Genomic DNA, 136668 nt, shown 5'->3' on the forward strand with positions numbered 1-136668 from the left:
TCGAGTACGATGCTGTCGCCACCGACGAGGACGATGCCGCTTCTGGAGTCAAGGGCCCACGACGCCGTGTGGGAATAGCATCTCTGCCAACCGATTGCGCAGCAGTGCTACTTTCAACGGCAATGATCCTATTTGTCTCCTTGGTTTGGGATCTAGATGGCTCCAGGGTCATCAACAACTCATATGACTCCTGGAAAAATGCCATCACCGTTGTAAGTACCTAGTATTGATGAACATCCCGAAGCTGCAGCTAAAGTTAATTCGGTTCAGCTTGCAACTTTCTTCCCCATCCTTTTCGCCTCAATTGTCGGCCGACTGATGACAGAAGCCACCCGGTGGAATCTAGAGAAGGGTTCCACAATCGGCTGCCTCGAACAGCTCATGGGCAGCCAAACAGTTGGTGGATCTGTTCTCACAATACTACGGCTACGTTCTTTGAGCGTCCTGTCCCCGCTATTGCTCATGATATGGTCCTTTTCCCCGCTTGGGGCACAATCATTGTTACGAATGACGGAGCTGCGATACAGCTATCGCGAGATAGAGACAACTGCAACCTTCTTCGACACTACCGCCAAGAGCCAAACCACTGACTGGTTCAGAAACACTAGTCTTGGTAGTTACAAAACTCAGACCGCCGATCGTAAGCTATTTGGCCTGAAATCACTCCATAGAACGCTTATTACTGCGCCTGAGAAAATAAAAAACGACACAATGGACATTTGGGGTAATGCCAAAATACCGATTCTGAAAGACATGAAAGGTCAGGAATGGCAGAACACATCATTACAAACTGCCACTGTACAATACACCTCTCTGGTGGGAGTGCCCATCAATCATGTTGGCGAGGGCAACACATCATTTCACATCGAATCAACTTACGTACAACTCGAATGTATGAACGCTACGTACACCTTATCTGGGGCAGAGTCAGATCCAGCATCGCTTGTGATCATAGAGATCGAAGATTTACCTCGCACCTCAAATATCATCCTGGTTAACGAGCCAAAATCGTACAGTCTTCCAAATGGCACATGGCATGGATCCAAGCTTATCCCGGACAGGTCTTGGAGCATAGCACTTGATCGTTTCATTGATCCTCTTTGGTCGGGAGATAATGGGACACAAAACTCAGCCAGCTACCAAGGCTTCCTGTCAGGCCGCGAAGATGAAATGGATCGTCCCATTCTTCTTCTCGACGAGGTGGGCGTGGATGCAGGCCCCACGTCACTACTTTTTACCGCAAAATGCCAATCCAACTATACCCTGCGTGATGGTTCTTTCCAGTCATACTGCAGAGTCAAACAAAGATACGTCGAGTCTATCATTCGTTGCTAGGGTGTTACATCTAAGAAGAAATGTGCCGTTGTCCAACAAAGGCCTTCACAAAAGTCGCATCCGTCCGAAAAGATATCCCAACTATCATTTCCGGGAGTCTTTTGGGCTATCCTCCGGGGAATGCCAGATGACATTGACGCCATCAACTATCAATCCGACTCATCTCTCTACTACATCAAAGACCCATCACTCAAAAGCCAACCGGACAAAGAGGTACATTTTCTCCAAAATGTTACTAGAGAAGATGTAAGCATTCGTTTAACGCAGTTGATGAACACGTTTCTCCAACTCAGTCAATTATACCTTAATGTCACGACTGCGGGCGAAATGGATGGAAAGTTTGAACCTAATATCACAGTTCCGGCTTCGGACAGACAAGAGTTTCTCGTCGTTCATGTATCACAGGGTTGGGCAGTGTTATGTTTGATATCTAGTCTTGTTCTGCTTGCAGCCAGCATCATTGGAGTTGTCTTCAAACACATGGCACGGGGGCCAGAGGCCTTAGGCTACGTTTCAACAGCATTACGGGATTCACGACATGTAGAGTTCGATTCAGATTCAGAACGGATGGATAGCATTGATTTATCGCGAAGAATGAGGAATGAGCGAATTTGACTGGGAGTGGTTGCTGTTGGGAATGACAAGCTACCGATTCTGGGTATTGGGCACGAAAAGGACACAGATAAGATGTAGGGTTTTGGCAGATTTCTTCATCAGATTGGTCCAATTATATCTCATCTATGCAATGCGTGTAAATCCAACAGCAAGCGGAGCTGACCTGGAAGCCGGGCCTTTAGATGGGACCGTCATTGTGGGGACAGGAGCGACAGTAGGGCAGGTGAACAGAGGCAGAGAACACAGCAACGTCGTCTATCGTCGCCATCTATCGTCGCCATCTATCGTCGCCATCTATCGTCGCCATCTATCGTCGTCGCCCATGATCGTCGTCTATCGTCGCCATCTATCGTCGTCGCCCATGATTGTCGTCTATCGTCGCCATCTATCGTCGTCGCCCATGATCGTCGCCCATTGTCGTCATCCTCATCGAAGTCACCAAGTACACAGAAATTGCAGCCGCCCAGACACAAGAAAATGAGAGGGTCTCTTGAGTACTGCTGGCAGTCATGTGCGACGCCATCAACGACGTGTGACTTTTGATCACCAACGCGATTCACCGTCGCGTGACGAGGCCTGGACAGAAGGGCAGGCGAAAGATAGCCTCCTCAAAAACGCCAAGGCGTACACACATCATACTTAAGCTACCTCGCACTGAAACTCATCAACCACCCAAGGCCTGCAACCTCTTTCCTAGGCACATCTTGGACAATCTCCAAACCAATCGCCGAGACCAATCTCTTCGGGCCAACGCTTGGGCAGGCATGAAAGTCATCTTACACCGTCGAAGCGGAGCCTCGACAGCAAAGACACCCAGCAAGATCTACAAGCCTTCTAGCCCGAAACCCAAGCGCGCCGAGGAGCTCACCGCATCCGCCAAGGACTTCGTGAAATGCCTCAAGATGAATTCCGCCCAAAGGGTTCAAGAATTCGTCTGCCCCTTTCCATCGCCAAGACATGTCCAGTTCACCAAGGACGAGGCAGTGCCGGCGACAGAGGGAAAGTCGCCCAGATGCCAAGGCTGCTTACCGAGATGAGCAGCGGCGTCACGGCCGCCAAGACATCACACATTGAACGCCACGAGACGGGAGGTCACTTGAGAAATTGGGACACAAAATGAACAAAGAGAAAAAGGGTTCTATTCATCGCACAAAAGACACCTAGAAAACAATACAAGCCTCTTTTCGCGAGGCCAGAGTCATGAAGCAGAGTATAGCTGCTGCCAGCGAGGTCCCAACGCCATGTGATGATGACAATACACAAAAGAGCCTCTCATGCCATAATAAAAATGAGTAATCCTGTCGAGCCGTGACTGTATTATACCAGGGCTGGCAACTGATGCCGCCCTGCTTGGATATCTTACACGCTCGCATAAAAGTACGTCGCCCACATCTTCTCGGGCGCCCGGGTTTGGTCCTCCTCAAATCATCAAGTAATTGGCATCGCTTACAGAGCGACCATGGCGGCACCGACACCGACGGCGGCGACGAGGTAGGTGCCGACGGCAACGGAGCCGAAGGTGAAGAGGGGCTGGTAGACGTTGCCGGGGGCAGCGTTGCCAGAGGCGCTAGAGCTGGGGTTGGCGGTGGAGTCAACGGGGGCGGTGGCGGTGGCAGCGGCAGAGTTGGCGGCCTCGGCGGAGGCGAGGGCAGTCTTGCAGGTATCGTTGGTGGAAGAGGGGGTGATGACCTGGGCCTGGCCGTCGAAGTCGCAGGCGGTGCTGGCCTTCTTCTGGTTCTTGTAGTAGGTGTCGAGGACGAAGGCAAGCTTCTGCTCGGCGTTGCACATGCTGTAGGCACCGTAGACACCGGTGGAGGTGTTGGCGGAGATACCAGAGCAGGCGGAGGCGTCGGCACCGCAGATGAAGCCGAACATCTCACCGATGGCGGAAGCCTTCAGGCCGGACTTGGGAGTGCAAGAAAGGCTGGAAACCATGCAAGAGCAGAGGTCCTTGTTGGGGGTGGGGGGAAGGGCCTTGCCGTTGACCTCCCAGGTAGAGCTGACAGGGGGGCACTCGGCAGGCTCGTTGGTGGGGGAGTAGGAGTCCATCTGGACGGCGGAGGGGGTAGCAGCCAGGACGCGGGAAGCAAGAGCGTCGTAGTTCTTCATGGTGGTGGCCTTGCCGTTGGAAACCTTGACGAGACCGTAGTCGTTGGCCTCCTGGTGGAACATGTAGACGATACCGCCGGAGAAGACCTCGGTCATCTCAGTGTCGTACAGGGCAGTGGTCTCCTGGAAGATACGGCCCTCGGCACCGTCGGGGATGTTGCAGCCGTACTCAGCGAAGAAGACGGGGACGGAGTAGTTCTTGAAGAACTGGACCTGGGTCTCGTAGCCAGAGCCAGCCATGGTGTTCTTACCGCACCAGGAGTAGATGTTGTAGCCCCAGAAGTCGATGGCGGAGTCCTGGTCGCCGCAGTTGAAGTAGTGGGCAGAGTTGTCGCGAATATCAGCGTCATCGTTGGCAGCGTAGCCAACACCCATCCAGCGGTAGCCCTTGTCCTTGATGTACTTCTTGGAGTCGCGGACGGCGGCCTTGACGAAGGCGGAAGCCTCGGTGTTGGTCTTGTTGTTGGAGACCTCGTTACCGGCGAAGAAGCCGATGGTGTTGTCATACTTGGCGAGCTCGTCGATGACGGCGGTGTAGCGGGTGTACAGATCAGTGTTCCACTGAGCGTCGTCACGGTTGATGGAGGTCTTGGGCTCTCCCAAGTCGGAGACAACGTAGATGCCAGCATCGGAGAGGAGCTTCATGCAAGCGGAGTGGTCCGCGGTAGGGTCAATGGCGTAGGTACGGATGGTGTTGGTGCCAGCCTTCGCCAGGATGGGGACGTCGCGCTTGCAGGCGGTCTCGTCGGCGAGGGGGTCCTTGAACTCGCCAGTCTTGGACTCGCCACCGGCGGCGGCGGTGTCCTGCTGGTAGGCGATACCCTTGATGTAGAACTGGGTTCCGTTCTCGTAGAAGAACTTGGTGCCCTGGGAGGTGGGTTAGCTGGCTGCGACTGGAGAGGGATTGGATTCGTGGGTATTGGCATACCTTCATGACGATAGGGTCGAGAGCAGCGGCGTTGCTGGCGAGCAACAGGGCCGCGGAAACGGCAGCAGCGACTTTGCCCATTGTGACGGATTTGTGTTTTTGGTGGATTGGTGAAGCGGTGGAAGTTCGGTCGTCGGGATCGATGTGGAAAGATGTCGTCGGTCGGGTGGATGACGTCGGAGACCTAAATCAAATCGGAGACTGGAGAATTCCTTGGGCGCGACAGAAAGGGTGGTAAAATAACGAGTTCTGGTAATGAGTGTGTGAAGTCGAGTGTTTGGTTGGATTGGTGATGAAATTAAAAGAATAGGGTTCAGAGACACAACATTCGGCAAGATGAATCAAGCGCAATGAATATTTCTCTTCTCTCCTAAAAAGAATAGTTCCCCTAAAAAATGAAAAAGCGACTGTTGAGGGAGTGACGGTTTAGAGGAAACACACGGGGGAGGGAAAAGGAGAAGTAGCAGGAGGAAGGAGGCGATGTGAAGGGAGGGAGCGACGGTAGAAAAGCAGTTGGAAACGGGCCCTGGAATGGAATATCTTGGCGGAGCGGGTCCTGCGCCCATCCGTATCCTCGTACCGTTTCCCTCCCCCGTCGCCCGCCTCCACCGGCAGCCCCAGTGCTCCAGTGCTCCATTGCTCTAGGACTCTCCAGTTAAGAGAGATTGGGGAGGATGCAAGTGCCAAATGGGATCGCCTGGTGTGCCTGGGCAAGCAGCAGGAAAAGCAGGCTAGACCACCAAGGACGTGGAATTAACAGCGGGCAACAAGGTGCAGCAACTGGCCCTCTGCCCTCTGCCAGAGACTGCAAGTGCAGGCTGCAGGGTTGCGGCAGGGAAGGCGCCAGGAACACGGACAGGGGTGTGGGGGCCAGGGGCGCCTTCCTTCCTGGTTAGTGCCACTTTGGGACTAGCTCCTTCCTTGCAGGTAAGCTTGAAGGTTCTTTCCTCGTCTTCTGTGTCTGTTCCTTCTTTCTGTAGCGGTGCACCAGCGGCAGCAGCAGCAGCAGCAGGTGCGATGCGATGGAAGCGCGGAAGGAAGGACAGTGTGTGTGTGATGAGTCTACTTCCTTCCCCTTCTTCATCCCATTCCTCACCTCATCCCATTCCAATTACTTAACCTACCTTAAGGTGCTAAAGGCAGGAAGGAACCCGTATTCAAACGGTCGTCGCACGTTTCGAGGAGGCGCAGCTGTTTAGTCTGTCTTGTTCACTGCTTCAGCCCTTCTCTAGAAACCACCGCATCGCATCAGACACCAGCGACCAATGGCCACAAACCACAAAAACCTGAGGCGGTCGACATGGTACCTGAAGCCGCTGCGAGACATGGCTGGATCACGAGGTACCTGCGTACCCAGTCACGCATCACGCATCACTCTCCCGACCAGACCTACTGCATAGTGGCCCCCCGGGAACCGCCCAGGCCAGGTTCATCTCGTTTCAAGCCTGTGAGAGCCTCCTGCCTGCCACAGTCCATCACAGTACGCCACAGTGTGCAAACGGTCAGCAATGACGGATGACATAACGGCCGACATACCGCTCTATCTGGCTGCCACACCATTTGCGACGGACAATGCTAACGAGCCATCATTTCCTTGCCCTTCCACCACCATCAACACCATGCCATGACCGCTCTCTGCTCCTCTCCCCCAAGGCCGTTAGTCAAAATGGCGAGAAATAGGGGCAATCTCCACACAGGTGAGCTTCGGCCTGGAGTAGCGGCTGATTTTCCCAGACCGGGACCTACGGACGCCGGCCCCCCTACCACCCACCACCACCCCATCCACCCATCCACCCATCATCGCACATCCCTCCGGTCAATGATGCAGGCATCGAGTACCGCCCGTCACGGTCCAACGGTAAATCATCGCCAATAGTACTCTGTATCACTTCCGCCGCCTGCCTTCGCCATACCTGAGTAGCACTCGACAAGCTACCGCAGTATTGCCGCCAAGCACCGACTCGCCATCGACAGATCTAAACATCTACGGTCTACCTACTCAATTGGCGTCAAGACCGCCAAGAGATCAATCCGCTCAAGCATTGGCATTTCTTGTCGTCCATTCTGCGCCTCTTTTTATCCCCCAAGACCCCAACTCACGCTGTCAACCCGCCCCTCCATCTGCCAGACTTCACATCGGGGATCGCTTGGTCGAGGTCAAACTCATTTCAGCTGCCTCTGCCCAGCCCGCCGCCCAGCGCGACACCGTCTCCCCTTCAGGCCGTCCAAGATCTTGGAGAACGCTGCCAATGCGAACTCATCAGCCAAAGGCCGCTCGGCCAAACACACGTCGAATCGGGAAGTCAGTCGCCGACGGCACTCCTTGCAATCGTTATTACAATCAACATACGGCCATCGGATATTGCTCCACATCAGTCCGCCTTCCCTGTGTCCGCTAACTCCCCCCCGGGGGCACTTCATCAGAATGAGCCACATGCAATGGCAATGCAAACATTGGCCGAACCAAGAAAACCAAACATTGCGAAAGACCAACAACACAACACACATTGCCGACGGACGGTCCAGATCTCCCGTAGGCCTGCATCACAGCCACTCCTCGCCATCCACTGAGGAGACCTCGCCTGGGTGCTTGTGAGATTCACAGAGGGGCCGTTGGCGCCAAATTCCAATCTCGGTCCAGTCCACAGGCACTGTCACGGACGTCCCCCTCCAATCATACCACACGTCCAACTGCCACCCATCGTCCATCGCGCATCCATCCATCAACCTCGAACCAACCGGTCCGATGTCTTGCGCTACCTATATCCGTACTTGGTGTCAGTGGTAAGTGGTGACTTGCTATCTCGTTCTTCTATGACGACGCTACTGTGCCAAGCCGCATAGCCCTACTGCACACTCGTCCTTCGTATTTTAGACTTTGGCTTGAGCTTGCGAAAAGTTCAGCGCAATCACGACGAGACCAGACGACCCCAAGTCCAAGTCCAAGTCAGGCAGAATGACGATTATCGATGCAGCAACACATTGAAATTCCATCAACCCCCAAAAGAATACGAGGCACACTGCAGTCTGCAGGACGGCCTCCAAGGTCTCCGACGAAACCACCATCCATCCATCCATCCATCCATGGACCATCCCATCCCACCCAGGCCACCCGAGTCAGAAACATACAGTGCGCAGCAGCAGCCTGTAGAAATAAAATACCGACAAAAATAGTGACGGCGGCGGGAGTCAATTAACTCTCTTTTCTTGGGGCCACCTTAAGTTAATTTACGCGCTTTAGCCCAAACAAGACGTCCAGTGGAGCCGAAATTGGCCCAGCACACCCGATTCGACAAGTCACCCGCCTTCATTGGCACCACCTGGAATTTGATGTTCATGCTCCCAGTCCACTCACTGCCTACAGTCCAGTTCTCAGTGCAAGGCAGAGACGACGACCGTGACTGTGAATCGATAATAATTGTGGTCTTTCAGTGGACCGACCGACACTTGTTCATCTGCCTTGCAGCACCATCATCCAACAATCCTGCTCCAGGCGACATGTTCATCATTGCTTGTTTTTCTTGTTTCTAAATCTATCCTCCGTCTCTGTGCCTTCGCAGGGTAACTATGTAATCATGTCTCCAAAATAAATCCATCGCACATCCCCATCTCTGGCATTGCTTATCAAACTTCCGGCAGTGCCTGTGCTGTGCCCCGTTGATGTTCATCCCAGCCCGCCAAAACTCTGAAGCGAAAAAGTCTCGCGTTTGTCCCTACTGTCTCCCCCTGATTGCCCGGGTTGACGCTGTTATTATTGGCAAACCCGCGTTTCGCCCCTCCATCACCGCGTTTCAATCAATCCAAATCGTCGACAACAACCACAGCTGAGCATTGCCATCGCACTTCAGTCTTTCAGCTCCTCATCCCACCCGTCCCGCTGAACCTCCCTCGGCCAAACGCTCCTCCCGCGGCCTCCTCGCAGCGGAATCCCCGGTCGCCGCCTCGCCTCACCCGACGTCTCGTTCCATGCGCCGACCAGCACCAGCCCCTGGGTCTCCCCCGGTAGCCAGCACGACGGCCGCCCCTCAAGTCCGTGTCAAGTTGATGGGGTCGCGCTCAGTCGCTCGCTCGCTGATCGAGATTTTTTGTCGCTGTCCACTGTGTGCTGTGCTTGCTGTCTGGTGCCCGACGTCATCGGTGGACGCTCCGTCTTGTCAATCTTCATCTGCCCAGCGTAGCGTTCGTCCCGCCGCCGTCATTCGCGTCGTCGCACCGTCCGTCTATCGTATCGTATCGTTCGCGATCGTCAAAGAAGGGGGGGAGGGATGTCCCCTAAAAAAACAAGAAAACCAAAAATGCTTGATCTCGCTCAGCCCTTTTTTCGTGTATCTCGTCTCGGCGAATTAATCTGCGCCTGCGACCTCCCGTAAACCCCCCCGAAAGTATGGCTGTAGAAAAAAGGCGGCGCGCGAATCAATCAATCAATCACCATTTGCCGGTGATCTTGAAGTAGGCCTTGCCCACGCCGTAGCAGACGCCGTCCCAGACCTCGTACGTCTCGCGCCAGACTGTCCTGAGCGGGTTGCGCCCCGAGCGTCCGTGTCGGTATGTCTGGCTAACGGTCGTCATTGTTTTTTTGTGTGTTGTTTCCCGTTTGTTGGTGGTGGTTGTGATGGTTTCTTGATGGTTTGTGGCTTCGACTTTTCTGATGACTGCCTCTCTCGACTCTTTGCGTCCAGATCTTGATAATTTCTTCAACGGCCTTGACCTGTGATTTATATATGTCTAGGCATCATCAAGCGTTGTCAGCCTGCCTACTCTCAACAGTCACACACACATCTGCCCGCCGCATCGCCGCCCCGGCCGCAGCACGGCAGTCAAGTCACGAGCCACGCTCACCTCCCGCTCCCGCGCCGCAGCCACACAGGCACCCGACAAAAGCACACTGCAGGGCAGCCAAAAACTCCGCCGGCCCTCACCCGCCTGACAGCGGGTTCCACTGTAGCGCGAACAGGCAAACCACACGCACCCGCCCGGCGGTGCACCACACCACATGCCCGCACGTCAAGTGGCTGAAGGACCTCGCCGGTCTCTGTCATTCGTTCGTCAGGAGGTAGGTGTAGCTTAGTACGGATACTTCCATTTCTACTTCTACTTCCCCGCGTCTGCGGCCTGTGTGTGTGGTACAGCCCGACTTCAAAGTGCTGAATCAGGCAGGATGGGCGGCAGGCGGATTGGTGAGGCGTCCGCTGCTTGTTTGAATGTCGTTGAAGCCTGGGGATTGGCGGGTAGGATCTCAAGTCTTGTTTGGAGGATTCGCATGCAATGTGCTTTTGAAGATGTGCCTTCCTATCGGTGAGCTTGGTGATCGTCGCTTGACGTCTAAGGCATGTTTGCTGCATGTGAGCTCCCGCAACCCCACAAGCCTCCGAATCTTCTCTTCACTTCGAATCGCAAAATTTAAAGACTGAGGATGGTAATCTGTGTGAGTTTGGCAACGTGGCTGCCGCCTGCGGTGTCAGTGTCGCCTGCCTAGGTTGACCGCATCTGCGCAGAGGGTCTTGAGCGGGCTTGTCTCACCGCACATCACGGGACGGGTGCGAACCCCATTCGCCACATCTACTTTCGACATCACGCAGGTTTGGGGATCTGAGGCTAGGAAGCGAGTGATATTGGAAAGAAGCTATTCGAATGTGTGACTCGACGGATGATTTCCATTTCCTCCCATTTGCCACACATCCTTCAACCACGTGCAATCAAATCCTTCAATATCCTCAACATCTGTCCTGTGGACCGTAGCAAGTGTGTAAGTAGAAAATGTGGTACAGCCTCTTCCTCCGTTTCGAACCACCGGTGTGGGTGTCGTGTGGTTCATTGGAAACAAACCGGGCCACTCCTGAATTTGGTCCTATGGCGTGTGATATCTCAGCAAATATTCTTCCGCAATGTCGTCATATTGCATCGCGTCGCGGGCAAGTGTAAGTGTACTCTTTCTGTTGATCAAAAGTCAGCCTTGCCGTTCTTGCCTTACGAGGTCTTGTGGTGTGACTGACAGTATTTCAGCAAGTGGCGCGGATCTGTCACTGCCCGCCTGATATTCAACGAGGAAATGAGCGAAAGTAGTAGCAGCTTCATCACTTCAGTCGATACGAAGACGCTTGGTGCCTATTTGTACATTTCAGTGATGTGTCGAGTGAGTAATATGTCGGATCAACGTACCTCTGGGGCTGACATCGGTCACCTGGATGGTGAACTTGGTGTCACCAGCGGTAATCGCAATCTCAACGGGTTGCTTGTCGGTGTCTCGGTGGACAGTGTCTTGGGTCTGCTCATTGGTAGGGCAGCTGTCGTAGACTGTGTAGATGGGCGACAGAACCATTCTGCGGCGGTATTGGTATCTTTTGGTGGTGGCCTTGGGCTTGGTCGGGGTCTCGGGGGGCGTGGCAGGCCCGTCCAGGGTGTCAGGGCTGCTCTGCTTGGAGGCCTTCTTGCCCTCCTTCTCCATGAGGAAAAGGTTGTGGCGGTCGTCGAACTGCTGGGTGGTGACGTACTCGCACTTGGGCGAGCCTGTCGAGTGCTCGGTGAAAGGGTCGTCCTTCCTTTTCCACTTCCACGCCTGCATCTGGCACGAGAAGCAGGTAACGCTGTCAGATGTCTTGGTTTCGATACCAGTGTAGTAGAAGCCTGCTCCAGCCATGTCCTCGGGGCGGAGGGTGTTGATGGGCCACTTCATGCCCTCGCCGTCGCCAGACTCTGAGCCCGTGGTGTGGAAGGTGAAGAGGCGCTCGAAATAGGTATCCATTGTGCAGGTTGTAAGGAACGTGAGAATGTCAAAAAAAAATAATGAATGAAGAGCGACGTTGGAAGCTTGAAGATCAAGGAGAGACTGCTTGTGCGAGAAGAGAGGTTGCTTGAAGCTATCGTAGTTGTGGGAGCGACAGACTGGAGAGTGAGAGGTTTGGAAAAGAAAAGAAACGCTTGTGGGGGCAAGGGTTGGATGGGAAAGGGCAAGAGCAAACTTTTGCTTTTAGTCGAACCGCTTGGAGTATCGAAGAGAAGGAGCGACCTAAGTAGGTTGTGAAATAATGTCGAGATGTGCGCTTTCCTGTTTTGCTGATAAGACCTCTGGGGCCTTGCGGAGAAAGATGGGACGAAATGCAGGCAAAGGCAAGCTTCAATACCGGCAACAGGTACCATGGGTTACGGCAGATGCCTTGAGATTCAAAGAACATGTTGATAGACTTTTCAACTGTTATGAGAATTGTTCTTACTCTACTGGTGCTCATGATTTGGGCTTAAACCTGACGTGAATTCCACAGTTCTGCAATCCAGTACAGATGCTGAAGATCGGAAACCTTGCTGATTGATTTCAATAGTTGCGAGTCGCCATGAACATCTGAGAGAACACGACTGGAAAACAAAACTAGAACTCCATGTGTCATCACAACGACGCCCCGAGAAGATCCCCCACTACTGCAATGGTATCTTTCTTCTCCTTAACCCAATACTGAATCGAAGCCAACCCCGTCACAATCACCATGTCCATATCGATACTCTGTGGCGGCACGTACACCTCAAAAGTCGGGCTCGTTCCGTTCCCGTCAGGCTTCCTCTTCCACCTCGCCAACAGCCTCCCATTCGCATCCTCCATGAAAATTGTCCCTGTGGAGCCCGTCCAACTCGACAGCCTCCAGCTGTACCGCACGCCCATGTAATCAAAATCGTGCCCCATGCCCAAATCGTTTCCTTTCATCTTGAACGGCATGCCGCGAAAGACAACATCGATCTTTGAGGAGAGCGAGTGCCGTTGTGCTGTTGCAAGGGCCTGATCTGACATTTGCTGTGCGCGGGGATCGGCGTGGATCACGGCAATGGATTTCTCGTCATTGTTGTGCAGGACGTAGAATGGTGTCGCGAAGCCAGTGACCAGGTCGATGCGGTCGATCGTCGTTTGGGCGCCGCCGAAGCGCTTGTTGATGCGAAGGACTTCGCATGGCGGCCCGGTCGGCTGAGGCTCGTCGCTCTTTTGCAAAAATGGCATGATGCTGGTCGCGTTTGCTACTTATTTGATGTAGAGCCTGTTGGTAATTTAATGAATTGGTGGTGAGTCGTGTCTTGCAAATCGAGAATCTTTTATGGAGGGGTTCGGCAATATTTATCTTCAACCTGGAAGCCACCGATGTCAGCATACCTGCCAGATAAAAGATCTACCGGTATTATTCAGGGTGAGACATCCTGTTTGGCGCCCGCAGTTGCCGCTGAAAGGCACAGCCAGCGATGCTTAGCGATGCTTGAATGCTGACATTCACTAGGCTTGGTGATCTGTAGGGCTGATGACGTGAACTGAAGCGGACTTCAGCCGTCAACAAAATGGAGTTGTTCTGTCGACGAGTTGGAACATGCCTGGCAGCTGAAGACTTGGCATGCGTAATTTGACCTCTGTTCGAAGGCTACCTAGACGGTTCAGTGGCTGAAGAGCCTCGGACTTGTGCTGATTGGACAATGCCACTGTTCAGACGGTAGGAATTATGTGGCTATGGGAAAGGCTTGTTGCCTTTTTGAGATAATGGAGTGCAAGCTGACACCTTAGCGCGACGATCTGGTGGATTGACAGCAACGACTTGCTACTTCCTAAAACGGAAAAAAGTCTGTTCTGCGCTGATTTCAAACCTGATGCTACTGAAGACTCGACGCACAATAGATCATCTTCTCGGGAGCAGCAAAAATCTAGGCTTCGGTGATGGATAAGATAAAGGTCTTCTCGGGCGATCATTCATGAAACCGAAACCGCAGCCGACATTTCGTCTGTCGAAAAGGTTGTGGTCCTTACCTACACTTATGGCTCTATTTCGAACACACAACCCTAAAACTTGGTGAATTCGGTCCAAAGTTATGTTTCTCAGAACGTCTGCAAATTTATACGCCCCATCCATGGATGGCTGAAGATGGTGTTAATGTTGGACATACATCGGGCGAATTTGCGCCGCCCACTTCACGAAGCTGCGAAGCCACACTTGAAATTGCCGCAGAACATCCAGGCCAGCTTTTGTCAAACAGGTGACCGTATGGGTGAATCCGAGCATCTCGGACTGCGTCCCGACATCGATGGATATTTCCGGGTTGAAGTAGCGGTGCGCGGAAATTCGCGAAACTCGGGAATCGGCGCTGACCAATCAGAGGCTGCGGATTCTGGTGTTTAGCACGATTTGGGCATTTTCGCACCCAATTCCGGCTCGACCTTCCCTCCCTCGTCTCCACCTTCAGCTTCGACATCGTCTCGACATTCCCTCCCAGTCACTAACATCAGTTGGGCTTCGCGAGAGACTCGCTCAAGATGCCGTATAAAATGGGTGATTTGGCAGAAATCTTTCGCTCAAGGCCAACAATTGTTGCATTTTCATTTTCGGACCCTTTGAATCATCGGCAATCGCTTGTTTCGTTTGCTCAGGTTGAAACCACCGGCACCAACCAAGATGACCGTCTTGCATACTCTCGACATAACGGAGGCAACCATCGGCCAGTTGCAACATGCACTGTCCACAACAAGATTGACAAGTGTTGACCTCGTGGCGCGCTTCCTACATCGCATTGGAAAATACGACTGCCGGGGCCCTCTCCTCAACTCGATCTGCGTCCTCAACCCCAAGGTCTTTGAAGAAGCTCAAGCATCAGATGCCTACCGAGCCTCGGGGCAGCCGCCGCGACCCCTCGAAGGCATTCCTTTCACCATCAAAGACAGCTTTCAAGCCAAGGGTCTCACAGTAGCCGCAGGCTCACCGGCTTTCGAACACCTCGTCTCGTCATCTGACGCGGCCGTCGTGAACCTTCTCCGCGAGGCTGGCGCCGTGCTCATTGGAAAGACTAATATGCCACCTATGGCTGATGGTGGCAGTCAAAGAGGCCTCTACGGCAGATCTATCAGCCCATACAACCTGGAATTCCTCTGCACTAGCTTCGCTTCCGGCTCATCTTACGGATCTGGCGTGGCTACCACGGCGTCGTTTGCTCCCATCAGCTTTGGCAGCGAAACCGTCTCATCAGGTCGAGCGCCAGCCTCGCACAATGCTCTCGTTGCTTACTCCCCTTCAAGAGGGGTCATACCTTCTCGAGGGCTCTGGCCGTTGTATCCAACGTGTGACGTTGTCGTACCCTACACCAAGTCAGTGGCAGATATGCTCAAAGTTTTGGATGTCATTTTCGTCGGCGACAAGAACCCGAGAGGTGACTTTTGGCGGGAACAAACAACTGTTCCTGTCCCCCAGGTTCCAGACCTTCGCCCTCGTACCTACAGCAGTCTCATGGACCCTGCCTCGTTGAGGGGCAGACGCATCGCCGTTCCAAGGTGCTACATCGGAAAGCAGACGTCGTCTGGCTACTCGGTAGTTTGCACGGAAGCCACACGTCAACTGTGGGAACAGGCTCGAACCGATTTGGAAACGCTAGGAGCAACCATAATTGAGACGGACTTTCCCATGGTCGAAAACTACTCCAAGCAGGATTTCCCAGGACAGGCCGCCAACGTACCGGGAATGCCAGACGCGTGGATGGATACCGAGCGATGCCAAATGATTGCCACCGCATGGGATGATTTTCTCAAGTACAACAACGACCCGGCCATTTTGCGCCTAGAGACCGTGCATAGCCGAAAGGTTAACCCCGGATTTGCGCCAATGGATGACCCTGCAGAGTTCACCGAGCAACAAAATCACGTGCGATACGAGGAGATGATTGACTTTATTCGCAAGCGGCCCGAAAAGATCCAGGACTTGCCCGGATGTGCCGAAGCGTTGGTAGCCTTGGAGGCCGCCCGCAAGAGAGACTTGGAGGCTTGGATGGACGAGAACAAGTTCGACGTCCTCGTCTTCCCTACTAATGGTGACGTCGGAAGGGCTGACTCCGAGGAGAAGCGCGATTCAATGCTGCATACGCTGCAGGATGGCGTGAAGTATTCCAATGGCAATCGCGCGATGAAGCACCTCGGTGTGCCAGCGGTGACGGTGCCAATGGGGACTCTATCTGACAAAAAGATGCCCGTTGGCCTGACTTTTGCTGGAAAGGGCTGGAGTGATAGTGATCTTCTTCGATATGCGTATGCGTATGAGACTGCGACAAGACGCAGAGAAAGCCCCCCAGCCACGCCTCGGCTGCAAACCGACGTTGTGAAACTTTCCGGGGGATCTTTGCGCGGAAGCGTCAGTCCGGACTTGAGGATCGAAATCCTCCACGTAGAGAATGTTTCTGGAATAGGTCTGGAGATCCGAAAGATTTCGATCAGGGGTTCGGTTCGTGCGAGCGATCCTGCTGTGGTTACCGCAAACATCCAAGTATATGCCAATGGCGAGCTGTCTTCCCCGGTTGAGATCGACGAGGACAGGTGGGATTGGCAAGCTGAGTTGGAGCGGGAACCTGTGATAGAGAAATACCCGACTCCTGGAAAGGTCCCAAGGGATCAAATCATGTTGGTGATTGTGGCTAGAACTTCGAATGGGAGATCGGCTGGACAGTTGGTCATGGTTGATTAATGTAGTTATTCTGACACGCCGAGATACCCAACGACTGGCTCCTCGAAAACAGATAGGTGGGAAACATCCCTGCATATATCATTGAATAAGCTTAATTGTGGCTACCTAGCGCTTGCGCTTCCGGTTACCTGCTCGAGTAACTCTCTGACCCTGCTGACCAGGGGCCTACTACTCTCGTCTCCTTGAGAACCCTTATGATCAAGATCTCTGACATCGGCAAGTGGGTAGCACCTGCTAGATCTGGGAACTCCGAGTCGGTTATGCATAAGAGTGGTTCATCCCCTCGGTATCCCACCGGTCGATGCATCATAGTAATCCCAAAGGAGCATCCGATATATCAGTCTTAATGCAGAATGATCGAAGCAGCCAATGACTGCCACATACCACCGGCAACCCCGCTCTGGAGACAGACTCAACATTGGGTTCGGTTCATCTGATAAGATTAGATGAGATGTGATCCACAGGATATCCCACTGGCGGTGAACTTGGAACTGGGAAGCTTTCCGCGAGAAGAAGTTGCTTCACGCCGGTGGGAGCAACAAATTTGCCTATAAAAGATGGACTGTTGCGCCAAGTGATCGAATTTTATCTTCAGGCTCGATCAAGCTTAAGATACTTCATCAAATCCCAATACCGGTCCTCTCCGCTCATCACCACCAACTCACAAAAATGCAGTTCTCTACCCTCACCACTGTTTTGGCCGTCCTGGCTGCCGCTGTTCCTGCCATTGCCGCTCCCGCGGCTGAGATCTTGGAGCAACGCTGCACCGTTGGTGGAAGTGAGTGATTCTTGAATCATACTCGAAGCTCTCCTGTTGTCCCCCAAAACGGCTGGATTTCTGGTCGTAGATGTTCGCGAGAACAAATGCTGATTATCTCTTGAAACAGAGCCCTGCACCAGCAACGGCGACTGCTGCTCTGGACACTGCCAGATCACCATTGCCGCCACCTTCTGCTCCAACTAAGCCACTTGGCTGAAGTATCGGATAATTGAGGGAGCAAGCTGAAGCGAGAACTCGGAGCGTGAACGAAAGCGCCTTCAAAGTGCGGTTGTACAAATTCTACCTGTCAAAGTCAGACGACGCTAGCGTACAATACCCGAGGACAATAATACACAGATTTATGGCATGCCACGTTTCTACACATGACTTTCAACTTGTCTTCGATGAGACAGGATGTCGTGATGAAACTGACCTGAGATGATTCAGCTAACTGAAATGCGAGAAGATCTGTTTATCTCGGAATGAGACTTCCCGTGGTACCGGGAAACGGTAATTTAGCACTATGTAATATTGAATAGGGCCTTTAATAATACCAGATATTCATAACTTAGCGAGCTGAGAAATCGGAAGATCTAGTTACCACGTGATAAGGAGCTTTAGTCCTCGTCTTGATGTTCGTCGCTCAGAGTATTGAGCGGTGTCATCAAACCGAACACCGACTCTGTTATCATTTGCGTATTTAATGATACGAATAATTGTGGGCATATTAAAGTCAATTTTTAGCCAACTCGGTGTGAACAACAAAGACGATGAATATTTCTTCCCTTCGAACTTTTCTTCTTCGCAGTTTGCTGCCTGGAGGCGCACCTTGTTGACTGCCGTATGACTCTCACGGTGAAGAATATTCTAAAGAAGATAAAAATCCATCTATGTATTGACACCCTTACGGCATGGATGCACGTGTCTCTCCCCCACCCGCAGTCTGCTAATAGACGACACCATCTACTTTCCTCAGATAAGTTCCGAACAAATACTTCAGGATTAATGAGAACCCAAAAGAATGAACCTTTCCTGCAATACGGTAAGAATCTGCTGTCGTAATATGATGTGACGGATCACGTGAAGCGTAGTGCACTGAGAACCTGGGCAGTCCGCAGACACAATCCATGCGCCTAAGATCTTGTGGCGTGTGAGTTTAAATTTGTGTCTTGTCCGATTCTCCGTCAATGGCCATAATTATCGTCGTTTGCAACACGTGTAACCACAACTCTTCCCCCCTACATTTATCAGCCATTCTGCATCCACGAATTACTCCACACTACATCTTCCCTCACATCAGTCCTTTGCTGAGGGGGGTCAACAACAACCTGTCACGACTTTTCACCATGCCCAACCCCACCCCCACAAATCAAGCCATGACAGTCGAAAGGGGCCCTTGGATGGGAACGTTTGCAGCATCATTCCCATTCGATCCCAAATGGGATATCATACTTGGCAATCTCCCTGTTTCTATCAGGGACAAAGTCGACATCGTGCGAACAGCACTTCACAAAGATATTGGTACTGAACTGGAAGAAAAGTTTCAAACCAAGTCCCTCCTCATAGCCACAATGGCTCATGGAGACCTGAAGACCGGTTCTAGTATTAATGCGCTTAACGTCGGCGTCTCTTATGATGGCCTGACCGTGGGAAAGGTCGACGGAATTATGCAGCTTTTAGCTGAGATTCTGAAGCGCCACGGCCTAGAGGATGATCTTCAAGTCATGCTAGTACACTCAGTCATGGGTTGGTCTTTGGGTAGTCTGCCTATCTACTGAGGAACCTCTCACATCAGTGTCACGCTCAGCGAAGGCTTCGACCGACTTATGACCAAGGTGAGAAAGACCGCACTCTTTGTTTGATTCTCAGCACTAATCTCATTCAGAGATGGAGCCCACGCATGGCGCAATGGCGATACAGTCATGACCTTGATCCTTCGCATGGTATGTTGCAGGGAACTTGCTGTGGAGGGTTGACTCACAAGTCCCGAAGGCCTCTTCGTCGTGGGTGGTGTGTTGGATTTTACAATTGCAAGCTGGCATGTTTAGGCGAAAGCCCTGTGTCTTATCTCTCCCTTGTATGCTGTGATGCCGCGCTTCAGTCCAGCTGACTGGGACAGAAGACTTTATCTTTGAGACACTCTGCGGTGAAACCTCTGACTCTGGATTTCCGATTGTTGTCATCCCCGCATCCTAACGTCTAAACTTGCAGTGTGTCACTTACAATGCGGTGTCTACTGGATGCGGGGAAATGACATGTTTGCTGTTGTTGACTTGTCCATCAACGCGGGCGTCGCCGCTCGTAGTTGCTGATGTTAAGAGACAGACATGATGTATGTACCACCAGGCTCACTAATAGGATGACATAAGATTCATGAACAAGAACTTATTAAGCATCATCACATGCATCCAGCGGGTGAACAATCTGCCCGATCCAAGATCTTAACTATTGTGACTAATATGCGCTCAAAATCATATTTGCCGACGTCGACTGAATCATGGTGAACAAAAGACCGCACGGCGGAGACATCTCCGCTGCCGGGACGGATCTTGGGAAGCCGAAGCGGCCCAGAGGCTAGAACTCCTCACGGGTCTCGGCAAGTGCCAGTGTCGGGAAAGGTACGGACATAAAATCGCTCAATTTGTAAGATCTTTCGGACTTATTGCGAGCGACTATGAGAAGAAAAACCTGCAGACTGACAATAGACAATGAAATCGCAAAATTCTCGTGAGGGGAATCCAAAAGATCCTGGCGTTTCTACCGGTTGCATACCGGTTGCCGCCTTTGAGCAACGCCACTGTAAGACATTTCTCGTTACATAAAAGTACCGGCCTATCAATTTTTGCTGCGCCCTCTTACAATGCGGCTCATCCCATTGGCGAAGAGCGGCCATCTCCGCTGGATGGATACAGCTGCAAGCACTTTTGGCCAGAACGTCGTGAGACCCATCGCCAGCTGCCGACATGACGCCAACGCGCCGTCACGCATCCATCAGGACCGCTGGGACGAGTGGTTTTCTGCCCGGCTGACGGCGTGGGAAGCTGGCGGCGGGACGGGAGAACTGGGCAGAGGAAGCGGGGAGTACCACGCGACCAAGTCTCTCAGCTGTGCCGTGTGCCCTGTTCTCGGGTACTTGGAAGAGGAAGAGTGACCTGGTATCTTGGTTCCTTGGAAACTTTTGACGAGGAAAAAGCAAAATAACAGCTGGCACAAAAAGGCGCCCAGGCTTGGAGCCTTGTGGGACTTGCCGTGGACCAGTGGGAGCGGTTTCTGAGGAAAAGTCTACTTCCTTTGGTATCAAAGTACGGTTGCACCGCATCTTTCTGAGAAATCCGCCCTGACGATCGCTGCAAAGCTACGTTGTCGTGGCTGCTCCAAGGCTTCTGGATGCGAATTCTCTCGTTCCGACTGGATGGACCAGCATGTCCGGTTCTGCGGGTGGCCCGCCGACTGTTCCGCGCCGAGTCAAGCGTCAGGGCTGGAACCGCGTGGCGTCAGGTTCCCACGCTCACTCCAGGCCTTCTCTGTCGTCCGCGGCTTTTTTCCTTGCTTCTCTGCGTTGTTTCCCGCTGAGCGGTGCGCCGTGTACCTGCATGATCCATCTGTGCCATCGTTGATCCGCCGTCCCGTCAGCCCAAGTAGAGGGGGAAAGCAACATGCAAACGTGTCTGTTGGCGGACGAGCACATGACACATCGCACGCATGTCCGTCCCATCGCCATCCCATGTCCGTCCCATGAATCCTTTGTATCGTCCGTCCACCGACAATTCAGCAAACCCTTCAACAACCCACTACCGTGCGTGCCTAGGGCAAGCTACACACAAGCACCACGCAAACCAACATGACTCCCGTGTGCCGTGCCGTCCACCACCTTTCCTGACTCCCGTAGCCCCCGCTGTGCCGCCTCTTTGGTCCCCCTTTAGCCCGTACTAACAGTAACTAGGCCTTCCCTCGGCTCCTTTGGGGCTTGGGCACTCCCTTGTCCGGCGCCCAAAGAACGTTTGGTTCCTGGCGGTTCCTGTCACTAAACTCTATTCGGTCGTCCGAAGGGGACCCATGAGCGATTTTCACCCCTGACAGCGCGCATCCTCCTTTCCCTCTTGGGCCTTGGCCATGTTTCCTCATGGCTGATTTCCCCGAAACCGTTCACAATGGGCTTGAAAACTCAACCTTCTCGAGGGGCGTTCCCGGCCTAGCGTTGCGCTCTTCCACCCCCTCAATTAGGGCTCTGACAACTCTGTTTGTGACCTTGTTTCTCCATGTTGCGATGGATCACCGCAGCGTCAGGGACGTTTCCAGTGGTTCCACGACTTGCTTGTCAGATTCCTGGCACTTTTTGATTGACCAGCTCGACCCGACTCGCGCCTGCGGGTCGGGAGGCACCCACAGCCTCGGCCCTCGCTGACTCTCTCAATCTCACTTTTTCCCCAAAGGATCATTTCAGCCGACCGTCATCATCGACTGCGGCGTAGCTGTGGAGTCGCCGACGCCTGCTGCGTGGGTTTCCGTAGATGGACCGAGCATTGGACTCTGGTTCGTCGTCCGTGTGGGTGACATCTCATCTCCCCTGGGTACAACGCTGTTATTCAGCTTTGCCATCCGTTCGTTTTGCAGACATGGGACTCTCATATATAAGCTCCCCCAGTTTCATCTTCTCCGGGATGCTTCTGTTCTGATCACCAACCAACCATCCTTACTCTTTCTTCTCTTCCTCCAGTCACTCCCTCGGCCGGCACCGAAAGCTCTACAGATCAGGAACCACTCCTTGATACCAACTACTAGCTTCACTCCTTTGCAAGCATACCACATCCAGTCTTTCTGAGAAAGAATCTCATACCTCGATCTCGAGCTTTCAACCCCGGCAACCGACCCATTTTAGGAACAGATTCAGATTTCATATCTTCCACTTCAACAACAGCCAATATGTTCGCTACCGCTTTCACCACCATCCTCGCTGCTTCGGCCAGCTTGGTCTCCGCCGCTTCCATCCCGATCCGCGACTCCGGCAAGGCCGGTACTGCGGGCATGACCCCCCACGACGCCTTCTCCTCCTCCATCGGCGTTCTTGGCTGCAAGATCAACACCAACCGCGTCGCCTACTGGCCCAACTCCGTCGGCTGCGACGACATCTGCGTCAAGGTCACCAACGGCGAGCGCTACGTCCACCTGCTCCGCATCGACCAGTCCGGCGGTGCCTACGACATCTCCTACGACGCCTGGAACTACCTCAGCACCGGCAAGGGCGCCGCTGAGGCTCCCAGCCAGGGTGGTCCCATCTCCATGGAGTGGGAGGCCGTCCCCGCCAGCGAGTGCGGTTTCCTCCTCAAGGACAACGGCAAATTCCCTCTCTCTGCCGCCAACAGCATGAACTACCTTGCTTCCTGCCTGGCCCAGCCCAACAGCTTCGTCGCCAAGAACTACGCTCTCTACAACATCCAGAACTCTGCCTGCACCTGGGGCGTTGACGAGCTCTGCAACCTCGACCTCGCCGTCAGCAACCAGGCTTCCTGCCCCAGCGGTCTTGGCGTTACGACCGCTCTCAAGGACCAGCCTGTTACCAACATCGCTTACGGCACCGGCGTCGCCGCCGTCGCTATCCAGTAAGCGTATTTGCACGGGATGCACCCAGGATACCACATTATGATGCATACGATCTTATGATACTTGTATATATATTATAGAAAGGCTCCGAGCTGGGCCATTTTTGTTCGCAATCACAGAAGTCTTTCACTTGATCCTTGTGGCTCCGTATCTTTTCCATGTGTTCCATGTGGAAGTGAATGTGGACTTGGTCGATGGTTTCTTGATGTAACGTTGAAAAATGTCACCCTTGTCCATCGCCAGTTCAGTGTACGTATCCGTACAGCGTCGACGTGCCAATGTTGATCCCAATCCAGCGCCCTTGGCGCCAAAGCAAAGCGAATTCGGTTCGCTCAGCATCGGGAAATAAAGTCAAACGTCGTCCCACCCACCCTGGAGGTGCGAGAGATCATCGCCGATGGCCTGATACTTGCTTCTTGTTGGGATTCTAGCCACCCATGCGTCTTAGCCGGCAAGTCTATGAACTAAGGCAGCTTGAAACGAAACTGCCATCTGACTGGTCAGCGTAATGCGACTCCTCATGCAAGTCAGCCGCGGCTGCAGCCCAGTTGAAAAAAGTAGGATATCAAAGCGGTTGCATTCGCGCCAACCCCCAAGATGACGCCATAAAAAGTGCAAGGCCATGTCATATTTCTAAGACATTGAGACAGACTTGCTGAGAATGCGACACGACTGTGGAGCCACAAGCAGAACCATGTTAAAGAGCCAGATTTAGGGACCGCCTGATTTTCCTGTACTAGAGCGACTACTCTTTGCCGCCGCCGCCGTCGTCGTCGTCACTACTATCATCGTCGCTGCCATTGTCTTCGCTGCTATCGTCGTCGCCGTTATGATTATTATCACTTTACCATCGAGGACGATAGGAGTAATTAGATATACGTGATATATCCCATCGACTGCTTCATGACGCCAGTACATTGATATGCGGGGTACATCTAATCAGATGTTATCCCGAGTGATCGATAATTCTTTTTTTGAGCGAACGAGAAATTCATATAAGCCCGGAATTGGAGAAATTACGGGTCCTCTTTGTGCTGGCGTCATGCAGCAGTCGATGGGATACGCAGACACATGAGAATGAGGCGGTCTCTAGAATTAGACTGCTATTGAACAGAGTGAAACGCACGGCATACGGTCTCAGACTTCAGCGTAATGGAGAACAGCTTCTTCATAGACTTGGACAGACTATTAATGATCCGTCGTATAATTGTCTTCGAAGATGCTGGGACAATATCAAGAATATCTTTCCTTCTTTTGAAGACCATCAAACGTTCAATTTACATCAACGAGAATACCTGACAACCTAGCAAACCTTTACCCATGATCCGCCGTCCATGATCTGACTTGGCCTTAGAGATGCCACTCCCACCCTTTCGTACGTGCCCTGACTACGTTCATCCAAGTTTTCTATAAGCTTCCGTATGATCAGACCGTGTGAAATCCGTACCTCCATGCTGTTCTCATCCTTATCACAGCCAATGACAGAAAATAACAGCTCATGAACCTCGAATTCGTCCCGATCGTCAAATATGGCGTTCTTCAAAAGCTCAGCTTTTGAGAGCTTCAAATCCTTGGCCAGGGCGCGTACAACTGGAACACCGCTGGCAGTTCTCACGCCGGTAAAGCCCATGGAACCTCCGGACGCCTCACAGATGAAGGGGCTTTCAAAGTCATCTGTCCACGTCACACTGTCGAACTTAAGATCCATGTACTTGATAGCGCCCATCTTGGAGAACCATGACCAGCTCGGCACGTAGCGGCCTGATGGCTGTGCAATGCTTTTCATTGGCTCGGCTTGATCCCGCATCCAGAGAAGCCCGCGATGCAGGTATATCGCAAACAGTCCATATGTTGCCCGAGTCTCGAAGGCTCTTGCCAACCGCTTTTGAAGACCTAGTATAGCGACTGATCGGTCTGATGCATACGAAAACTCTAGAGCAGAGTAACGCTCGTATAAGTCTTGGATCAGCATCTGTCGGCCATCCTTGTAATGGTTGAGCGCCGAATGGGGGAAATTTGCGTCGCCGAGGAATGCGGCCTTGGAGCTTAACGCATATAGTTAGTAAATTGTCTATTATCTCCACCGATGGAACTCACTTGTAAAGACACCTCAAAGTCTCGCAACGGACGCCTGCTCCGCACTCCCAATACACCTGTGTAGAGGTGTAGTAAATAGTGCGGCGTGAAAGCGCTCTTTCCTGGAACACCCAGCCGCGCTTGCTGATTTCTCCGAGTTCCACATCCCGGTGGAAGTCATCGATGGCTGGGCACACATAAAGAGGCTGCTTACCACCCACCTGAACCTGAACACAGGCCCGGGAGGGTCTTTCTCCCAGGAACCCGTCTAGGGATGATTTGGCGGACACTGCGCTTATAGTCACATATGCGGAGCTGAAGACTTCTTCCATCTTAGAAGACTCCATTTCCCAGTCTTGCGCATCGTCCTGAATGATGCAAATAGAGTCGATCCAGAGATATCTGACCCCAAGGCCTCGAGTGACGGTTACAGCGTCTTTGAAATTCTGGGGGAGCCGCTCAAACTGAATCGATCTCTGCAGTTGGCTGATATTGTCTTTGTAGAGGCAAAACCTTTGATGTTTCTCGAGTTTCCCCCAGCAGTGACTCAGAGCAACGTAATCAGAAACTGGCACTGAATCGGATGGCACAAGGCGAAGTCCATCGCGTACATCAATGAGACGTGTCGGCGAGCTAGTGACATCGCGATACTTGCTGCGGCGGCATACCTCGTGAGACGCATCGGAATCGCATGACCTGATCCACTCGCTCAAAAGGGTGAACTGTTCAGTACTTGCCTGACTGGGGAGTATCGGTAGGCCTTCCTGCGCTTCCCCTTCGGAGATACTTCCTGATTCCATCGTCAACAACTGCACCATTTGATGGACTATGCGGAACATTCAAATACCTGGTGGTTTGTAAATGGAGAGAAGATCCGAGCCATTCTCTGCGTGTATTGTACCGCGCTGAAATTGTAGTCTTGTCGATAGCGGCATATGTGCCCGTTGAAGAGCTTGGCGGACGAGATTGCATAGTCCACATCCCTGTTGAAATGCCCAAGGTACAGCTAAATTGGCCATCTTCATTGCGGTGCATCGATTGCATAACCTCGTATCGCCACCCTGGCGTGGCTGCAACAGAAGCCAAAGAGAAGTCTTGGAAAGTTTCGCTGCAAGGTCCTCATCTGGAGTCGAATCCCATACATCGTTGAACTTGCTTTCTAGCTGGTGCACATTAGCTGGCCGATATCTTGCCTGAACTCTCGGAAAGGCAATGCCTACAATCTAGAGTTGGTTAGAAAGTGTACTTGAGTTCTAAGAGGCAAGCTGGCGCGTTGCTCGGCCATTGGTACTTACCATGTTCTACATGGGAGGAAAGAAAGGGGATAGTTAGCCGTGGTCATTTGCGCGAGCCATCCACTATGACTTTACCTACATACTTCAAGGTCCTTTGTCAGTCTCAAGAAATTTCTGGGGTGTAAGCCAAGGCTAGCTTGCTCTTACTTCTTGATGATCCGCCTTGTTTCGGGATCGCTGATCTGATGGAAAGAGCCCACCATTGCGTTGGAGCCGAGGATACCTGGACGACCGCAATGGAATGTACCTCAGATCTTCCAATCGCTTGTTGATATCGCCAAGGATTGCCTCTGTTTCGTGGGCGGTCAAACGGTGTGTCTCGGACGGAATTTGATCATTTGATGGATTAAAGACTAAAAGTTGATGGCTGATAAGATCGAAAAGGTCTCCATAAACCGTGTTACGTGGAAAATCCTTTCTCATAATATCAATGCATTGTTTCACAACCGGATTTATGCGGTATGTCTTAGTCAAAGTTGTGGAACTGGAGACCCGTTCCCAAAAGAAGTCGGGCGTGCTTCGTTGAAAAGTTTCAACATCGTCGTTACCATATGCCAGCCATATGAGCAACTCGAACATGACACAGCCCATTGACCACATGTCATATGATCTTGAGCGAGGCGGATTGCTACGATGATATTGCTCTCCATCCGTTTCTGGGGCCTGGTAGCGACGTGTGCCGGTTGGTGTTGTGGTTTGAATGACAAGCTCCTCTCTCTTCCTGGTGTCGGCGTCCAGTTGGTGAAATGTGGCCAGGCCAAGATCAGCAATCTGAAGCTCGCCTTTATTTCGTGCATCCTTGAACCACAGTATATTGTCAGGCTTCAAATCGCCATGTCGACAGTTGGAGTCGTGCAGCTGGCCGAGGGCTAAGAAGATACCCCTAAATTGATTGACAATCCACTCCATCCCGGCTGGGTCGAGGGGACCAGCCTTCCAGCATCTCCAGCAATTGCTCAGGCTACCTCCCTCCGCCCAGGGGAAAAGTAAGCACTTGTCTCCGTTGATCTCGTAAGCAGCTATTGGCTTAATCAGATTTGAGGTCGTATTGTTCTTGAGCGCATTGAGATTCTCGGCTTCCTTTCTGAAGAATTTGGCGAGATCTGCGTTGTCATTCGCCTTCTTCACAGCCAGTTTGATTGGAGGCTTTTCGGCATTCTAATACTACTTAGCCTCAATACCAGAAAGTGCTCAAAAGGCTAACCTACCGCACTTGATCCGGGAAAGCGTATGTGCGCGGAGTGCATCTCGTAGCAGGAGACTTCACCAAAGAACCCCCTACCCTGGGGCTTGAGAGGAGCTTTTAAGTACGGCATAATTGTGCCTGGAGGAAAACTGAAGTAGAATTTCGCAGTCGTGTCGAAGAATGGCACTGCAATTTGCCGCTGATATCGTTCAAAGGCGTCGCGCACGGTACGAGTCCATTCTGGTGAGAGGAGACCTGTTGGGTTTTCCGGCGAATTGATCGATAAAAGTGTCCATTGCCGTGACTTTCGATCAACAGCGAATTCAACAGGTAGCCGTTCATCTGTAAACCCATTCGTCATCAGCTCTCTTAACAAGTGTATCTTCTTGTCCTTAACTGTTGACATCAAGACGAGAATGAGGAAGGTCTTTCGAGCAAGCCTGGTGGCAAAATCAAGTAGAACCGGCGCATCCTGAACGGCAGCGTCTCTCAATGCTCCATTAACCTTTTCGTGCACGACCAGTTCATGTAACCTGTTGTAAGGTAGAAACTTCTGTCTCTCATGGTTGAACTCAAAATGGTTGTCGACTTCCTCTCCTAGCTCATCACAGGTATACTGGATTTCACCCATTCTCCAAGTTGCCACTTAAGAATAGCGGTGAATAGCGAATGCCCAATTGGGGGAGACTTTTCTCGATTTCGCGCGAAGTTGGCAGAAGAGTATCAGTATTGTTTGTAGTCTTGGCGCTGAGGAAGCCTGTGATATTCTGTGCGCCCTGGCTTCATGCTTATGGTTAAGTACTCAACCTGCGGCTTTGTATTGAGGCACAAATCGGTGTGGAGAAGGCTCATGTACGTCAGGCGGGGCATACCACCGGTCCCAGTGAAATCGCCAAGCAATGGCTGCCTGCTAGGACAGATATTCACAAAATGCCTTCGATCGACGATCCATCGTCGGAGATGGCGGGATGGTAAGGTCGCCTCCGTAGTTCGCAAGTTCAGAAGGCAACCAGAACAGGCAGTCAGCAGGCAGTCAGCCTACAGGATGCCTAATCTGTCTTGCAGCTGGTTGCAGGTGAGGCATTGTCCTAATTTCGGCAACCTAAGACACGATCAGGCTGTGGAAGGGTGATGCGCCGCCACACTGACACAGCCATCTTCACTCACCGAAAAGTTGCATGCATCCGACCAGTCATACGTCAGTGCCGCTGGCTGAACTAAGGCCAATAAGCCTTATCAACCGCAGCATTGGTATGTCTGAACGACTGACTTTTGTCGTGTTGATTTCGCAAGGTCTTATAATAACTCCGTCGCCGGTGAGTTTTCGCGCATGAAACAGTGTGAGCGCTACGATAAAAAGTATCATTTTATTTTCCTTTGTTTCCACTTGGCATCTTCGACTATGTTCGCGATATCACAGCCAGACCTTGAGTTCGTCCGGCAGGATCAACATGTCAAGGTTTTGACGGAGCATCACGACCGCATACGCCCGCGAGACTTGTCCAGATTTCTTTCCTATTCTTATGGAGACAACAAGTTCAAGATATTTCTGAAAAGAAACATCTACATCATCTATGTCAAGCAAGAGCCGGGGAGCGAGCAAGTTGACCACCTGGTACGACCCTAGAAATGCGTTCTGCAAGCGTTTAACTAATCAGAACCCGCGATAGTCCACAGGACAAACAAACCAATCTGCAGGACCAGGAGAACAGACTTCGAAAATCCTCGCGTCACAAGATTACCGTCAAAGGCTCAAAGATGTCGGCTTGGCTGAGAATATTCTGAAGATGACTAGGGTGGCAAGACTTGAGGCGTAATCCCAACTGCACGGGTCCAAAGGCAGTACGAGCCATCACCATCGTCATTGTCATCGTCGTCGTTGCCATATTCGTTGTTGTCATCGTCGTCGTTGTCGTCGTCGCCGTCGTCGTTGTCATCGTCGTCGTCGTTGTCAAATATCCGTAAAGCCAAATCCCCCAACACAAAAGCAATAATAATCAAAAACAAACGAAACGATTTAATATCAGCAAAGGTATTCTGAGATAACAAGACTTCCGTTGCCCCGGGCGGGCAGAGTTCTACAGGCGGAGTGCACGCGTACGCAGATCACTTTCGTTAAAAGGGGGGCCAGAACGCGGGCGTGGGTTATTCCCGATTGAGCACATCTCAGGCATGGGCACGATTTCATAGTCTGAAGAAGGCCCAAAAGACAAATGCTCGTCGAATTTCTTTCTTCAATGCAAATTCCGACGCAAAATTGAATCCCCGATCGCATTCCTGAACGATGAAGGACCCCTTCCGAATGCGGGATCGAAGCAACGAGGCATCCAAGACAAGGCAACCCTTGACAGTCAGATTTCAATGATATGTAGCTCCACAGACTCGTTCGCCTCGGCTGGTCTCGGAAGAGCGGCAGTGCATTTTATCTCGGCTGATTTGTTGCGCAATGTCGGGCTTAAACCAATCGATGGTGCAGTCGCACATGACCCAGATGACGCGCGAGGTTGTGTCCAAGATCTGTACCAAGCCGCTAGGTCACCAGTAATAAACAAATATTTATTTTTTGAGGTACATTCGGTATTCTTTGAGACACCGAAGATGAGGCTGAAGACGATCAAGTTCAGGGGCTGACACAAGGCTCTCTCTTCATCAACTCGTAACACGTGCTAGGAGGTATGGGGCGAGGTGTATTACTGACAATCAGTTCGGAGCCCCAAGTAACCTCGAACCAGAACCATCCTTCAATTGCCTTCCGGGAATCTAAGCGAAAGTGTTTGTTCGTTCTTGATGATCTTTTAGGAAATCAACGCAGTTTCTCCCAAACTTAACATTCGAATATCCTGGACAAGTCCCCCGTCATCTAACACCGGGTGTCACAACATACTAATTATTCAATGTCGGCCGCGTCGGAGGTTAGTCACATTTTCCGTCAAGTCTTAATTTTCACAGCCTTCTTGCATAACAAGGGAAGGTTCGTCCAGCCCACGATCAAGGCTGACGATGATTATTAGGACAAAATGACCCCGCAATCCAATGATACGCAGGATTACGAAGTACGATATACTGGCGGGAGTTCAGCGACAGAATCTTTGCAAAGACCTTTGTCTATCCGATTTCGCGAAAGAAACTCGTCCATATCCCTGTCGTCTGGGAACCATTCCAGTCCGGCGATAGTCCTGTCTCCAACCGATTCTGCCTACAACACGCCCACAAGGATAAGTCTTCCGTGGCAAAACAACTACTTCACAGGAGACATAGAGGCATCCTACGAGGGTTCAGATACCGCGCTGGAAAGCAGACGCTCCTCGATCACATCAGGCAGTCGTTCCGTCTCACTTGTACGAGATCTGGGTATCAGCGCCACGCAAAGTTCTCAAAGTTCAGTGACCAGCGACGACGGCGAAGATGACGGCATAAGATTTCCGATCGAAAGTTACATCCGCCAAAAGATTAGAGACAGATTGGAGTGGAATCAGATGCATGCGGAGAAGAGAGAGCAGTACTTGCCGATTGACTCTTTTGAGGAGATCTTCACAGTCTTGAACATCACACGATTAATGCAAGAGAAGTTTCCCGATATAGTCGAAGGAGATCTGGAGGAGAAAATCCTACGAATCACTCAATGCGAGCAGAAATGCCCAGCAGAAACAGATGGTAGTCGGATAATCGGACGGCGACGGATCCTCGCAATACTCATTCATATGGGTCAACTAGACCACATCGATGCCTTCATTGAAGAGAACGTATGTGACGGTCATCTACCTATCCAATACACCGAGAAAGACAACAGGGTGTTCGTCGACCGCGCTTCTCAACATAATGAAACGCTGTTCCGCAATTGGGAAAGATTTCATATTGATCAGTTTCACAATTACCAAAGTGTCTTTTTCGTCCCGTTTTTTGACATTGGCACGGGCTTTGGAATCAACTCGTACGATTTCGAGTCTGATATCAGGCTTCCTTGGAAGGAACATGAGCTTAAAACCAATGGCGGAAACGGAGTCATATATCGGTTGCTCATGCACCCCAGTCACCACAATTTTAGGGAAACCAGGGTACGTTCCCAAATTTTCAGGCTCGCGTGCCCTATCATAGGCTAATAATTGCCAGTCATCAGATGGATCTATCTACTTTGCGGTCAAAGAAGTCGATGCCGTTGACCGGTTGAGCTATAAACAGGAACTAAAAGCTCTGGAAAGGTCCGGTGCATACGTGAAGCAAGAGAAGCATCTTATCAAACTTTTGTTCACCTACCAATATCGAGGAAGACTTTATCTTGTATTTGAATGGGCAGATGGCAACCTGATGGAGTTCTGGCAGAATCCATTAGTTCATCTTGAGCCATTCCTAACAAGAGAAAAGTGGGCGATTGAACAATGTTGGGGCATCGCTAACGCAATCGCATTGATCCACGGACTATCTCGCTTACAAAAGAGCGAGAGATGCTCTATGTCAGACTCTGAAAGAGACGCGTACAGTAGCTGGGGTCGCCACGGAGATATAAAGCCAAACAACATTCTCTGGTTCTCATCATACGGAGATGGCCGCAATCTTCTTGTGGTTTCCGATCTTGGACTCACTAGGTATCACTCGGCGGCCACCAAGTCACTTGTGTCGCGCATTGACGGCTGTACCCCTACATACCGAGCCCCAGAGTTCGACTTGCATGAGCCCATAACTCCAAATTACGATGTTTGGAGCCTGGGCTGTGTTTATATCGAGTTCTTCACGTGGTATATCGAAGGAATGGAAGGATTCATGGAGTTCGAAGACGCAAGGACTAATGATTACGATGAGTTCGAGGACGTTTGCTTGCCTGAGGTGCTAGAGGATAATTACTTCGTTATTTTGCAAACCGAATCCGCCGGACGGAGATGGAGGCATGCGAGGCTGAAGTCAAGTGTCACCGAAGTAAGTCTCTCCAAGGTCCAATCCGGATTGTGTGACTAACAGTGTTCTTCTCAGTGGTTGAATAGGCTGAGACGCAACAGCCGTTGCACAACTGCGATCTCTGAGTTCTTGGACATCATTGAGCAAAAGATGCTTGTTACAGACGCCAAAGACCGCTCCCACATGGACATGATTACAAGCAAGATAGCTGGGATATATGAAAAGCTGCGGTGATATCCAGCCAGCCCCGTGGTTGAATTTGGGGCAGACGATAGCGACAACAGGGACGACAGCGACGACATGGGCGATAGTTCGCATAGGGATAAAAGATTATCAATAGATGAAAACTTACTAGACCTAGTACAACAGTTATTCGCCCGGGTAGCCAGAAGTATCCCGCCCGGATAGCAAGACCCACACGTGTACATTATGGAGGAGCAAGTTATTTTAGAATCCGAGTACCCAAGTTCGCCGCGTCTCGGACACATCGCGGGCTATGACAAACTTATTCGTGATGCCATGTGTGGCCAATGCCTTTCTCCTCCCAATCTTTGAACCTCTTCAGCAAGCTGTCCTGTTGATCTTTGCGCAATCCTGTGATTCCGTTGAAGTCCTTGGTTGTAGACGACCAGTATCCTTGCCCACCGGCTAGAGAAATGTGCCACCTTTCCTTCTCCGAGCGTAGCTTATCGTCGTGTTCCCAAGACGATTGAAGACGAGGGAAGAAGGGCTCGATATCGGAGAGTTCATTCGATCGTTCCTGGACGACAGCGGATCTCTGTGGCTTCTCGAGATCCCAAACAAAGCAGGCGCAGTCCCAATGATTCTTGTGAAGTTCCCAATCGACTGTTACCCAGGACACACTCTCTTTACTGTGAACGGCTCGCCACAGTAAATAGGGTGTTGAGGAGATATCGTCCTGCACGCCATCTAAAGGCTGGCACAGCCGTTGAAAGTTTGCTTCTGTGCACTCGTCTAATACGCGCTGCGAAAAGTTGGGATTAAGGGCTTCCATTAGACTGTTCTCTGGTAACATATGAACTAGCGTCTGAAAAGGCAAATTGGACATGTTGTAAGCGCGTGGAGGATGCATAGGTAAAAGCTGGCGTCTTTCTTCGAAATTTGTGGCACGGATGATTGAAAGAAGAACGGGCAGACCGCGACCTAGCTGTTCGAAGCAATTAAGTTAGAACATTGTATTCATGAACTCAGGTTCTCAATCTAAAGTTCAAAAGAAGGCCAAGGGAAAAGACGAGAACTCACATTCCATTGTATCATAGAGCAGACGTTGGCGTCATAGTCCCACTCGACGGGCACTTTGCCCCAGTCCACATCGTGAGCGGCAACATCATCGTAGGCTGTCAACATGATCAGTACAAGTCTGCACCCTTCAAGATCAAGTTGAAGCGGCTGACCCTCAGCGACCTTGCGTTCGAGATACCTGTATACACAGAGGATCTGCTCGTTGACCCAGGGCGAGAAAGGGTGGAAGAAGTATTGTGTTATATATTCGTCAATAAGGCGACTGCCCACGTCATAGGGGGTGCAGAATAGGTTGCACATGATCTGGTATCTCATGAAAGCTCTATTGAGCCGGAAGATTTCCTGCTGCGATGCCCCTGACGCATGGTCTGCCTCGAAGCTACTCATGAACAATGGAAGCGCCTCCGAGACCAAATCCTCTCTCAGGATTTCGACAGCTGCCAAAGCACGGCTGAGAGCAGCATACGCAGTAACGGTGAATCGTTCCAAAGATTTAGGATCGTTCTTGATGCGAGATTGCAGTCGTCGAAGAAGATCTTTGACGGAATCATGGTTGCTTGGGTCGACTACACTTGATTCGAGGAGTGCGTTCGCGTACGGAAACAAGTTGGGTGGTATTTGGCTTGATAGAATGCTGCGACATATTGTCTGAGCGTTGTATTTGAAAGCGTTGTAGAATATGCGGTGGCTTCGAATAGCGATGCCAAGCTCTGCAATGGTGTCTAGCTGGTCTAAGATGCTAGAAACAATGTGCAGTGGTAGTCTGTGGATGAAAGTCATCGCATCTGTGGCCTCTTCCGTTCTTTCTCTGTGATATTGTAGAGTTCAGGCTTCCACCAGGAGTATCAGCTGATGGGAAGAGGGGCAAGGCGACCTCGGAGCCGTTCAATCGTGGTGTGTTGATTGGGTATTCTTAGCTGTGCCGCGCTGACTCATCTGGAAGTCACTAGTTTGCAATATCTCGGAGATTTGTCTTCGCATTCGAAGGAAAATATCATGATGTTCAAGGACCAGACTCTGGAAAAGCTGCCGCGGGCTTGTTGCTGGTGCAGCGAAACTGAAACAGAGGTGAGGTACGTCATGAAAGCCATCGCTGCGATGATAGCAACGACGATATGCAAGCCAAGGATGCACGGGAGAGGCAACATAGCAGCGAAAGTGGATAGAGACAACAGGCCAAGTCATACATGTAACGGAGCAAGTCGGAGAGCATCAGGTTCAGCATACTGCTTTCCTCTGTAGGCTTGCCCCTTCGAAGGCCGGCTTGCACTTGGTATCAATTTCTGATTCCATAATAGTATTGAAACTTTGATGCGCTTAGGAAGGAGATTCGCATAGAGGGGGGAAGCTCTGAAGGCGCCTCTTAGCAGGTCTCAAGCAGACACGACAGCGAGAAGTCCACGGAAATTCTTCTCCAAGGGCGCACCTCATCTCTTTTGATACGCGTATATGGCTTCGCTTCGTCAGGAAATTGGTCGATATGTGTGGAAGACGTGCCAAAAGAGGAATATCTGGAAATTTTCGGTCGGTGAAGTTAGCAGTTGGTTTTTGTTGGTAAGTACTCAACGCCAGGAATCGAGCGAGAAGCCCATGAGTTATCGTCATTTGGTTGCGATCAACTCTACTGGAGACTCATGTGATCATAGAGTCATCTTGGTTAGAAAACAGACAGCACAATACTATTGCCATGAAAAGAACGATAATCTACGACGAAGGGCTATGAATTTCGATGGAACTCTTGGGGACCCTCAGATTGAAGCCATCCAAAACAACCGAGGATGCTCGGGCATTCCAAGCGCTCTGGTTCGTCAGTTTGGATATTTCAGGTACGTATCAGGGCTGATGATCCTTCCTCGGTTGCCTCCAGTCATTCCCTGTTCCTTCAGCGGCAACCTGCGGCGCAGAAATGCAGCCTTGCCCATTCGGTGTCTATTCTACGGCAGAGGTTACACCTAGACACTCAGTCTGAGGCTGGACAGCTCTCCTGAGGCAGGATCACGATGGAGGCTGGGCTGGGCAGAATTATACGTTTTTGGCGTAGCTTGCGAGTCTACTCTGGTTGGTCTTCCGAAGTGGTGGGAAGCCTCTCGAGATCAGAGCTACCAAGACCCGACCGCGTGGCACTGCGGTGAAGATCTCCCCTGTTATTGGAGTTTGTGTCGTTGAAATTAGCTTCGGGCATCGTTCAATCGGATACAGGAGACGGTGATCGTCGCCCAATGACACGCCGTAGAAGGGCTGAAGTTGCCGAGGTTGGGTGAGGGGAAAGGGTTGGTCGGCCAGGTCTAGAGCTGCTGGCTCCTTCTGGCGCGGGATCTGTGATGAGCGGCGGCTGGCTGATGGAGGGTGGTGTGTCTGCATCCTTCTCTAATTCGGAGTGAGGGCAGAATCGTGCATGATCTGAGTTGAGGCGGTGCGGTGGCCAACGACGCCGGGGGTTTTGTTGATGGCTGCACGAAGCGTGGCATGTAATTAGGGCGCAGGCAGCCAGCGGCATGGAGTCTAGACCCGAGTATTGTCAACGTGCCAAAGCAAGGGAGACTGGACACGATGTCTGAACCGCGGGCACGGTAGTGGGAATGTTGTTCGAGTCTTCTCTGTCTGGTATATCCTGGAGGAATGATTGGCGCTAGGGTGTTGCGCATGAGACATGCCTCTCGAAGACCGCTGCGTCGGGAATGGACCGTGATTTTGGTCCGCTGGCGTGCCGTTCGATGCATTCGACGACTCGTTGACGAAGAGCTGCGCGGAAGAGGGTTGCAATTGGGTCTGCCAAGGGTAATAGGGCCATCTTGGCGCCATTGGCAGGCGAGGGTCGATGGTTGAAGAGACGGACTGGTTTGATGAGGTCTCGGTTGGTCTTCTGAACTCGGATAAAAAGTGTAATTGACGCGAAGTTGGATAGAGGACGGAGAAGTAGCCTCGGGGTCCGACGCGGAATCCATTTCCACACATCGTTGCTGCTGTTCTTCCGGTCATTCCAGCCCGGGCCAGATCTGCCATCTGAAGAGATGGGCAAAAAGATACGGTCAAGATGCACGGTGACAGATGTTCCATCTTGGCCATGTGTCTCCATAAGTTATGTCACTGCTGCAAGAGACCCTCAGATTTTGTCATTTGAATGGAGAACCAGGCAAATCATTGCTGGATGCTATGCGTAATCCGGGTGTCACTCATTCAGTGCCCTGTCTGCCCCGTCGATCTTCTTCCCTCCCACCCCTTCCTCCCGCAACTCCTGCAACCTGTTCTTCCACTCCGCCCGGGGGTCGTATGTAGCGTCGAAGCAGGCAAGAAAGCCAAGCAGAAAGGCAAGACAGATATCCAGGTGTCACGTCGACATTGCTGGGCAGCTTAGTACGTTCTCGGGTCTCATCGCGTGGGCTTGCATGCCTTAGCCTGAGCTTCGCGTCTAACACCGAAACGGGCAATCGACCGGCGGGCCGTCCAATCGCATACCCGCCAAGCCGTCCCGGCGCAAAGTACCGAGTCGACCGGCCGAATCATGACTTTGCTGTTCGGACCATTCGAACTGCTTTGGGCTGTTGGTAGGTCCCGTTACCCCGGCTTTTGCGAATGTGTGGTTCTTTTCTTGGGCTTGGCCGCGTAGTCCATTTCTCTCCGCCATCTAATGATCCTTGATACGGGAAGAGAAAGCAGTGGTTGCGTGGGCTGAAGAGAGAGGGAAAGGGGGGAGAACCCAGGTAAGACGAAGGGGAGTCGACAAGGGAGGCTCCAGGCTGTCCACCTTGACCCCATGGCGAACCCCATCCATCTCCATCATTTCCCCCCTCCCCCATCCCATCGTGCGTTTTACCCCGCAGCCAGCGACCGGGACGAACCCACTCCCTCCTCGTACCCCGGATTTGACACTGGGCTGTTCTGTGTTTGCAGGTGGTCCGGGTTGACGGGGGTTTTCCACATTGGTAATTGTCAACTGACTGATTGATTGATTGTTGTTGAAGAGCAGGGGACAGGAAGACATGGGATTGTGGATTGTGGACGTGGGAGATTGCCAATTGACTTCTGCGAACGTGGGCAGTGTCTCTCTGCCGGGAGAACATCGCCCGCCTGTCTCTGTCTGTGTCTTGCTTTTCTTCGTGCTCTAATCCTGCGTCTTTCTCTGGGCCCTGAATGTCTTTGCCAGTTTGTGTGCTGTACGTACTTCGCCGTATGCCCTACATCCTCTTCTGCCTCCTTGTCCTCCTGCCCATCCTTCCTTATGCCCTAATGCGGCCACACCTCGCCGTGCATCGTGACATGCCTCCATCCTCCGGGGTCGGTCGCCGGTGCCGCCACCCTCGGTATCTTCTTGTCTTGTTTTGAGTTTGATTGGTTCCCCCGCAGCCAGCAACACACCCCAGAGCTAGCATCCAGGGTGGGTTCCCCCTCTCCCACCCCGGACGAAGGCGGGGATCTCGCGACTCAAACTGCGGTCCAAGTGTCTTGTCGTACGCACGCCGGAGGGCTGGCTTCGGAGGGCGGTATCCTCTTCTTTTTCCTGGGGAAGAGACGAGAAACAAGGGGACGCCAGCGTTTTGGGATGGCTTCGTGGGGATTTCGTTAGCCTCAAAAGGGAGGTCGGGAGTTGTGGACGGGGGTCGTGTTCACTCTGCCGTCGTCTTTGATGGAGGAGTATATATCTCCTTATCAACGTCGTGTCGTCTGATGCTACCCTCTCTTGTCTCCTCTCCTCTCTGTGCACCCTCCAAGATTTTGTCTTTTGGGTTGAATAACCTTCTGGCCTTTCCCGCCTTCCGAACCACGATTGTCCCTCCTCCTCGTGCCTCCTCCCTGTCCCACGTACGGCCCCAACACACAAAAACGAGCGGGATTCCAGCTGAGCCCCAAGCTCTGTTGTGCAACACCCACGACACGTACAGACAAACCCAGGTTCCAGACTCTTTGCCTGACCAGAGCCTCCCCCCCTCCATCCCTTGGGTTGGGTAGACGCTCAACTCGCAGCTGCACGTCTGCGTCTTCTCCGTCGACGACTTATTCGTGGCCGCCCACTCCCGGTCCTGATCTTCCTTTCCCAGACCACCAACTCAATTCGTCCACGGGAAAGCGCCGCCAACATGAGTCACAAGCACTCCGACCCGTACGCCGGCTCGGACCCCGAGAAGGTCGGCTTCGAGCACGCCGACAACCTTGCCAACTCCGTCACCGGCTCGCACGACGTCGACGACATCGATGGCGGCTTCACCAAGGAGGAGCAGCGCGCCATCATCCGCCGCGTGGACCGACGTCTCGTCGTGACCGTCGGCGCCATGTACTGCGTCTCGCTGATGGACCGCACGAACTTGTCTGCGGCCGCCATTGCGGGCATGACGGTGGAGCTGAAGCTCATGCTCGAGAACCGATACGTGAGTTGACATTGAGGCCGGCGGTGCTGATTGGCGTGGGGTTGGCTAACGGACATGGCTGCGCAGAACATTGCCTCGCTTCTCTTCTTCATTCCGTACATCATCTTCCAGCCGCCCTCGACCATCATCGTCCGCAAGATCGGCCCGAGACTTCATCTTGGCGGACTCACTCTGCTCTGGGGTGCAGTGATGATCGGAATGGGTTTCGCGCGTACTTACTCTCACCTTTATGCGTGCAGAATCCTGCTCGGTGTCTTGGAGGCTGGCTTCTTCCCGTCCTGTGTCTATCTTCTCAGCACATGGTACACGAGATGTGAGTGCCCCCACCCCCTCATCTAGACTGGAGATGAGAATGAACTGACAAAACCAGACGAGGTCGGCAAGCGATACTCCGTCTTCTACCTGCTCGGCTGCGTCGCCTCCGCCTTCGCCGGCATTCTCGCCTACGGCCTCATGCAGCTCAACGGCCGCGAGGGTCTCACGGGCTGGCGCTGGATCTTCATCATCGAGGGTGTCTTGACCTGCGCACTCGGAATTGCCGGATACTGGCTGCTGGTCGACTTCCCCGACTCCAAGCGCAAGTCGTGGAACTTCCTCGGCGAGCGCGAGCGTGCCTGGGTTGTTGCCCGTGTGAACCGCGACCGTGGCGATGCGCACATGCCTGCGTTCAACTTGAAGAGATTCCTCAGCGCTGGCACCGACTGGAAGATTTGGGCCTACGCCATGATCTTCTTCAACACCACCACCGTGTCGTATGCGCTGGCGTACTTCCTGCCCATCATCCTCCAGGTCAATATGGGATTCAGCGTTGCCAAGGCGCAGTGTCTCAGTAAGTCCCTCCCCCCCCCCCCCTCCCAAAACGTCGGGTAGATGGAGCCTAACGTGGAGCAGTCGCACCCCCGTACGCCTTCGCCGGCATCGTCATGTACGCCACCGCCTGGCTCGGCGACAAGTACAAGTTCCGCGGCCCCGTGATCCTCATCAACATGCTCTTCCTCATCGTCGGCCTCCCGATTATGGGCTTCCATCCGAGCTCCGGGGTGCGCTACTTTGGCGTCTTCCTCACCACCGCCGGCGCCAACTCCAACATCCCCGCCGTCATGGCGTACCAGGCCAACAACATCCGCGGCCAGTGGAAGCGCGCCTTCTGCTCCGCGACACTCGTCTCCTTTGGTGGTATCGGCGGTATCGCGGGCAGTTTGCTGTTCCGCGAGCAGGACAAGCCGCACTACCGCCCCGGCATGTACGCCTGCATTGCGTGCAGCTTGTTGACGATGATTCTCGTGGGGTTGCTGAGCCTCGACTTTAAGCGCCAGAACGGCAAGGCGGACCGGGGTGAGAAGGAGCTTGAAGCGTCTGATGTGAGTATCTCCGCGAAATCTGAGGTAATGAGTTTTGTGCTGACTACTGTGTTGCAGGAGGGTGCCCAGCCCGGATTCCGGTATACCTACTAGTCGATGTGCGAGGAGGATGTCATGAATATTTGATAATGAGAGGGAATCGTGAATGTTGCAAGATATCCATATTCTGAGGGCTGAGTCTGAGATAGCATACCCGAGTGAGACGCGCCAATGAGTAATGAGAGAAAGCTGAAATGACATGCCGTGTCGTGCCTCCTCCCTTGTGATTATAAGCTTGTACCATAGTAGAGTAATCGTTTAGTGATCGCCCGTCAAAGCCGAGGCATGCGACGGTTCTTGGTCCTCCCAGACGATCGGTGCATGGTGGCAGCTGCAGGGTTCGTGTAGCCACCCCGCGCTAGGCGTTTCCGGCGTCGTGGTTGGATGGATCGCTCCGTTGCCGTGGGGGTTTCGGCGCCGGCGCCGGCCGGTGGGCTCCGGAGGACAGGGAGGTAAGCACTATGGCGCCGTTGAGCTTAACGTCACGCAAAGTTGTTTAGAGTTGGCCGTTGCATTCGTTGACACAAGACAGGCAAAGACTGCTGCCGACTTGAGGAATTCACGGTGATTACGAATACATCTCAAGAGATTCCCAAGCTATACTGCTTGTCATCTAGTTGGTTGGACTTTGGGGCATCTCGGAGAGTAAGCCGAGGCTTCTGTCTGCTCTCCTCGATGGCATAACAGTATTGCACTCGAGAAATGATGGAAGCAAAGATCTCCGGCGTAACATATATTGGCTTTGAGCCAAAGCTGCTGTTTCCCTCTAATTTCCTTGCGGCAGCTGTGCTACGGGACATTCGGAAGGGGACATGAATGACGTGGCTGTGGCATGAAGCGGACTCTGATGACCTTACCATGGCAATATTGCAGCTCAATGGAGGTGCCACTGGGTCGACTCTCGATTGATTGTGATTTTCAACATCGCAAAGCACACAATGTCTCTCCAGCAAGCCTCTCGGACATGGTCTGGGTGGAAGGTTGGCCATCGCGGAATCATGCAATATCACGCAAACCGGTGATTTCCAAATTCGATCAGCAGTAACACAATGAACCACGAAGCAGGATGCCATCTGCCATCTGATCGTGGGTGACGTTTTCCCCAGTGAGGGCATGAACATCCGTCGCTCCCGAGAGAAGGTGATTCGATGGTTGAGACCAGGTGTTCGTGGACCCTATCATGCTGTGGTCTGTCACACTCGCTTGGCCGTCATCGTGTGAAATTAGGTCTCTTGGGGCAGGAACCGCTGGTCCATAACCCAGTCCGAGTCTGACGGCAGAGTTCTCGAAATCGAGGCAGCATTAATGGCACGTCCAGGTATTCGTGAGGGTTCACACTTGCGTTGGCTCAGGTGCAGCCTCAAGGCATGCTCAGCAAAGCACGCTCGAGCCCTGTTCATTCGATGCAGACGACGATTACAGATGCCGCGAGACGAGCGGTTTATGATTGCATGAGATCCCCTACGTTCTGTGCATGTCGTCAAAAATGCAAGCAGATGGGATGAGGACCGTTGACCAAGACGGTATGACAGGCGGGAGGCGCTCAGAAGGTTGGTGGCAGGCGGTGCGGGTAATGCAAGCTATGGAGCGTCAGGGGGTCGAGTGACAGTGGGACCGTTTATTGACGTTTGCTCGTAAAGTCACGATGGGCAAGAAAAGGCAAGCTTGGCTCCCTTGGGCCAAGGCGCTGTTTTTCTTGAGTTGCTCGGCTTGCCACTAGGGATGGGGATGCCGTCTTGGGAGTCTTGGGGAATAATAAGGGAGTGGACAGAACGGGGCGGCGAGCGGGTTTCTTTCGGGGCGGTTAGCGTGTTGTGATTGAGTTTGCAATATCCGCAGGCAATGTAGAATAATAATGAGGGTTCTTGGCAGGGGTTGGTGAGAACGGAGGCGGTGTTTCTGTGTTTTTCGTTCAACGTACGCGTTCCCGACCTCGACACGTACAGCAGAATGGGAGACGGAGAATTGGGCAAACAGTTTTTGCCGGTGACGACCGTCTGGATCTGGGACGGGATTGGGCGATGACGGCATTACTCAGCGCCCCCGCTTAAAAGACGGAGAACGGACAGCTGTGGCCAATGGAAACGGACTCAATGCGGTTATGGTTATGCCACGAAGGGAAGGCAGCGTGGGCCAGGGGGTACGTACCGATGCAGCCGGTCCGAGAGGGTCAAACCGGGGGGACACTGCTCGGTGTTTTGGCTGGCGAATGGGGGGCCTCCTGGATGGATCGTTGCGAAGTGCTACCTGGAGGTAAGGTAAACTGGGGGATTGTTATGTATGGTCAGCAGCTTTCAACTGGTAGAAAGGTGCAGGATGCAGGATGCCTGCATTGAATGATACTTTGTGTGGTTTACTGAGAAGAACACCGAGTTACAGAGAGTTGCTGCAGAGACTCACCTACCTATAATTCTGCAGTGAGAAAAAGTCTAGAAAGGCGTCGCTTGTACCTCCCCTGCCAGATCTGGCGGGGAGAATACATCAGCTCTGCGTAATCGCCCCCGGCATCAGGCCTCCCCTCCCCCTCCAGCGATCCGCCCCTTCCACCGCACACACACACGCGCTCACTCAGCAGCAATGTACTGCGCCATACAAAAGTGTATGCAAAGTGACCTTGCACCCGCTAGTTCCACAGGCAATATGGGCGTTACCGAAGCCTCCGGGTGTCGCCCAGCAAAGCCACTCTGGTTTGATTTGAGCCAGCACTAGGAACAGAAGGAGCACCAGGACACCTCAGAAAGAGAGAGCGGCACTCCCGTCCTGCTGTCTCTCTCTCTCCTTGCTGTCTTCCGTTCTGCGGCGAGCCTCACTGCTTCCTTTGTCTTTTTTTCTTTTCTCCTCCGCCTCGCCGTTTTTCTTTCTTCCTCCTTCGCATCGCAAAACCCAACGACCAACAACACCGACAACAACAACAACACGGTTCCCGCGACCAACGAGCGAGCCAAAGATAGCGACTCCGGCCCCCCCGGGTCAGCGCGACCGAAGAGTCTTCCCCACGTACCATCCATCCATTACATTACAGATACCGTGGTAGGCATTCGCTTGTTCTACCGGACGGATACAGTCTTCAACTCGACTCGCCTCGCTTCTTGCTTGGCTTCCATCCCGCTCTCTGCGCGGTGCGGCACTCGAACCACCTCCTCGCCCGTACGATACTTTCACCACAGAGTCGAGACGACCGCCCGACACCACCCCTAAACACCCACCACTCGTCCGAACCTCGCCAATTGCGTTGCGACGCCGTGACGCCGCCCCGCTCACCAAGCCCAAGTCTGTGACACGTCTGGCTCCAGCCGCCTCCAGGGCCTCGCACTTGCACAGGGGAGCCTCTGCCTTTCGAAACGCCCTTCCGCACCAGCAACACCCTCTGTGCCTACCAAACAAGCTTGGTCTGGTCTGGTCGTGCTGGTAGCAGCCAGCCGCCGCCGTACGGGAGTAGTCATGGCGCTCAACCACTTTTCTACGGCCTCGTCGCCGCCTTCCAGAATCCCATCCTCGATCCGTCTCTCCGCAGCAGCTGCAGTCATCCTCACATCCCTCCCCATGGCTCTCGGTCACGAACACGGCGTCAGCCACATCCAGGAGGGCGAAACAGTCTCCCAAGAGCCCATCGACACGATACTATGGATTCACATCTTCATCATGATGCTGGCCTTCGGGGTCATCTTCCCCGTGGGCATGGTGCTAGGAGTAAGCCATTTCACCTCAATATCCGACACTTCCGCCAAAAGAATGCGCGATTGCTAAACATGACCTCTTCTCCCTACCTAGCTCACCAAGAATCGCTGGCATGTTCCTACACAGGTCCTCGGCACCGCTCTCGCCATCCTCGGTTACTTCCTCGGCCACATGCACGGCGGTAGAGAATTCGTCCACGGCAACGTTCACTCGGGCTTCGCCGGATGGTTGATGTTGATGCTCGCCGTCCAGGTCGGCGTCGGAATCTACTTGAAATTGCATCTCGAGAAGGGCTTCAACGGAAAGATTCGCAGGGTCATCAAGCCCATCCACGGAGTTCTCGGAAAGGCGTTCCCCGTCCTCGGCTGGGTCCAATTCTTGTTTGGAGGCATCACTTCGCTGGGTTTCTGCCAGGGCGACCATCTGGGACAGTGTCTGGCTCACTTCATCATGGGAAGCGCTTTCATCGCTTACGGCATCATCCTGACCCTGCTGCTTGTCGTGGGGCAGCTGTGGCTCCGACGATCCGGACGATCCCAGGAGTTCTTCGACAGCGTTGTCATTGCCGCGTGGGGCTGCGTCAACACCTTCACCGAGCACCGCTGGGGTACCGAATGGGTTAGGAACGACTGGCAGCACACGACCATGGGCATCATCTGGTGGTGCGCCGGCCTGGCAGGCGTTTGGCTTAGCCGCGATCGCGATGGCAACCCCCAGCGCAACTTCATCCCCGGCTTCGTCCTCTTCATGACTGGCTGGGCCATGTCGGCGCATCCCCAGGAGCTGCCCATCAGCGCCATGACCCACGCCATGTTCGGCAAGACGCTGATGGCCGCCGGCATCACTCGCATCATTGAGATTGCCTTTGTCGTCAAGGACGCCAGCGGCATGTCCGCCGATGGCCGCAAGACCAACAGCTTCCAGTACATTCCCGTATTCGTAAGTGCTAACCCCCCAAGGCCCTCTTTGAACGTTTCTGACAAGCCTGTCGCAGCTGTTGTACGCCTCTGGATTCCTCTTCATGGGTGCGACCGAGGAGCAGATGGTACTCGTCGCCAACTCCGGACTGGATCACGTTTCCTACATCTTGATTCTCTACTCCTTTGCCTTCCTGGTGTTCCTCTTCGCCAACATGCTCATCCACCTCTTCGACCGTAACTCCAACGTGGATGGCAAAGTCAACCTGGACGCACCGGTGGCGAATGGGCGTGCGGAGAACCGCCAAGTACGAGACGCCGAGGAGTTTGAGCTGGAGGGCCTCATGAGCGATGACGAGGACGACGCGCAGAAGGGCCTGCGCGAGGATACCGACGACGACCAAGGCCTGGGCAGCCCAAGCACGGTGGGCAAGAACAGCGACCGAGTGGCGCGGTGATAAGAGCGGAAAGCGAAAGCTCGGTGGTAGTGGGACTATAGACAGGGATGGCATCATGCATTGAAGGCTGGCGTTTGGATCCGGTTGCCGCATACTTTTTAATGGGCTGGAAAGCGTCTGGACAAACAAGAATCCTCCTGGTTACGTCGACCTAGAAATGAAACCCTTTTTGGTTAAAGATCTAATTCGCTTATCAAGACGCAAACTCTATCGATAGCTAGGAATCTTTTGTCATATGAGAAATGCATTAATCGCAATGTCAAATCTTGGATTCAGGATCCAGAGACTTTGGATATGCTCCGGGTGATTCCCTGTGCATGCCTCACCTCGGTGAAGACAAGGTGTGGTCGGTGTGCGCTGTGTACTGTGGAGTAGCTCGGTGAGGGGCGCGGGGCGAACGGTGCCTGGACCCCGACCGCCCGGCGCATCCCACCAAGCTCCTCAAGCCCCACTAAAAAAAATCCCAATCGCTAAATCCAATCCGCTATCAATCGCATTCTCGCCCTCACATCCTCCCATCTTCACCTCCGACACCGCACCCGTAAAACACACCACACACAGCTCCGCCACGATGCCGTCCGTCAAGAACCCGAACCACCGCTCCAAGAACCGTCTCGCGGCGCAGGCGAACAAGGCCAAGAAGGTGCGCCAGAAGCGGTCCGAGGAGAACAAGCACAAGATCGCCAAGAGCGACGCGCAGAGGGGCGCGCGGCCGGGGCTGATGCCCAACAGCGGGCCGAACGCGCCGCTGAGCAAGAAGAAGGCCAAGAAGCTCGAGAAGAAGATTGCGCATGCGATTAGGAGGAAGATGGCGGAGGATGGGGAGGTGGAGATGGCGGGTGAGTGCTCGGTCTTGGGGTAGTGGTCGTGGTTGGGGATACTGACGTGGTGTAGATCTCGAGGAAGACGAGGATGCGGAGGAAGAGAAGCCTGTTAATGAGGTGGAGATGGATAACATTGCGTGAGGAGGGAATGGACCGGAGTTGCTTCAATGTGAGAGGACGTGGAACACGGGGGGCGGATGTGGACATGCTTTGTGAGTTTCGTGGCTTTTCTTTCTATGGATGATGTATGAAAAGCTAACCCTACCCCAGTCTAGACATTGCACAAAAAGGCGAACGAATTCAGTCCGAATACAACACACACGATTTGATACCCCAATAACAAGATTGTTTGCGTTTAAGAGAGAGTTTTGCTAGCCGCGCAGTGAACCCTCAAACCCAGCGTACCCGATACTTACCACAAGGACGACAGTAGTAGAGACAGGGGTGAAGATAAGGATAACGACAAGGGTTACGAGGATAGACAACGGCGATGGACACTGCCTGGCTAACAAACTCTTTAGAAGAGAACTTGCGCTTTGGCGATTACAGGTCATCTTTCTCCTCTGTAGACTTGGGAGATGAGTTTGCCGTGCTGGTGTTGTACGGCACCTCTGAGCCGAACATGCTGGACGGAACTTGCTGGGACGGCGCCAGACTGGTACCAAAGAGACCACCTCCGCCATGAGGCCTACGAGTCGATTCCCCAAAGAGGTTGCCAACCCGGCCGGGAGCAGGGGCGGCGGCCTTCGGGATGGAGACGCTGTCTGTGGGGTTGCTCCGGGCTGGTGCTGGGTTGTAGAGAGCTTCCCCGAAGACGCCACCACGGCCGGCAGTGGTGGGAATCGACGAGTTGTATTTGAGGCTCTGGACTGGTGCTGGATTGTAGTGCTCCGGAGCGAGACTGTTCCTGAAGATGGAAGAGCGGCTGGGAGGTGCGGGTGCAGCAGCGCTTGGGCCAAGCTCCGTGCCGAATGCGTCGAGCTCTGCGGGCTCCGTGGAGCTAGACGTCGGCGACGGCGACGGCGCTGTCATGACGGGATCGCTGTCTTCGGGGGTGTATGTCTGCGCCTGCTCCCTTGCCCTGCGAGCACGCACGCGGGCGCGGAGGTCCCGGGCGGCTTGGTGGGGGAGCTCAGCCTGGCTTCGGCGGGTGGACCTGTCGGACGTTGCGCCGGTGGCGTCGAGGTCGAGCAGGCGGTCGCCTTCGCGGTACATTGCTTCCATCTCGCGTTCGGTGGCATCTTGGGACAGGGCCGTGGAAGAAGCGGAGGAAGCTGGCTGCTGGCGAGGTGCATGGGAAAGCGTACTCTGGGCTGAGGTGGGAATAGTCGAGGGCGTGGGAGAGCCGACTATGTGGAATATGCTGCTGCGCGCTTCACGGCGGGGCTGACGCTGGCCACCATTAGATATAGCGCAGGACCCCAGGCGCCTCCCAAAGGTCTGGGGCGGGCCTGAGGATCCGACGGACTTGGAAGATCCAGCAGAGGGCGTTGCGTCAGGGGGAGGGAGGAGGACCCCGTTACGCTCGATGAAGGAGGGGCCTGGCTGGTACGACTGCCACAGCTCCTTCAGGTCGTGTGTGTCATTCCGATCCTGCAGAAGCTGGTCGAGCTGCCTGTCTAGGAGCGGGGCAGCCGCTGTTGGGTTGGGCTGGCTTCTCGAAGGGGTGGACTGCATCGAGGCGTAGTTGAAGAGGGATGGCTGACTCCGAGGGCCAGCTTGGCTGGTATTGTTGGACTGAGACGAACTCAAAAAGGAAGGGCCCCCACATGTTCCCGCATTGCCGGGCGACTGAGGCACTGCCGGTCTGTTGCTCTGCAGATTGCGCAATGCTCCTCCAAAGAGATCGAGATTTCTGACGGCTGGCAGCGCGTGAGAAGGTCGGGTTGTCGGAGGGGCCTGGCCAGCTCTCCAGCTGCGGAAGATCTGATTGACGGCGTCAACGGCGCGGTCCTGCTGCTGCTTGTTGACAAAGCCGCCGTTGTCTAGGAGTGAGGGCACCTCGCCGAAGAAGCGGTCCTTGAAGATGGCCTGGCGCATCAGGCTCATCTTCGCCATCTCAGTGGCGATTCTTTGCTCCGACTCGCGGGCCTCCCGCTCGTAGTTCAGGAGGATAGTCTTGGTGTCTATGCCAGCGAGGATGCTAGAGGTTTGGAGTTGGGAGTCTCGGGCGGTGGGCGCAGATGAGGAGTTCTGGAGGAAAGAGCTTGTCGTGGGCGTGTTGAAGGGGGTGGCGGACGAGGAGCTCACGACAATGAAGCCGTCATCAGCCTGCTTCTCGGCTCCGCTGGGGGAAAAGAGCGGGACTTCGGGGATGTTGAAGACCGACGCGGTGCCCCGGCTGGCGACCAGAAACGCGGCCTCCGGAATAGTTGCCGTGAGCGGGAACGACATGCACATGGGAACGCCGTGGATGTGCGTGTTCTTGTCCATGTGGAGGTCTCTCCGGGCGAGGATGAAGTTTCGGAGAGAGTGGATCGCGTCGTGCCAGCCGACGAGGTACGTCGCCTGGTCGAGGGTTTGCGAGCTCGTGTCACGGCTCGCGTGAACCTTGGCCTCGCAGCTGAGGATGCGGCAGACGGCTTCGAGGGCTTCGCCTGCATCGTCGATCTTGACTGCGTTGCAAATGAAATCTGTGGTGAAGGCTAGGGAGTGTCTTGGGTGGAAGACGAGGCGCTGTTCGGACATGTTGGCGGCTTTGGTGAGAGTGGGAATGATTGGGTCAAGTCAGGAAGGCTGAGTTGCGGATGGTGATGGATGAGTGACCTGCGGGAGAAGACTGCTTTTGTACGCATAACAACCGGTCTCTCTGGGGAAGAATATGACATCTACACGCTTCTGGAGCTGCGTGGAGGGAGGCTGAAGGCCCGTTTGTCTGTGTTGAGACAAGATCCCGCACGACGGGTAAGTGCGGTTTCTGAGGCTTTCATCACTATCTGGCAGAGTGACAGGTCTCGAACCTGAGACTTTTGATCGGGGCATTTCTGTCTTTGTCGGAACTTTTGATTTGAAGAAGATGAGGAGGGATTTCTTGTTCTCACAAACACCCGCAGAAAGCATGGGCGTCCTCAAACGACCAACAATCAACTGCTGAAGGAAGCTTCGTCACCCCACCATTCAGACTCCCCCCATGGGCCAACCCCCGGTCCTTTGAAGATCTTCCCGCCCTTCCACACCCAACCGATGTTATCAATCTTCTGGAGCACCTTGACATCTTCCACTGGGTTCTCCAACACGCCAATCACGTCCGCCTCATACCCGACCCTCAACTGCCCCGTCTTGGGTACCTGGCTCCCGACGCTCAAAGGCCCGTTCGCTGTGGCCGCCTTGATGGCCTCCAGGTTGCTCATCCCGGCCTTCACAGCCGACTCAAGCTCCATGGCCATGTTGAACCCTGGTCCTGTATCCGTGCCCAAAGCGATGGGGAGGCCCTGCTCGATGGCCATCTTGTACGCCACCAGGTGATTCTCGGCGCAAATCTTGGCTTTCTCATAGGCGTACTTCGGGATCCCCTCGCCGCCGCTATCAATGATCATGTCCATGATGAGACGCGTGGCAATGTAGATGGTCCCCTTCTCCTTGATGAGATCGATGCACTCCTGGTCTGCAAACGAGACGTGTTCCACTGTGGTCACGCCGGCTTTGACCGCCGCCATAATGCCAGGCTTGCCGTGCACATGCGCCGCAACAGCTCTCCCCTGCCTCGTCGCCTCCTCTACGATGGTCTGCAGCTCCTCGGGACTAAACTGCGCATACAACGGGTTATCGTCGCGGGACATTACACCGCCCGACGCAAGGATCTTGATGCATTTGGCCCCGCGCCGGATCTGCAGCCGGACCGCCTTCCGACACTCGTCCACCCCATCCACAAGCATGGTCGAGAAGGTTCCAAAATGACCAGGGGAGATCTGTGAAACGCCGAGGTTGAGGAGGACATCCCCGGCCGGCAGCGAAAAGATATCGCCGTGTCCTGCCGTCTGGCTCAGGCACGACCCGGAGCTGTAGACGTTCGGTCCCACGATGGTGCCCTCTTCAATGACTTTGCTGATCTCGCAGCCTAGACCGGCGACGTCGCGCATGGAGGTGTAGCCGCGCTGAATGGCCAGCCAGCAGCCGCGGGTGAGGCGCGCCCCCATGGCGGAGGGGTGCTCGGTGAGGATACCCAGGTACGCGTCGCCGTTGCCAGCGTCGTTGGGGCTGCCCATCATGAAGTGCGCGTGGCAGTCCCATAGTCCCGGCATGAGGTAGGGCACGGTGTAAGATCTGTGGGGGGCGTCGGTATACTTTGACGGGATGTCGGATTGCGGGCCGATCCAGGCGATGAACTTGTCTGCGATGACGAGGGCGGAGTCTTTGACGGGCTCGCCGTCGCCTGGGATCAGGAGGCCGGCTTTGATGACGGTGATGATCACCTTCTTCTGGGGTTGAATGTCTTCATTTTGGAAGGGGACGGATGGGTATTTGGGGCGAAAGGTGCCGCCGAGGGATGTTGAGTACATTGGCGGCTGCTGAACTAGACGTCTGGTCATCTTGAGGAGATGCTGGGTTGTTGAGTGTGATGACACGTTGTATGTGAAGAGTAGTTGATTTAGAGATCTGTTTAAAAGCATCACAGAGCATTTTATGGGTGAATCTCAGCATTCCCCTTGGAGCTGTACCGCATTGGGATCGAGGGGGCTGACTGTGCGGTTGAGCTGACCTGAACAGGAAGGTGAGGTTGCTGAAGGATCGGTGGCGGGCCAATCGGGAACAAATGTTACACCAGGATTCAGGCCGCTTATCCGCTCGCCAGTATCACTGGGAACACCTAGAAAGGATGAACGACAAGTTGATTTTTGATTATGATTGGGAAGCTGGGATTTCGACGAGACCGCCTATTTTCCTGTATCTGCGCTGCTATATTGACTGTTGCTTTACTCTTCGTGGTTGCTTCTATCGTCGTCATCGTCGTCGTCGCCGTCATCGCTGTTTGTCGTCCGGGAAAGTAGTCCTGAAGCACGCAGGATATAGCCTCGCAGCCACAGAGTAAATAGGCAGTCTCACTTTGAATGGAGTGAGAGACAAGTCTGAAGACCTCTAGCTTGTCAGTTATAGTACTAGGTAGTAGAGGCAGAAGATATGGCCCGAGGCATTCGGTAGGATGGTTTCCAATCTGCCTAGTCCCCACCGTAACTTTCCTTAACGAGACACCGTATGAAAAATGTTCTCCCGTTGATCCTCGATCATTTTTCTCCTGGCTCTCGATATGAAGTCGGGTTCACTCAGCCCTACGGGGCCCCATCAAGGACCCTCTGTGGATGCCTTCCCCATCCTTCACGATGCCCTCATCTCCACCCCAGCGCACAACTCGACTTGAAATACCGCAACCCTGCCTGGCTCCAGCATCGAATTGCGATCATTACGACTGCGCCGATGGTTTAGTGGTAAAATTCTCCGTTGCCATCCAGCAGCGTCGGGGAGCCGGGGGTTCGATTCCCCCTCGGCGCATCTTTTTGCTTCTGCTGGTCAAGCAAGAGCTACCTTTTTGATATGTGGGCACCCAGGTCCCTCAGCTCGATTATTCCAACGGGCTCCAAAGACTTCAACGCACTTTGTGCGGCATAGTGGCGTGAATACAACTAACTGAGTTGCCCGGATCTGGTGTCCGGAAGCCGTCGCCGGATGACCCACCTTTGCCGGACCCGGCCCGGCCCCCTCCCGTTCTTGCCCTTGGTCAATGTCCCAGCTGAGCGCCCTCCCACTCGTATATATATGACACAGCGCATGGTCTATTTAAACTTTGTCGACTTCGGACGGTCGTCACCTCTTATGCCTCACTGCGGGGGACGCTCACTTGGTTCCTCTGGCAGGCAACTCGGCTCCGAAGTCCTGAGCCATCTTAACCTGCCACTTCCTCCTGCTGTCTATCGAAGATCTAAGTGAGACCCAAATACACGAGTATGGTGATTCTGGATATATACCGAGACACGAAGAAATACATGATGGACGGCTAGACGGGACTCAATGGAACACGGATCTTGGTGGTGCATCGGGCAGGAGGTTTGGTGTCATCGTCTACCCAAGTCAGCTTCACATAGGCGGACTCGGAGGCAGAAATCTGACTGCGTCTCTTGTGCTCATCTCAAACACCAATCATCGACGCATTGATGTGCAGGATTCAATATTGATGTGCTTAAGTCTTCAGACCACGTCAACATGACTGCCTAGGCAAGACATTACCCCGGAACAGTTCAAATTCTTCCAGAATGTGCGACAAGTGCCTCGAAACATCAAGTCACATGGGGACAAGTGATAGTACGTTATGTGTGAATTGGTCCACAGGAACTAAAAGTAAATCTAGCAAGCGAGTGCCATAGTGGTATCAAAGCAAGATATGAACAAGAGTATTATAGACGATATCCCCCCTTTTTGATTGTCAATGTGACAGTCTATGAACATTCCACAGTAACCTCCATATTGATATTAGCGAGCTTCTTCCAAGAAGACTCTAAACGGTCTTCTCAGGGAGAGAGCTGTGGGCAGAGCCTCCAACGGTCTGGTCGTGGCTGCTTCCGCTGCCGACGAGGTCGGAGACGTGGCGGGTGACCTCGACATAGTCGTAGGCGAACTCGCCGAGCTGGGTGTCATCGAGACCGAGGTCCTCGTCATCGACGTGGACACGGAGGCTGAGACCGGGGATGAGGTTCATGAGGAAGAGGATCAGGCAGGTCAGGACGAAAGACCAGGCGAAACCGGCGACGGAACCAGCAAGCTGGTAGCCGAGCTGGACGTAGTTGTGCTCGATCCAGCCACCATCGATGACCAAGGCACCATCGAGAGCAGCAATGTAGGAACTGCATTTTGTTAGCAGTGTTCCCCACGAAGAGGTGCAAGGGACTTACGCAGCAAAGATACCGGTCATGATGTTGCCGAGGATACCACCGACGCCGTGAACAGCGAAGACATCCAGGCCATCGTCAATGCCAAGGAGGAACTTGAGCTTGGTCGCAAAGTTGCAGCCAATTCCACCAACGATTCCGAAGATGACGGAAGCCCAGGGAGTGACGAAACCAGCACCGGGGGTAATAGCCACAAGGCCAGAAATGGCACCAGAGCAGAATCCGATCGTCGACCACTTCTTCTCGAGGCGGTAGTCGAGCAGCATCCAGGTCACACCGCCAACACCAGCAGCGAGGTTGGTGTTGAAGCAGGCCATGACAGCACGGATGTTGGATGCAAGGGCAGAACCGCCGTTGAAGCCGAACCAACCGACCCAGAGGAACACGGTGCCAAGCACAACATGGGTGACATTGTGGGGACGGTAGGGGAGACCGTGAACCTTGTTGTAACCGGTGCGCTTGCCGAGCATGAGGGAGTAGGCGAGAGCGGCGGAACCGGAGGAAATGTGGACGGGAGTACCTCCGGCAAAGTCGAGGGAGCCGAGGGTGAACAGCCAGCCGTTGCCGTTCCAGGTCCAGTAAGCAATCGGGTCGTAGACGATGGTGGCCCAGATGAAGGCGAACACCATGGCGGGGAGGATGCGACCGCGGTCGGCGATGGCACCAAGAGCGAGGGCAGGACTTTTTTTTCGTGTTAGTTCCTGGTGTGTCCGGCAAATCTTGAGACCTGCGTCGCAGCGGGCGCTCTCATGCACATGTGCGGCGTCGACCAAAATCTCACCACAGATACGCGATGATACGACGGAGAGGGGGGAGGTCTACTCACGTAATGGCAGCGAACATGCCCTGGTAGAGGCAGAACAGAATATCCGGGAGCTTAGTCGAGCCGACGGAGGGCTGGGCGACGACATCCTTCAGACCAAAGTTCGACATGTCGCCGAGGAAGACGGAGCCGGTGTGAGAGAAGGTCAAGGTGTAACCCCAGAAGAACCATTGGAAGCCCACCACTCCAACACATATCATCGATATCAGAATTAGGGACAGCGCCGACTTGCGGCGAGCCAGACCCGAGTAGAAGAAACCGACACCGGGAATCATGAGCAGCACGAGTGCTGAGCAGACCATGATCCAGGCCATATCACCAGACTATCAAAGTCAGACATGCTCGAAGATCCCCTTCTCAACGGTAAACTGACCTCGTAGAAGACATTGAAGTCGGTGACGTTGGTCGAGTAGCCGGCGTCGGCCTCGCCCTCGGTTCCATTGTAAGGAAGGGCGTAGAGAGACATCTTGGTGGTTGTGCGCCGGCGCGAGTGCGGTCAATGGATATTAGTTGGCGAGATAGAACCTAAGAATTGTCTCTTCTTTCGCCGGGCCACTCGTCCTCGTGAACGGCGAGCAGACGTCGAAGAGGGTGGAATGGAAATGGGGTGCGGCAGGGAGGAAAGCAACGGAGGGAAGGGGGAGACCACGGTTATGAAGTCTTGCCGCCGGGTCTAGGCTAGATAAATAATACGGAGCAAAATTATCAGGCAGGCCGGGGCGTGGGCGTCGCCTTGGACCTTCGGTCCTCGTGGTAAGCTGGCCGACATTGTGCATACAGTATCTCTTGATATGGAACTCCCCCGAACAGGGTAGGGATGGGCAGCCCATGGAACTGGTGCAGAAGAGATGATGAAGGGGAGCTCAGAGACCGAAGAGATGGGACGGGGAGCAAGCTGATTGCTCAGTCCTCTATGCCGGGAACACCAATAGCGCAGGGCCAAGGGGTGGGGAGGAAAGCATAAAAAAGGGCGAGATGGATTCGAGGTGCATGCTGAGAAGGGCATCTTGGGACGAGCTTCCCAAATCCTTCTCTGTCTCCGAGAGACGAGACTAGGCCGCGCCGTGTTCCTCTGCCGGGTAGCAGTGGTACGAGGTCCGTCTGGCTACGAGAGAGCTTCATCGAGAACGCCCTACCCACGCTGATAGATACGTACCTGTACACCACATGCTTGCGAACCCATGCTCGTGGCCCATGTCTCCAGGTCTTGTGTGGGTCGGGAAACATGTGGGAACTGATAAGGGATTTGGAGTGAGAGAGACCGGGGTGTGGACGGTCGTGAGGTGAGTCGTCTAGGATCGGGGGACTCGGATGGAAGCTAATTCAGGCCCTTCGACGGTGCCGTGGTTCTTGGCAAGCTGGGCCATTGAACGTTCTTCTGTCCGTTGACCACAGTCAAACAACCTGGCGCTGAAGAGATCTTCAAAGGCCTGTAAATACGATGAAGTGTTTGCCCCCAACATCTCTGATGGCTTGTGCTCAGTTGATCAGATCCCCGTATGCGGAGAGAATCAACAACCCCCAGGGCTATCCACAGGCCCAGCAGCCCGCAGGTCTGAATGCCCCATCGTCCGGTGTTGCTGTTCGTTTGTTTATCGGACGGCACGGAAAACTCGTAGGGAAACGGTAGGTAACTTCGGGGTCTTGCACCGCGGCGCAAGGTAGTCCCTCGGGCTCGAGAGTATGTCGACATTGAATGCAACACTGAAAACCAGGACAAAGTTTTCCTCGTCTAGCGCCCAGATTGCGACACGATCCAGACTGTGCTGGCGCAAGCAACAGCCTGACCCGAGACAGCCAAGGCTGCAAGAAGTAGGCGATCAGAACACTTTGAGATTGAAGGAAAACCGATGAGGAGGCATGCTGTGCCTCAGCAACGCGAGCCGCAACGGTAAAGACGTATTTGTGAGGCGCGCGGCCAATTGAAAGTGTTTCATTTCCCTTCCCTGCGAGATGCTTAAGGCACCTCGTAAGCCCGCGCTCGCCGGCTCTTCCTGGCCACGGCCGAGTGGGGGTGAGTTCGGGCCAGCAGCAGGCATCGCCGTGGATTGGATTGCCTTTTTTCAGTTGACTTGCGTATTGATTTGATGCAAGAACACCTCTGTGGTGCCATCCGATAGAACGTCCAAGCATTGAATCTTGAGCAAAGATGTTATTTGTTGCTATCCCTAGCCGCCGCCTGCTGTCTGGGAAGCAATGACAACACATAGCGGCACTGGTCCAAGATTAGAGCCATGCGCCAAACGAATCCTGCGCGTTGCCGCATTCCAGAAGACTTCCGATCGGAGACGCGGACGGGACTTGGTTTGAAGCGGGCCGCTTGATGGGAGGATGCCTGTCATCGCACCGACTCAAATCTTCGCACGAGCGATTGTGTGCGAAGGGATGCATGCGACCGTGCCTGTCGACAGGGCTGGGGCATGGTTTGCAGCTTGCGCGACGCCACAACCTCGTTGAATGTTGACATCAAACATGGGAAGCTGTGTCAGAGTTTCACGACTTGTTCTGGCGGACGTTGTATCTCATCCTTCCGGCTTCTACAAATATCAACCAATGGAGCATTGACAGACGACGCTGCCGGCAGGATCACCAGTTCCGAATCCTAGATACATTGACGCAGCCACAAGCTTCTGTGCGCGGCGAGAAGGCTTGGATCGTCAGCAAACCGCCGTTAAGGTTTGACAAGACTAGCTTCGCGCCATCTGCTGAGCTATCGAGACGTTCGGGACGGAAAAGCAATAAGGTGGGAGCGTTCTGACATTGGAGAAGATTGCTTCCGGTCCCGTTTGTGCGGGAAGAAGCAACGATACCGGAGAGCCTCTTCATCACACCCCGAGGGAAAGGCTTCACAAGAAGAAAGCCCTATGTCGCAGACCGCGCTGGATCGCGGACTGCGACTTGGGTGCCAAACCTCTACGAAGCTGGGCCAGGTCTCAGATGTCCAAGGTGCACTCAGCGAGACGGTCTGGGAGGCCCCAGGGCCGGTGGACAGAGACCGAATCGCTAATCTGAGCTTACATCGGAGCGAGCTGGACGGGGATATGTCGGGCCCCAGAAGCGGAAAGGTGGGTTGGTTAGGCGAGCGTGGCCGGGGCTGGTTCCGTGGATGGCTTTGATTGCAGCGGCTGGCCACGTTGATTCGCGCAGGACCGTTGGAAGGATCCTGCAAGACGCAAGACTTTTGCTTTTGTTGGTCTGGCTTCTGCTGCTGCGCCGTAGGCTGAAATGTCGGGAATCCTTCAGGTCCACCAATAGATAAGACACTGGCACATGTGCAATAGGCAGGCCGCGGGTGCTCAAAGGACGTTGAGCGGTAAGTAATTGGAATGTCTAAGAGACGCCATTGAGTGTGGCCTGATATGGTGTATCTATTCAACTATGGGGTGGCTGTTGGATATCGATGGTTGACTGATGCAGCCAAGCGACTCGTGGATGACGGGGCTGACTGGTGGCCATTGGCAGGTGACGGCGGACAACTTGAGGGCAAGATAGTATGGGAGTCGCAGGCTTGAGGATATCCATTGATATTCAGAATGACTTTGCTTGATTTCACTTATCGAGCTGAAAAAACAGCCGTGGTTGTGGCGTCGTAGATTGCCCACGATGCGGGTGACGAGAACGCCCAGTGGACGACTTCACAAGCCAAAAGTGTGAGGTGGTGTCTTGGAAGAAGCCAAAGTGTCGTCATAGTTGCCCGGATGGAGCACGGAGATGTTAAAGCCAAGACATTGAATTGCCTTCGAGACCTCTCATTTGATGGCAAAGTCTCATGGTTGTTCAATATGATCCATCAAGAGGGAATGTTGTCGATGGTGGTGGCACGCAGTATGGATCATGGACGGGCTGAATGATTTGAAGTGGATGAACCAAGGCCAGTGCTCACCTCTTTTTCTCCGGATGCCCAGACCGAGGCTTCTCCAATAGCAGCACCGGGAAAGCGTCTTGTACTCACCATGTATCCAGAGGAAGGGTACGCTAATAGGAAGCTGCTGCGTCTGGCTCCATTTCTGCTGCCTTGTGGACAGTGGATAATCTCTTAAGTGACAGGACATGAACCACCACCCTCCCTCCACCCACCCGCCGCGAAAGACTCTCTCCACTGCCACGAAGCCTTTAAGAGAAGCTGCTTCACAGGTGCTTCCCCATTCGTCAAAGCTTCTTATCTCTCGGCATGGTGGAGGCTTCTGTCTAGCGTCATCTTGGCACTGATAAGGCCAGCCAGGGTCCGCTGGAACCAACCGAACCCATGCCCGTCATGCAAGGGTCCCCCCATGTCCCCCTTTCTCTTCCCACCTCGACCGGTTGAAATGGACTGGACCGTTGAATGTCAGACTGACGGTCGACCAACTTTGACCGAAAGAAGCCTGAGGGAAGCATTGCAGGTGGCCTGTTGGGTGACATTGCACATCTATCCTGCTGCTGCATTTTACGGAGCCCTCGTCCAGCTCACAACCCAGGCCGTCGGGTTCAACCAAACATGGACCACCTGGAAATGCCCCTCATCGTCTAATTCATGCGCTCAACGTCACCAGCTCATCTCTATTCAATGGAATTCACTCGTCTTATCTAGACATGAGGAAATCAATGTTTTCCATCGTCGATTGAGCACTTGTGAAGTCTTGTAAGAGACGGGCCGCGAGACTGGCCGTCTTGCTGCACATTTACGGTCGACCGCCACACCCCTACCGTCTCATATCCGCGTCCCCATTCGCGTCCTGGTTCGACTTCCATCCCCGCCCAGCCTGGACTGCATCGGCTCAGAGAAGCCGGATAGCGCTTTTCTGCTCTTGTGATGCAGATAGTCTGATACCGCAGATATCGCAGCAATCTCTGATAGCTGTTCACCGATTGTCTGACACGTCTTTGCCCCTCCTGCTGGCCGTGCGCTGGCGCATTTTGATTCAGCTGTCACTCGCTTTCTGTCCTCGGGGTCAATCTCATCCCCCGCCATTCCCATGGACTTGTGGCCATCATTATTGCCAAGCATGCCTCTAAGTGAAGATAAACTCAACGCCATATCTAGACTCTGTACCCAGCAGCCCCTCGCAAACGCGAACAAAACTGTCAATATCGGAGGTCTATCATAGTTTCGAGAAGTGAAGTCGAAATAGACCATCTTGAACTACTAGAACACTCTTCATCACGTCACACAGCGGCCGCACGGAGCTTTTAGAGTTCTTAGACCACACCTGTTCCTGCTCCTGCCGTCCCGTCAATCTGGTATCGTCCCACTGACTTGCGTTCTTGCGGGCGTTCTCACCCATCCATGTCTTGGCCGAGCACCCGACCAGAACCACTCAAACCATCTCTTCGCCATCTGAGCGCTTGCTGTAGCCATTCACGTGTCTGCGGGCGCAAGACTCGCGGGTTACTTATACCGGCTTCACCCCTCTCTCCAAATGTTTGGTGATTGCGCCGCGAGGGTTCATCTCCCAAGATATTCCAGTGATACTCGAACGATGCTCGATGACGGCATTCGCTCACACTCCCTACCCGCAACTGTAACAAACCGAGCCATGCTATGTTTCAAAGAAGTCCATCTAACATGCTGATTACGATCTTGAATTGAGAATGAATTATGCAACAGGCTCACGCCGTGAGAGCGTTCTCTATGTTTGACGGTGAAGGGATACGATCAGCAACAGGTTTTTTCTAACCTTGGTCTACTGTGGTAACCAGACTTCGTCTCACGAAACAGGCAAAACGAGCTTCAAATCGAAGTGTCTGATGCCGATGCCAACCGGCGAACACGAGGTTTCATTTCAGTGGGAACACCGACTCGAGATGAATTTCGGAAGTGCCACAAGACGGATAAATCAGACTTTCGAATGAGCGCAGAAGTGTATGACGAGCAGATTGATCGCTGAGGCAAGTGAAGAGACTTGCAACTTGGCAGTCGCTGTCATTTCCGAGACAGAAGACATGACTGTGTGCAACAAATCCCAGTAGAGGATTCATTCACGCACAAATTCATCTCTGGCTCTTAGGTAGATCTAACTTCCTTCGAGTCCTTCTTGGCATTGGAGAGAGCGTCTAGAGCATATGAACCATAGTTGGCACGGCGTTGATGAGGAGGTTCTGGGCAGCAGTCTCGTCGGCATGGAGCATCCCATGCAATCAAAGAGTTACCATTGTTCTCCATCCCCAGCATTTGTAATCGGGTCCGAGAGCCATTTGTAGGGTCAAGAATCTGAGAAAAGTTTTGTCATTCATTGATTGATACTAGGTTGTGTTGGTTATGGTGGCGATTTCATCAACGGCGTTTAAACAAGTTGCCGCTTGCTTCGCAGGTTCTTGCATAACACCACAACTGTGGATGTGAACGGCGTCAAAACAACACCGCGGGATACAATAGCCGTCCGCAGCTCTTTTAGTGTCAAACTGACTCATAATGAGTAAACCAAATTGACATAATAGCGACAGTATTTAGTTTGCAAGCTTCTTCGATTATAGCATGTATGGTTTCTGAAACATAAGCAACATCTTACACACCTCTTTTTGACTCTACTTGCTGCAAAAGCCTTCTCAAACATGTATTTTCCCTCAAAGACCCAGGCCTGGAAGGTCACCGACATTCGAAGCGACAACTTTGACGGATTTCAGCTGATCGAAGACGTTCCCGTAAGCACCCTAGGTGATGATGACGTTCTCGTCCAGATTGAGGCCGTTTCCCTCAACTACCGAGACCTGGCCATCCCCAGAGTACGTGCTTCCGAAGTTGACTCTAATCGGCCTCCGTTACCCAAGTGCTGATAAACCCAGGGCTTATACCCGTTCGCGATGAAGACACCTGTTATTGCGGGTTCCGACGGCGCAGGCACAGTTTTGGCTGTTGGGCCCAAGGTGACAGACTTCACTGCTGGTGATAAGGTCTGCACCTTGTTCAACGAACTGCATCAAACCAACCCTATCACACCTGAGGCCGTGGGCAGTGGCTTGGGCGGGGCTGTTGATGGCACTCTGCGCAAGTACGCCGTGTTCCCAAATCACGGCCTTGTCACTGCTCCGTCGACTCTGAGCTCCATCGAAGCTAGCACTTTGACTTGTGCGGCTTTGACAGCTTGGAATGCCCTTTTCGGGTTGAAGAAGCTGAAGCCGGACGATTGGGTTCTGGTTCAAGGCACCGGCGGCGTCAGCCTGGCCGCAATCCAATTCGCCGTCGCAACAGGGGCAACGGTCGTGGCAACTACATCTTCGAACGACAAGGCTGACACCCTGAAGAAGATGGGTGTTTCTCATGTCATCAACTATCGAGAGGTTGCCGAATGGGGAAATGCCGCCAGAGCCCTTACTCCGAAGGGACTTGGCTTCGATCATATCCTCGAGATTGGCGGAGCAGCCACTGTGGCACAGTCTTTGAAGGCTATCAAACTCGAAGGCATTATCACGATCATTGGCTTCTTGACCTCCACCGAGAATGACAAGCAGCCGAGTTTGATGGAAGCCCTGAACCATATTTGCACTGTTCGGGGCATCTTTGTCGGGTCTCGGGAGCAATTTGTGGAAATGAATCGTGCTATCGATGATTGGAAGATCAAGCCTGTCGTCGACGCCAAGGTTTTCTGTTTCGGAGAGGCAAAGGCGGCTTATGATTGTCTTTGGGATAGGATGAACTTCGGAAAAGTGGTTATCAGGATCTAAACACATTTAGAAAAAGAAAAGAGAAGGCTACCAAGGGAAGGGCAAATGTTTACTGTTCTACGTACAGAGTCGAGATCTTAGTCTCTTGAAGCTTGGTCTATATGCTGCCCTCTTGTGAGCTCAATCCTACTTCTATTGAGTTTCCTATCGTTTGACTGACCGCTCCTAGTCCGACTAGGCTTGTAGCATGGGGTAGTTACTATGTTATGCCATGCGAGCAGCGACTGCCGTTCACGAGTTTTCTCTGATCTGCAGACTTCGGGTGGACGTATTCCCTGTGATTATAAGTTTAGACATCTCATATCTCGAGGGTTGTTAAGAGCATACAGGATATGTACAATTTACATTGTCGAAAGAATCATACTTTCATGCGTAGCAACTCGGTTATGGGATATCGATCCCATGAGTGCTCATCTGCATAAAAGAGCGGTGTCCGTCCGCGCTTATCTACCGAACTAGGACTAGCCTTTCCTGTGTCTAGGAGTAGTGTCACAATTTTAGCCGAGCCTGTACCTGCAGCATATGAGAGTGGTGTGCGGCCTGAGTTATCCTTCAAGTCCACCTCGACCCTGTCAGTGCTCAGCAAAAGCTCAACACTTTCCGAAGAACCACCAAAGACGGCTGCAGCATATGAGAGTGGCGTCCGACCTAAGTAATCCTTCGAGTCCACCTCAACCCTACCAGTGTCCAGCAAAAGCTTAACATTTTCTGGGTGACCAAATTCAGCGTATGAGAGTGGTGTTCGGCCCGTGTTATCCTTCGAGTCCACCTCAACCCTGCCAGTGTTCAGCAGAAGATTAAGACTTTTTGGAAAAGTACGACCTGCAGCATATGATAGCGGCGTCCGGCCTGAGGTGTCCTTCAAGTCCACCTTAACCCTACCAGTGCTCAGTAAAAGATTAACAATTTCCGGAGATCTACCACCTGCAGCATATGATAGCGGCGTTCGGCCGAATGTATCCTTGGAGTTCACGTCGGCTTTGCCCCTCTCAAGAAGAAGCATTACGACGACTGAAGTTTGCTGGCTGAACGCGGCGTATGATAGTGGGGTTCGACCCTCGTTGCATCTAGAGTCTACCTGGACTGCACCTGATCCAAGGAGTAGCTTTACAACGGCAGAATGGCCGTTTTGGGAGGCATGAGAGAATGCCGTTCGACCATTTATGTCCTTGTTCTCAACGCAGATTCGGCCAGTTCCTATGAGCAACCTTACAATAGCTTCATGCCCGTGCTTAGAAGCATGAAGAAATGGTGTCACACCTTTGTTGTCTTTTTGGTCGATGTTTAATTGGTCAATATCCAGTAAGAACTTGCACATGGCCAGATTTTCGGTTTTAGCGGCGTTTGACGTCGCCTCTCTGATTCGAGGGTCTGCAACATTAAGGCGGGCCTCTCCTAGCTCGAGCAGAAGAGCAACGACCGTTGGATTGCCAAGCTCAAAGGCATGAAACAAGATGCCTTTTTTTGCGGCGAAGGTGAAATCCCTTGATGGCTTGTCCAACATGGTCCTGCGCTGATGGCTTGAAGTTTGGAAGTCCTTGAGTGCTAGGCTGCTGGGGTTGCGCTCCTTGTGGGCCATCAAGAATGCATGTAGAGCATCAGAACTCCCAGTGGCCAGAGCCGCAAGTATTGGAGCCCCGTACCTCTCTTCTTCAACCTTGAAACATGCCAGTTTTGAGCGCTCGATGCTGATTAGGTTGGCTTTGTTGTGCTCAGCTAGGATGTACAAGAGGCTGGTGTTAGGGGTGTGTCGACGTATTCTGTGCTTTTCGAGGAGGTTGTCCAAGATGATCCAACCCGCAAGATCAAATGATTGAAGAAGGTCAATTTGGCTTACTCCTGCTCCTTCCGCTGCGTCAGAATGATACAAGACTTGTTGCGTCGCATATCGAAGAAAGGGCAATCTCATCTCTGCCGATTCTCGGAGCTCATCGGTTTCCCGGGATGATGCATCGGGGAGAGTCTTGCCAATTTCCATTACCTTGGCAACATTTAAATAGTTGATGCAGCAAAGTTTCAATGTTTCATGGCATTGTCCGCTGAAGCTACTCCCAAACTCAGCCCAAATCTGGCCCAGTCCACCGTGCTTGAGAATGAAATCTCTCACTGACTCGTGAATGAACTGGACTGTCGGCGTCTTTGATTTGGTCACTTCAGTAAGGCCCTTGGAGGAATCAAGGATGAATCGTCTCATCGTATCGGTTGTTATATCCTCAGAGTCCCAGTCGGATAAAGCTTCGGTTGAATCGATCTCAACCCCGGACAATATCGCAAAGTACAGTTGCTCTGGTCTTAGCGGCTCCTTCGCGAAGAGCACCCATTGGACACAGAGAAGCAGTTCATCCCTGTGATGACAATCGCGGATCAAGATATCCCGAAACAGAGTATTAAGGTCGCTAGGAATTTCTCGAAGTCTTTGTCGGAGTCGATGCATACGACCGCCATCGTATTTTTATTGAGAATGTCCACAACCAGAACAACCCACATGAAAACTCCAGCCGCCTTTTCCTGAAGATCATGGCGGATCTTCTGAGCAATCTTGCCGTCCCCTATCTTCAACTCGCTGCTTACATAGTTGACAATGTCATCCTGGTGCCCTGGCTGGCCTTCAAGAATAAGGCTGACTGCCTTTGAAACTGTGATGTAAGGGTAATGTCTACTTGAGAAGCAGACCTGGAAGCTAACAGTCTTGTGCGTGGTAGCTTCGGAAATGTGCTCAAAGAAAGACACCATGTTTCGGATCTCATCTTCGTCGCACTCATCCAGTGCGTCTATGAAGCAAGTCACTGATAGATCCTCAAGGTTTAGGACTGCCTCTTCGAAAAGATCTTTGAGACACTCAAGAGTCCACTCACGACGTCCCTTGGTTGACGTCATTACAGCCGGAAGGTCTAGGATCGTCCGAAGCTGAGGAAAGCCTTCGAAGAGCTGACAGAGCAGCGATCGGTACATCCCAATTGTGGACTTCTCCAGTTGCTCGCCTCGCGCGTTGAAGAAGAAGGTGATTAAAGTGCTTTGCTGCATTGTCTTACGGTAATTTGTGGAGATGAACTTCATCAACGTCGATTTTCCCGTTCCTGGTTTTCCTTTGATCCATAGGAAACCATGATGTGTGTCGCGTTTGGTATGATCCAACCAGTCAAGATACTGAGAACTTCTAAGCACCCATTTGCACGTTTTGGCGTGTGCTCTCTTTATGGTCATTTGCCGAGCATCAATTTGGCCGAAGGTCAGTGATTCCAGCAGTTGCTCTCTCCGCTCGTCAATCAGGTGTTCCCCATCAAACGCAACCTCCAGGTTGCCCAACTGGGTTGATGTCGGAGCTGGTGTGGAAGAAGCCAGCGGACTTAGCTCATACAAGAGATCTTTCGCATACGCAGCAGCAGCAATGGCTGCGTATCCTTGCCATGCCTTATTCTTGTGGGAGTCCGAGTAGTCGCATATGCCGCGAATGACCAAGCAAGGAAGGGTGTTGCCCAGGCCCGCAGCCTCCATCTCGAAGCATAAGAAGTTGTTTTCGATGGCAAGCTTGTCGCGAGTTAAGGCGTCTTTCATCACCTGGTTGGCTGAGCCAATTGCTCCGTAGTGAACAACAAGCTTGTCCGCAGCCCGCGCAGGTCTGTCCACGAGCTTCGAAGGGTCATTCCCACAAACTTCGGCACAAGTCCCCTCAGATATTGAAGGGTGGACCACACTGCTTCGATAAAGCTTGTCGGTATCGTAACTTGGACGAGCATATTCACTTTTCAAGTTTGGGTATGCATCAAGAATATCGTTGATTGTCTCTTGGATTTGGTGCCCGTTTCTCCTGTGCCGGGCTTGGAGTCCGTTGACTGCGGTGCTCAAGCGCCATGGCGGCTGGTTCAACAAACCGGTGTGCTGAAAGCTTTGACCTTGCACGGCCTTTCCGAAGTCGTACTGAACCACACTGCTCTGTCCATTACGAGGAGTACCGACCACGATATCTCCGAGACGGATATCGTTCTTGCGTGTCGGAGCGCCGCCACCAATGCCCACCATCAGACCGATGCGGACGTGGGGAAAGCTGTGCAGCATATCCCTAGCAACGGCTGTCGCAGCCGATGTGCCATATTCTGGCAACACGGCCATGACAATGTTGTGCTGCCCAATTCTGCCCAGTGTATAGTGGCTCGCATCATGCAAGGGGGGGTCGTGATGGCGTTCGTGCTCTTCGTCCAACAGCGCCTGCCCAGCGACGTACTCCGTAACTATGGCGCAGATCCAGCCCACAGTGTATTCGTGGCGCGCGAGTCTGGGTTTTGCCTCTCGTACCACGTGGCGTCGCTTGTCGAGATGCGCATGTGGTGCATGGTCGGGATTCTCGTGTAAAACTTTTCGTTTAGGCTCCATTCGAACAGGGACACGGGGGTGCCGACTTCGTCACAAAGGAAAGAGACGCGAATTGCATAGCTGGGGTAAGACACGTCAGGCTCGTCAGGCTGTGCGGGAAGTCAGCGTCATTCGGCTTGTTAAGCATTCTGTTAGTTCCCTACCTTGCACATAGAGGCGTTGGGCTTCCAGGCTGGGTTCAATGGAATTATTGTCGAGGGCTCAGCAACTTTGGCGATGAAGGCCAACGACGTGTTTTCGCAGCAACCACGAGAATACGCGTGAGCGACGGAAATGGCGACGAGAATGGAAGGAGAAAATGGATGTTGCCGTGCCGTTCAGTCTAATTCAACCCGGTGTGTCTCACTACAGCGACTGTGCCACCTTCACATCTGCTGCAGCAAGGTATTATTGGTGGAGGGTCCCACTGTTATCCCCTGAATTTTGCATTGCAACCTGCCCGCTGACTCTTCGCCCGATAACTTGCCTTGGGTAGATGGCAGTGCTGCCAAGGTGGCAGGATGTGGTGCTTTTAGGTTATCGCCGACTGGCGTTGTCCCACGAAACGATTGAGCCATCTCGACCAGACTTTCACAATGTCACGGGGAATGAGAGGCATCGTCGCGTCGATCAGTTGGTTGGGAATTGGAGATGTAGCCTGCAATACCGAGTTTTATTTGGAGACGGGCGTTCACTCAAACGAAACCTGACTCCATGTATGACCTCGCTGCCGGTGAAGTCCTCATCGTCGAACTCGCAGCGCCGGATGAGCATCTTACAGCGTACTCAAACAAGATTCCCAATTTCTTCCTACTTCAAAGGGCCCCCATTGACAAGCTTTGGCTCCTAAAGAGAGCAGTAATTAATGCGATGTATGACCATATGGCTTTTTTACGCCGGACAGTACAATTCCATCTACGACAGTGTAATCGCTACGAATTAATCACGGTAGTTGTGATTGTAAACTCTTGGTCGACCCGGATGACAGAAAGCGTCCTTCGAGAAGCGTTGCCTTTCTGGCCTTCTCGTACTTGAATGGGAACGAGTTCCACGTCGCTACGATTGCTCTTCTTCCCATCTGACCAGGAATCGTCTTCCGACTCTCTGCCTCTGCGTCCTGAACGGCAGGTCTCTGCAAATGCAGGTCTATTGACCTCAATACCGCTCTCGTCGTCACCTTCCTGTCTTGGATTGGCTTCGTGGTGTCTGTTATGTAAACTGTGGTTATGACCGTAAGACCGTTTAGCGGCAGAGTTAGCGTCAAACCGTAGTCGAAGGTATTGGCGTAATGATGGGATACAAGCAACTATCAGCGCAATGTGCTCGTCAAGGATAGCCCATATTTCTTGGGTAGACGTCTGTTAGCACTTGAAGTCCCCGGGGATGCCTTGAAAGTTGGCATAGGCTCAAGTTTGAACCAAACTGATGGGGAAAGCTTACGAATCATGGTGAGCGATTTTGACGACGTTGGCTCAAGTTGTATACTCAAAAACCTCGCTAAGCTAACGGCGATATCAAACAGGCCCAGGGCGAAAGTTGTATAAATGCCAACCATGGTGCTTCTCTTCATCTGTAAACCCTTAAGAATGAAGAATGGCATAACCAGTACTTTCCACACTCGTTAGCACTCATTTGTGGAAGCCTGGCGGCGGAACTCTCGACTAACTGCATAGATTGGCACTGAAATGTAATGCCCACGACACATGGAAAATAGTTGTCATGATTTGGATGCTGCAGAGACCTGACGGGTTCGAGGAGAACGACCTGGAGAGGCGGCATTAAGTAATAGACTAGGCGAAGGGCTTTTCAAGGGTCACCGTACCAATTACGCTCGATGGGCCAGCAAAGGAATAACTGTAATGAAATCGAAACGATATAGCCCGAGACGCAGTAGACAATTGTGGCGTAAAGCATTTTGCGCAAGACCGTCATAAATGGTGGGAATAATTGGAGGTATGTCGCGAGTAGTGCAAATTTGCAGAAGTAAAGAGCGCTGAAGAAGGGGAAAATGGTCACCCAGATTAACTGAACTCTAGACATGAGTCTCTTCCGATATTGGGTTAAATTGGATGCATGCGTGGTCACTAACCTTTCTCACATGTTCAAGCTTAGCAGGGTCGGCCTCCCAGTTGAAGAGGGTGTAGTTGATATCAGGATGCAGTACGTCTTCGTTGCGCATAAGAATAACCAAAACAGCTTGTGCTAGACAGCTAAACCATGCGATGACCAAAAGTCCATCGCTGAGTGCGAGAGGCTGTGACTGGATCTGCAGCCGAAGCCACAGTCGTGCTAGGATGAGAAGACCTGACAAACCGAGGAGCGTGAACAAGCAGCCCTAACAACAGTGATCGCAATGTCAGCCTCGCCACATCGAAACTTCATCGCTGAAAGGTAGGAAGCATACTAGCACTCCAGCAGCAGAGGGTGCTGCCATACTGCTGATCATTGGCGAGAAATCGTCGATGTGATATGTGGAGAGTATTGAAAATGCGCCATCTACTCGCAGTATGGATTACAACAAAAAAACAAGAGCGCCAAACGGAATGGATTGAGTTGAGAACTTATTCCGAGTCAAGCAGCATTCAATCGCAGTATCGTAGCAACTTGAGTTAGGATGCAATAGACCCAGAGACTGCATTCCAGATGGCTACACGGACAGTCAAGTCAACGCATCAGAAGATTAGGTCTATTGATGAATTTTTCCAGGCCCTGGAAATTTAAAATCACACGAGGACTGTTCCTGCCAGGGTCCAACTGCCCCTTGTATTCGTAGTGACTTCTGCGGCAAGCAATACTGGGAAACCAACGCAAGCGATGTCGACAAGGTTTATGACAAAGTGTTGCGAAATTTCTACCTTGCGATACCCCCATGCTGTTGTTATCCGGATGTATCCGGTAGGTCTACGGAATTGGACTTACTAGCCACGTGGCCTGGGATTTTGTCGGACCTAACGTGTTCGGAAGAGAAAACGAGACCGCTTGAGAGTAGGGTCTAGCCTCAATTTTCTTGCTTGCGCGTATCTTGTCCATTCTTAATGGGGAAAGAAAAAAGAAAATAGAAGCGAAGTTAATTATCAGCTCCAAAGTTCTGTAAAGCTATAGATGTCTTGATCTAACATCCAGATGGCAGAGACCGAGCTTGGCTGGACTACGCAGCCCTGGCGCAAAATGGCTGGCACCGCCAAGTGGGATCAGCAGTTCAGCACGGCTACCGTGCTCGTGTTCATTGAGGCAAATGGGCTGCGGCCGTTTAAGATTGCAAACCCCATCAAGCCGAGGCAGATCTGCGTACGAGTGTGCCGGATTTTGAAGGAAACGAGTCATTTTCACCGCTTCAGTCGGCCATCTTCGGCCCCACTACCCGGGACTCAGACCCATTTTCTATGCCGACCGGGGTTGGCATTCATCATAGATTCGGAACAGGACTCGGGGGGCGCCTTCACTGATGCAGACGTTGGTTATCCCCTGTGACCCTGGCAGATTGTGAGTCTGCTATCGACGGCCCAAAGTCCTACAAAGCTAATGCTTTTTCTCAACATGACAATCGATTGCCATATGGCTTCTGTTTGCCTCGTCTATCTTCCTCTTAGTCAATCTCATGGCCTGTATGATGCATGGAGATTTATTGTTTTTCGAAATCTCAGCTCTAATTTGTGTTTCCTACTTCTCGACCTACATTTCTTCGGTTCGTCTAGTGTTCTCGCCAGCTGTTGTAGAAACAATTCTGCGGCTCGACGCGTCCTACATTTACTTGCAGTGGCTTCTATCAACCAACGGGCCACAGCGTGGACCATCATTGCCGATGGGGTTACAGTTTGTGAAGTTATGAAGGACGAGCTCTGGGCTGGATGCCATCTTACGCACTTCAAACGCAACGAAGGAAAACGTTGCCCCGGCCGTCAGCTACGTCCCTGGAGATTTTCTCCCGGAAGAGTCTATTCAACTGACGGATCAAGCTTTTGTAAATCTCGCGAGACTAGTTCTTACTGAAATCTCATATTTTCATTTCGGCGGCAACACCACTGGAAAATGTCGAAGTTCATTCCCAAAGCGTGGTACTGAGCGCTACAAGATTTATCCCGGAGACCTCCTTTGGCCCAACGAAAGTTCCTGGAAAGCTTTCAATTTGCTGCTGGGCGATGTGTTAATCAAGATTGTTTCTCTCGCATTCGCACACGTGGATGGTGTCTGTAATCAAGACACCACTGAATGTCCAATCATCAGCACTAGATAGAACAATTTGATGTTGCAATGTGTCAACTTTGGGGACATAGGCCTATCACGCGCACCATCTGAGCTGATACTCGTGTCCAGCATTTCTAACTCGACCTCGGCAATGAGTTCATTCTATCAAGGGCTCGCACGCCTCCCTTTTGAGAACTATTCCACCAACTGCACTTCGGGAGGATTTCCGGAGTACGTTGTTGAAGCGACCAAGGTAGCCCAGATGCAGCTTGCGGCCAACTTCGCCCGCACTCATACCTTGCGCCTTATGGTCACTAATACCGGCCACGACTTCAACGGCTAATCTCTTGGTCCTGGTGCTCTACCAATATGGACGAACAAGCTGAAAGAACTTGAGTTCTACAAAGATTACAACCCCCCAACGCACACAAGGTCTGCGATAAAGGTTGGGGATGGAGATCTTATCAACGAACTTTACGAAGCTGCGGATGCGCATGGTGTCGTTGTGGCTGGAGGAGAGGGGAAGACTGTCGGCTTCGGAAGAGGCCACATTTGGTGGCGGGCACTCCCCTCTTTGCCCATTGTACGGTCTTGCTGCGACCATGTCCTCGGCATCGACGTCGTGATGCCCGATGGTAGATCCATCACAGCGAGTGAGAAGAAGAACAGACCTATTTTGGCTTTCCGTGGAGGGGGCGGAGGCAACCTTGGCGTCGTGACGTCGTCCCGTATACGTCATCAAAGCCCGCCCCAGCTTACCCGCCATCTCCGTTGCCAGTTTCAGCTTCGGGTTAAACGGTTCGACGGTCACATATGAAGCATTCTTGGAGGCTGCGCGAGCTTCTGGTAGATGCTACCCACTTTTAACGCCCATGGAAACTGCCAGTAATAGTTCATCTAGCCTGCAGTGCTCAAGAAAGCCTCATTCGTCATGTCGCCCTGGTTCGGTCAAAAGTGACAACGGTAGAAGCAGTCGAGCTCACAGCGCCGCTTTTCGCAAAGTGGAAGGCTCTCGGGATCAATTTTGAACCAAACTGGTCCGAGTACTCGACGTTTCTCTCGGCATGGACAGCCAGTTTCCCGGTTAAACCTGTTGAGTCTCACGGAAATAAGATGGCATCACGCCTCTTTCCTCGGGAGAGTCTCAGCAGTCTCGTGAAATTTAACAAACATGAGGCTTTGAAAGATCCTTTCGACCAAGGCGGAACTCTAGTTAGTTTCGGCATCACCGCAAGTCCCGGCCCTCGCCCTAACAACGCGGTGAATCCTGCCCGGCGGGATGCTGCCATATTCGCGATCTCTTGGGGTACTTGGAACGCAGATACCTTGCTTTCACGTGGAGCCGAGCTGAGCAAGAACCTAACAGAAGTTTGAATGCAACCTTGGCGAGATTCAGCCCCAGATTCGGGCGCTTACGCCAGCGAGGGTGATGTTTGAGAGTAGCAGTCATTCTTTGGCAGTAACTACAAAAGACGGTATCAGGTCAAGCAGAAGTACGATCCATCTGGGTTATTTCATACTCAAATAGGGACGAGCAGCGAGGACTGGTACGTGACGGGCCAGGTGAACGAGTTGCCTGCACAAAATGGTCATCTATGTCGTGTATAGAGGGCCCGCCTAATCTGCCTGCATTGCTGTCTTTCATTTCAAGACGTGCTCAGTGATAACCGGAGGAATGAGGAGTGCAGTAAATTGAAAGAAAAAAAAGACAAAAAAAAGAAAAGAAATAGAGACGCCGCGGTGCAAGGCCATGTCAACTCAGCTGAGTTGCTCTTGACTGCTACCCAGTCTGTTGTTGTTAGCTCGCCGAGACCACGGACATCTTTCGCAACATTGAACTGTCCGAATTGTCCGATCCCGATCGCTGAGCCAAACCGGCCCCGTGGGACCTCCCACTTCAGCGTGTCAGACCCAGCCTGAAACCAAACGACGGGTCAATCAGTGTGCTGCGCCCACCACGAACACAAGCTAATCAGACTACACCTGCCGTTTAATTTATTTCTGCCCAGAAGGAAACTTCAGTAGCGAAGAATGATCTCATGCGAGTCATATCAAAGCGACCTAACCGAACGGTCTGCGCTTCCACTTTGTTATTTAAGGCCACGGGTAGCAGCCACGAAAGCACGTTTTTCACAACCGCAACCTTTCGCAGGACTTATCACCAATCATTCCCAATTTCTTCACTATTTGCATCATGAGATTCAGCCTTCTTACTTGGATTGCCGCTGCGATACACATCTCAGTAGCATTTGCCAGCGTCAGAAATGTTCATTGTGATGAGTCCTACCCCAATGATGTAAGGAACTACAAACGCTTCAGTAGACTAGTAACTAATGCTTCAAAGTGGGAAACAAATTGCGGGGAGGCTGATCGAGTGACGTGCAAAAGTCGTTGTGAAGAAACAGTGAGTTATGGACAGTCGTTCTTGTTTGCTTCGCTGACAATATGCAGTGCCAAAGGCCCAATTCTCTTTCAATGTCAACCCCTGAGGGAAGCTGTGATTGTTGGTGCTCCGCATAAGGGAAGTCACGATTGCTGCTGTTGAGGTTAATTTGGTGTGAGAGAATGAAATAGGACGACGGCAGCGTTCCCATTTGAGACCCCAAGACTCAGCTGATCGGAATCCAAGTACCTGAGACAACGAATGCTGCTCACTATATGTATTTTCCTGCCCCCAAAATCTTCCTAGGGCTTGAACTCTCCTTTAATCAGCTGCATATCTCACCAAGCTCGACTTTGCCGGATGAAAAGGCTGAGTGTCATGTTGATCATGTCAAGTTCTGGTGCTTAGAGAGGTGATGATGATCGCTCAATTATGTGATGGGAGTGTTCCGTGTTGCCACTTCGCTTTTCCGAAGTGTCACCAGGGCTCAGGTGTGCTCAAGCCCCAGCGAGTTAGAAGGGGAACCTAGTCTCGCCTGCGGCTGTAAATTTACTAGCCCAGGACTTCATTTGCTTTCCCCGTTCAGTCTTCCCCTACCGTGCTGTTAGTGCATAACGTAGACTCTTCTGGTCTGATTCGGATTCCTCCTGAGATGTTGAATTGCGGGGTTACCTGTCAGGGACAGCAGACGCGATCAATAGGATGAATATCAATTAGATCCTGTGTTATTAAGGCTCGAGTTTTGAAGATGACTGTCTCAGGGCAAGAGAGGTTTGATGAAGAGTTTTGCTAGCCTGACAGTGTCCAACGCACCCATATGTAACCCATATATCCTACTAAGATCCCCTTGTCAAATGACTGTTTTTCCTCAGGACGCCTTCCACACTCAGGTTAACCCGGAGTGCAGTCCCGCCTCTGTTGCGGTCTCGTTCACCTCGGAGGAGGCAGGCGTGGGTCTCATCGCGAGCCAAACTTTTGCTCTGAGCGACGATGTCATTGAGCGTTCCTTCGGAAACACCATCGCCGGCGAAGACATTGACAAGGTGCGAGATGCTATTCCCAATGGAATGGCTATCAAGGTGGAAGAGTGCTTGAAGAAGTGCGGCATTCAGAAGCGTGCTGCTTAGGATCTGGTGCAAAAACTTCTTTAGGTCCATGGGTGCAAGAAACATTGCGCTCTAAGGCTTTGTACAGCCATCCCTTTAACCCCTCCTTTTCTTTTGTTTTTCACAAATATTGGCCACGTTTTCCTGTCCTTTCCCACAACATCAATCATTACCATTTTACAAAGACTTGGCATACCTGTTCAATAGCTAGGTGAGATGTATAGCAGAATAGAAGAGAACAAGCTCGGCGTCTGATGCTTCCTCGCATACAAATTCAGGTCCCGACTGTTCCATAGCAATTGGTGTGTGACGCAAGGGAAGGGTCCAATCTCCCCTGAGGTCAGGCCCGAAGTCGGGGCGATATATCTTGGCAACATATCATCTGCAAGGTAAGACTTGCAGTTGTCAATAGGGCCGAACTTTCGGCAAATTTAACAAGCATGGTGTAGCCGGCAACGGGGCAGCGGCGGATGCCATGACGTGTGCGGAGCTCCGCTGGCATAGGGGGAGGGTCTGTGGTCCTTGGGTCTTGGGTCTGGAGCCGGTGATCTCGGCCCCCGACTATCGTTGCACGTGTTAGTCAATGTTACTTCGTGATAGAGTAACGCCGACTTTTGTTATATCGTGAGCGGATCTCATGTACAGTTGTTTCCTAATGTGGCGTAGCGACGCGGTTGATTGGTGGAAACGTCTCTCTTAACCGTGATTGCTATTCTCTATGGCCTCTATACTGGATGCCGGTAACTATAAGGGGAACTCTTGGGAGGAAGGCTGGAGTCACCATAGTATTCTTTTCGATGATCGCGCTCATGATGAGAGTTATTTTTTGGATATAAAGTGTGATCATGCAACCCAACTATATAGTGTATGGAATGAGACAACCAGCGGCTTCTTCTCGATTGAGCTCTTCGTACAATCTCTTCAGCAAACCTTCCTCGAGATGTATCTGTCAGCCAAGGCTGTGGCTATTGCCTTGCTCACGCTGCAATTCGGAGCAGTTCGTGGCCAGCAACTTAAGCCCATGATTCTCGCAGATACCAACCGCGACGGCATTGTGGATGATAGCGACGTTACGGATAGAGCATTCTGGACCTCTTCTCGCGGCGCAATCTTCCTACCAAACGTCGGCGACTCTCTTAACCGTTGTCCTAATCAGGATCTTCAGGGAAACCCTCTCAGCAATCACGAACTAGCGTCTTGCCACGATGCTTCTGGCCACCTACTCATTGAGCCAAGCCTGGTTGCTCCCCTGAAGACGATCCCATTGGAAGTTTCAAACGACACTATTGCCCATATCTACGCCACGCCTGACGCCGCATCTGAAAGGGTTCGCCTCTTTTACATGAACGATTCGTCCGCCAACCCCGCCGAAACTGCCTTTTGGGGCTTTGTGGATCCCGAGTTTACCTTCAACGCAAGCCATGTCCAAGCCGGCATCACTCTCGGAATCGATGGGCGCGAGTTTGTGAAGGATTCGACAAAATGGGACGGCAAAGTGAGGGTGCATTTCGATGTTCACACTAACGGCACTGTCATTTCCGACGCCGTTGAGCTCAAGGTGGCCCCAGTTCTTACACACCACCATCTCCAACGTGTCAGCGCCTTTGTCAGTACCGCAGCAAACGAGTCCGATCCCGTACAGCTCGGTTTTATCGGCCAACTTGATGAAGTGCGGAAGGCAGCAGGGATTCAGGAGCCATTGTATTTGTTCAATCAGAGTGACGATATTTGGGCACAGGACTTCGTGGAACCAGCGTATGCTAGCATGCCTGGACCCAACGGCCAACCAATCTCTCTCAGAATCATGCTGAGGTCGGCACAGTCAGTCCGCACGGCTGGCCGACAGGTCTTTGAGCAGCTTCGCGGAAAAGGCGTTGGCGGTTTCCAACCTGAGGGCGGACGTGGCGGCTACGGTGACCGAGAAATTAACGCATACGGCAACCTCGAAACAATCCCACCCTACACGTCCAAGAGTGGAGTAAAATATCCCGCCGGCCGGATCATCCATGGGAAGCATTACGACAAGATGCCAGCGGAAGCAACGATCGCCTTCTTGGAAGGCCAGGAGCTTCTAAAGCCTCTTTTCCTCGAGTCCGGCTGGCTAATCATCGGTCACGTTGATGAGTTCGTCCAGTTTCTACCTTCCAACGAGACAGGCCTTGGCTTCACAATAGGTATCGCTGACACCACGTCCGCCCTCGACTTGCTCAGAAATACCTCAGCAGCGGGGCATGGTGGCGTGCGAGCAATTTCTTTCAACGGATCTGTTGAAGGCGCTTTTTCTATCACAGAAGAAGAGCTGACCATGACGATTGACGAGCTTCTCGCAAATGAAACCTTTCACGAGGTCAACGCTTACGCGCAGAGGCATATTGACGCCAATCTTGGAATCCTTCTCGCTGAGATACCTATCCTCAGAGACCATGTCATCCGTATTCCCTCGCTGTTCAAGGCTCCCAACGTGACCTCGATTTCATCCTTCACAGAAACAGTCATGAAGGATGAATATCTTCTGGTCAGCTTCAACCCAGCGGCTATCAACGGCGTCGTGTTGGATAACTATTACATGAGTCCCAAACCTTGGGGCCCACTGGTTGAGGGAGAAGACATCTTCGAGGTTGCCGTGCGCGAGGCATATGCAAAGGCTGGCATGGAGGTCGGGTTTGTGGACGATTTCATGTCGCATCACCACACATTCGGTGAGGTTCATTGTGGAAGCAACACATTCAGAGAGACGAACGTAGCGTGGTGGGAGTAAGGCTGACATTCTCGTGGTGCACGGGAATGAGAGGAGAGGATGAGAGGGGCCTGGGAGTCGACATTCTAATAGACTATGTAGCGGAGAGATCTGTAGCATAGGACCATGTGCTCTGCAGTAAATCACATTCCTTTCGTCCTCCAAATCTTCCCCGGCGCCTATTCCGAACCTAGTCTGCCCCTTCCCGTGATGTCAGTGCATAACATCAACTCCCCTGGTCTGATTCGGATTGCTCCTCAATTCTTTGATTGCGGGGCAAATGGTTACTTTTCAGTGATAGCGGACACGATAGACGTTAACCAGACCATGTATCATCAAGGCTCGAGGTGCGAGGATGGCAGTCTTAGGGCATAAGTGGTTTGATCAGCGCCCACCTCAAGGCAAGTAAACTTATCAAGTTCAATTAATCAATCAATCAATTTTAAAGCTATCGCTAGTTAATTAATTTAATTATAACTTTTAAACTTACTTAATTACTTTAACTCTTTTGATAAGGATTATAATATAGATTAAATAAATATTCTACTACTAAATATCCCTATTTTTCTTTATTTACTTTCTACTACTTTCTATTTCTAATAGACCCCCCCTTAGTAAAGTATAAATTACCCCTTTTTATTTACTTAACTTCTCTTTTTCTTCTTTAATATAATAATTAATATAATTATTTTAGTAAATATTTATAATATTCTCTAAGCTTAATAGGAGTGATAGCTAAGTCTTTTAAAGAAGTTAAAAGCTAGCTTTTAAGATTTTCTAGAGATTAATATAAAATCTATTATTTTACTACTATTACTCTTTATCCTTATTATCTATTAGTATTTTTTAAATATATTATAAAAATAAAAATATTACTAAAGCTACTTTTTTTTCTATTTTACTTATTTTATAATAAATATCTTTTATATTAATAATCTTCTATTGAATTTCAACTTTTTTTTGAAATACTTTTAACTAACTCTTAAAGTATAAATTAATCTTATTATAGTTTAAATAAAATAAAACCTACTTTCCATTTAACTAATCTTTATTTAAAGACCTTTTTAAAGTTATAATAAATAATAAAGTATATGTATAAAAGTTAGAACTTTAGAGAAAAAGTAAAAGAGAGAGGATAAGCTAGATAAGAAGCTATAGCTAGTTTTTTATTCTTTACTAACTAAAAAGTCAACTAAAACTTAGTTTTTAAACTTATTATTACTATAATCTTAAAAGTAAATATCTTATTTTTAATATTAAAATAACTTTATCTACTATAAAGTATATCAAAAAGAATTATATTAGAGAGATTAAAGTAATATCTATTAACTTAAAAAGTTTTAAACTACGTAACAAAGTTCTATATAAGAGATAGTATTTAGATTTTATTAATATAATAAAAGATTATATAAAGAGTATTTAGAAAGCTACTATTTATTTTATTATAGATATTAACTTTCTCTTTAATATCTATAAAAATCTTACTTTTTAAAGTATAATTTTTAGTATTAATATAAAGCTATAAATATTAATATAATTTCTTATTTTAATAGTTTATATATTTAAAAGGATTTAGAAGTATTAAAAAGAGGTTATATAATAAGAACTTCTATAAACTAAGTTTAAAATCTATTTATTTCTTGATTTATAGATTTCTCTAAGCTACTAAGCTATTATAAGTATTACTATATACTTTATTACTAAAGAGAAAGGTTTATAAGTATATTTAATTTCTATAAAGAAGTAATTTAAAACTTATAATAGTATTAACTTTATACATACTTTTAAAAAAGTTATTTAAAACTAAAGTATTATAGACTAAATAAGAACTTTTATCTCTAATAATATAAACTTAAATAATGTTTATATAGTAAGTTTAATTCTTTAGCTTAACCTCTTTATAAAGAAGAAATAAAATATTTAAACTAAAAGGATTTATTATTTTAAATATATTTTTAATTTTATATTAAAAGCTTTCTTACTTAGTAAGGATTTTAAAAGTTTTAAAAGATAGTTAGATATATATATATACTTCTGTAATAAGATAAGATTATGTTAACACAGGTATAAGCGTATTCAGGGGCGTGGTATATACGCCTATATGGTATAGGGTTATAGATGGGCTTATGTTATGATGAAATGTAATAATCCTAAGCATTTATAGGCATTTAATCGTATAGAGAATAATAAAGGAAGTGATGCATTGTGATTACTCTTATTGTTGTTGTTTCCAGGTTGCATCCTCTAGTAGGGAAAAGTGAGGTCAAAGATAATCTGAAACGTAACCTACTAAACTGCTAATTACATAAGGTGCTTACGTAACTATACGTCTTACATAATCAATATTATAGTTATAAGTTGTAATAAATAGAGTATTTTTATTTAAGATTTTATACCTTAAATGTTATTAGTTTATTTTATATAGAATATTAAAGTAAGTTAAGCGTTATTACTATTCTTATATTATTATTATTATTATTATAAAAGAATGTTATATGTTAACACTTTTACTTACTAATTATAATATATTATTATACTCTTAATAATCTCTTTAATACTCTCTAAGTTTATATATTAAGTAATAGCTATATATTAAAACCAAAGTAGTATTATAGTCTTAATAATATTAAATATTATTACTTTAAAGTAATCGTCTTTTATAATAAAACTTATTTATTCATTAGTAAAGCTAAAACTTATAAAGAGTATTAATATAAAACCTCTTTATAGTTAACTAACTACCTTTTTTAATTTACTACTATTAAAGTACTTAATAAGTTATATACTACTTACTTAAATAAGAACCTTATTACTTCTATATATAACTACTTATAGATTAATACTATTAGCTTTACTTCTAGCTACTATTTTTAGATATAAAGTATATCTAAAAAGGTTATCTTATTATAAAATAATAATTTTCTACTTTTTTAGATTATAGCTTATTTCTACTAAAGAGAAGATGCTTTTAAGATTATTATAACTTAATATAATATTAATAACGCTTTAATTTATACTTATTATAACTACTTTAAGTAGGAAACCTTTATTAACTAGCTATTTATATAACTATATATATTAGAGTTCTTCTTTTAATATAAATAAAGTTTAGTAAGTAATATTACTTACTTTTTTATATAACTAGCTTTATTCTTATTTAGCTTTATCTTGCTCTTACTTTAATATACTATTAATAAACTATATATATAAAACTAACTACTTTAGTATAGTTATCCCTCTTTAATATTATAAGTATTACTTCTTATAATAGTACTCTTAATATTATTACTTTCTTCTTTACTAAATAGATCTCTAACTATAAATATACTTTAGCTTATTTTATAAAAGCTTATATTAAAGAGGACCTTTTATACTTTAGTAGTATTATAACTAATTATAAACTTATTTTTATTAAAAATATTAATATTAATACTTTTAGTAAGGTTTTATATTTACTCTATATATATAACTAGTATATTACTAAGAATATTAAACTTAAAGTTAAGCTAGTTATACTTTCCAAAGCTAATTAAAATTAATTATTACTACTATAAAGTTAATAATTATTATTTAGTTTTTATTAATACTTAAAAAGAACTTTATACTTTATTAACTACTATTTAATATATTAAGAAGTTAGCTTAATTCAAAAATAGTTACTAGCTTTGTAAATTATTTATATATATTATTAATATATAAATTAAACTATAGTATTAAAATATTATTACTTATTAAACTAATTAGGTATTTTACTTTAGCTATGTAATATCTACTATTATAGAGAGCTAAAATAGAGTTATGAAGTTATAACTATTTATAAGTAATTTTACTTTTAATAAAATCTTCTTAAATTTCAAATAAGCTTAAACTAATTAGAACGTTAGGATTACTTTAAAATAGTCTTAAAATATTAACTACTTACTTAACTTTACTAAACTTAAAACTATACTTTCTAGCTATATTAAATCTCTTATATTATTAGAAGTACTTAATTTTATAAAAAAGTAGCTTTAAAATAATATAATTCAGTATAATAACTAATTAAATAGCTTATTATAGCTTCTACTAGCTAACTCTTTATCTTATTTATTTTATTTAATCTAAAAAACCTATAGATTACTCTATTAATACTTTCTCTACTACTATATATAAAGTAAAAACCTCTTTAAGATTACTTAGATCTATTACTACTAATAAACATAGTATTACTTTAACTTAGAAATAGAGACCTTTATTAATAACTTACTTCTATTAGAACTTAATATTATAAAAAGTAAAAGCTATTTTTATAATATCCCTAATTATACAAAAAGCTATAAAGCTAATAATATTTATTAAATCCTTATTATAATAGAAGTAAGTAAGTATATTAAGTATTAAGATATTATTAGCTTAGCTATTACTTAAGCTACTACTTAAACTATTACTATTTTTATAAAACTTATTAAATTTAGGTTTATAGTTACTCTAATAATTAAAACTTTATTATTATTACTATTAATATTAATTATACTAATAGCTTTAATAAGTATTTTGATTATAAAGTATAGTTTATAATATTTTAAAACTTATAGTTTTAATTTTTATAAACTTAATGTAAACGGTTTATAAGTTTATTAATAATATAATAGCTTATTACTTAAAGATTAATATAAGATTAAAGAAGAAGTAAATATTCTACTTAATAGTAATAAAGGACCTATAGTTAGTTAAAGTTAAAACTATTAATATATAAACTACTAATATTAAATAGAATTACTAAGAAAATCAATATCTTATAATACTATAATATAGAAATAAGTTATATAGAGTTATATAGTAATAAATATTAATAATAATAAAGGTAGTTAATAGTAATATTAATATTATTCAGTTATTAAATTAAATTCTTTAAAGCTTTTAAAAAGCTTAAATTAATAGTTTTTCTTTCTCTTATTAACCTTTTCAATTAAAATTATAAAAAAGAGCCCTTATTAAGTTATATTAATTACTACAATAAAAGTCTAAATTATAAAAGTTATATAATTTTAATCCTTAGTTTCTAATTAACTAAATCTAAAAAAGTAGTTTTAAAGGCTTTTACTATATAGAAGTAATTATTAAGTAAGCTAGCTACTAAAAGATTTATTACTCTCTAGTTACTAGCCTCTAGTACTATCCTAGCCCTAATCTGTAGCTTAGGGGGTGTGGAGGGTGGGTGTGGTTTAAGACGCCCCTAAGGTATATACGTAGCTTTCTTAACAACCAGATGGACGAAGACCGAGGCATGAGGGCTGGCGTGTTTACTATTCACAGAATTCGACTACAGGAAGTCGGCAATTTATGCTACCAACAATCCCGGGAATAAACACGATTCATCGTTTGGCAGGTCCTTCTGCGTAAAACGAACGTTGATATGCAGTCCAAGATGCGGGGTAGTTGGTCTTCAGTCCCGCCGGCATGCTACGACACTGGTTGCGTAGACTGATTATTATTCAACCCCGATTCCGGTGGTACCGAGGTCAGCTACAGCAGGCATAACATCAAGAAACAGCTCGAGGTCGGAATGCCATTCATATTTTGCTTTATTCTTAGCATCTCTCTTTTCCTCTGCAACTTGTATTCTGTGAGCAAATTATCATCAACATGAACATCAAAGCTAGTCAGCCCCCTACTTCGTACACTTCTATCAATCATGACAACATATCATTCTCTCATGTTCCAGCCAACTCACCAACGGCAACGAAGGTGGTCGTGGTGACGCTCAACCGTCCCGAGAAGTACAATGCTATGACACTGGACATGTTTCTCAGCCTCGAGTCCTTCTTCAACATGGTCAGCGAGGATGACAGAGTACGTGCGGTAGTCCTGACAGGCGAAGGTAAAGCCTTCTCTGCTGGAGCAGATCTTGATGTAGGGTTCATGGGTATGGTCGCTTTGAAGGAGACCGAGGACTCCATGAACGAGTTTAGAGACTGGTAAGCATCTTGTCAGATATCAGCTACGAAACGCGGTTCGTTGATGACTTACATCAGGGGCGGCCGACTCGCACTGGCCATCTCAAACTGCAAGAAGCCCACGATCGTGGCTTTCAATGGGTCGGCCGTGGGTGTAGGCCTCACCATGTCTCTTCCTGCCGCCATCCGGGTTGCTTGGGAGGGTGCCAAAGTCGGCTTTCCTTTTGCTCGCCGTGGCTTGGTCCTCGAGTCGTGCAGCGCCTTCTTCCTGCCCAAGCTCATCGGACTGTCTAAGGCGAGCCACGTCACGACCACTGGAGATGTGTATCCAGTCACCGATCCACTCGTCAATGGACTATTCTCAAAGTTGCTTTCCACGCCTCAACATACAGTCGAGTACGCACTCAAGTTGGCGGAGGACATTGCGGAGAACACGTCCTTGGTTAGTACGAAGATGATGCATGATATGATGGTCTACTGTCCTCCAACACCCGAGGAGGCGCACATCTTGGATTCCAGAATATTCGTCCAGATGGCTGGGACGAACGACAACATTGAGGGGGTGAAGAGCTTTTTGGAGAAGAGGAAGCCCACGTTTACGGATACGGTCAGTCGTGAGAGCATGCCATTCTGGCCTTGGTGGAATATAAAGACGGACAATCGTCAAATTGTCAGCTTCGAGAAGGCTTCCAAGTTGTGATCTTGTCATCGGCATTACTTGCGATAACAAATGCTGAAGAGCGAATTTGGGCCGGATCTGCTGACCCTTGTTCGGCTGTGGAGATAGATAGTAACAATCAAGATCCAATTGAGTTGATAAACACATTTGAAGTCATTCATCGGTGCAAAGCAGCCACATCGAAAGAGAATGTGGTCGTCACGAGCGTCGCGTGGCAGAGACGCGCTCGTTAGTTCCCCCACTAAGACGAAAAACCCCCACTAGTTCCGATCATCGAGGGGTGATCTCCCGGCGCAATCGCTAATCTGTAGGCGGCCATCAGCTAAATTAGAGGACAAAGAGGGTGGGCGGGGGATGACCTCATCAAAACTCAATGTCACAGCGTCATAGACACGCGAAGTGACACGGGTCTCAGCCCATATTTGAGCTTCCAGCATTCCGGGGGGCATCCATGCTGCAGAAGAGGGAGCTATTCAAAGCAAGGGAGCACAGCCTTTCCTCTCCTCATTTTCATGGCAACCCAAACATTCGACCGCGATCTTGAGCAGAACAGCTCCGAAAACATGGCGCAGAACGGAAACACCGGCAAAGATGGGCGCAAGAGGGTCCTTGTTGTTGGCGCTGGCGCAGCTGGGTAGGTGACCGTGAGCGCGAGAGCGAGATCGGATGAATGCTCACAGCGTGCAGCATGTCGACGGCATACCATCTTTCGAACCACCCCGACAAGTTCGACGTAACCCTGATCGACTCGGTCGACTATTGCGGCGGACAGGCTTTCTCGATCCCTCTCGACAAGGAGCGACATGGCGCGAGCTGGTTCAATCAAGGAGTCCAGGGTGGAAGCTACATCTTCCACCACACGCTGACCATGTTCGCCCGACAGGGCTATCACGCGGACCCGGTGAAGCTCCAGGTTTCCTTCGGCAAGGACGAGAAGTTTTGGTCGAACGTTTTTCCCACCGAGTTCATGGTTAAGCACCAGAAAGAAGTCCAGAGGCTCGCCTTCATGCTCAAGTTTATGCGCTGGTTCGAGGTCTTCTTCGCCTTGATGCCGCTGAAGATCCTCTTCAAGCTCTTCCGCTTCTCCGACGAGTTCACAAATGTTATCGGTCTACCAATGACGGCCTTGTTTCTTGGAACGGGCAATGCTACGCCGGAGGTGCCTGCCATCATGTTAGAACGACTCTGCACTTCGCCAACCTACGGCATGTGGTACCCTCCCGACAAGCACAGCGTCGCCTCGAACCTCCCTCCCATGGTTGTCTTCCCGAACTTCAGCGACTTTTACCAGACCTGGAAGAAGGATCTCGAAAGCCGTGGAATCACTGTTCGCCTGTCAACCGAACTCACCGAGATCGTACACCGAAACAAGCGCGGGGTGCTGGTTAAGACGAAGCCTCGCACTCCAGTCAAAGATGGCCACAACCCGAATGGAGGCGATCCAGATGCACCCGAGTCCGAGGAGCACTACGACGACATCGTAATGTGTGTCCTTGCTGACACTGCGAAGAAGATCCTGGGCAAGACGTCATCCTGGCGCGAACGCAAGGTCTTGGGAGCCGCGACGTTCTCCGACGACATCACCATCACCCACAACGATGCCGATTACATGAAGAAGTACTATGAAAACTTCTACGATGAGTCCAAGGCGGTCAAGGCTCTCGGAAACAAGCGCGAGGTCGACCAATCTTCGCGCCTGGAGTACGCAAAGGACAACTTCAGGCCCATGTACTACATCCGCATGTACGACGACGACCTCTCCAAGCTGGAGATGTGTTTCGACACCACCAACTACCAGTCTCAGTTCCCCGAAAAGGTTCCTTTTGAGCAACACGTTTTCCAGACGATCTACCTGAACAAGAATCGCGACCGGAAGCACTGGACCGACGACCAGATCAACAAGGACAAGATCATCCGCAGCGATTGGTGGCACCAGCTCTGCCACTCATGGACCCATTACGCTTTCGTCGTGCCCTGGATCATGTTCCTCCAGGCCAAGAGGCGTATTCGCTTTGCAGGTTCATGGACGTTGGTCAATGCTCACGAGATCGCCATCATGTCTGGCATTGCTGCCGCTGTGGACATGGGTGCTGACTATCCGGAGGACCTTGAGCATGACAAGTTCGCATTGCTTTGTTTCAGACTGTACTACCTTCTCTCGTATGGCAAGTGGTATAGAAGGAAGTTCAAGAACAGCGAGAGTCAGAAGGCAAAGGACGGTGCTGGCTGGGCTTCTGGGCTTTACGGCAGCGTTTACCAGGGCCCTGGTGTGACCAAGACGGAGCGGTTGACGTGGAGAGAGGAGGTGAAGGCAGGTCGGAGCACTGAAAACTTGGCGGATGGAAACAACGGGCGAAGCCAGCCGTAGATGTTTACCGTGAATATCGATACTACCGCGACTATTTGCTCTTACAATGCTATTAAGTGGACTTGATCGGAAATGATGATGACGCATTGCTTTCATACATAGTTCATCTTGTTAATGACAATCCCATGATATCTTGAGCCCATTCGTGAGGACACGTATAAGTAGGTATTCTCAATGATGATCAATGACGTTCTTGCACTCAGCCAACAAATGACTATCTACAAACTGGTGCAACTATGTGGTATTGCTAAAAATGCATGCTCAATAGGAGATCGACTTTCTCGCGCCTGTGTTTTCGCGACTGTGATCATCGTAGGGTGTCCTTCCAGAGAACATCACCCGGGGCGGTTCCTTTTGTTGCCCACTCGTTGCTGCATCTCCAATTACTGCCGGTCGACCGGATTGTCTCTTCGCATTTACAATTTCCCAGTGGACATTTCATAGTCGTCACTGATAGGCTTTGATGGAGCAAATGATTCGAATCCCTTGACTCCGTACTTGGCGGCAAGCGGGCCGAGCTCGATCAATCCGGCAATGATGATACCGATGCTGACTTCGATAGCAGACCAGGTGAATACAGGCGCCGCGTCGACTGTGATGCTCATTAGTTTCATTCGGAGGACTGGTGGGGGGGAAGGCACATACGAAGCTGGTCATCGGAGCCCTTCAATTTGATAAGTGCGATCAAGCGGATGACGTTCGCGATAGTCGCGCTGAACGTTGTATTAGCAGGCGCAAGAGCATAACCGTTGGGGAGAACTTACAGGATTCCCAAACCAAAGATGCCGTAAATGTACATCTTCAGTCTCGAGTTCAGACCTCGTCCTCTCATCATGATGAACGGAGACACCATGAGGAGGATGTCCAAGATTGCTGTGACAATGGACAATGCGTAGCCCATGTACAGCTGTCCGACAAGCGGCAAGCACTCTCCCTTTACGGAAGGGTCCAGCAAGTTCCACGCCTTGTCAATCGGCTTGCATTGGACAAGCAGGTAAATGATGAAGGCAAGACTGATGGCTACGTCCATGCCGATTGAAGTCCAGAAGAGAATGTTGAGAACCTTTGAGCGCGACAGATGGATGAACGTCATCGCAATGCTGCCCTTCATGGCGGATGTGAGGACGACATAGATGATTTCCAGGAAGAACAGCGCCTTGAGCGCTTGAGTGATTCCACTTGTGCCATTGCTGAAAGCGTCCGCAAGTGATCCACCGATGCCACCCAAGACTCCCATAATCGCTAGACCGTAGAGCGCTCCAAACGCGGCCTGCGAACGGGCTCGAGGTTAGATCAGCTTTGCGCAAAGACAATTGGAGTACACACCCATGCGGTTAATAGCAACCCATCGTTGGGCTTGAAGGTCCTTGCGATGGCTACTCGGGTGTAGAGTCGCAGGCCAACGAAAACGGTGTTGAGAACTACTAGAAGCGCTCCTATCCCGATGAGGGCCTTGCCCGTGCTACCGATCGCCATGTCGAGGCTTCGAGTATGTCGTCGGCTGGAGAGAAGTCGAAAGAAGTAGCTAGCATGAATGAAGGTCTGGTTTCCAGACCAGATGTAACCGTCGAGGTGCCGATATACGTGCTGCGATATAAGTCCTATCGGAGGTGGTGTTTTCGCGACAACGCAGGTGGACTTGCGATAGATTTAAAAATCACCTTCAAGAAGAATACGAGGCGAACGACACGACGCAAACACAAATCACCACGACAGCACAGATGACGGATCTGGCACACAAAGCTTCGCTGCACGGGCACCTGATTGGGGGGATGGTATTCGTATTAGAGTGCGAGACTGCGTGTTGGAGCTCGCATGGTTTCGTGGGGTGTTTCAGAACATTGAGATGGCAAATTATCCAGATTGTTGTCTGACCGAAGCTGGGATGGCCTAGATACCGCGATACCTGGCACTCAGCAGCCATCTCCAGTCCGAGATGACAGAAACTGGGAGTATAGAATTAGCAAGAACCAGACGGATGGCGGCGACACCATCTTTTTGATATATCGAAAATGCGATACCGAAAATGGGCGATCATGGAAGAGGTGCGGGCCGACGCGGTGCTGTCGCAGTGGGCTTCGATGCTAACCACGCGGTTAGCGCTCGGCAATCTTGATCCGCTCGCATCGTTGGCCGGTGACATTCAGTGTCGGAGCCGTTGATGGGCAGCGGCAAAGGCTGCCAACCCGGAATGTCTGCCCACTTGGCACGAGTAGACATGCCGCATCACCGGATGTGAGCGACGGTTATGTGACGTGGGCTGCCTGTCCTCCAATTCGAGGCGCAGGATCTTCCTTGGGCGTCGTTCGTAAGTTGACGACCGCAAAAGGCAACGAAGGAAGATTACGAACAAGAAAATTCAAATAAGTTGACTGCGTACATATACGTTGTCATGGCATTTTTGTTCTTGACAAATGCCCCACTCCATCGTAAATACGAATACAGTCAGTTGCTACGTGAAATGCATAAGCCTCGTATTGTGCGTTGCTGACTCTTACCAAACGAGGGGTTCAACTGCGCAGTCGTAACGGAGGTACATGATGCTGCCGAATGAGGTGATCGCGGGCTGTGGCGGCAAGTACACTGACCTAGTTCAGACAGCTTGTACTTGGCGGGTGTGCGTGACAGTATTATTTAATTAACTTGTATGTCGCAATAACAAAAGGACCCAGCTATGTTCGATGACAGGTGGGCACTCCGAGCGTTGAAGCGAGCAATCATGTTCCATTCTGATGGATTACCGTGTCTGAATAACTTGGCTGCCGCAATACCTGATAGGATAGATAGCATGTAAACCTCTAGCCCCAGCTTTTGGCCGTTGCTATCCGCATGCTATCCGGATTTAGGGTCAGGCCATGTGGTGTCGTTACATTTTAATGGGGCCTGAGGTGGGTTTGGTACAAACACGGTTTCCAGCCCCATGTTTTCACGATGAGAACTTGCCTTGTAGAAAGTGACGCCGATAGATTTTCGCCTAGAACCTGTCGTGGAGTTCTTCAGGTGGAGCTCCGCCGTCAACAAAGCTGCCGGGGGATTAGGACGGATGAAAGTTGGTGGGTTGGCAGCTGCGGTTACGCTTTCTCTCGGGCATTTGGCGGACAACTGTCTTCCCCCGTAGTCCGCCCAGTTCTTGTCGAAAGGATTGCTGGAACGATGATGGACAGATTTCTGTCAGAGTGCGACGGGCGGAGCAACGTTGAGCGGGGAATGGCCCCAACGAACGAATATATCTCTCGCTCTTTCACTCTCTGGGATACTTTACCGCCGACATCAAGATTTCCCATCCACACGAATAAGCCAAGAAAAGATTTGTGGAGCATTGGGTTGAGGAGCACCCGAAGTTTGCTGTTTCATGGTGACTGACAGCGCTGACCACCATTCCGATCTGGCGTTGCTTTACGGGATTCTCATGCGACAAAGAACCCTTCACTTCTTTTGTGGTTCCCGATTCCTTCACTTCATAATGAGCCAACCACTTTACACCACGAAAGAAGACGCATGGCTGCTAAGTTCGGAATTCGGCTGTCTGGGGTAATCGACCTCCCACATTCCGAACGAACACCCAACAATCTGGTTAAGATTGATGATTAAGTTTAAATTCGAGATGTGCCATTCATACGACTCACGTCAAAGTCGGACTGGGGCGGTAGCCGGCAGCTTCTGTCCCGCCTCCAGCTAGACGCACAGCGCGCGGAATCTACCGAAATTCAGCGAATCCAGAGGGACTCGGCGCCTGATACCTACATCATCTTACATCCTTTAGTGGCCACCTGCATAGAGTACGTTGGAGAAAATGACGCACCCTAGCCTATCGCAAGCTATCAACAGGTTGCAAGAACAGCCAGTCTTACGGGAAGGTTACTATGGACCACCTTTACTCTTCGCTAAACCGGAACAGGCGACTGGTTCATTGCCAACGTAACATTGACCATCGGTCCTCGGCCACCGACCCCATAGAGTCTAATACAGACAGTACGGGGCCAACGGGGCCGAAATGGAGCTAGCCGGCGGGATGCCTGCCGGCCCGCCAATACGATGACTTCGGTGTCTCGTATGGCATCAAGGTCAGACGGTACTTTTTCTTCAACTCAATGACTTAGAGGCTTGGCGAGGAGGGGTAGCTCAGTGAAGATGTCTTCAAGATGGATAAGATAATCTTATCTGATCTGCAGGATGCGTGGTATTCCCCGTCACACAAGACAACGTGCCGGCACCTGAGACTCGATCACCGCATGTAGACTCGGAGGAATTACCTAACGAGCTGGAGGGGTAAAGGCGTGATTCAGTCCGACAGCGGCGAACCCTTACGGGCAGGTACAGACTATGTAGACAAGAGGCGCAGGCCGTCTTGGCCAGGTCGCCTTGCCCAAATCATGACAGATGACAGACGGGTAAATAAGGGACGGATCCCCCGGCTGTGTTCAAGTGCCGTGGACTAACGATCTATCTCCCGTTCCATCTCGATTTCTCTGCTTTTCCAGATACCCCTCCTGTTCTTCTTTTTCCCAAAATGGCGTCACCACAGCCTACTATCAACGAGCTCGCAGCCCAGATTGGCCAGCTCTCAGCCGACTTCACCAAGTTCCTGGGCGACAACAAGATCCCCGAGCCTACTCTTGCCGCGGATAGTGTGCGAAGCTACAGTGGTCTGACGTCAGAGGCTTTCTTGCTTCGACAGAGGTTGATTGATACTCTAAAGGACTTGTCGTATCTGGTCGAGGGTCCTAGTGAGAGTGTTTTCAACTTTGCCCATAACGTAAGTCACACCACCTTTGAGAGAGAATTCCTGAAGTCTGGAACAACATGAATAACATATTATTTAACAGTATGGCCCCGACGGCGCAGCACTCAACGCCATTAACTACTTCGACTTTTGGTCGGCCGTCCCCCTCAACGGCGACGCGTCATACGCCGATATTGCCAAGCATGTTGATCTGCCCGAGGAGGTTGTCCACCGCCTTCTGGAGCATGCCTATACCCTCCGAATCTTTGAGGAGACGGAACCAGGCAAGCCTCTCACCACTCGGGTGAGACACACTTCGCGGTCCGCGGCTGTTGCCCAAAATGAGGGTCTCCACGGACTCGTCTTCAACATCATGAACGATGCGGGCCCGCCGATGGTGTTCCTTCCTTACGCGCTGGACAAGTACCAGCGCGGTAAGAAAGAGCTCAAGGAAGATATGAGCGAGACTGCCTTTGGCATGTGGCAGAGAGGCGAGTTCTCCAAGGGCTACAAGACCTCCTGGGAGATGATGGAGGAGGACGGCGAGGGCGAAAAGAAGGGATACCGCATGAGGACATTCGTCAAGTGGATGAACTACATCAAAGAGATCTTCCAGCTTGAGGGCATGGTCAGGGGCGCGTACGACTGGGGTAACGCTGGCGACCTCAGTGTGGTTGATGTAAGCCGCCTCTCTGAACCTTCACCTTACCGCATCAACTAACACAGCACTAGCTCGGCGGTTCCGGAGGTCACGACAGTTTCGTTCTGGCCAAGACTTTCCCCAACCTCAAGATTACGGTCCAGGATCTGCCAGAGTGCCAGTCTTCTTTCGACAAGAACATCCCGGAGGAGCTGAAGGGCCGTGTGAGCTTCCAGCCCCATAGCTTCTTCGAGCCCCAAACCCTCCAAGCGGACGTGTACATGATCAAGCTGATCCTCCACGACTGGCCCGATGCCGAGTCCATCAAGATCATCCAGGGTCTTACGCCGGCATTGCGCCCGGGCTCCAAGGTCCTTCTCATCGACTATGTCGGCAAGCAGGGCACCGTTGAGGAGAGCGCTGCTGTCGCTGCGTCGATGCCTAGATCGATTCAACAGATGGGCACCTCCACAGATTTGAGAATGATGGGACTCTTTGGTACCAAGGAGAGACACGTTGACGCATGGAAGGGTATGTTCAAGAGGGCAGATGAGAGGTTTGAGGTTACTCGGTTGGAGGCGATCCCGTTGTCCTTCTTTGTCATCATCGAGGCTACATGGCGTGGGAACTAGACCGGTTATTTGATGAACAATGTGTTACGACTGCTTAGTACATAGGGGAGGATGATTACTGCCAAAAGTTTTCAATTCATTTACACGATGCCTCTGAACTCTTCTAGTCTCCTTGGTCTCTGTGTCGTTTCAGGGTTGCAACCCGCTGCTACGGATAGATGGGCCCGTCTAGAATTTCCCAGTCCCACAACTTCGGGATGGTTTCCGGATCCATCACTGTCCACCCAGCGTCCCACTCCGCCCCTCGCTTCACGATGCCCTCCATCCACCACACGCAATCTCCAAATGCTGTTTCCGCTCCAGATAAGTCATCAAATAACATGGTTTCGTGGTGTAGTTGGTTATCACGTCAGTCTAACAGGTTGAGGTCCTCTGGATCCTCGCCTGGCTCACTGAAGGTCTCCGGTTCAAGTCCGGGCGAAATCATCCCAATGGGCGAATGGTTTAGTGGTATAATACTCGCTTAGCATGTGAGTGGTCCAGGGTTCGATTCCCTGTTCGTCCAATCTTTTGCTGCTGTGAAGCTTTTGATAATATGTCGTCGTCTGGTCGACGATGATGCCTTCATTTTTAGCCCTGAGATGGCTAATGCTAAATCTCAGACTAGGGTTGTGCTTCTCGTAATTCTCACCTTGTCTAGGCTAACTCCTGCAGGCTAAAGATTGTCTTTAGCAATTGTAATCTCTCTATCGACCATGTGGAAGTGCGGCATCATCAGTAATGCGAACATCAAGAAGCCAGTCTGAAGTCTGCATTTGTCGAACATCGAGCCCACACGAGATTGTACTGGACAAACTGTAAATAATTGCGTTCCTGATTTCCAATGAGATAGGTCCCACAACCCACGGCGCAACGCCGTGCATTCGGTGACAAAGCGGGACACACGGTGGCATCTGAAAGACCGGCCGTCACCTGAATCCGCTGGCCGAACCGCCGTGATTGGAGAGTCGAGGGTGGCAGACATGGGACGCGCGCCGGCGCACTCGTTAGCGCACTCGTCAATGCACCAGTGCATGGAACAAGCCTAGGGTCGGGATGAACTAGTCGAGTCGCTGCGACCTTTGGGTCTGCAGAAAGCATGGTAATTCTGTGACTAGAAGAGGGGGGACCCGAAGGTGAGACCCGAGGAAGCACTTTGGGAAATCCAGTTCACATTTTGGGACGAGATGGGACGGCCGGTGAGCGAAAAGTGGCGCCGTAGATGGGAGCTCTTCCGATGGCTTGCATTGTCAACGTGCATACGAAGGACTGGTGGCTGTGTGATTACTTGGGGCTAGCTTTCTCTCACTTGGCTGTTCTGTTCCAGATGATTGGTGTGGGCAGCAGGAAAGTCATCATCTTGAACAAAGAACGTGATGGGAATGACTGGCCAGAAGTCATGTTTTCAGTGCTTGATCCAAATACATCCTTCTGTAAAGCCATCCTTGGATCAGACCGGTCCAGGCCGTCCCGTCTCATCCTTCCCCTAACCATGAGCTGCCTTCGGCCGACCACCACCTAAACCTCCAGGATGTTAGCTTACTTGCGTGCGTTAGACGCAGTAGTCAGTCACCAGGCCGAGGTGGTAGAAGACCCTTAGCCAGCACTACATCCTGTCATCCACACAACCACGTCCTTCACCTAGCGTTACCTAGCGGCATCCCCAGCCGGACCAGGCTTGTCCCCGGCTCAGCCACGATTCTGCGTCTTAAGAGTACAGTTAATCTTGCATGCGCGGTCATAAATGAAGCTCGTCCCCAAAGCCTTCCATGAGCGGTTGTCCCTTGATGCTGCCATTTTCAGCTCGCTCACGGGCCAATTTCTTGTGTTTGCTTTCTGATCCCGAGGCTCTGGGACTGGGACCATTCTTCACCGCTGCCCTACTGTGCCTCACATTCCCCGTTTCGTTACCAACCTGTCGGGTCAGCGAAAGAACGAAAAATGACAAAATAGAACCGGGGGACAACGCCGCGACGAAACAACAGCCCGATAATATCGAAAGAGACACAGCACCGAGAGACGCAAACTTACGACCGGCATCATTGGCCTTCGAGACATCAAAACCCAGCCGGACGGTAATTGAGAACGGGAGCGGAACGGGGCGAGTCGAAGCGAGAACATCGGGGGCGGATCGAACGAGCGACATGCGTTTTTGACAGCACCAACAGAAACGCTTGCTTCTTGCCTCCCCCGTGTCGCTGAACCCTGTGCGACGTGCCACGGCTGCGAGCCAAGCCCGCCAGCAAGCGGCACAGCGAGTCTTACGGGCGAGACGACCAGGACGGGTAGATTGAAATCGGGAGGATAGCAAGAAAAGATGACCGGCATCCTGTCCACTGTCAGCTGCGCGTGGTTTCCCGACTCCTCGGGGTTACTGATCAAGTTGATTGGACTGCCAATATTCGCCGCATTCTTGGTGTGGGAGTTCCGATCATGGTATCGGCTGAGAAAGATCCCCGGCCCTTTCCTGGCATCGGTTTCGGTTTTGTGGCAGTTGAAGAAGGCAGTTGGAGGGACTTATCACGAGCACTTGAATGATGTTGCTAGGAAATATGGTAAGCATTATGTCTTGATTTCCCTTTCATGGACATCTTTTGCGAAGGATAGGACCTCGGATTCAATGGGTTGGAACGTACACAAGCAACAAGACCATGCCGACAACAGACGCTGATCAACACCATCACAGGACCCCTAGCGCGCATCGGCCCAAACGAGCTGTTATGCACTGACCCCGACTCACTGCGCAAGATGTCGGCCGTCCGCTCGCCGTATACCAAAGGCGATTTCTACGATTCCGGCCGCATCACCCCCGGCGTTGACAATGTCGTCTCGATGCGGGATGAAGAGGAACATAAGGCCATGAGGGCGCGCATGGCACCGGCCGTAAGTCATTCTCTTCTATCGATGTCTCTCAAACATGCTACAGCGAAGCGAAGCGGGGGCGCTGCACCCTACTGCTAGTTATGTCAGTAGCTAACTCTCAAGATCGATAGTATGCTGCAAAGGAAAACGAGGGTTTTGGCTTCGAGACGGGCATCGACCGTCAGCTCATGAATTTCGTACAATTGATTGACCAGCATTATGTCTCTACCGATGCCGAGTTCCGACCGCTAGATCTCGCTGAGAAGACGCAGTACTTTGCGTTAGACGCTATTGGGGACATTTCTTTTGGCGGCGCGTTCGGGTTCCTTGCAGAGGACAGGGATCTGTTTCGGTACATCGAGATCAACGAGTCGTCACTACCCATCATGAACGTCGTCTCGGTGCTTCCATGGCTAGGTCGACTTGTTCACAAGTGGCCATTCCGTTTGATGTTGCCTACAGAGAATGATCAAATCGGGTTTGGGCGTTTGATGGGGTGAGTCGCACACTCTTCATGCTCATGTACGCTGACTGACATGCTGCAGTTTCGCTAGGAACTATGCCGAAATGAGACTACAGCCTGGAGCGAAGCCCCAGAAGGATATGATGCAGGCCTTCATCAATCAGGGCCTCGATCTGAACGAGCTCATCCAGATCGTTTACATCCATATGTAATGCAAAACCAAAAAGACACCCAGGGCATCCTAGCTAACATCTCGAAAGGATTGCTGGCACCAATTCTGCCGCACAAGCGATGCGCATGACTTTACTATCCTTGATAAACAATCCCGTCGCCTACCGCAGACTTCAGCGGGAAATCGACGGCGCCATAGCGGCGGGCTCAATCAGCTCTCCCATCACCAACTCCGAAGCTCTTAAGCTTCCGTACCTCCAAGCCGTCATTCGCGAGGGCCTGCGATTTTATCCCCCAGTAACAGGACTAGGGTTCAAGCAGGTACCTGAAGGCGGCGACGTGCTCAACGGCTACTACGTTCCCGCAGGCACACAAGTCGGGCAGAACTTCTTCGGCGTCGGTCGGTCACAGTGGGTTTGGGGCCCTGACGCCGATGTTTTCCGCCCTGAGCGATGGCTTTCGGCGAGTGCAGAGGAGCTGAAGCAAATGAACGCAGCCGTTGATACACACTTCGGCCATGGCAAGTACTCATGCTTGGGAAAGTCCATTGCCATGATGGAGCTGAACAAGGTTTTCGTCGAGGTATGTTTCCAATTCGTGGGCTTTTATCAACGGCGGCTTACGTGACTTTAGCTGCTACGGAGATATGACTTCACTGTCATGAACCCCGAGAAGCCCATCAAGACTCTCAGTGCGATCTTCTTCGTCGCTCGAGACTTTTGGGTACGGCTCACGCGTCGCTCCGCCGAGACGTGGTGAACATGCTGTTTATAATGACGAACACTACTTGATGTAGCGATTGATGATGCATATTTGTATTTACGTGTGACAAGAACATGCACCGGTTGGTAAATGGACTGATACCCAATCTCAATGTATTTTTCCAACTCTTCAGTAACATTGAAGGCTGCGATAGTAGCTGCAGCTTGTATTCGATGCCACCCGACATTGTCAGTCACACTCCCGGAGTAGTTTGACTTAGACGACTTGACGCATCCTCATGGCATAACACAGCGTGGCATGCTTCGTTACATAGTGTTGAGGTCCTCAATTAGTACGTGTTGCCAGATCCTAACGTATCTGATAGTTACGAATAAAGGCACAGACTCCACCGCGTATGCAAACTATCACACTGCGAAGCTACATTCTAGTGCAGGACTTCTCGCCAAGTCAAGTATTTAGAAGATCTCCTCCTCCTCTACGTCGTTGGTGAGCTGAACATCACGCTTGAAGATCTCCTCCTGCTCATCATCGTTCGTAAGCTGAACATCGCGCTTGAAAATCTCCTCCTGCTCGTCGTCGTTGGTAAGCTGAACGTCACGCTTGAAGATCTCCTCCTGCTCATCATCATTCGTGAGTTGGACGTCACGCTTGAAGATCTCCTCCTGCTCATCATCATTCGTGAGTTGAACGTCGCGCTTGAAAATTTCTTCCTGCTCATCGTCGTTGGTGAGCTGAAGCTCACGCTTGAAGATTTCCTCTTGCTCGTCATCGTTGGTGAGCTGGAGCTCACGAGCTTTCAAGCCCTTCCTGGCGGTCTCGGCGTCCTCAGGGTTCTCAGCGGCGAGAGCGTTGAGGATGGAGTTGACATCATCCTGGCGCTTGAAGATCTCTTCCTCCTCGGCGTCCTGGGTGAGCTGAAGCTCGCGCTTGAAGATCTCCTCCTGCTCGTCATCGTTGGTGAGCTGGAGCTCACGAGCCTTCAGACCCTTCCTTGCGGTCTCAGCATCCTCGGGGTTCTCGGCAGCGAGGGCGTTGAGGATAGCGTTGACGTCGTCCTGGCGGGCAACGAGAGAGTCGAGGGGCGCAGCGATGGCGGCGGCGGCCAGGGTAGTGAGGGCGACGGTGAAACGCATATTGGCGGTTGTGAGTGATTGTAAGGATTAAGGATAGTAGATTGAACGATGTGAGCACAGCTCTGGAAGTTAAGATTTGAAGATTATCGAGTGGACCGGCACACACGGAGTTTGGACACTGCAGAGTAGGAGTTCGCACGAAGAATGAAGATGGTTATTGAGGAGGCATGGGTATTTCAATGTCTGGGCAGGCCAGATAGACGCATCGGGACGGATGGGGTGGGAGAGTTCTGGCAAAGTTTACCACGCGGGTTTGCCGCACTGGTGCCGCGAGAGCCGACTCAGCGGATATCGAATGGCAGGCGTCGACTGACGTCTCTTGGCAACGCAAGCATTTTCATCCGAAACATCACGGTCTGGCGAACGCTTCGAGGCTTACCTGGTTGGGAGTGTTCTGGTGTTGCAGTTTCATGTGGGCGACGAATCGCAACCACGGCTTCGCGTGGGGGTGGAACGGCGGGGTCAGGGGCAAAGCTCTCGGCTTTTGAGGCTCAGGAAACACGAGGAGAGGAGGCTCGTTTGGTTTAAGCTGGACGCGTAGGGCGGACGGAAAGTGGGAATCCCCCGCACGGAACGGGAATGATGTGAGGAGGAAAGATCGGGTGAGGCGATACTTGTCGGGGGTTGGGAGTGCCGTGCCCTGAGCCTCATGTCTTGCATTGCATGCTCGGACGCAACATGGTTGGAGGCCGTCACATGTCCAAAGTCAGATTTGGCTTAAGATAGACGAGACTGCCAGGTCCAGGACAAAGGTTGAGGCGGTGTTCAGTTGTGTTTGGATGAGGACGGCAACGCGGCAAGATGGCAGGACGACCATCTTCACCAGTGCCTCACCAGTGGTTGTAGTTGAGATGTTCATCGGAGAATTAATAGGCTTACTACATAACATTGCATTGAATGGGTCTCTTTGCAGGATAATTCCCGCCGGGATACTGTCGATCCCGTCGCTAGTGCTGGAAACTTTCTGAGACTGGTTTGGTCGGGAGTTTTTGCCGCGATCCCGCTGCTACGTTTCGTTTTATGTCTGGGCTTGTCCCAAAATTAGCCAGGCCAACGTGACTGTGCACGGGATGTTCCTCTTGTCCCAAAGCCATTCCATCTGCCCATGCTGGAGAGCCCGTTGAAGGTTTGTCCGTCAAGCTTGGCAGAACTTTGTCTCTGCCCTGGATAGCCAGCCTCGTTGGATCCAAAGTGGTTAGATCTCCCGCAGTACAGTCCCTGCATCCACAGTAAAGTCAACCAAAGTCCCAGTTGTTCCAGATTCTTACTTGATCTGCAGTAACACCAGTGCTGACGACAAAACAAACCTCCAGGGTTGGCTTGGGTGCCAGCACCCACCTGTGGGTAAGACCACGGCTCATCCGGAGGCCAGGGGTCAACATCGAATTGCCGCAAAAGGATTGAGAGTCGTATTGCGTAGCCCCACGATCGACACAAAAAGCACGCTAGAACAAGAGGCACTGCAAGGTCTGATGTAAGAAGGTTAACTGAGCCTCATTGTCAAGCTACCTCGAATGTATTCCGCTCAACCTAATAGTAGCCACCCTGAACAACGCGTCGAATTCATCATGATTGGTGTATACATTAGATGTCCTTAGCCTTCGTCGCCACCCGGTAATCCATGCCTACTGTCACACTACCAAACCACAGAGCAAGCTTGTCCACAATAAGATTCTTCCGTCCATACCAAGGACCCTGGTTCGTCACCACAGGCATCCGGCCATGTGCCTTCTTGAAGTAATTGGACGTAGCGTCCACGCATGGCAATCGGGGGGCGTCGCGTTTCTCCTCCTCAGACAGTACCGGCGTGGCTGAGACAGCACCTGTCTTTTGCATCTGCTTGATCACACGGATACAGATTCTTGTAACGGTGTCAGCACCGGGTGTCCAGGTCTGGGTGACGTAGCCAATAATGGCAGCCGCGTTGGGTACTCCGTCCAGCATGCATCCGCGCCAGCAGTACTTCTCGCCAACCTTCACAGGAACACCATCGACGGTGACTTCGGTGCCGCCAAAGAGCTGTACGTGCAGACCCGTGGCGGTGATGATAATGTCGGCAGGGAGATGGCGACCAGATTTGGTGCGGATGCCGTCGGCTGTGACGGTGTCGATGTGGTCGGTTACGATCTCGGTGTTTGGCTGGTGTAGTGTCTTGAAGACATCGCCGTCGGGGCACATATTGAGACGTTGCTGGAAGGGGTTGTAGCGAGGCTTGAAGTGGATGTCGACTGGATAGCCCTTCGGTAAGCGACGCTTCGCATCCATTCTCAGAAACTTCTTAGCCGCTTCGGGGAAGTTTAGGACAAACTGGATGAAGAATGTCTCGAGAATGAGGTCCTTCAACAAAATCATCCAGTTGGCGAGGAAGAGAGGCAAAAACCTCTTCAGCGACTTGTCGAAGCCTGACTCAGCCGCAAGTGCGAACACATAAGACGGACTTCGCTGGAGGATCGTGGTAGAACCCGCTGTCTTCGCAATATTCGGGAACAATGTCATTGTTGTGGCGCCGGAACCAATGATAATAACTCTCTTGCCGTTGTAGTCGAGGTCTTCGGGCCACCACTGCGGGTGGATGACTTGGCCCTTGAAGTTGTCGATGCCAGGAATGTGTGTCTCAAGTGCCTTCTCGTACGAGTAGTAGCCAGAGCATACGAACAAGAACTTGGCCTTGATCTGCTTCTCGCCCTCTGGGGTCTCGCAGGTCACCGTCCATTTCGCTTCATCACTGTCCCAGCTGGACGACTTGACTTTGTGGCGGTAGCGGATATGGTTGTCGAGGCCATGTGTCTTGACCGCATCCTCAATGTACGCAGCGATTGGCGCGCCTTCGATGATCTTCTTGTCGTGAGGCCACGGGTGCCACCCGAACCCAAAGTTGGTCATGTTGGAGTCGGAGCGGAAGCCAGGGTACTTCCAGTAGGACCACGTGCCACCGACAACGTCACGAGCTTCCAGCACGGCGAAGCTGCTGTCTGGCAGCTCCGTACGCACGCGATACGCCGCGTTGACGCCGGAGATACCAGCGCCCAAGATCAGAATGTCGAGTTCTTCGGCCATGTTCACGACTGGATACTTCTTCTTGCTGAATTGCGTCCAGCGTGATCAGGCCGGCTGACTTGAAGTTCTTATGTCTTGCCTGCGTTGATGCGATCAGAGGATTTTTTCTGTTGAGGAGGCTTGCTGCCGAGGCATTTCCGGTGGGACGTGCGCGCCACGGGCGTAGATCTTGCAGCTGGCGTAGGGATGCCATGCAGGGGCTTGCATGTCTTAACAATTTCTTCTTCACTCATCTCGGCGGCTGGTTGGTCACGCCGGACTGACAGTGAGCTGTCGAAACATGAAGTCGAGCCACACATCAGGGAACTAACTTATGCGAGTGCGAACGGTAAACGTCAGCGAAAGAAGAGTGCCTCGGCCGGGAGGGTTCATACTCTTGCTGGAGCTGTTCTCATTGGGCGAGCCCTCCACTAAGAGTTCCGACGATCATTCTAGAAGGGCAGCACTATCAAATGCTGTGCATCTACCACGCCGCGCGCACAGCATTAGACCATCGCCCGAACTATGGAAGATCTCTAACCTCGGTATGATCAGTGGCGGCCACCAATTGGGTTATGCATGGCTTTACGTGGCACCGTGGGTGGCCATCGTTGCTGTTGTTGCAGACCGAATGGCACAGACTATCGCTACCGCTCCCAAGGCTAAGGGGAAGACGGTAGAAGGCGTTAGGTATTTCCAGTTCTGGTATCGGTGATGATGCACGGGCTAAATCGGTGAAGACGTCTCGGTTGACAGTTGGCCCGTCGCACTCTCTTAGCGGCCCGGCAACGTGTTTCCGTTGGCAGAACCCCACAGCTATCCGTCCGGGGCGCCGTCGGAGCCGGGATCGAGCATATGCGACCCCGAGCCCGTCGGATCAGCATGTGATTTCCTGGAGAAATCGACTGTCTCCAATATCTAAACTTTCAGGACGCATTTGCAGATGGTTCTAGTGTCATCCCTCATTTTGTTTACATGGATGATTCATGCGCAGACGCGTCGCTCTAGTTCACATCTCAACTCGACATCTAACCTTGGCTGTGCACTCTATGCTGAAGTTTAGACCACATCAATGTTCAGCTGTGTAAGACTCCTGCTTTTCATCTCTGACAAAATCACAATCATTGTCGCCTTCATTTTCAGTGTTGAAGTTCAGGGCTGAGCAGCTAGATTTTGCAGCAATTCGCCACTTGTCGCACACCTGCTCGGCTCTAGAACAATTGCAAGGAGACACACAAGTCATTAGCTTCCCATTTGCTCGATTTAGTTGACTCATAAGAGTTCCATAGACTCAAAGAGTGAAAAATTACGTTTTCACTAAGAGAATAGTGTTAGGGCCTATGTCACCTTTGCTGGTTTAGCAGCAATACTCGCAGTGTTATCGTCTCATCTCATACAATGCGTAGCAAAGCCTTCATTTAGATTGACAAGTGACAAGTTACTATAGGCCTTTACTATTACCCTACGTGCACGTAAGTTAGGTTTCCTTTTGCCTAGTGATCACAGCAATATCCCCAACAGTTATAGAGGGATAGAAAGCCGCAAGGTTAGCCGGGTTCTAACCAGTCCAGTGAGCCAGGTGTTCAATAAGCCTCTTTATATTAAAACATTAACTGCAGAGGCTATATAAGTCTTTTTTCCTTGTCTAGAATGCTATGTGTAGTTTCATGAACGCAAAGGTTGAAAACAGATCTACTCTACTATTGACAATTGGTACAGTTACTCCTACACTTCAGACGGATGCGTATGTAGCTGAGCACTGCGCCTTACTCTTACAGACTCTAACAGAGATACCTAAGCAAATCAACAGACAGGATAATCTGTTTCAATTAGAGGTTAGTTTCTAGCCTTGGGATGCCTATTTAGCCAATTTTCATCATGGCTTTGACTTAGTTCCCTGATGCAGTAAAGACACCTTAACATTGTTCAAAGGATTGAGACGAAGATGAGTTCCAGATACAATCAATGGAGGAGCCATTTTCAATTTCTGTATTTGAGACGAATGTGATCCGCCTTGCCTGCATAGTGTCACACGATTCTCACATCCCCTTCAGCAACTTGTGCGATGGCAATTACATGCTTTAGGAATAAAAATCATAGCTTGATCAACACGTGATTCATAGTTCTTGCTGACGGTCTCTTAGACAAGAACCATCGGCCAATGGAAACACCAACATGTTCGGCTTGTTGTCATCGGATGAGGTGAGCTGGCATTTTATGACTGGCCTCAAGGAAGACGTATCAAAGCCCTCGGACCTTGTTCGGAGTGTCTATCTGACACGGACGTCTTCATCGCTTCTTTTCAGCTGGAGAGACTTACCGTTGTTGTTCGTCGGCTTCTCTCACCGCAATGCCGGCAGGCTTATCGCCGACCCGTAGGTCAACTCATTTGCACACCGCCGCGCTAAAATGACGCGATAGGCTATCTGTTCTTCACAGTTTCACCGTCCCGGAAAACTCGTAAACGTCCGGCCGACAGTCTAAACGCCGATTTGCTTTTCCAGCCAGCAATTCCAAGTCCGTTGAAGAACCTATCGCCGATATGCCAATCCGTAGGTCCCGGAGAGGGGTAAGGGGATATGTCGGGCGGGCGGGGTTGGCGTTGCGGCGAAGCAACTTACTTCGACTGAAACTTTGCGGGGTATCATCGCCATCACGCTCAAATCGGGTGCCCACCCGATGGGCTGGGCGCCCTCACAATAGCAACAGAACTGGTGCAGTCGAGTAAATTAGGCGGAAATGGCAAGTTTATCCCCGTTGCGTGATCGGAATCAACGTTTGGCCCGGTGCAGTGATGAGATCGAAATGCGGGGAAGTCGTCGAATCAAGTAAGGCAACGCGTGGAGTTTCGAATCAGAGCTGGCGCTTTCGGGGATCCTTCGGGAAGCCGTGCCGCCAAGCTGTCGGTAAATATCACCGTCCCGGCCGGGCATCAGTCGATGTTAGAAGTGAATGGCCTTCGCTTTTTATATAATCTTCAGCACGCCATCAAGGTTCTAGTTCATCAAGGTCCTCCATTACACTATTCCGTAAACGATCCATTCAATACTCCGATTAATCATCCACACCTGATCCATCCATCATGGCGCCCTCTCTCCACCCCCTCATCGACAATGGCCTCACCAAGGGCGACCCCAACTTCGCCGGAGGCAAGCTCCGCTGCCTTTGCAAGACCAACCCCGTCGAGCTTACTCTCGGCGGCAATGTCGCTCACAACCACGCCTGCGGATGCTCCAAGTGCTGGAAGCCCGAGGGTGCCCTCTTTTCCGTCGTTGGTGTTATTTCCAGAGACCAGCTCAAGGTGACAGCCAACGAGAACAAGCTGCACGTCGTCGACCCCTCCGCAGTCATCCTGCGTAACGCATGCAAGGAGTGCGGGGTACACCTGTACGGACGAATTGAGAAGGACCACCCCTTCAAGGGTCTGGACTTTGTCCACGCCGAGCTGTCAGACTCCAAGGGCTGGCAGGAGCCGCAGTTTGCCGCTTTCGTTTCGTCCATTATCGAGCAGGGATTCCACCCCAAGGGCATCGATGAGGTCCGCCAGAAGTTCAAGTCTGTTGGACTTGAGACATACGACACCCTGTCTCCTCCTCTGATGGACCTCATTGCTACCTGGACTGGCCAGCAGTCTGGTCGCCTTCCGGCCAAGTTGTAAATAAGACGTTTGTTATGGGAATATGGACATCGGCTGTGTTGGCAAAAGCTGCTCGGGGTTTACTGAGCATTTGGATGAGTTGGATGTAAAATAGGATTAGCTTGGCCGCATAAGACTGTACCAACCCAAATCAATCTGACTTTGTGGCATCTTAGCGCTGGAATCTGGTGCTCTGCTCAACCAACGCAGTGAACTCGAGTAGCTGGAGCAGTGATTTGAGCTGCAACATCTGAATCTCCAACCTCCGTGCCGTGGGAGGCGATCTCTCTTTAAGCCTGCGGCCTGATGATAGAATGATGTGTTAAGTGATGCAATTCCTAAAGTTGAGTTGCGCCGTTCAGTACCTGCTTTGGTCCCCTTTTCCTCCCGTTTGTGCCCATGTTTCCGTGGGTAAGGTAGATAGGCATCTTCACGATCGAGCGATGCAGCATCATACTCAGCCAACATGCACTGCAAACCACTTACATGTATATAAATGACCTACCTTACCAACACCCAAGCTTCGAGATAAGCTGCGCATCTAGGGCAGAGAATTAGTAACATCTGAAAGTTGGTCTATGTCCGAGACTTAACCAATGTCAAGTCGTACTTTTAACTTGAATATCCATGCCCTGTTGGAGAAAATGAAGTTACTGGGCTTCTATTCTTGCTGCAAGCTGCAGGCTCTAGTAAGCAAAGACAAACACACCATACATACGTGTTAGGATGATGTATTTATCATTGCGAAAACTTACTACACAGTCGTAAGGGTGAAGAGAGTCATCATCTTATTCAACAATCCTACCTCACTTCAGTGTCCATCTTTTGTACTCCTACGAGTTTTGTATGTTCGCGAATGAGCCGCTAGATTTCTCGCTCAACAGAACTGTAGTTCCCAGCCCGTGCTCTCATGGCAATCAATTCATCAAGGGGGCCTTCCGGACTAACATGACGTGACGTAAAGCCATTCTTTGAGAGAGATCTGAGCGTCTCAGAGCGTACGTATGTCTTCACCTCAACTAAAGGACTGGTTCGCATTAGACCCGTCAACGCCAGTCCGTCAACGCCAGTCTCCAGCATACACTGATCTTCAAATCCATTGAAGCTGATCACTTCCAAAGTAAAATTGCCTCAGCTTCGGCAGCGTGTAGAGCCATACCGGATCCGGTACTTCGGAATGTGGGCAGGGTTCACGACTCGGAGCCCCGGCGCGGATCGGAGGCCAGGAAGCTACTCATGAGGTTCCTCGGTTGCGTAGGTCGGTCGAAGACTCGGCATCAGGACCGCCGACGCGGAATGCATTTCTGGTTGATTGCTGCCTGACATGAAAATCGAACTCTTGCTGCAGCTTTGCTGTGCGGCCGGTTGGCCGGCGATTTTCCTCAATCGGCGAGGGCAACCGACACTTAAATGTCTAGAAACCGCCGTCAAACTCAACTTCAGCTGGCGCTAGATCACCATGGAACACGATTGGTCTGGATTCTCATGCTGCCTTGTCAGTCGAGTTCTTGGCAACGCGCCGTTGGGACTTCGGGTCTCGGAAGAAACTCGTTCCCAACGAACAGACTCTCGGTACCCCCGGCTACCACCACGGTTAGGCCTTGGCTTCCATAAAAGACAAGTCATGTCCGGCCTCGAACAAAAGAGAAGACGATGAAAGACCCAGTTGAAGGACTGCTAGATTGCGCATAAATGAATCAGGGTTCGCAACGGACCCGTCGTTGAGAGGGGCCCCAAAACTTTAGTCTCTCTCGGTTGCAAGGGTTGCGGAGTGGTGAGCAAGGGTCTTTGGAAGTAATACCGTGCGCGGAAAGGATCGACATCAGGCAATTTTGACAATCACGCAGCGATTTTAGACCTAGTCCAGCCGCTTCTAGCGCTGAAGAGAACGGTACTGGCAGCGAATTGCGTCTGGGGTCTGGGGTTGAGAGTCGATGAAGTTGAAGTTAAGCTTGTTGCCTCGGTACGCGAACCAACGACGATGATGCTTGGGGTAAGGCGACTAACAACCGCCGTTGGCTTTGGTCTGGTTGACAGGAATGCCTAAAATTGCAATTAACCTTCTAGAAGAACTTGGGGTTTTTTTTTTCGACGGATTCTGGGATGCTCCTTCGGTTGCAGTCCATCCGCTATCGTCCCTTGCGTTGCCCAGGCGCGCCATCTTCTTGGCCGGACCAGGCGCTCTAAGCGGCTTGGCAGACAAGGAACAAGTCTGCAACCCCTGAGGGAAGAATGCGACGCACGACATGAAGAAAACTTCCCTGGCGCTGGGACACCCGAATGTCGGAGCTTGCAGAATGCATCTGATCTTTCATTGAAAAGCATGATATCTGATCCAGTGCTTTGGAACTTGCCATTTAGGGCAGATATAGCTTCAATGTCGATACTACGTACCGACCCGCGGTGTGACAGCCTCAAATGGTGCAGACGTCAAAACACGAGTGGCCCGTCAACCCGTCTGACTTGCCGTGCCGCTCACGGCAGTCAACTCTACTCTATATTAGCGTGGGTCGTGGGGGCTATCTGCGTTCTGGCATTTCTCCCTCCGGGACTTCAAATGTCCTGAGAAGCAAGGATCTGGATACAGGCTAGACTCAACTCCAACCTGGCTCCCGGTTTCTCCTCAGGTCTCCGCTAGTGCCTTGGAGTTTGAGCTCTCGTTCGCCCGCTTGTGTTGAAGGAAGCTCTCGAAACCAATGATATTCCCAGTTGACGGCGGAGGATCGTTGGGCCTAGTCGAAAGGAAACGGCCCCCTTTCCTCGCCTCGCTCAGCGTCCCCCCTTGGAACACGAGAGGAATCAGGATCACGCCGTCCGCACCCCAGAAGATGCAGAAAACTCTACTCTAGTAGTGCGGATATCTCCAGCAGTTATCTTCGAGAGCCTGTCAAGCTTATTTTCCCGTGTATCATGTTGAGCAGAACATAGTTCGATTCCTTCGTTTAGCGGCTCGCCTCCTCGGGAAGAGGAGGGGCTACCGTGGCGACATCGTGGATCTCTCACAGGGAGGTAATGAAAAGAAGATCTACATAAAGAAAGGGCATGCCTACTTGCCCATTACGACCCTTCGGTCTGACCGCTCTTCTGCTGCTCCGGATCGACTTTGGGTCTGCTCGAGTGCGACTTCTTGGCCCTTGCCCACTCAGATCGAGACCCAGACCCAGCTCCTTGGAACTGGACGCAAGCAACGCACGACTCGCAGTCAAAGCTTCGCCTTGGGGGCCGATCTCTCCCTTCTTTTTTATCCAAGGCCAGCCCCGTGCAAGGCTGGGCATTTCCCTCGCGATCCATCCGACCTCGATTTCGAACATGGAGTTCGCAACCCTAGTTGCTCGGCGTCCCGAGCATGTCGACGTCTTGACGATCCCAACACCGCCTCATCAGGCGACAGCCATCTTCATCACGTTCTTCTTCCCGGCTGTGTCGGTTCTCATCTTCGCGGCACGAACGTACAGCAGACTTACGACGCGACAATGGGGTATCGGTATGTTGTGTAGACTCTGTCAGAAGTGAGAAGTGCACGCATGCTGACGCGATTTTAGACGATTGGCTTTGCGGCATGGCAGTGGTATGCAGATCACCATGAACTTAAACAGTTGGTTAGTAAATAAAGCTAACAATGTGGCCGCAGCTATGTGCAGTGTGCATGACGCCGCCATTCTTCATGTGTAAGTTGGTCCCAAACATCTACCATTTGATATGCATTGTCCAACAGAAACCGTATACTGACCACCGGCTTGCAGACCTCAAGCTCATGTACTTCGGATACAGAGCTGTTGACGTACCCGCGACCTTGGACACTCGCCCAGCGATGTGGTGGTTCTTCATGATGCAAATGTTTTACAACCCAGTCCTAGCGTTCGTGAGAGCGTCGGTTCTGGTTTTCCTTCTGCGTCTCGGTGGGCAGAAGCCTGGCGTCAGATGGACAATCCACGGGCTCAACCTCGTCAATGGCTCCATGGCCGTAGCCATCTTCCTCGTCGCCCTACTCCAATGCTTGCCGATCGAAGCCAACTGGGAGCCCACCATCAGAGCATCAGCTCAATGCGTCAGCAACGCTTTCCACGTCACAATATCCTGCCTCAACGTGTTGATGGACGTACTGGTGTTGATCCTTCCGTTTTGGATCTTCTTGGGCTTGAAGATGCCGATGGGTGCCAAGATTGCCGTTATCTGCGTCTTCCTCGTTGGTGCTGTGTAAGTCAACCATACCCCTTTTCAACCGGGTGCCCATCCAAGCATGTCAAAGCTTCAAGTTACTAACGATGACTCAAATAGTGTAACCGTCATTGCCATCATCCGTCTAGTCCTGATATACAGACTATTCTACGTACCGCCCGACCCGAACAAGGATCCCTTCTACGACATTGGTGTTACCTACAGCGTCGTCGAAGTCAACCTAGCAATCATCTCCGCGTGCGCCCCAGCACTTCGACCCATGTTCCGCAAGTGGTGGCCCAAGCTGTTCGGCGGTATCTCTTCCGGAAAGACCAGCGCTCTCAAATACTACGGCAACTCTTCTCGGCCCCGCAACACCGTCCGAGACAACGACAACATCACACTCAAAGACATGCGCATGACGCGCTCGCAGCATCATACCGAGATTCGCAGCACCTCTCCTTCCGGGTCTGAAGAGGAAATCATGACATACAACGGCATCATCCGCACAACCAACGTCAACTTGACATACGAATCAAATCCTAACGTCGGAGACGATGCCCGTTCATCGACGGATTTCAAGATGGGCGAGAAGGCCCAAAGCACCAGAGGCCCTGTCTCTTGAAGAGAGGATGTAGATGTGTGACGAATACCCAAGAGCCGGAGTTCATTAGGAAGCGTCGGTTTCTTTTGTTTTAGTAGCAAGATATCCAAACCCTTGGAGACACGTTCTCATAATGTTTCAACATGGAAGTTTAATCGATGCAACCTTTGCTTATGTGCATGTAGAACCGTATCACTATCCAGATATTCATTGATCATCCCTGACAGAAATACATTCTCAACATTGACACAGATTGTCGTGTGAGGACTTTGCTTTAAAGTTCATGAACAAGGTATTCATCATAACCCCTGAGTTTAACTCCCCCCTTTTCCTCCAACCAGTTCCTTGAGTATTGGTTTTCAGCAGTGATATGTCGGCTTTGTTCTTTCTCTTTGGTAGAGTTCTTTCCCAAACAACCGTCTGCTCACTCCATGGTTCTCGCTATGTTAGCCAACCTTCAAGGAGTTGGCGACTAAGCATGGGCTTGCTTAGTCGCCTTGCGATACCTCTTCACCCATCTTCTCAGCGTCCGTGAAGGACCAAACTAGGAACGAAACCAGTCACAACAGGCGGGTACAGTCTTCAGAGAAGCTCTTTCCTTCTTGATTTGTTTCCTACTGGTTTTGTTTTGCCTCCTTCGCTTGTTTCGGCCTCGACGCGCCCCCTTCGCGTCGGCCTGCCCACAGTCTTTTTTTCAGTCCAACGCAAGTCAAAAATATCGCGAGTTTCCTCTTCTCTTCACCATTGCAGAGCCGACTTCGTCCATTCGCGACGCTCTTTTGCACTCGTTTCTCGCACACCGGTAATCTCTCGAGGGCTGCAAGCGTTTCAAACTGTTTGAACGTCGTTACTCTCATTTCTGTCCTGCTCCTCGTCGATACCGGAATTTTCAATCACTACGCCCTCTTCCTCCTTTCGCTCTCTAGGTTGCCAAGCTTCACAATGGCTCCCTCGCGCAAAATCGATTTCAAGTTCCGCCGCGGCATCATTCCGTTCTCTATCCACTTCCGCCCTGTCATCTCCCCTGCAACGGGCACCATCATGTCATCTACGGCCTCCCAGAACCTCTCGGTCAATACCTTGGATGAAGGACCGGGCTTCATGGACATGCCTGTCGAGATTGTGCTCGAGGTCATCAAGATGTGCCACAAGAACAGAGACAACGGATCCGACCCCTTCGCCCCTGGCAAGCACCGCAACACCACTCTGGAGCTGTCCATGACTTGCAGCGCTCTTCGGGAAATCTGTATTCCCTTCCTGTTCCGAAAGGTCAGAATCTACCGCGCTGAATACCGCGCTATTCAGCCTCTCAAGGCGATGCTGCTCAATGACAGGATCCAGAGGGCTATTCGGTGAGTAATCCCCAAAAATCCTTTCAACAACGGGGCTGTCGTCGGGAGAAAAAATTCAATTAACAAACCTACTCAGCTATTGTAAGATCACTATCCACCCAGGTCGCGAAGCTCCGAACGTCTCCATTCTCGCCATGGCACTCTGCCAGGCTTTGGATTCGATGGTCAACGTCCAGGAGCTTGTCCTCGATCTTCCCAGCCAGGAGACTCTGGTCACGCACTTGCGTAGCTTCATTCAGCACAGCATGCTTCAGCTCCCCGATGTCAAGAAGGCGTCCTTCGCCCGCAGCTCGGACCTCCCGGAGCACGCGGTTCGCGTGTTCCCGAGTCTTCAAGTGCTCAACGTCGGCTTGAGTGACCGTCCTATTCAGTCACTTGGACGCTGCTTCAAGACAGCCAGCCGTCTCCGTGAGGTGGAAATTCGCAAAATCGATTGGACCCCCAAGACCCTCCAATCCCTCATTGCCATGCTCGGCGGCCTTCCGAAGTTGGAGTCCCTTGTCATCATGGGATCGCTGAGGAACGTGAGAGTCTCCGTGAGTATCAGTTGCCAATTGCCATTTCAATCTGGTCGTTTACTGATCATATCTGCATGCAGGAGCTCGTCTCCCGATTTTCTCCTTTGGAGCAACTTCGGCACTTGACCCTTACCGCAGAGCAGCAGATCTCGCGAGACGTGGATGATAACGGTGAGGTCAACTGGGACTTTGTCGAGAGCCTCCTTCACAGCCACCAGTACAACGAGGATCTCCCCGCCAATGCCCTGGCTATCTTCAAGGCCTGCCCCAGCTTGCAGTCCGTGTGCCTCGTCCGAGACTTCACTGCGCGCAACTTCGTGCCCGTCATTGATGAGGACGATGAGATTGTCGACGTCAAGCTTGAGGGACGGTACAACCGTAGCTCCGGCAGCGGCTACTGGAACCCCCATGGTCTCATTGTCAACGATCTGGCTCTCGCCTGATTGAGGAAACCGGTTTCGCAAGATGATGAGTCTCGGAAGGCATCTTTTACTACGGCTTGAGTAACCATTTGAATGAGGTTTCTCTCAACGAATCGCAACGACTACGGATGGAGTTTACGGGGGGCGAATACGAGAATGGCGGCCTCGGTATCAACAACCGTCGGGACAGGCTCTTGGCTCGCGGGCCTTTGGACTAGACCAGCTGGACGTTCGAGCTGAGAACCTACCGTACTGGGACGTGATTTGCTTTTGGGAGGGCGTTTTCTTTATTATGTGTCACAAGACCTCGGATTGAGGTACTATTCCCAGTACATGTACAAGTCTCTGTGTCCTGGATGAGGGTTTGTTGGTTTACGATTAAGTACTGGATGAGCAATGGAAACGGAACTTTAGCTACATGTTTTGGCTTCTTGCCCTCAACTAACTCGCCAAAGGCTGAACTTAAGCTAACACGTTGACTAGGACATCTCCCGCCTGCCACCTCCTGATGTTGTCCACCTGCTGCTGGTACCAGGCATTCAACGTCTCTTCAACAACGTATCCCATGTGAGGCGTCAAGAGCACCTTACTGCGTCCGTCTTGACCCCATTCCGTCGTCCTCCACTCACTATCCGTGGGCAAGGGCTCGAGGTTGAAAACATCCAGCGCGCAGCCGCGGATGCCGCCCTTCTTCAACGTCTCGAGCAAGTCCTTCTCAACCACTAGTGGTCCTCGGGAAGTGTTGATGAACAGCGCCGTCTTCTTCATCTTCGACAAGTCGTCCGCGTTGACCAGCCCGCGAGAGCGTTCCGAGAGCACCAGGTGCACGCTGATAACGTCGGCGGTGCTGAATAGCTCCTCTCGACTGACAACCTTGAAGGTCTTCTCGCCATCGGGTCCCTCGACGGGCAGTCCTGCGCTCGTGGCCTTCTCATCCGCAGCCTCCTGTGTGAGATTCGTGCTCCAGGCGATGATCTTCATCCCAAAGGCGAGGTGCATGATCTTCGCCGTCGAGACGCCAAGGCGGCCGAGACCGAGGACACCGAAGGTCTTGCCAGTCAACCCCATCGCGAGGTCGGTCTGCCACAGACCAGACTTGACCGCAACGTCGGACGAGGCGATGTTGCGTGCCAGAGAGAGGATGAGGGTGACGCAGTGCTCCGTCGTGGAGTTGGTGCCAACTTGCTTGCCGGTGGCCTTGTCGGCGGAGCCGGCAACCGGGATCCCGCGGTCCTTGAAGGCGGGCAGATCAAGGCTGTTGTTGCGCAGGCCGGTGGTGAGAAGTAGCTTGAGATTTGGGAGGCGCGAGATGAGGTCCTTGGGGAAAGGGGTTCGCTCTCTCATTGTGCCTAGCAGATGTTAGTCTTCCATGCTCATCCTCTTTCATGCTAGGGGAAGCAGTTGCAGGGAACTCTCACAAATTACATCAAACGGCTCCAGTCTCGAGACCAAAGCATCTTTGACGTACTCGGGAGTCTCTGGGTGGTTGTAAGGCAGGAGGGTGTCCTTGAACGTGGTGACGTCGAAGAGCGACTTGTCGAGCTTGCTGAAGTAGGGTTCTGAGACGCCCTGGTAGTCGTCGAGGACGGCAACCTTGAGCTGTGTGACCTGAACCATGGTTGCGAGACTTCTGAATGGCGTGTAGTGTGAATGACTGATTGAAGGATTCGTGATGCGCGGCGGCTGCGGTTGTGAGAGTACTTGGAGTGAGGTGATCACGGACGGCCGGGATTGCGGGGTTGTCAGGCAACTGAGGCGAGATCGGAGACGGAAGGGCCTCATGCGAGAATGATGGGACTGGAATATGAAGCTGAGCGTATTGTCACTTGATCAGTTTGAACAGACTGAAAGGCGATGTTTATTTCGAAAAGATGTTGTATGTGAGAACTATGATGACTCAATTCGGCATCTTCAAGTCGGCACGGTGCTCGGTAATGGCAGTCCCGATTAATCAGCGACGGGAGAATGATGTGCATGCAGCCCTATTCCCCAACGATGACACTTCGGAGCGGGAGGATCTCGTCAATGTTGAAGCAGACTGCCGGGTAAAGACTAAGCCGGTGTGTTTCTCACGACCCGGATCGGAGTCACGGAGTCAATGTGAAGGCCTTACGACACAACGTCGCTGACCGCACGCCGGTAGCTCTTCCGATGTGAAGAGCGGCAGAGACCGACTCGGTGCCGATGACACCGACCGGGCTGGCAGACTTGGGCTCTCACTACTTAACACTGCCGGCGCACTTCCTTCTGGTGCGGCAATGTGGTTCGACGCAGGTCGAGCCGGATGGCGTCCACAAAGGTTGGCTTCCCCTCCTCTCGGCACTTCGTTGGGGCCGAATTGATTGACCAATCAACATCATTTGCAACAGCAGGGATGTCACGGTTGATGTTGGTGATTCTGATGACTGATGTGTGCTATCTAATCGCCCTCTTTTCCCCCAGGATGAACAGGTTACGCGGTGCGCACACGTACGCCCGCGCTCTTCCACCCACATCCCTGGCCCCCAATCTCCAGTCCCTCTCTGAGGGTCAGGCCAGGCCACTCCACGAGCTCTGGTGACACGCCGTCTCTCTTCACGAGCCCGGGAACACCCATGATGCTGACGATGGAGTTGAGATGGAGATTGCCCGGAGAACGGTGTGGAGTTTGACAGCTGCGGACAGCCAGAGAATAACAAAACAGCAAACCGAAGGACGGCGCCTAGCCCGTCTAGTTGAGGCGGCCGTTGACCGCTGGTGGCCGTTTTTTCTGCTCAAATTTGGGGTTGACTCGGTCGAGACACAAATTGTGGGAATACTCTCTTGCGCGACGGAGTTTTCCTCATCCAATCGGCAGAGCGTTCAATGACGCAATTCTTTGGCGAGGCGCTAAAGAGAAAATGTTTGTAAAAATTCATTAACTTTGCCCGCGTTTGCGGTGTGAATGGGCAGATATTCGGTGAAAAACAGTCATTCATTCAGATTCAGATCGTTGGCCGCGAAAGTCGCCCTCACATGTCGAACGGGGAACTTCACACAGGTGAGACGCAGTTGTCACTGCCACCCGACAGTTGGACTCATTGCTGGATTGTGCCCAGATGCCGAATATGAGGAATCCCGCAGAAGTTCCTCGCCAAGCGCAGAGCAAGACTTCCGCCTCCCCAAGTCGGTAAATCGGTTCGCTGCTGCCAAGCACTATAATCGTTCCATGACAAATGATTTCTCTCTGGTAGGCTGTTGGGAATTCTCGCCTCTCGAAAAGATCCATGCACTAGATCCTCTCACCTGAGTTCCCGGCTGTCCAGTTTCCTTTACGAGTATCCCAAGCCCGGGTGGCCGGTTCGATGTCTTGGAACGTAGGTCTGGCTCATCACGATCACCGGGCATTCGCCGTATCAAACACCCAGAAAGCTGGGCAATCGCACTGAATGTCACCTCAACATGGCGAATGCAAATCGGGATTTCCTCGAAGCCTTGCCAAAGCTGGGGAAGCTCGACACAATGTTGCTTGCCTTACAAGCCCAGGGTCTCGTTCTTCCGCTCATCCCCCGCCGATCAGGCTACAGTAAATGTAACGTGCTGTTGACATGATAAGCTTTCTCAAGTGGTCTTTCGGGCGCCCTTTCCGAGCCTCTGCTCTCGGCGCTGCCGTGTGGTCTTGGAAATGTCTTGTATCTCTAGAGGCCGCTGCGCCAGGCGTCCATCCCGCCGCGGCGTCGCCTTGACTCGTGGTTGCGTACTTTCAGCGCTCCTCTTCATTCGAAGGCAGTGAGAGGCTATCAGTGTCTCCCGCTAGGGCAGAGACTCGGCGAAACCAAGTTAAGAACAGCCAAGACGGCGGGAAACGACAGGGCAGGCAAGACAAGACAGGGCAAGATAGGCAGACGTCCCGATAGACTCGTTGCCATGTCCACTGAAAGGGCCGTGTTCGCAAAGCTGCTCGGGGGCACGCGGAGAGTTTCAGAGGACCCAGGTACTTGTTGGAGCGCTCCCCGGACGCCACCTGCATCGTTCTAGGCGGTGGACTAGACAGGGGCACAGGGGCCTTCCACCGTCCCGCAAGTGCGCCATCTCCATCATTTCGCAGGCGTTCGTCCCAATAAACGGTGGTGGCCGTACACCCTCTGAAGTTTGGCTGTTTGCTGGTTGTCTTGATGTCGATTATATCGATGGTTACATACGATTATCGATTTGTGAAGAGAAGACCAGAAGTGATGGCCTTGAAAGAGGAACTGGTACGCATATCACTGCAGCATCAAGCATCACATCAGTTCAAGAATCCGTCGCAACTTGTTTCCTCATGTCTGCAGATCGAATAGGCTTACTATTATGCCTTCCTTCAATGATAAGCTGCTCGAATCACATGTCTCTTTCAGGCTTCGGCCAAGAAGTCTGATACGAGAAATCATGTTTTCTCGTTCGCTTCACGCTGCCACCCAACTCGACCGCCGTACATGTGCATCTCCTAACTTATCAAGATGGATTATTGAGCGCCAGAATTCGGGCGTACATGTAGGCTCTCAGCGGCAACATCCCGCGTCCAACAGTCCCTGGGGTGGCGTGGCCATGTGCTGGCGCCACTATGGATCTGACAATCTGTCAGTTCAGTTTGTACATCCCACCCGGCGGCGGGCTTCTCCTCTGGTCTGTGTACCGCGGCACGCCCATTGACAGTTGACACGCGACACTGAGACGGGCTCTGATTGCGTGGGGTTCGCGGTACTCCCAGCCTCCAGGGTATGTTCGAACTTTTGCTCGATGCCAATGCCTCGGCGGGCACTAACGCTGCGCCAACAGCAACATAAGCGATGAGGCGAAGCTTGCCGGCTGGGAACATGCCCTCACTGGCGTCTTGGCTTTGGACGAAAGCGAGCGCGACGGGGGGCACTTTTGAAGAGCCATTCAAGACTTGGAAAAGTGAACATGAAGCCAAGGCCGTATTCCTTATGAATCCTCTACCACCTTTCGTTTTGGTCCCTGAGCCCCATATCTTTCCGTCTATCTAGCCCGCCGCCCAGGAATCTGGCACGGTTTGACTAACAGAAAGGGAGCTTCTGCAAGATAGATATCTGTTAAGACCACCAATACCTGACACTGAAGCGCTAACGCAAGGTGAGACCGGGCACTCCCACATTCCCAAAGACCCCCCTTGGACTACTGCACAAATTTCGGCGGTATTCAGTGGAGCACAACATGATGTACGATACGAAGAGCCAATCCGAGTCGGCCATCTCTCCGAAGAGAAGGGATCCAAAAGGCCCTCTGGATGGGGCCAGGGCCAGTACCAAGAACTGCAGACAAAAATCCCCCGGGGTGCTGCTGGCCGCGGGCTCGCTGGACTGGGAATAGCCTCCTCAATCGGAACCAACCAGAAGACCCCCCAGGATTAGACCGTGGGCCGCAGGGACATTAAGCTCATGGGCCACCGAAACGGCTCTTATCGTTTGGGAAGGTCGCCGGGGTTTAGTGGCACGGCAGACACAGGCAAACCTAGCTGGTAGTCCGTCCTGAGTCTGTCTGTTGTTGATGCTGGGGATACTTTGTAGGCGCATCTGTGAGCTGCCTACGCGTCTGCCTACGAGTGCGACTTGCAGAGGCTATCTTCATCAGGGACAAGCGTGAAGAACAGCAATCAGTTGGTGTGAGACGTTTCTTCGAGAGACTGACAGCAAGGTGGTAGCCATGACAGCGTCATTGAGCGGCAATCCTCGGCCCTGAATGCGTCTTGCCTCAACCTTCGTCTCTCGTCTTCTCTTCGTAAACGGATGCGGCCACTTTCCCCTCACTCAGCTGCCCAACTGAATATTGAGCCAAGGCCGGTTACACCCATTCGGCTTACCATGGAACAACGACCTCCTTCCTTTCTCTGTCATAACTTTATCTTGGCGAAGCAGAACCGTATCATCGACGGGCGCGACAATGGGGGAACTTCAACACCACCAACCGCTCTTAGCCCTTCGCTACTGCTGTGCCGTCCATGAACAGAACGGAGGTGTAATATACGACCAATCCTTCCTGTGGCCAGCCAGCAAATCATGGACGCGGTGTGGCACTCACTCTCTCGGCTATCAGCAAGCCACCCTCCATGATCCGCCTCCCGCCCATCGTGCAGGCCAAACTTCTTCTCGAAGGCGCGCCAGAAGCTGGTCGTGCAGCAAGGCAGGAATCACAGCTGACGGGCGCACTTCCTCCCGCGCCATCTCTGAGAGTCTTGTTGGCACGTTGGACGCACCACTTCCCCTACGAGTTAGACGGACAAGAAGAAGAGAAGAGAAAAAAAGCAACCGAAGCCACCAACGGGCGCCTCCCGCCAGCACCAAAACAGCAGAAAGCCCGGGGAGCGCGCCAATGACGGCTCACCAGGCTACGAGTGGCGTCGATGCCAAGGTCGATCAACGTTGCTGCCAAGAGGCTCGGCGGTCGCATTTTACGGTCCAACCTTTCTCGCAGGCTTTTTCAGCCCTCTCCCACCACAGAGGAAGACCGACAGGACAGTCGATAGTGATACGATGCTGCTGCTGATGCTGATATGCTCCAGCAAGCTGAGTTGCTGAGCTGCTCAGTCTGGCTGTGTGACCCGAATCACGAATCACGAATCATGTTGTCCCGTTGAGTCTACTGTCTCTTAGCTGAGCCCTGATTCTCTCCCCCAGACAACAACGCCGCCGCCTATCTATTACCCCCGATCCTCGACCTGCCTAATCGGGCCATTTGTCCTGGAGCCCATCGTGGTCCATGTCTATGATCCATCCACGGCCCATCATTTCCTCCCTCTGTCCACATTTCCATGACTTCTGTCTCGGTCCAGCCTGGTCTTGGGCCGCGGACTCTCACCTGTTGGATCGCTCCGTCCTCATCCTGCAAGCGCCTTGCCCGCCCATCTCCGACAACTGCTGAGCGAACGACTCGGACACTGGGTTACTGTTGGTGGTTGGTCGATGGTGCCCTGTCCAACCCGAGACCCCTCGCGGTCCCCGGCGCTGTAACCATCCTCATCGTCTGTACAGAGGTCGATGTCGTGTGTCTTGCGATGTGATCGTCTGCCTACAGTGTCGTATGTACTCAAGCAAGGCGTGGGTGCCCTTTGCCTCCCGTCCCGTGGCGACGGTATGCGCGAGATGGGCGGCCCACGCCCACGCACGACCATCTCTCCCATCCCACAGGAACCTTGCAGAGTTCATGTTGTTGTTGAACCACCCCCGTGAGTTGTGTTGCCATCCCATGCCATCCTTGCTAACTCCCTCCGCGCTAGACGAGTCCATGTCCTTGACACCCCCCGGCTCTCTTCCCCTTCACCCCCAGTCCACGCTTCCACCCTTCCACACGCTAGCCATCCCGCCCATGTCCCATGTCTCTATCTGCGGATACCTACCGGCTGCCGAATGCAGCTGTGATGCGACCTGCCATTATCGCCGCTGGGAAATATAAAACATATCCCTTGAGACACCCTCCCAGACGATAGCCTTCCTCTCCCCTTCTCTTCTTGCGACCAGCAGCCCTTCAACTACGGCCAACAGGACCTCTACCTGTCAATTGCTGTCGAAAAGACTCGTTAACTCGTGTCTTTCTCGCATATCGTTAATCGGGATTTCCTGTCTTCGTTGTCGATCTTCAACCCAATCGCCCACCAGGAACACAGCTCCCGCAAACTCATCATGAGTAACCTTGGAGGACTCCAGGACGATGTCCTGGCCAAGGCCCACGTCCCCGCGGCCACCGTCCAGGGCACCGAGAGGGAGATCCAGGCCGGCCGCGGCTCTTTCGACGTGACCGCCGCCGCCGCCCCCGTGACCGAGTACGCCTACGACTCCAAGTCCGACGACGAGTACCCGGACAAGCCCACCGAGGAGGAGCTTCACACCCTCCGCCGTGTCTCCGGACCTATCAAGTGGAGCATGTACACCATCGCCTTCGCCGAGCTTTGCGAGCGTTTCTCCTACTACGGATCTTCCGTTCTGTACACCAACTTCGTCATGCGCCCCATGCCCGCCGGCTCCAGGACCGGTGCCACATACAGCGACGATGACCGCGTTCCCGGTGCTCTGAACATGGGTCAGAGAGCCTCCCAGGGTGTCTCTCTGGTCAACATGTTCTGGGCCTACATCACCCCTCTGTTCGGGTAAGTTGTGCTTGTAATGCAGAAAACACGCGAGAACAAATAGCTAACTTTCTCAGCGCCTGGTTGGCCGATGCCAAGTTTGGTCGCTACGTGGTCATCCACATCGCCATCGTCGTCTCTACCCTCGCCCACGTTATTCTGACCGTTGCCGCCGCTCCCTCCGTGCTCGACAAGGGCAAGACCGCCTTCGCCCCATTCTTCATCGGCCTCTTCACCCTCTGCACCGGAACTGGTCTCTTCAAGGCCAACATTTCCCCTCTTCTCGCTGAGCAGAACCCTGACAGCCGCATGCGCGTCGTTGTCCAGAACGGCGAGCGTGTGATTGTTGACCCCGCCGTCACCAACACCCGTGTCTTCCTGTGGTTCTACTTCTGCATCAACGTCGGTGCCGTCTCCGGACAGGTCTCCATGGTCTTCGTCGAGAAGTACCACAGCTTCTGGCTGGCGTTCTTGCTGCCCACCATCCTCTTCCTCATCTGCCCTGTTGTTCTCTGGTCCAACAAGAAGAAGTACCACCTTACTCCCCCCACCGGCTCTGTTCTCGAGAAGTTCCTGAAGATGACCAACTTCGCCCGCAAGCGCTCCGGCGGTTTCGGCAAGATGAACTGGGACATGGCCAAGCCTAGCAACATCCCCGTCGCTGAGCGCCCCAGCTGGTTGACTTACGACGATGCCTGGGTTGACGAGTGCAGACGTGGTCTCAAGGCCTGCAAGGTCTTCCTCTTCCTGCCCGTCTTCTTCCTCGCCTACAACCAGATGACCAACAACCTGACCTCCCAGGCCGGCTCCATGGTTCTCGGCGGCGCCCCCAACGACGTCATCCAGAACCTGAACCCCCTCTCCATCATCATCATGATTCCCATCCTCGACCATGGAGTCTACCCCTTGTTCCGCAAGATGGGCTTCAACTTCACCCCCATCAAGCGCATGACCACCGGTTTCTTCTTCGCCGCCGCCTCCATGGTCGCCGCCGCCGTCATGCAGCACTACATCTACCAGATGTCCCCCTGCGGCAACCTCGCTACCGTCTGCGAGGAGGGTCCCGCCCAGATCAACGTCTGGGCCCAGTGCCTGCCCTACATCTTCATCGGTCTCGCCGAGATCTTCACCAACGTCACCTCGTACGAGTACGCCTTTTCCAAGGCCCCCGAAAACATGAAGTCTCTCGTCATGTCCGTCAACCTGGCCATGAGCGCCGTCTCCGCCGCCATCGGCCAGGCCTGGACCCCTCTGTCCGAGGACCCTCTCCTGGTCTGGAACTACACCTCCGTCGCCATTATCGCCTTCCTCGGTGGTGTCGCCTTCTGGTTCTGCTTCAAGCACCTCGACAGCGAGGAGGACCACCTCAACCAGCTCAAGAAGACCAAGTTCCTTGGTCAGAACCAGCCCACCGCTGCTGCCCAGGAAGACGCCCACGCTCAGACTGTCGTCAGCGACAAGGTCTAAGAAAAAAGAGAACCGTGTTTCCGATCATGTTCGCCACGTCTCTGGACCAAATGTCTTGGAAAGGGTCGGGGCATGCTTATACCTCATTTGGTTGTAATGATTTCCCGCTTCAAATGATTCCCCCGGTGGTTGGTTTTGACCAGTTGCCAACATCTTAGCTAGACAAAGTGCACATGGTGCATATAATAAAAATATTTATTTTATCAGAACATTTTGAGCGGACTTTGTCTAGGGCATCAGCAGCAGCCATGTGCATGTGCGTCAACGTAAAGCGTTCTCTTCTCTAGGCCCCCCGTCGTGTTCGATCGGCAACAGTCTGCCTCAGTTCCTGTTCCTCTTGTTCTTAGACGTCCAGATGATCATTCACTGTCTGGTCTGCCGCATTTCCTGAACGCCATGGTCCTGTATTAGGCTCTGCACCGCCTTCGCAGACGTAATTGCTTGTTCTCAGGTCGGTCCTGGAATGACTTCAGCAGAACTTCTTTTACTTGAATTTCCTGCCCTTTCCAATGAATTCTCCGCAAGTTGTACATTGCATAGTGAAAGGTGCGTTGCTGAGGGTAATAATTCCGAGGAATGTATGTGAAGAAACCTTGCGTTCAGACATTTTGTAAGCGCAATTACTTGCAGATTAGGTTTTGTTATGAGGCTATTCTAAGGCAGCAGCAGCATGCCCATGATAAGGTAAGAATCTGGGGTTAATTTATTCCTCAAGAGTGTGGACGGATACAGCAGTCAGAGTGCCTTATATTATTCAAGGTTCCGGGTACCATGGTAGCTGAAGCTAAGCTTTGGCAGAAGGAAGTTTTTTAATACCTTGTTCACTAAATCTTGCTATTGCTGGAGCTCCGGGTCTTTTCACTACTGGTCATGATTAGCTAGCTGTACGCCAGTGTCTACCTAAGATACGCTCTATGAGCTAAGCTAGTCTCTTTGGGCCAAACTACACTCTGGTAACTAAGTTGGTCTATCTCCTATTATGTGTCATTTTTGTTATCCCTTGTCTTATTCTACTACTGGAGCGCAAAGACCAATCCGGGTTCGGATTGTCTACATGTCTACTTCAAACCACGAGCCACCGTTCTAAGACTGGGCATATCATCTCAGGACTACGTGAGTCTGTTTATTCATAATCTGCAGTGCTGGCTAATTTTGCCACACTCACGTGCGCATTGACAGGCCCATGTTGATAATGAGTGTCTGGGTTGGGCAGCTAAACAACTTTACAAAACGAATGGCAGCGGATCAACTTTCATGATCGCAGCTTTATTCCAGTACCATTCCTCTCAAATCCGCCATCGATTGTAATAAATGTGGATCCAAATGTCATTATCTAACACTGAATCTTGACAGACCCTTTCCCGCTGAGATCGTAGCATTTGTTGACCGTTCCCAAAGTTTTGGCGTTCCTGAGGCAACTTCGGTCGCTAAAGGAGACCACTGCGAAGCGGACAGAAATGTCAGCATAAGGTCCTGATAGGTAATAATAGGCAGAAGGAGCAGTGCTCTTACGGTGGCAAAGGCCGTTGCGACCCAATATCTTGACTGCGCGGGAACTGTCGGACAATTCGATGCACTCGTTGCGAGTATAAGATCGGGCAGGACCGGGCCCGCCGCAGGTCTTCGTGATGTGCCACTTCAAGGTGACATCGCCGGCACGAGCGGCTTTCTCATTCTGTGCAAAAGCTGCGGGCACAAAAAGGGCAGAAACTGCGACGGCGGCGGATGCGAAGTTGGAGAAGAGCATGTTGGCAAGTGATGAACTGAGATGTTGAGCGGGTAGTTGTTAATAACTGACGGAGTAATGAGAAAAGCGTAAAGAGTAGAATGAACTGAAGAACAAATTCGAGGTTTGAAGGGAAACTGGCTGGCATTTATAGTCAAATGGAGCCAACGTAAATCTACACGTTCTAGGTGGTTGACTTCTTCCCCACTATTTGAGAACCACGATCTCTGCTTGGCAGACAATCATAGGATGCCTCTACTTCCAAATGGGATCAGGCTTTTCGAGATGTTGCTATGCATTCTTCGAAATCAGTAAAGCAGCAGGTGACTCTTACACAAACGACTACATCGGCAGCAAGGGCTACCATCTCAAGGACCAAGGATATCCAGGAAGTTTCTGCTTCTCGTCTGAGCACATTGTTCCACCATTTTGGCAGATCAGCGTCTGAATTGCGCTTTGAACTGCCAATGAAATCAAGGGGAACTGTGTACGAATCCTTCGTAGTTGTGGCCTGCATGGTACATAATCACGGTACCTAATACTGGTTTCTATGTGGCTATTTGAAGAAGGGGAACAGAACCGGTGTACGTGTATTTGGTGTACCTCAGTTGATTAGAATATCCTTCACAGTTTCGGAAAATGTGTCACAGCTAGGCAATCTACATCATGGCGAATGATATTCAAGAGGCTAGGGTTGTAAGCACTATATGTGTAAGATTACTCCTTTGCCGCTGATCTATACTCGCTATATCTGAAAGCAGTAAGCAACACAGCTTGGATGTATACGAAGACTTAAATGTAGAGGAATGCTTACTGGGACACAAATACGCTTATCGAGCCACGAACACTTTGAGAAACCTACCCATCGAGCTGGAATCCCAGGCATCAACCTCCTCGGAGTGGTCTTGGGTGATCATCCTACAGAGACACATCTTACAATCAGACATCCGTCAGCCTGAGGCTGAGAGTCTCGCCGTCGTTGCCCCGCGTGTCTCAACTTGGCATCTCATATAAAATCTAACTTGTGAATCAGATTTTACGGGGCGGACCTTCCGGCAGCTTATCCCCAAAGAAACAGAAAAGACAACCACGTCACCAGTGACGGTCTATGCAATTCTTTCCCCGTTTATGGTAAGGTGCCTCTCAAGAAAGACAGATGTGGAGCTGTGTCTTGACGAGTTGGTCTCAGGGCCGGGGCGGCCCGCCTGCTCCTTGCATGTCCGCCCAGCCGCTGGACGCCCGAAGTTAGGGAGAGCATTACAGCCAGGCGCAGGTTTTAGTTAAGGGTCTCAAAACGAATATGCTAGGGCAAATGAGATCACATATGTCTACTCAACAGTGACTGCTGATTTAATTTCCTAACGCGAACTACGCACTTCCCAAACTGATCTGACCGTACTTTTGCTGCATACGGCATGGCCGAACGGTTTTCTCTGCCAAGGGCTTGGTATGTGGCCTTGCCCTTCCAGAGCATTTTAGCAACGGGTGATAGCACACTTGCCACGAATTGGAATGTTCCCGTTCTCAAAAAGCTCATCAATCATGTTGAACAAGTCTTATGCATATGTCGCTTCTTCCTCCGGCCCAAACAGCGCCTTAGTTTCGTCAAATGCTTCTCCTTTCGTCTCAGGTCAAGTCTGATGGGAATGATGTACCTATTTTTGACAACATAGCAGTGTTTAGGACTCTTCTGTCTCCGCGATCACAGTTGAAAACACATTGATCTTAAAATATCCATCTCAATTTAGCGATCCAATACCAAAATCTATTTAGGAGACCTTATTAATAAGTCTCTTAAAAGAACTTTTTAAACCACATAATGAATACGAAACCTAGCTAACTAATAATCTCCTTACTAACAGTTGTTCCCCAGAATACCTAGATTTCCTCGCGGTGTAAGCGCTTTTTTAATTCACTAGCAATCTTTCAAATCTTTTATATCATTAAATGGGATTACTGCGGTTCCATTAGGCTTCCATTCGACTCGTCATATGTGTCTAAATTTCGTCCATTAACGCACACTTCAACAATTAGAATTGTATCAGCTGTGTCTGAGTCTTAAGAACCCCTGATGTTGCCACCATCTCGTTTGATCCTAGGCTATATGCACTGCCTAGGCAAATTTGTCATTGTCATCAAGTAACCAGAGGTCTTGACGAGATTGGAACAGATTCAGATCCACAGCTAACACAGTCAAACTCGGTCAAACGATTGGTAATATGGATGATGAGAATGTTCTCATTGCGAAGGATAGGCGATTGAGGCATTTGAGTGGATCTTCCAAACGAAGGAAATGCGCAAGAAAGGCAGTCTACGATAGCTCGGCTATGCGCGATTATTTCATGGCGCTGGAAATAACCTTTGATAAAGCCTCCGACCTTCGCCATATCAGCAAGCGTCTTTGAACGTTCTGAGTTGCAGTAAATATTTCTCCAGTAGAATGATCGAGACATGGAAAGCACCAAACACCATCGTGCCTGCTTCTAAAAGGCTTTTTGTTGCAACTGCACCAGTGGAGCCTCAGGCTTTTCTTTCACCTTGACAAACAGCTGAATTTACCATGCTGGGGGCACGACAACACCCACCTCATTTGACTAAACACCTCTTCCATCTTCCGACCGATTGAAAATTAGACCAGATTCGCTCGTTTGAGAGCACCTATCGAAAACACCGACCAATCGCGCCGCGACTCTCCCTCAACATGGCTGGATCCCCCACTACTCCGACGGTCATCACGATGGATTCTCCCAGCGCAGACGATGCCAGCAGCAACGACAGAGGCAGCGACAGAGGCGGCGATAGAGGACGATAATAGAGGACGACGACGACAGAAGACGACGACAGAGGCGGCACTGTGATCGAGAAATTCACAGGTTTCGCTACTCTGCCAAGAGAGCTCATTCTCGAGATCGTTCAACTCTGCATCCCAACCTACAGGCCTGACCTCAAACAAGATGTCGCCCAGCTTTCTGCCGTCAACAAGAGCCTTCGGATGATGTGCATTCCAACCCTCTTCACCATTGTGCAGATGCGCACTAACCACCACCGTTTCTCTCGTCTTGTTCGAGGCATTGAAGGCAGTGACGTCCTCAGAGCCATCCAGTGAGTCTCAAGCCTCTCCTTCCACTCGTCTATTGCTCCCTTCAACATGTCTCGAATGGCCCGGAGCGATATCCGTAGACTCCACGGGAAAACACTCCCGAGCGCGGATTCGTGCATACCCCCGCCGTGCCTCTTCGACCGTTGATCGACGTATCGCGAAGATAGAGGGTGGGCGCGGGCAACAGGAAGGGAGTCGCCGGCCCGGAGCAAGGGCGGCGGCAGCGGCAGCAGCCTCTGGATTTTCGCCCCGGGCGTTTCGCTGGACACTGGCTGCAGCGTTTACAGTGTCTGGTATTTGGGTGATTCTAATAATCTGAAACAGTCATCTGAGAATTATTTCTGTCCTGCCTCGCGCTGAGACTTCAGGCAACGCGAGTGAGTCTTGGTATCGAGACACGCCTGCCCAATTTGCGAGCATCCTGGGCTAGATGTCGAACCTTCAAGACTTGGATCTCTACTTCGCGGATGGATACCAAAGTCTCATGGTGGTGGCTGTTCAATACGAGCTCCTCAAGCAACGCATTACCGTCCCCAGCGTCACCAAGTTCGATCACTTCGCAGAGAGCACGACGCATTTCATTCCTACTGTCTTTACTGGACTGAATGCCCTCCACCTCACTGTGACGATGGGCAAGTCTCCAAAGACGATCCCTGGATTGTCTACCATTGCCTCCAAGCTCAACCTGCACACCCTTAGCCTCTGCAAGTTTGGTTGGCAAGCGAAAGACTTCGACGAGATTTACGACCTCTTTCCAGGTGTTACCAAGCTGATCACTGGGGGTCAGATTCAGAAGTTCAAGTTCTCTGTAAGTTCTTCGCTTCGTTTTCGAACTGCACAGCAACTGACAAAGCATATTCAGACCGTATTGCCGGTATTCGAGCGATTTAAGAAGCTTGAGATTCTTGGGCTCACTGATATCTTCGACTTCACCATTGAAGATGTGATGACGAACTTGCTCGACGAAGAGGGCGACTGCGTTTGCGACTGTTGTCTCGGTGACGACCCCTGTAACATCGACACTAACTGTAGTTGTGACGAATGCCACTACAATGACGAGAACTACGAGAGATCTCACGAGATGGCTCAGCATAATCTCTTCATGTCTATGGAAGAGGACCAAGTGGAGAATGCAACCAGTCTCTTCGTGGAGTGTCCTAGACTTGAGACGGTGTACTTCCAGCTCCGCAACGATGACTACTCTACTTGCTACCGTCCTATCAAAGATGACAAGGTCAACGTTGACACTGTCACCATCAACGAGTATGAGGATTGGCCTCAGATCTTCACAGACTTCTACTATTGAAGACAGTGGTGGATTATGTGTGGTCATCGACACTCGGCAGGAAAAGAAGGGGCATGAAATTCAAAATTCAGAGGGCGACGATAGTAACAGCGACGGCGGTGATAATAGCGGCGGCGGCGACGACGACTGCACCAATAATGAATTGTATGGCGACAGTAAGGTCAGTAGGCGGCCTCTGTTAAGGAAGTACCAAACTGTAGTCTAGTTAGACAGCTCCCGTAAGCAAACTCGCACACATCTAACGAACGCACCTGTTCTTGAATAATGCTAGGAACGCTGTTGGATTTTCTGTATAATTCACGTCCGGGAGTCTTAGGTTGAAGCTAGGATTGCAATGAATGTTGCTCTCCCAGTGATCGGCCGAGACAGGAGCAAGCTCGAGGGACGCGCCTGCCTCTGAAATGGAGGGCTTTGTTGCAACTGCAAGGGTGGGTCCCCACGACGTTCTTTCCCCTTTGACATGGAAGCTCACTTCACCTCTGCCGCAAAGTCTGCCTGAATTTGACCAAACCCTACCTACTTCCACTTCCCATACGCCTGAAAATCAAGAGAAGAATTTGCCCGTTCCATCCCAACCACCTGCCAAACGACAACCGGCTGCGCAACAGAGCGCCTCCATCCGCACCCCTGCTCGGCCACGATCGTGATGGCCGCCGAGGCGAAGTCTCCCACCGCAGGCGCTGCTGAAAGTGGCGCTGTGGCCAGAGGACCAAATCTGCCTCAAGCCGTTCCTACCCCGGCCAAGACCTACCTCGTCACTCTCCCACGAGAGCTCATCCTCGAAATCATCAAGCTCTGCGTACCTCCGCGGACGCTCAGAAACATTATCACAGTGAACAGAACCATCACCATTTCACAGCTTTCTCTTGTGGACAAGAGCCTTCGCGAGATGTGCGTTCCGATACTCTTCAGGACCTTGAAGCTGAGCACCACCGATGTCGAACTTCTTGGCCATATTCAAGTTCTCGAGAACAGCCGCATCCTTGAAATCGTTCAGTAGGTTATTGGCACTTCACGAGTCCATCAAAATTTGCACCATCAGTTGGACAGCGCTGATTTCCATTAGACATCTGAGCATAGTTTCAGGCGCCTCAGGAAATGCTACTCCTTCGTGGGAACCGAGCCTGCCTCCTCGTCTAGCAGCACTTTCAGGCCACATGCCGAATCTCAAAGACCTGAACCTGGCCCTGCGATATAGGACGGAATCGTTGGCAACTGCCGTCCACGACGAACTCCTGAAGCAGCGCATCATCATTCCGGCCGTCAAGAAGTTCAAATACAACATACCGGGTCCTATGTGGGATCCATTGTTTTCGATCAGCTTCATTCCGGCAGTTTTCACGGGACTTTGTGCCCTTCATTTTGATCTTGGAATGACTGCTACTCCGGATGAAGTACCTGGCCTGTCTGCTACCGCACCTAGCCTGAAGCTACACACCCTTAGCCTCCACAGTGAAATGTGGTTCTCCGAGACTTTCGATCAGATTCACGAGCTGTTTCCAAACATTACAAAGTTGATCATCGGAGGAGAAGTTGGCGATGTCATGATTTCGGTATTAACAGCCACTCCCTATTTATGCTTTGCCCGCTCCATTCCTTTTATCTCGTCGTATCAAAGATCTAGTATGTTCTAGCTGACCTCAGTTAATAATAGGAGTCGATCCCGACGATCAAGAAGTTTCGAAATCTCAGGTTTTTAGCCCTGACTGACCTCATTTCTATTGACGAGGATGATCTGAGAGAGTCCTTGCGGGAAGTTCGAGAAGCCTGCCCATGTCCAAATTGTTACCTGACCGACGACATGAATCTTGTTTGCGCGGAGGACGAGGAGAGTGAGGGTGTTTGTGGTTGCTTGGAATGCTCCTTCACTGGGGGGCATTATGGTGAAGCTCTTGATTTGGCCCGAGTAGATCACCCTTTGGCAGAGGACCAGAAAGAGAACGTGAGGGGCATCTTTCGAGAGTGCCCGAATCTCGGAGTTTTGTACTTCCAGCTCACATGGGCTCAGGGCACTCGGTACAGGCCTGTGAGAGACAATACTGGCAGACTCGTCAGATTCCAGTATAAGGAGGCTGTAGACTGGCCTGGGATTTCCAAAGAGTTGGCAGCGGAAGATGCTTGCTAAGACAGAGATGGTCCTGGGATACAAAGTGTAGCAACGCAAAGCATGCATCATACTTTATCAATCGAATAGCAGCTGCTAGCACAGTGGCTCCGAACATGCTCCGAGATTTGAATTTTTGCTCTTTCATGGACGTGAGAAGCTTCTCTGTTTGACGTTTGAGATCTTTTTTGAACTGCTGACTGTGTAGTATGTCCGATATCTTACTGCTATCCTAATTAATATCACGCCGCTACAGTCGGCTCCGCGTGCAGAACTTTTTTCTTCCATGGCTTTTCTTTGTTTTCCCCTCTCTGGAAGTGGTCTCGGTCTTTGACACGAAGAATGATGTTGTTCTGATCGAGAAAGAGCGAAGGGGCAATCTCAAGGCAGGTGCCTTCCTTCCAAAACTTCAACTGCACGAGCTCGTAGGCTCTCGCACCTTCTTCTCACCTTGAATAAACGAACCTACCTCACTTTCCCTTTCGCATAATATTTCCTACCCAAACCGAATCACTCCTTCGCGTTCTCCATTAGTATTCCTTCATGACATACCCAACCCTCTAACACCGGAAAATCGATCGCTTGCGCAATAAATCTCTCTCCATGCCTGAGCCGTCCGCGATCCCGATGGACGTCGACAAAGAGTCGCCCGGGATAGGCATCGGCAGCGCCTGTGTTGGAGAATCAGACCGATCTCTTGCCATTCCTCCGAAGACCTACCTGGTCACTCTCCCGAGAGAGCTCGTGCTTGAGATCATCAATCACTGCGTCAAAACCGGAGAACACACGCTCCAAAAGAAACGCGATGTCATTCAGCTTTCTCTCGTCACCAAGGCCCTACGCGAGTTGTGCGTCCCACTCATCTTTACGACCATGCAGCTTCACACTTCATACCCCAATCTGCTGTCCAAAATCCTGGATATCAATAACGACCGACTTCTTCATGTCGTTCAGTAAGTTTCGGAAACCCCCCACAGCGCTTGCTCTGCATCATGAGAACGGCAAACCGGTGGAATAGCGCTGACGCCATCCAGGCACCTCGAAATCCGTCGTGGATGGGTGCCAGAAACGTCTGCTGGCCTCGCGAAACTCCTGAGCTACATGCCCAATGTCAGCGACCTGTGCCTCAGCCTGACCCATGACTATAAATTTGGCATCTCTCTGCAACGTCAGCTTCTCGAGCAGGGCGTCGTGCTGCCGGCTATCAAGAAAGTGCAATACCGTTCCAGCTCATCCCGGTCATCCATCCTGTTTCTCCCAGAAGTCTTCACCGGACTAGATTCGCTCCATCTCGACCTGAGATACGAAGTCTCTCTGTCTACCGTGTTCGGCATGTCCGAAGCCCCATCGTCGCTTAAGCTAAGGGCCATCAGCCTCCAAAAGGAAGGCTGGGTACTCGAAGACGTTTCTGAAATCTACAGTTTCTTCCCAGAAGTCACCAAGCTGATCCTCGGCAGAACTATTGATTATAATCTAAAGCTCTCGGTAAACTTCCCAATTCCACTCCTTTGTTTTCTTTTGTTGTCGTGGTTGTTTTCCCACGTTCCAGTCATTCATTCGTTCTTAAGCTGATATAGAGAACCACAGGAGTTTTTCCCAATCTTGAAGCGATTTCGAGGACTCACACTTCTGGCACTTACGGACTTGATCGACCCCCCCGAGTCCCTCGTAAGCGACATTCAAGCGCTTAAGCAAGGGTTCTGCGAGTTCTTACACGACGATGAGGACCACGAACCTGGCTGCATTTTGCCTAGACGCCTATGCCATGCCAATCATTACTTGGAGGCTTGGGAAGACATTCAAGACGAACACGCATTGAAAGAGGACCAGGGAGAGCATTCCGATGAGCTCTTCCGAATTTGTCCGAGTCTTGAGAGCATTTACTTCCTGGACTCAAGTGGCACTCAAGCGCACCGCTTCACACCCGTCAAGGGCATTTCTGGTAATCTCGACAGTGTCCGGGAGGAGAGCTGGGTGCGTTGGCCCACCATTTCCGAGTATGTTGGCTTTTGAACGGTGCCAAGAGATACCAGTATGGAGAGGGGCCTGGAACGAGACATTTGGTGTTGGGAATAGCAACAGAGAAACGTGCGTACTAGTTTGGCAAGGGAACAGTGAGTTACAGGTTGCGTTCCTCCTCAATCTGCCTGTTGATTCGAACGTTTCAAGGTCTGTGGAATATTACCCGAGTTCTTTCCTTCAGAGTTTTGCTTTCCGGGCGGGAAGTAGGCGTAAACGATAAGAGGGACAGTAATAGGGACGACTGCGATAGTAGCGATGACAGTTACAATAGGGACGATAAAATTGCTAATGTGAAATAAACTATCAGACCTCATATAATAGTTATCCGCCCGGATAGCAAAACTGTTCTTTTACACTGCTAACCCTCTTACATCTTACTCGGCATCCTCATACCTCCGTCTAGCCGCAGCACCGTGCCGTTGAGCATCACATTCTCAATAGCATGCTTCGCCAGCGCCGCGAACTCCTCGGGCTTGCCAGCTCTGACGGGGAACTCCATGGCCTTTTCCAGACTGGCGCGGACCTTCTTGCCCATAACGGCAGTCATACGGGACTCGAACAGACTCGGGGCGATTGTCACGACACGGATACCGAAGCGGGCGAGATCTCTCGTCATGGGGAGGGTCATGGCAGTGACGGCACCCTTGCTGGCTGCGTAGGCAACCTGGCCCTTCTGCCCGTCAAAGGCGGCGGACGAGGCGACCATGATGACAACACCCCGCTCACCGTCCGGCGTGGAGGGCTCGTTCTTAGCCATGAGGGCGAGAGCCTGGCGGGTGAGGTCGATGGTCCCGCGGAGGTTGATGTTGAGGACAAAGTCCCACTGGTCGAGGCTGAAGGGGTTGCCGTCGCGGTCGAGGATCTGGGCGGAGTTAGCGATGGGGGCATGGCTCAAGCAAAGACAGCTGGCTTACCGTTGCCGGGTTTCCTACGCCAGCGGCCGGGATGACGCCGCCAACTGGCTTGCCGGTTTGCTTCACCCAGTCGGCGGTGCCTTGGACAGCGGCCTCGATGCTCTTGGTGTCGAGGACATCGCAGACAAAGAACTTGGCGGAAGAGCCCAGCTTGGCGACCAGCTCGTTGCCCAGGTCCTCATTCATGTCCAAGATGGAGACATTGCCGCCGCTTCTGCATATTTCCTCCACACAGGCCTGACCTAAGCCAGAGGCTCTGTTATCGGATGCAAGTCAGCAGAGTTGATGACATTGGTGTTTGGCATGTGATCAGGGACACCACGGTTTCAATGAGCATAACAGGGACGCCTTGCTTACCCGCCTGAAATGATAAAAGTACGGCCGTCAATCTTCATGATGCTTAAATGTTTTTACAGAAAGTTAAACGTGTTTCGTCGCATAAATTAGGAGTAGATGAAAGCTCGTCGTTGATGCGGGAGGCGTGAGCTTACAGCCGGTCCCCTGAAGCTCGGTAGTCCGGTGATGTCAAGCCTCGGTACGGGGCCTCGGTGTGCGACTGCGGTGAGCTGTTGCCCCTGCTCAGGTGCTGGGTGGTGTGCCATTGGCGGCTGCTGTCAGTGAGTGTGATGAATGACTGCCCATTGCGGTACGTATTCGTACCCGCCTGTTCTTTCCATCCCACTGATAAGACGGTACGTACCTGGGACGCTGTCTTATCGGAGCCACGCGTGTGGCTGCCCACCCACCTTCATAATAACAAAAGAGGAAGAAAAAAAAAAAGGCCCGGCGCTCGAGCCTCCCGCGTATCGACGTGGACCACACTCAGTGGACTCAGCAGGCGGTCCAGGTGCTGCTGCTGCAGTGTGGTGCTGCTCCGAGCCTGTGAAGGACGGAAAGTGCGTGGTTTGGCGGCCATCCCATGTCACAGGACGAGTTCAAGCACCGTTCAAGGTCCTGGGTCCTGGGTCCTGGGTTCCGGGTTCTGGGGCCTGGTCCTTGTTCTTTGCGCTGCTCTGCTTGGTCGCCTGGTGCGTCTTCCGTCATTGTGTTGCTCATCGCCCCTGCTGGGGGGCTTGTTTCCAAGAATACCTACCTTACCTTACCTTACGCTGCAGTGACCTTCTCCCTCTTTGCTGCATCAACCAGCACTGTACATCAATCACCTCAATCAGTCCGTCTCCCTTGCCCGACACGATACGAAACGCAGGTCCAAACTGCTCGCTGCGACCTCAACGTCGCGCCCAGCCAGAGGCCGCCGCCTTACGATTTTTGTTTTTTGCTCGTTTCTTTTTTTTTCGCAGTCGCGGTTCCTTACTCGTTTTTCGCTGTTGCTTACCAACAAACGCCCACGATCCGTCCTTATCGCAGCGCCGTCCGTTGCCCGACTTTTCCGATCCGATCACCGCAACACAACATTCCGCACCGCCACTATGACGAGACCGCGTCGCTCCAGCGCCGCCAGCGAGGAAAGCGATGGCACCGCTGGCCAGCAGGTCAGGGCATTCCGACACTCCGATCCGATGTCGAAAAAGGGTCCAGATATGCTGACGGGATGTGCAGGAGCTGGGGAGCATGTACGATTACCTCGCCAAGATCATCCTCTTGGGACCTAGCGGGACAGGAAAGTGAGTGACGCCCAGGACACCACGCGAGCACCTGCGATAAACCACACGGGAGTCGAGACATGACTGACGTTGTCGTTGCGCATTCAGATCCTGCCTGCTGCACCGCTTTGTTAAGAACGAATGGCGGGTCTTATCGTCCCAGACTATCGGTGTCGAGTTCGCGAGCAAGATCATCAAGGTCGGCACCGGATCCCGGCGGAAACGCATAAAGCTGCAGGTACGCGCGACGCAAATTTTGACATCAGCACAGCGAGAGAAGGAAAGCTAACGACGGCGGCGACAGCTTTGGGACACTGCCGGCACCGAACGATTCCGCTCCGTCTCGCGATCATACTATCGAGGCGCCGCCGGCGCTATCCTCGTCTACGACGTAACATCCCACACCAGCTTCCGCGGACTGCAGCCCTTCCTCAACGATGCCCGCGCCCTAGCGTCGCCGAATCTGTCGTGTCTGCTTGTCGGCAACAAGCTCGATCTCGCCTCCGACCCCCTCATCGACACGAGCCTGCCCCCGCCAACGCCGAGCAGCGTCGGCTCCATGTCCTACTTCACAAACGGCTCCGCCGGCACCAGCCTACCGACGCTCGGCACGCAGCAAAAAGCGTCGGAAGCCCCCGAGGGCCGCGAGGTCAGCAACTCGGATGCGAACCAGTGGGCGAGCAAGGTCGGGATCCCCGTGGTGATGGAGGCGAGCGCATTCAACGGCGAGAACGTGGACGAGATCTTTGCGAGGCTGGCGCGCATGATTCTGACCAAGATCGAGCTGGGCGACATTGATCCGGACGATCCGATGAGCGGCATCCAGTACGGCGACGGCTACGGCGGGGGCTGGAACGCGGGCGCCAGCGACGGGGCGAGTATCAAGAGTTCCATGACCGGCGCGACGCTCGACGATGCCGGCACCGTGCGGAGACGGAGAGGCAGGCGGAACACCCGCAGCGGCGCGAACTGGGGGCTGCGGGAGTGGGAAGAGGTCTTTACGCTTTCCAACCGACGCGGAGGCGGGAAGTGCTGCTAATGCCGGTCGACTGCAAACACGCCCGGCGCTTTCTGATGGAGGGGGGAACAGCAGACCTCGTATGGATATGTTTTTCTTTGGTGGGCTTTGGAGTTTGCGAGGAGTTTCTGGAAGATTGTGTTGCTACTTTCTGCCGGGCCGTGATGACGGGGCTCGAACGACGAGATGTTGCTGGGATCTGATATACCCGACGACTGGAGATGGCGGCGGATTTCGCTTCATGAACCGAGTTGAGCTGGCGTTTCGGGATAGATACCTCGTTCCCATGTCGGGGCCGGCCGCACACATACACCTGTTTACAGCTACATACAATAATGACACACATTCACCCGTAGACGAGGTCGGTGGCATGACTGAACCAGATGGTGATTCAACTTACGTATGAGTCTTGTGAACGACTTCCTTTGCATCAGTAATCAGGCCGAACATGTAAACAGACGGAGTCTCGGCCTCCAGGACCGATGACGAAGGTGATGCCAATCTTCATGTCCGCCAATCCCTCGCGGCGGGAATGCCTTTGCGCCAGTGGTTGTGACGGAAGAAGATATCCACAAAACCAGACAACTGAAACGGCGAGGTGCAGAGTGGTACCACGAACCAAGGAAGCACGCATCTCCAATGATTTGAGTTCTGAGAAAGCGGATGGCAGGAGGAAAACCTCGGTGTTAGTCGTCATGAGGCTATATTCTCAGGGATGCTGGAAGGCATGCGATCGCGTCGGAGAGTTTAATGGAACCCATGCCCCAAACAGGAAAACGGAAGGCCTCCCTCCGTGATGGGACCCCACCAAGGTGAGCAGGGGTTTGGGGATGGAGTTGGGGATGAGCTTTTGGGGTAATGGACGACTTTCTCCACTGTTCGGTGGTGATTTATATTCCCGATGGTGAGATGTTGGATCCAGCGCGGTGGTTGTCGAATTGGATGAGATGCCGTGTTTCCTTCAATTCGTGTTGGATTTCAGAGCCAAGATAGTTTGTGAAAAGGCAGGCCTTGAACATCACGAAGTCGGGTTACGTACGTTGCGCAAAAGGTCACCAGTTGCTGTGCCCGCGGTCTTCATGGCTTGCTCGTGAATGCAGCCCCCAGGCGCACCTCAACCCAAGGGATGTAACACTCCCACGCCTCAATCTTGGAGAAAAGAGGCGTCCCTCATTCTCCGCTCGGCGAGTCTACCTTCGCAATGGAGGGGACGGTGTGGGGGAACAAGGCCAGGGAGATGCATCTCGGCGGGTGTCGTCCCGTCGTTCAGACTGGGAAACACGTCCTGATCCCTGAGATTGAATGCAATGGTGATCCTACATCCTGGGCGCCTCGGCCGGCGGGTGGTCTTGGAAGTGAACTGACGAGGTGGAGAGACCATGTTTGCGGGAGTATATGAAGACGGCGCCTCCTCCGGGCTACTGCTTCATCTCCAGATGAGCAGGTTACTTCGTGTCTGAGCTACTCTCATAGTTTGCAGACTCGATATTAACGTCGTCCTCAGTCCATCACATCTCGGATTATTGTTGCGAGTGTTTGCTCAAGTGGCACTTTGTCTTCTCATCTCATTGAGCAATCGGAACCTGCCCCTCACCCCTGGAAGACCACCCCCCGGCCGTCGTCGTTCCCAGCTTCCCCCAGCGACCCCGCCATCCTCCGCGGGGCACGACGCTCGGTGCGCATCCATCCGACATCGTCTCGTCATCCGCCGTCCTCTTAAGCAGTCCACCGCCCAGCATCTACCTCGTGAGTGGCAGCTCTCTTATACCCTCAATTGGCATTCTACCATTCCTAATTCTTTCACAATGCGCCTCCGCGCGAGCCTGCCACACCGCTCCAGCGCAGCTAACACGTCCCAAAGCACAATGGCAGCCCCCCGGAGCGTGACGCCCATCGACAAGAACTGGCACTTCAAGCAGGCCGACAAGCAAGACGCCAAACTGCTCCCCGTCAGCCAGTTCCCCACAAACGTCCACCTCGACCTCATCCACCACGGCGTCATCCCCGACCCCTTCATCGGCAAGAACGAGCTCGACGTCCAGTGGATCGGCGAGGCCCAATGGCTGTACAGGACCACCTTCGCCTCCCCGGACGCCGTCCCGGAGGGTGCCAAGGCTGTGTTGGCCTTTGACGGTCTGGATACCTTTGCCACCGTCGTGCTGAACGGCGAGACCATCCTCGAGTCGGACAACATGTTCACCCCGGAGCGCGTCGACGTCACGTCCGTGCTGAAGAAGGACGGTGGTGAGAATGAGCTTGAAATCACCTTTGACAGCGCCTACCTCCGCGGATGGAAGCTGGTGGAGAAGTATCCCGACCACAAATGGGGCTGCTGGAACGGCGACAACTCGCGGCTGGCGGTTCGCAAAGCTCAATATCACTGGGTACGCCTCATTCTACCTCTCGCTCATGAGATCCTCACTAACACCAACCCAGGGCTGGGACTGGGGCCCGACGCTCCTGACATGCGGCCCCTGGCGGCCCATCAATCTCGAAGTATACGCCTCCCGCCTCTCCGACCTCTATTTCGAGACAACCGTCGACCCGTCCCTCAAGTCCGCCAAAGTGGTCGCCCACGCCACGACAGAGGGCAAGGCGTCCAAGGTCCGCTTCGACGTCTCCCTCAACGACAAGCCCGTCGCCTCCGAGACCGTCGACGCCCAGCCCGACGCCGACGTCGCCGCCACCTTCCACATCCAAGACCCGGCGCTATGGTACCCCGTCCGCTACGGCGCGCAGCCCCTCTACACCGTCACCGCGACCCTCCTCTCCTCCTCCGCCGCCGAAGTCGACTCGCTCTCCAAGAAGATGGGCATCCGCAAGGTCGAGCTCGTCCAGCGTCCCGTCAAGGAGCAGCCCGGCACCTCCTTCTTCTTCCAGGTCAACAACGTCCCCGTCTTCTGCGGCGGCAGCGACTGGATCCCCGCCGACAACTTCATCCCCCGCATCTCCGCAGACCGCTACCGCGACTGGGTCCGCCTCCTCGCCGACGGCAACCAGCTCATGGTCCGCGTCTGGGGCGGCGGCATCT

The 136668-nt window shown here is 51.6% G+C and overlaps 35 protein-coding genes and 3 non-coding genes across 38 annotated transcripts in view; 25 read left to right on the forward strand and 13 right to left on the reverse strand.

The window, feature by feature from the left end:
* Positions 1-3396: 3396 nt before the first annotated feature.
* COL26b_004570 (uncharacterized protein) lies at positions 3397-5068 on the reverse strand (the record flags this gene model as incomplete). The annotated part of the gene is made up of 2 exons (XM_053177444.1): positions 3397-4926; positions 4988-5068. The coding sequence occupies 2 exons, from the start codon at positions 5066-5068 to the stop codon at positions 3397-3399; spliced, it is 1611 nt and encodes a 536-aa protein (XP_053038558.1).
* A 5998-nt stretch (positions 5069-11066) lies between these two features.
* On the reverse strand, positions 11067-11729 carry COL26b_004571 (uncharacterized protein; the record flags this gene model as incomplete). The annotated part of the gene is made up of 2 exons (XM_053177445.1): positions 11067-11092; positions 11147-11729. The coding sequence occupies 2 exons, from the start codon at positions 11727-11729 to the stop codon at positions 11067-11069; spliced, it is 609 nt and encodes a 202-aa protein (XP_053038559.1).
* Positions 11730-12368: 639 nt separating this feature from the next.
* Positions 12369-12968, reverse strand: COL26b_004572 (uncharacterized protein; the record flags this gene model as incomplete). The annotated part of the gene is made up of 1 exon (XM_053177446.1): positions 12369-12968. The coding sequence occupies one exon, from the start codon at positions 12966-12968 to the stop codon at positions 12369-12371; it is 600 nt and encodes a 199-aa protein (XP_053038560.1).
* A 1432-nt stretch (positions 12969-14400) lies between these two features.
* COL26b_004573 (uncharacterized protein) lies at positions 14401-16449 on the forward strand (the record flags this gene model as incomplete). Its single annotated transcript, XM_053177447.1, has 1 exon — positions 14401-16449. The coding sequence occupies one exon, from the start codon at positions 14401-14403 to the stop codon at positions 16447-16449; it is 2049 nt and encodes a 682-aa protein (XP_053038561.1).
* Positions 16450-17118: 669 nt separating this feature from the next.
* On the forward strand, positions 17119-17413 carry COL26b_004574 (uncharacterized protein; the record flags this gene model as incomplete). The annotated part of the gene is made up of 2 exons (XM_053177448.1): positions 17119-17227; positions 17337-17413. 2 exons carry the CDS (start codon positions 17119-17121, stop codon positions 17411-17413), a joined length of 186 nt encoding a protein of 61 aa, XP_053038562.1.
* A 4719-nt stretch (positions 17414-22132) lies between these two features.
* COL26b_004575 (uncharacterized protein) lies at positions 22133-22813 on the forward strand (the record flags this gene model as incomplete). Its single annotated transcript, XM_053177449.1, has 1 exon — positions 22133-22813. The coding sequence occupies one exon, from the start codon at positions 22133-22135 to the stop codon at positions 22811-22813; it is 681 nt and encodes a 226-aa protein (XP_053038563.1).
* Positions 22814-24113: 1300 nt separating this feature from the next.
* COL26b_004576 (uncharacterized protein) lies at positions 24114-24536 on the reverse strand (the record flags this gene model as incomplete). Its single annotated transcript, XM_053177450.1, has 2 exons — positions 24114-24149; positions 24258-24536. The coding sequence occupies 2 exons, from the start codon at positions 24534-24536 to the stop codon at positions 24114-24116; spliced, it is 315 nt and encodes a 104-aa protein (XP_053038564.1).
* Positions 24537-33457: 8921 nt separating this feature from the next.
* COL26b_004577 (uncharacterized protein) lies at positions 33458-34300 on the reverse strand (the record flags this gene model as incomplete). The annotated part of the gene is made up of 2 exons (XM_053177451.1): positions 33458-33478; positions 33521-34300. 2 exons carry the CDS (start codon positions 34298-34300, stop codon positions 33458-33460), a joined length of 801 nt encoding a protein of 266 aa, XP_053038565.1.
* A 4295-nt stretch (positions 34301-38595) lies between these two features.
* Positions 38596-40337, forward strand: COL26b_004578 (uncharacterized protein; the record flags this gene model as incomplete). The annotated part of the gene is made up of 5 exons (XM_053177452.1): positions 38596-38883; positions 38950-39196; positions 39254-39712; positions 39775-40244; positions 40302-40337. 5 exons carry the CDS (start codon positions 38596-38598, stop codon positions 40335-40337), a joined length of 1500 nt encoding a protein of 499 aa, XP_053038566.1.
* A 3489-nt stretch (positions 40338-43826) lies between these two features.
* Positions 43827-45336, forward strand: COL26b_004579 (uncharacterized protein; the record flags this gene model as incomplete). The annotated part of the gene is made up of 3 exons (XM_053177453.1): positions 43827-43973; positions 44055-44900; positions 44956-45336. The coding sequence occupies 3 exons, from the start codon at positions 43827-43829 to the stop codon at positions 45334-45336; spliced, it is 1374 nt and encodes a 457-aa protein (XP_053038567.1).
* Positions 45337-45907: 571 nt separating this feature from the next.
* COL26b_004580 (uncharacterized protein) lies at positions 45908-46301 on the forward strand (the record flags this gene model as incomplete). The annotated part of the gene is made up of 2 exons (XM_053177454.1): positions 45908-46175; positions 46231-46301. 2 exons carry the CDS (start codon positions 45908-45910, stop codon positions 46299-46301), a joined length of 339 nt encoding a protein of 112 aa, XP_053038568.1.
* A 402-nt stretch (positions 46302-46703) lies between these two features.
* COL26b_004581 (uncharacterized protein) lies at positions 46704-48848 on the reverse strand (the record flags this gene model as incomplete). The annotated part of the gene is made up of 1 exon (XM_053177455.1): positions 46704-48848. One exon carries the CDS (start codon positions 48846-48848, stop codon positions 46704-46706), a length of 2145 nt encoding a protein of 714 aa, XP_053038569.1.
* Positions 48849-49243: 395 nt separating this feature from the next.
* COL26b_004582 (uncharacterized protein) lies at positions 49244-50689 on the reverse strand (the record flags this gene model as incomplete). Its single annotated transcript, XM_053177456.1, has 1 exon — positions 49244-50689. One exon carries the CDS (start codon positions 50687-50689, stop codon positions 49244-49246), a length of 1446 nt encoding a protein of 481 aa, XP_053038570.1.
* Positions 50690-51566: 877 nt separating this feature from the next.
* Positions 51567-51647, forward strand: COL26b_004583. The gene has a single exon. It is a non-coding gene; the product is annotated as a tRNA-Gly (tRNA).
* A 1000-nt stretch (positions 51648-52647) lies between these two features.
* COL26b_004584 (uncharacterized protein) lies at positions 52648-54327 on the reverse strand (the record flags this gene model as incomplete). Its single annotated transcript, XM_053177457.1, has 4 exons — positions 52648-52993; positions 53042-53719; positions 53865-54184; positions 54235-54327. The coding sequence occupies 4 exons, from the start codon at positions 54325-54327 to the stop codon at positions 52648-52650; spliced, it is 1437 nt and encodes a 478-aa protein (XP_053038571.1).
* A 6065-nt stretch (positions 54328-60392) lies between these two features.
* On the forward strand, positions 60393-61502 carry COL26b_004585 (uncharacterized protein; the record flags this gene model as incomplete). The annotated part of the gene is made up of 2 exons (XM_053177458.1): positions 60393-60563; positions 60624-61502. The coding sequence occupies 2 exons, from the start codon at positions 60393-60395 to the stop codon at positions 61500-61502; spliced, it is 1050 nt and encodes a 349-aa protein (XP_053038572.1).
* An 11772-nt stretch (positions 61503-73274) lies between these two features.
* Positions 73275-73547, forward strand: COL26b_004586 (uncharacterized protein; the record flags this gene model as incomplete). The annotated part of the gene is made up of 1 exon (XM_053177459.1): positions 73275-73547. The coding sequence occupies one exon, from the start codon at positions 73275-73277 to the stop codon at positions 73545-73547; it is 273 nt and encodes a 90-aa protein (XP_053038573.1).
* Positions 73548-74466: 919 nt separating this feature from the next.
* On the forward strand, positions 74467-76284 carry COL26b_004587 (uncharacterized protein; the record flags this gene model as incomplete). Its single annotated transcript, XM_053177460.1, has 1 exon — positions 74467-76284. The coding sequence occupies one exon, from the start codon at positions 74467-74469 to the stop codon at positions 76282-76284; it is 1818 nt and encodes a 605-aa protein (XP_053038574.1).
* Positions 76285-81888: 5604 nt separating this feature from the next.
* COL26b_004588 (uncharacterized protein) lies at positions 81889-82899 on the forward strand (the record flags this gene model as incomplete). The annotated part of the gene is made up of 2 exons (XM_053177461.1): positions 81889-82220; positions 82278-82899. 2 exons carry the CDS (start codon positions 81889-81891, stop codon positions 82897-82899), a joined length of 954 nt encoding a protein of 317 aa, XP_053038575.1.
* A 542-nt stretch (positions 82900-83441) lies between these two features.
* On the forward strand, positions 83442-85246 carry COL26b_004589 (uncharacterized protein; the record flags this gene model as incomplete). Its single annotated transcript, XM_053177462.1, has 2 exons — positions 83442-83512; positions 83566-85246. 2 exons carry the CDS (start codon positions 83442-83444, stop codon positions 85244-85246), a joined length of 1752 nt encoding a protein of 583 aa, XP_053038576.1.
* Positions 85247-85662: 416 nt separating this feature from the next.
* COL26b_004590 (uncharacterized protein) lies at positions 85663-86722 on the reverse strand (the record flags this gene model as incomplete). Its single annotated transcript, XM_053177463.1, has 4 exons — positions 85663-85838; positions 85892-85959; positions 86011-86516; positions 86573-86722. 4 exons carry the CDS (start codon positions 86720-86722, stop codon positions 85663-85665), a joined length of 900 nt encoding a protein of 299 aa, XP_053038577.1.
* Positions 86723-89756: 3034 nt separating this feature from the next.
* Positions 89757-91241, forward strand: COL26b_004591 (uncharacterized protein; the record flags this gene model as incomplete). Its single annotated transcript, XM_053177464.1, has 3 exons — positions 89757-90002; positions 90073-90648; positions 90702-91241. 3 exons carry the CDS (start codon positions 89757-89759, stop codon positions 91239-91241), a joined length of 1362 nt encoding a protein of 453 aa, XP_053038578.1.
* A 322-nt stretch (positions 91242-91563) lies between these two features.
* Positions 91564-91667, forward strand: COL26b_004592. The gene has a single exon. It is a non-coding gene; the product is annotated as a tRNA-Val (tRNA).
* A 7-nt stretch (positions 91668-91674) lies between these two features.
* Positions 91675-91746, forward strand: COL26b_004593. The gene has a single exon. It is a non-coding gene; the product is annotated as a tRNA-Ala (tRNA).
* A 1791-nt stretch (positions 91747-93537) lies between these two features.
* On the forward strand, positions 93538-94757 carry COL26b_004594 (uncharacterized protein; the record flags this gene model as incomplete). Its single annotated transcript, XM_053177465.1, has 4 exons — positions 93538-93775; positions 93907-94103; positions 94214-94578; positions 94628-94757. 4 exons carry the CDS (start codon positions 93538-93540, stop codon positions 94755-94757), a joined length of 930 nt encoding a protein of 309 aa, XP_053038579.1.
* Positions 94758-94836: 79 nt separating this feature from the next.
* On the forward strand, positions 94837-95475 carry COL26b_004595 (uncharacterized protein; the record flags this gene model as incomplete). Its single annotated transcript, XM_053177466.1, has 2 exons — positions 94837-95298; positions 95350-95475. The coding sequence occupies 2 exons, from the start codon at positions 94837-94839 to the stop codon at positions 95473-95475; spliced, it is 588 nt and encodes a 195-aa protein (XP_053038580.1).
* A 419-nt stretch (positions 95476-95894) lies between these two features.
* Positions 95895-96572, reverse strand: COL26b_004596 (uncharacterized protein; the record flags this gene model as incomplete). Its single annotated transcript, XM_053177467.1, has 1 exon — positions 95895-96572. The coding sequence occupies one exon, from the start codon at positions 96570-96572 to the stop codon at positions 95895-95897; it is 678 nt and encodes a 225-aa protein (XP_053038581.1).
* A 1584-nt stretch (positions 96573-98156) lies between these two features.
* On the reverse strand, positions 98157-99629 carry COL26b_004597 (uncharacterized protein; the record flags this gene model as incomplete). The annotated part of the gene is made up of 1 exon (XM_053177468.1): positions 98157-99629. One exon carries the CDS (start codon positions 99627-99629, stop codon positions 98157-98159), a length of 1473 nt encoding a protein of 490 aa, XP_053038582.1.
* Positions 99630-102690: 3061 nt separating this feature from the next.
* On the forward strand, positions 102691-103266 carry COL26b_004598 (uncharacterized protein; the record flags this gene model as incomplete). The annotated part of the gene is made up of 1 exon (XM_053177469.1): positions 102691-103266. The coding sequence occupies one exon, from the start codon at positions 102691-102693 to the stop codon at positions 103264-103266; it is 576 nt and encodes a 191-aa protein (XP_053038583.1).
* Positions 103267-106554: 3288 nt separating this feature from the next.
* On the forward strand, positions 106555-108028 carry COL26b_004599 (uncharacterized protein; the record flags this gene model as incomplete). The annotated part of the gene is made up of 5 exons (XM_053177470.1): positions 106555-106729; positions 106788-106813; positions 106877-106913; positions 106989-107442; positions 107524-108028. 5 exons carry the CDS (start codon positions 106555-106557, stop codon positions 108026-108028), a joined length of 1197 nt encoding a protein of 398 aa, XP_053038584.1.
* Positions 108029-108949: 921 nt separating this feature from the next.
* Positions 108950-110320, forward strand: COL26b_004600 (uncharacterized protein; the record flags this gene model as incomplete). The annotated part of the gene is made up of 3 exons (XM_053177471.1): positions 108950-109359; positions 109436-109895; positions 109958-110320. 3 exons carry the CDS (start codon positions 108950-108952, stop codon positions 110318-110320), a joined length of 1233 nt encoding a protein of 410 aa, XP_053038585.1.
* Positions 110321-110761: 441 nt separating this feature from the next.
* Positions 110762-111916, reverse strand: COL26b_004601 (uncharacterized protein; the record flags this gene model as incomplete). The annotated part of the gene is made up of 2 exons (XM_053177472.1): positions 110762-111648; positions 111718-111916. 2 exons carry the CDS (start codon positions 111914-111916, stop codon positions 110762-110764), a joined length of 1086 nt encoding a protein of 361 aa, XP_053038586.1.
* Positions 111917-117933: 6017 nt separating this feature from the next.
* On the forward strand, positions 117934-119843 carry COL26b_004602 (uncharacterized protein; the record flags this gene model as incomplete). Its single annotated transcript, XM_053177473.1, has 2 exons — positions 117934-118397; positions 118454-119843. 2 exons carry the CDS (start codon positions 117934-117936, stop codon positions 119841-119843), a joined length of 1854 nt encoding a protein of 617 aa, XP_053038587.1.
* Positions 119844-125099: 5256 nt separating this feature from the next.
* Positions 125100-125975, forward strand: COL26b_004603 (uncharacterized protein; the record flags this gene model as incomplete). The annotated part of the gene is made up of 2 exons (XM_053177474.1): positions 125100-125477; positions 125532-125975. The coding sequence occupies 2 exons, from the start codon at positions 125100-125102 to the stop codon at positions 125973-125975; spliced, it is 822 nt and encodes a 273-aa protein (XP_053038588.1).
* Positions 125976-126621: 646 nt separating this feature from the next.
* COL26b_004604 (uncharacterized protein) lies at positions 126622-126975 on the forward strand (the record flags this gene model as incomplete). The annotated part of the gene is made up of 2 exons (XM_053177475.1): positions 126622-126807; positions 126835-126975. 2 exons carry the CDS (start codon positions 126622-126624, stop codon positions 126973-126975), a joined length of 327 nt encoding a protein of 108 aa, XP_053038589.1.
* Positions 126976-130468: 3493 nt separating this feature from the next.
* COL26b_004605 (uncharacterized protein) lies at positions 130469-131201 on the reverse strand (the record flags this gene model as incomplete). The annotated part of the gene is made up of 2 exons (XM_053177476.1): positions 130469-130963; positions 131016-131201. 2 exons carry the CDS (start codon positions 131199-131201, stop codon positions 130469-130471), a joined length of 681 nt encoding a protein of 226 aa, XP_053038590.1.
* A 1244-nt stretch (positions 131202-132445) lies between these two features.
* On the forward strand, positions 132446-133658 carry COL26b_004606 (uncharacterized protein; the record flags this gene model as incomplete). The annotated part of the gene is made up of 4 exons (XM_053177477.1): positions 132446-132508; positions 132576-132640; positions 132728-132857; positions 132924-133658. The coding sequence occupies 4 exons, from the start codon at positions 132446-132448 to the stop codon at positions 133656-133658; spliced, it is 993 nt and encodes a 330-aa protein (XP_053038591.1).
* A 1844-nt stretch (positions 133659-135502) lies between these two features.
* Positions 135503-136668, forward strand: part of MAN9 (Beta-mannosidase B) — a gene marked incomplete at both ends in the record, with an annotated part of 2617 nt that continues 1451 nt past the window's right edge. The window contains 2 exons of the mRNA XM_053177478.1: positions 135503-136021; positions 136074-136668. The exon at positions 136074-136668 is cut by the window's right edge and continues 1451 nt beyond it. Of these exons, the coding sequence (XP_053038592.1) occupies positions 135503-136021; positions 136074-136668 (1114 nt within the window). The remainder of the gene's footprint in view (positions 136022-136073) is intronic.

Source organism: Colletotrichum chrysophilum, assembly GCF_026319265.1.
Source record: "Colletotrichum chrysophilum strain AFK26 chromosome Unknown scaffold_28, whole genome shotgun sequence".
In the NCBI taxonomy this organism is placed as follows: domain Eukaryota; kingdom Fungi; phylum Ascomycota; class Sordariomycetes; order Glomerellales; family Glomerellaceae; genus Colletotrichum; species Colletotrichum chrysophilum.